A 120,003-nucleotide genomic window follows, 5' to 3' on the forward strand; every position below is an offset into this window, starting at 1 on the left:
AAATTCTCAACTGTATAAGAGTTTCTTTACCTTGGCATTGTGTTTTCAAGGAAGAGTGGTTTCAAAAGAATAAAGTAAGGCTTGTACAACAAGCAAGGAAAATTATGTTTAGTTTATTAAGTAAAGCTAGAAAATTTTATGTCTGCATGTTGTTATATATATATATATATATATATATATATATATATATATATATATATATATATATATATATATATATATATATATATATATATATATATATATAACAAATGTTGTTCTACTATATGAATCATAAATTTTGGGATATGAAAATGAGGGTCGTTGGAATTTTGTAAATACATAATGAATAAATATAAATAATAATGAAAAAATCTACTCATAATTGTATATGGTAACTAGACGTAGTACCTTTATTGGTATATATAAATGCTTGGATGCTTTTGGCAAAAATTGCTTCTTGAAAACAAATGTTAAGATATCTCGAATGTTATAAGAAATTATAATTTTAATCTTACTAAAGATGTTTCTCACTCGAACAGATTGTCTATGACATGTAAAACGTTGCATTATTATACTTGTGTGTTATTCGTAAGTTCTATGGTCGATACAATGACCTTGTCAGCAAATACAATCTAATAGTATCATTGAGTCAAATGCTGACTGACGTTTTTCATACTAATTGTTAGGCCATTATTTACACACTGAATTGTAGACGGATTTTTCCGTTATTTCCCGATCATGACAAGGAACACACGGCGGGTGTGACCGGTCGGCAGGGGATGCTCACTCCTCCATGGCACCTGATCCCACTTCTGATGTTTTGGAGGTCCGTGTTTGCTCTGCTCCTATTTCGTATTGTTTAATGGACTTTTGAGCTTGATATTCGATATTCAATATTCGATAATTTTCATTTCTATTCGATAAATTGGAAGAAATATAATTCCTATTTCAAAATATAACAACTTATCGAATAGGAATGATAAATCATCGAATAGAAATCACATTTTTTCACATAAGAATAACAAGTTATTGAATAGGAAACACATTTTATCGAATAGGAATGATATGTTTTAGAATAAGAAAAACAACATTTTTGAATAAGAATAACAAAAAAGTATAATAATGCAACGTTTTACACGCCATAGTTTTCACAGAAATATACTTATCAAACATGACTTTGAAAATGGAATGACCAATTTGTCCCTAGAAATGTTTGTCTACCTAAAAAGCCGAAAGACCACAATGAGTGTAAAGAAAGTTTAATTGAATATTTTTAACTCTCCAAAATTTGTTAATTATAGAACAAAACGGGTTGGCCTAGAAAAAAAATATTTTTCTTTGTTACCATGTGATCTTGTTTACAGTTTAAGGAAGTTTAGACGTATCAGTCACAAGTTATATATTGAATGTATAAGAAGGTTTTTTAAATATACAAGTAGATAGATAAGGTACATAATGTGACCTCTGTATAGATATAATGAGAGAAACAGGTGAATTTCACTGTATTTAACTGTAATTTTGGTCAAAGATGAAAGAAAAATTTACATACCTGAAAATGTTTACGAAGTGAAAAATATTGCTAGCTTTGCTAACTTATTTAACATGATGATGATAAATTTACTGTTATTGGTTTGGGTAAATTCAGTAGAATTGTGATGTCTATATTTCACTCAAAAAATTCTTTAGAAATACTCTGTTATTATCTTTTTAGTAACAATATATAATCCCAACACGACCACATTGGTTTGTTGAATGCCAGAAAAAGAAGATATTTGGTTACCCTGATGGTTTAGCAAATTCGAGTGTCGACTTGATAAAGTACCTCAAACCTTTGGAGTTTTCGAAGATATCAAGTTGACTGAAAATTCCAAACATAAATCATAAATTGATACTGAAAGAATGATCATTCATGAAGTTACAGTGCAGGAAACTAATTTTGTTACAGCATCGATGCTGATTTGAATGCTTCCTTTGCTTGCTGATTTGAATGCTTCCTTTGCTTGCTGATTTAATGCTAGTAATCCTTATCCTGATGCTGTTTTATAATTAGGTCAATGCTACCGGAAGTAGCATCATGCTACAGGAAGTAGATAATGAATTTCAGCATTGCCGTTTAAAGCAATAAAAGTGCCTTTTACAATTATTTGATCATAATATCTCACTATGTATCAATAATGTGAATATTTTAACCAACATTCTTTCTTTCTTTTTTGATTTTTTTACTGAATTAAAACTCATTGATTTTCTGATGCTAGTAGGATAATGCTGATTTTATGTAGGTCAATGCTGGTTTTATCCTTTGCTTGCTGATGCTGATCCTGGTAATGCTGTTTTTTAAATGCTGATGCTGATGCTATCTCGATCCTGATGCTACTAATGCTTATGCTGATGCTGGTTTATGTAACAAAATTAGTTCCCTGCACTGTATGCGAGCTTACATCGAAATCCAATTCTACACTAAATAGACATATTGTTGGGAAAAAAGATAAGAGCCTTATTTTATTTTTATCTAAATCAAAGTGATGTAAAAGTATTTAAAAAAGGAACGTAATATATATATATATATATATATATATATATATATATATATATATATATATATATATATATATATATATATATATATATATATATATATATATATATATATATATATATATATATATATATTAGGGATGTCAACTATTCGACTGTCAGACGAATGGACCGACGATCGAATGATGAAACGACATTCGAATATTATAATTTTAAAAATGCAATTAAAGAGTGATAACGATATGGAATTCTCATTACAAAATTGAGAAACCGTCTTTCCTCGGAGACAGTTGATAAGATAAATTTCCTCTACAAAAAACTTGATTTTCCGTGTGTGTATAGAAAGTACAGTAATTATAAATGCTTCACTACCGCGAGAATTATCTATCAGTTACTGTTTGTGTTGTTTTTGTAATAAATCAACCATCAATATATTTACTGGGCTTTGTTTATAAAATAATTAATTGGACTTGATTTTATACGATGTTCCAATTATCTTTTATTTCAAGATTGCTCGAATGCAAGGAACAAACAATAGCTGTGACATGTTTTGACGCTAATTATTAAAACAGTTCGCTTGCATTTTTAAAAAATTAAGGACATTCTGAGAGCCAGAGCAATCAATTAATGAATAAGCAGTTAGTAACTGTTTAATAATTTAACAACCACTGGCGTTTGGATAGTGTGAAATTACCTTCCCCTCCAATTTATTTCATAATAAAGCTTTTAAAAATATCCGCTAGCAATTTTTGAATGCTCACTCTGCATGTACAGACCAATTTATGAATTCGATTGATGGGGAGATCATAAATTTTGGAGAATTAGATTTCTAAATTTATTTCATATAATCATGCTATCAAACGTTACTTTGCATTAATTCTTATGTTACTTTTTAAACATATTTAAGTATATTTAAACATATTTAAAAGGGTTTTTGAGTTATAAATACGTCATGTACCAGTGAAGTTTGAAATAAAATTTTATTTTCAGAAAGTGTTCCGAATAATCGACTATCGTTCGAATAATGGAATCGAATAATCGACTAAGGAAAATAAATATTTTGACATACTTAATATATATATATATATATATATATATATATATATATATATATATATATATATATATATATATATATATATATATATATATATATATATATATATATATATATATATATATATATTATATATATATATATTATTAGGGGTGGCAATCGAATGCAGAATTGCCAATCGGTTAACCGCAAGACGTTCCGACCGATTAATCGGTTAATCGTATCAAAAATTCTCGACGTATTTCATTATTGTAAGTTCTACTTAAATAGACAGACTATAAAGATGTTACATGTAGTAATATTATGTTTATCCGAACAATATATACGAGTATATTTTTCATTTCAATTTTAAAGCAAAAGAAAAGAAAAAAGAAAAAATTAAGAAACCCATGAAACATGCCTGAAGAATCAGGTATACATGTATTTAAAAAAATTCAGAAGAGATGTCTCACAATTTCAACCTGCATTTTCACATAATCAAAATTAAGTCTGAATTATCGCTTAATTTACAGTGTTTGTTTAATAACATGATTTGTTTTGTAACTGCAAAAGATAAAAGGGGTAGGGTACACATTATAATCTGTTCGTGGTACTCAACGATCATTCAATTGAAATTAATCATTAAAGAAACACAGGACCGGCTGGGTAGCGACATAGTGTTTAAACTGCAATTAACATCTCGAAGTCTGACTAATTACCCCCACGATGCTAATTAGGAGAGTCTTAATTATCTCCAGACCAGCCTAAGAAATAGATGGGTGAAAATGCTAACATTTCATATATTTTTATTTTGTGATTAAATTTTCAGGATATTGTGTTCAAATTTACACATATATAATTTTTTTCCGACTAACCGATTACTGATTTTCTAACCGATTACCAACGTTCCGACCGAGTAACCGGTTAACCGATTACAAACTGACATCCCTAATATATATATATATATATACAATCTTTGCATGAAACATAAGAGCGATTATTAATAGTTACTGCAAACATAAATCAATGATTGATTTGAGAAAGAACTCTTTACAAATTCTGGTGATGTACTTCAAATTCTTGATGTAAATCTCGGGGGGAAAAAATTAGGTATTTTTCAACACTACTCGACCCATTCTCTAACATTTTATTACGAGTTTCATGCTGCCCGTGTCCAAGTGGAGCAGGGATCTTACAGAAAATATCTGTTTAATCCTTTTCATCTGATGCAGTAATCATAAGTCAATACATTAAAGACCAAGGTTAATACATTAGCAGCTCATGGAGTCCTTACATCCGCCCAGAAGCGAGTCTTTCTCCATAGAAACATTTCATAGCACCTGCAATCTCGTGACAGTATCACCTCGGCCGCTATCTTTACATGGCGAATAAAGAGCAAACACTAGGATCTTTCTGATTTGTCAAAGAACCATAAAGGATGATAACCATCACCACAATAGTTCGGCTCCTCTCCAGATGTTGACACACACGTCACTAGGGCGAACTGAATCCAGTGACAAATGTAGGAAATCACTTTATACAAGATAGCTCTGGACAGCAAATTAAGAGAGGATTAGAAATTAATGAAGGACCCCATGTTTTGTCTTCTTAGAGTCGCAGTTATTACCTATTAGTGCGAATTATAATCATTTCAGTGTTGAAAGATTCTTTCCAAGTCCTTCAGTCTATGACCCCTCTTTGTCATCAAAATACCTTGGGATATAACTAGAAAATTATGCGGGTTACACCTGTTTAAACTAATTATTCTAATCGTAGAATTAAATTGCAATATTTCAAAAGATTAAAATTGGGTAAGAATTTGTAAATTCTTACAAAATGTAAAGCATCGTTGAAATATAAACACGCACACATCAGCTGATACAATTATAATTATTTAACAAAATTGTTTTCCTTTTGTATCAATTTTAGAATTTTAGTTATTGGCCAACTTACTAGCACAGCGAAGGAGTCGAGAACAGAACTAAATAAAAGAGACCAAATATTTTTACAAATTGTGAAGAAGGTAAACATTTTTACTACTTCATGCGGCAGAACTGCCCATACCAAACCCAGGAATTAGGAATTTTAATGTTTATATATCACAGTAGATGATATGCTTTTTTACATTCTCGTCAATGCTTTAAACAAAAACTTTTAATAAATGCACATATTCAAGAATGCTCATTTATTTAAGGAATGTCTAAACATATGTAATAGGTGAGAAGAGACATTTGGAGACTGGAAGTCACATATTGGGGAAACAGGGAGGGGCATTTTTGAGCACCAGACTGGACTGTTGGCCGGACGCTGTGCCGAATGTCGTTCTATACAAGCGGACACTTGTGCAGGCTGTGCTTGGTTCGGAAAACCCTCAACAGCAGTTACAGATTCAAAGTTTATACAAGGCGTCTGAACCTCTAGCTGTAATGGTGGCTGCTGGACGTGAAGAAGGTATGGATATTTTGGGACTTTCTCTGAAGTTACACTGTTACACGAAGAATTGTTCCATACATTCGTAAATAGTTTCATCTCTTTACCAGAGAGAAACAAAGCCAGACTGTTATCTGTCTCATCTCTTGGTCCTATAAGTACACATGTATGATTTTGACAGAGGATAAGCTTACAACAGTGACATCTAATGAACGAATCATTTTAAAAATGGCACAGTTTATACCACTCTATGTGATTTTTTACCCATATGCCTGAATTTAGATTGAACGCAATTTTAAAATAAAGATTTTTATAACCTGCTAATATATGCTAGGACTTGGACCAGTTTTCGTTGGTCCGAATTCATCAAGATATGTCCCTTTTAATTGATATTAAACATATATGGCTCAGAGATAAAGTGTATTTTAAGAAATTACTGATTTCTTTTCAACCTAATACTAATATTTGGCGTGTAATACTACAAGCACAACCATTCTCTACCGAATTTTGATACTCTACATAATTTTGACGAATTTGGACTCATATTTATTTATACGTATATTAATTCACACAATGCTGTAGGTAACATTAAATGCCTAAATTATATTGTTCTTTATCATATTATCTTGTATAGAACAAGAGTGATATTTGTTCGAATTTTACAAAAATACTGCATTAACTTAATGTTGAATAAGACTTTATGTTGTGAAGAATGTTAATACTGTACCTATTTGCTGCCTTTTGTTCGGGATCGGAGTACAATGAGGACGAACACCATGTGAAGCCAAGGAATCAAGCATGGCTTCCAAAGAACTTCTAAAAAATAAGGTAAAAATCTTCACATTTTTTGCGAATTTTTGAAAATCAGATAATTGATTAGAATTCTGATATGCGTGTACTTTGAAATTTGTTTTCAATAAAAAACTAAGAAAAAATACTTGGTAAATCTTTATTCTTAATTTTGTTTTCTGAATTTTGACACAGAAGGGACTTATTTTATTAATAATGCTAAGTTAAATCACTAGGACTCTAAGTGGTTCACTAAACAAGGACATGTCCTTCACATAGAAGCAGCTACATCACAGGTATATGACAAGTATATATCACTTATAGATAAATTATTGATAGAAGTGTTTTATCATTATCTACCCTCTTTGTAGATGACGTGAAAAAAGGTAAAAACAATACCTGTAATTGAAAATCAAGCGACTACTTATCATAAAAGATAAAAATTGTAGCCAGACGTATGAGCTTAATCGTAATTATCAATGATGTGTAAACAAATGAAGGACCGATTCACACCATATAAAAGTACCTGTTTTTCCCGGCCTCACGAAAGCCTTTGGCAAACGGATTTCTGGCTATCTTCAGTTTGGTTATCTAGAGAAATAGGAAATGATCATTTGTCTAGCAGATTAACACCGCAGATACTGTGTATCAGCTAGTATTGACGCTCTGACAGATAGGAGGGTGTTAGATAGATATCGGGGGATACACAGATCAAGTATTGGCACAGTATGGGACACTTGTTTGATCCTATGTCAATATTGTAGATTATAACAAGATTACTAATGTTGATATTTATTTTTGATAATCTTATGTAAACATATGTTGATTAATGTACATTCATAACTTTATTGATGATTTGTTATTAAACAGTTACATTTGATACGATGTATCTTATGAATGGAAGTAAACATTGCATATTATTAAATAAATGTACTAAAATTGTAAATCTAAAACAAAGAATAAAGAAAAGGAAGTGCACATTTTTTTGTATTTTTGAATTGTTTTCAATTATATAAGATATACCTCTTGATTTTGGTAGGCTGTAACAGCGGTAAATGATGTTTGCGGAAAAACCGCCATAAAGTGACGGACTGTTACCCCGTCGTGCGATATTTGGTGAACATGAAGTCGGGGAACAAATCTTTGCATAGAGAGAAGTGAAATCTGCAACATATGCAAATAAATTGAATACTATGAATATATTAATTTTATTCCTCGTAATTTTGCTTTGTTAAAATCATTAACATAAAATTGTGCTTTATCGTTTATATCCCAGTTGTTAAAGGCAATTTTTGCTTTTGTCATCTGCACTGCAATGGTGTAAAGATTTCATAGCAAAACACAGCTTTGATCGGTATTAGCATTTAAAAATTCAACTTCAGTTCTTCCAAAATTAATTTTCAAGTCTCATTAACCTGTCCATATTTTGGCGAGTCGTTATTAGTGAGTTTAATTCTTTCAAAAGAAACGATCTGGGATTCAAGCACAGCGCCATCTGCCGGAGAATCTGGATGGCGGTAAATCTGATCTCGTATCATATCATCTCCAAGTCCAGAAACCATCCATTTTGAACTGGAAATTAAAATACAACATTGCCTTTTCTTCACTTTTCTTTGCATGTTTTCATTATAGAGACATACAATAACATATTATTTGTCGTGTGTACAAGAATGTGGAAAAGGTTTAATGGTAGATCACTTTTTTGTGTAGCAGTTGTTTGGGGAATTGCAATTTTTTCTGAAATATTCAGCGTATTTTGTACTCCTACTTTAATTGTCAGATTTCGTGAATGAATTGATACATAAATGAAAAGATGCTTTTAAAAAAAATAATAAATTAACAATATAATACCTGTGATAAACGTAGCGATATTTCTGCTTATCTATCTGAGTAAATTCCAGTGAAACTGAGTATTTACAGCTGGGGTCTAGTCCATGAAGTTTCACTCTAATTGCAGGAAACATTCGCCTAAAACAAGCCATACACGTATTGGAATAAATAAATAAATAATCCTCGAAAATAAAGTAGAAATAAGAAAGAAAAAAAAATTAAAATTAGCACAAAAAAAAAAAAAAAAAAAAATCGATTCGAGTTATATTATCATCTGCTTTAAAAGCAAGAGGACTTTCAATGTTTGTAAATAAACATGCCGTTTGCAATTAAAATGTAAAATATTGAGAATATTGGAAGTAATACACCTAATCAAACTTGCAAACGATATTTGAATGCTTCATTTAGTGACAATAACTTTTTAGCTCAACGAAGTTGAAAGCTCAAGTGAGCTTTTCTGATCTTATTTTGTCCTTCCGTCTGTCTAACTGGACATATTTAAGAATTAGTGATTACTTAATGACATCTTTTAAAATTCTTCTTCTTTGGAGCAACTTGGACAGGCGATCAAGTTTTTTAAAAATTATTTTTTAGGAAAACAATTTATATATATTTTTTTAAAGAACAGCAAAGCAATGATTAGTCAAATTTTAACGGAAATACCCTCAGGTACTGTTGAGTTACGTCAGTTCAAATCATGACCCTTGGGGATAGGGCGAGGCCACAATAAGAGAACTTTATATAAGAATATATAGAAAAAAAAATCTTTACAAAGCTTCTTGAAAGTGGCAAAGTCATGATTAGACATATTTATATGGAAGTATCTGAGGAAGTGGTGATTCACGTTTGTTTAAATCAATGACCCCTATGGGTAAGGTAGGGCCATCTTAGGCGATCATGATCAATAGCTTTATTACAAATGGAAAATACAAAAATATCTCCCGATTAAGAACAAAAAGGCTAAATTTACTCAGTGTGAGTTGTGGCCGATGGGATTCTTGTTGTTTATATATATTATACATCGGTCTCATGATGTTTAATAATCATATTCCAAGAATTCGCTGATTCAACGCAAGTTCCAGTTAAATAAATCACTAACGAGCCTTTCTTGAAAAATGAAATGAATATACACGTAAAGTGAAACTAAGTATCATCATGATTACAAATATATCATATAAAATTTCAAAATCTAAAATTTTGTTCATATTGATTCTGAGCCATATACTCATTAATATTATTGATGATCAAACAAACTCTGAAATATTTTAATATGAGGCAGAGTGAATAATGTACAAAATTTCCCCAATCTATCCAAACTACAAAATTACGAGGGCTGAGCAGCTGAGTAAAGGTAAATGTATTTGATGATTCATAATCATAGGGTAAGATATTTTTTCTTCTAGGAGAGGCCTACAGGACATTAATTCAAGCAAAATGTATATATATATATACATAATTATATACGAAAATATATATCCAAATTAAATACTAATTTCATTATAAACTTAACTTAATTTTCATCTTTTTTTTCCTAATTTCTGGTATCTGCTATGATAAGAAAATCAAAATAAATTGCAAAGCACATTAAAATATACTGATTTAAAACAAAAATGATTTTTTTTTCTCAAAAAATAATTATTACTTCAAACGTCCCCCCCCCCCCAGTTTATGCATAAAAGAAAACATCCATGAAGTACATGTATATGCATTTAGATATATGAACAATATTAGTCAAATTGATATGAGGTAAATCAAAGCAAGAAAAAGCGATCTACATGTATATACGATAATCTTATGCTTGTTTGGACATGTTTTTGATGGAACAGTACTAAAAGTTAGATTTACTACCGGTACTCTTGATTTAAAAGAATTGTTGCAAGTATAGGGTAAAGAAAATTTAAAATATGAAATTCATTGCTTAACCTAGGAAGACATTATATACCTCAAATACCAAGCATAGAATAAACTGCCATATCTAAAAATGGAAGTAAAAGAAATGCAATACATAAGGGAAGTATGTGATGAACAAGACCATTTTCTTGTTTGAAATAAAAGTAGAGGTTAGAAACCAAAAATTGGTGAACCTTAAATCATTTTGAGGAATAAATATCAGGAAAAGTATCACATACACAGAACTAAATCTATGGTCTGACCTTCCAGTTTTGGTGATAATCATCTCTGTCCCCAAGTTGTGAAAGGCGTGCCATAAATCATTCTGACACAACTCAATCTGGAGGGTGCTATCCTTTGTATCATCTAAATAGAAGATGGTGATAAAACGAATTAACCATTATAACTGTGTTTGTTTGTTTGTTTGTTTTTTTTAAACTTGAAATCACAATTTAAAAGAATTATTTTTATTTCGAATTTGTCAACTTTCTGGTTAGTTTAAAAAAATAAAACACGTTGCAATAATGTTCATTTTTTAAAAAAAATTTTCTTTTTCTTTTTTGCTATAATTATTTGAAAATGTTTCGTTTGAAATTCACAGAAATATGTACATAATGAGGGAGTTATTCAGATACCAGCATGTTAGAATAGAATCAAATATATCCTTTTGATTATCAGGACATTGTCGCGTTATTTGGTAAAAAGAAAGAAAAAAGTCATATGATTATTCAAAGGAACCATGAATAAAGTTGTTTATTTACTATAAATATAAGAAAAAAACTGAAAGAAAGACAATTATACATGGAGAAGTGCAATTAGTATCTAACTGACTTACTATAATAATTCCTAAAAGGATATTAGATACTGATTGCACTTCTACATGCATAATTGTCTTTCATTCATTTTTTGATATTTATAGTAAGACAATTATAACAGTCTGTTCTTGAAAAAAAAACTTCATATATTTGTACAATATTAAATAAGCAATAATATTCTTAAGTTAAATGGATCATACACAGACGGGCAAAGATATCAAGGCTCCAGGATCATCAAATATCTTAAGATTAAGTCGAAATTTTCATATTATACTAAAATGTTGTAGAAGTCTAGAAGATCAAAATTAAAATATTTTTCAATATTTCTTTAAAAAAGCGTTGTTTTCTGCAGATTCAGAGATTAATTCAATAATTAACATTTACAAACAATTGAAAATTTGACTGAAGTCTAAGTCTGTTTCCTGATCCTGGGCCCATATGTCTACTCATCAGAATAAGAAAATGCGAATCAGACATATTTTTAGAAATGAAACGGACTCTTCTAAATTGTTTTCTATAACAATGAAATGGTAATAAAACAAGTAAAATTATCGTATTTGAAATAGGAAATATATTACAATATTTTCACACTTTTCGTAGGCAATAATATATAATTGAAATAAGTGTAAAACTCGAGTTTTACATACAATTTTACAGTGAAAATTTATTTCAATTTTAAGGCCGTACGCCAAAAAAATTTCATCTCCCTGAATATTATTTAAATAGAATGTTTGATGAAATAAAATGCTTATGAATGGCTTAATAAAATAATTATTTTTCATGTTTCTTTTTATTTTATTCTATTTAGTTATTTTTTTCTGCCAAGAAGAAGAACATCTCTCAATAAATACCAGGTATTCACTATTCTTTATTTTATGAACATAGTCATATTATTTTTTTTACGATAATCTGCTGGTGACATGAACTATAAGTTGAATACGTAGTAATTATTTAAATAAAAGTAAATAAAGCTGTAAAAATGATAAGCAGGTAATCAAATTCTCTACCTACCCGTGATGGCTTGCAATGCCGGATGAAAACACTTGCTGATGTTGTGTTTTTTGGTCGGATGTTCTTGATGACAAATTCCGAGATCTTGAACGCGGTTGTCAGTTTCCACACTTGTTCTACTAGTTAAACTAGGTCCCACAGCCAGGAGACTGTCTATGCTAAACGCCTTAGCCTTTGCACTAAGCATTGTCTTGTATATTTTCAAAGTCTACATGAGCAGGAGTAGCGAATTGTGCGGAGATCCCGAAGGTGACTGGATTGTATGTAACTAAAGGTAAGTGATGACTTAAAAATAACCAGAAAAGGATTATCTATAGCTCCTGTTTGCTCTGAGATAATAAATGCTGTGATTGTTTTAACAGATCGCACCTGTGTACTAAAGATGACCCAGTGTCTGATACCACAAAGAACCCCTCACGGGAAGGATTTCAGCACCATCATTGTTTTAACACATTTTAATCAAACAGTTTACTGATATTCACAAACTAAGTGTCATTTATTTCTACATGTGCATGGAGGAGTGGTCTTTAACTGTGAATTTATGAATGGTATCTTGAAAATTTAGGAGAAAAAATGGAAAGACAAATGCATCCTCCCCAAAATGTTTCTTTAAAAACTACAACACTGAATCTATATATTTTTATTTTATGATATTTCATATCAATATAATCACAATAAAGAATTTAGTTTTTGAAAATCAGCGCATCATAAACATAATTTTCGTCATATATTTCGTCATATATGCGTGATATTTCGTCAGAATTATAAGTGATTTTTTTTACCAGTTATGGATGGAAATGATTATGCATTGTATTGTATTGTAGAATAAATAACATCTTAACACAAATCATGATGTATACTTTGAAAGGTTTCCATTTTTAGAGAGGCAATCAGTAAATGCATATAAAATAAAGTGCTCCACAAAAGATGTAATAAATTCATCATTATCATGCTTACTTTTAATGTAACATATTAACGTGAGTATTGTATAAAAAATGTTTATATATATATATATATATATATATATATATATATATATATATATATATATATATATATATATATATATATATATATATATATATATATATATATATATATAAGACAACACTAGTAATAACCTTTCTAAGAGATGTTTGCTTTCATAACAAATGCACTTTTTCTTCAATAAAATTTGTTTATCTTTCTAGCTAGAGTATTTAGATATAATGTCATAGTATCTAGTTAAGTCTTCTTCAGTACTGATAAAAATCAGTCGTGCAAATATTAAAAAATTCTAAGAAAATAAATATCTACAGGCATTATATTATCTGTTGTCCACTTTCTATGCATATATAAGGAATTCCGAGAAAAATAGCAATAATGAAATAAAAAGCGAGTACAGAAATATCGAACTTTTTTCCTCGTCTTAGAATCTGTGGGGTTCTGCTATATTCTTATGTTTACATAATGTTTACATTTATATATAACATAATAATAAAAGTATGATTATTTGTTCCTTGAAGATTAAAAAAAAATCAATAAAGGCATAAGGCATTAAAGAAAAAAAACTTTCCTCTTCAAAATCTTCGAAAAAAGAGGAGAAGAAAACCTACATGTACCTTGCAGGTGGAAAGTAGGGCACAATTATCTTATCTCCAAATAATAATCATATTTCTTACCCCTCCTTCCCTTTACACACATTTTTTTCACATCAGCAAAATGCTGACTTTAGGGAGTTTTAAAGATTATCATTAAGAAACTTATATAATTTCAAATTTTTACACTTTTTTTGTAAATTCTGAATAACCAAAATCTAATCAATCATACACAGTTTAATTGGTATATGTATTTTGTATAAAAAGCGACGTTTTTCTGTGGTCTAATGTCCGAATGACCAGTCAAATGTCATCGAGAATTTGGGCTTTAAATACATGTTTAGCTTAAATAATTATCAAACCAATTACTAATTTTACACTAGAAAACTAGTTTAAGTCAATTTTTCAAGATGGATTGATTTTAAAAAATGTAAACACAAACATTAATCATTAAATCATTACCAACAGACCATTGCGGAGAAAAGACTGAAATAAGCAAGTGTGAAACAAGTAGCTGCACATGGATCTTAGAATTTTGCAAATAAAACGAACCGATTATTCCATCTGATGAAATGACCAATATTGAAAATAACTGATTGTTCTCAATTAAAGATGAAGATACCCCCCCCCCTTCCCCGGAAAAAACCAAACAAACAAAAAATGAACAAAAAAGAAACAAACAAACAAAACAAAACAAAACAAAACAAAAAAAAGAAAAAGAAAAAATACAATGAAATATGAAGATCAAGCTTAAAAGTTGAAAAAATACAAATTTGAAGCAGAGCAAGGACGGACCTTTATCATAAACATCGGAGGTGGGAACAGGTGACATGGAGGAGTAGCATCCCCTGTAAACCGGTCATACCCGCCATGTGCTCCTTGTCATGATCAGGAAAACGGAAAATTCTGTAGAAAATTCAGTGTGAAAATAATAATCTAACAATTAGTATGAAAAAAGTCAGTCAGCATTCGACTAATGAATAATTGTATTTCTCGACAAGGTCATTGTATCGACCATAAAATTTGTTGACTTCATACGAGACGATATTCTTGTCTCCCAGTTGATTCGATAAGCAAGAGCATTCCCTACATTTGAACAATTTCTAAAACGAGGCAAGCTATTGACAAACAAGTTGATGAAACAAGAATATCAGCAATCTCGTTTAAAGTCATCATTTCGCAAGTTCTGTGGTCGAAAAATGAAATAAATAAACCCAAAGCAAACAAACAAATAGAAACAGACAAAAAACCTAGAAAAAATATTACTAAAACGAAATAAACAGGAAAAATCAACCAAATAAACAAAAAAAAAAAAAAAAAAAAAAAAAAAAAAATCGCGAAAAAACGACAAGAAACTGACAAAGTTTAATTAGGCGAAATATGAAATATTAAAACAAGAACACTAGGTACAAAATCTATTCATAAACATGTATAAAGTTGTATCTCTTCTTAGCGAAATAAATTTTCTTTTGTTTTCTTTTCAGTGAAGATTCAAATGAGATTTTATCCATACCATGGACGTTAAGGAATATTTCTCTAAGTTCACTTAGTTTATTTTCTCCCACTTTTTTTATTACCATCAATATGTACACATGCAGAAATTTTAACTTATGCATGTTAAATGTATGTAAATTTCCTAATTGTACCCCTTACTCAGCATAATAAAAAAGTAATAGTATCTGCGATACAAATCAATATGTCGTGTCATTTCTTTGTGAAAACTAGATATCATGTATTGTTTTAATAATCTCTGCAATATACAGTATATAAAAACATTTTATCTATAGTATAAAATGGCACAACATTTCTAAATACATTTTAGGTACTAAGTATTGTTTATTGGTACTTTACATGACTATCAACAATGTGCAGGTAAGTTTGTTTCTAAAGGAATACGTAGAGGTGTCAATCTGACGTTTTTTATTGCCCCTAATTCGCATAGACAAAATACGAAAATAACTATTTATAACATTGATACAAAATCTTGCAAAATTTTCAAACATCTCATTTGAAGTAATACTTCTTGGTATTGTTTTACTTACTTGTTGGCAATAACATTTCTTCGATTCAGGTTCTTACTCTTTGTAATGTTTTTGAGTTTGCTGGTCACTATTATCATCTCAAAGACACCCCAGCAAATCGTTGCAAAATGCAGCAATTATAAAGCAATCTGTACTGGACTTGGATATACAGATAAAACATGCCAAAACAAAGGTTTGTAAATTAAAATACTATTTAATTTTGTATATGTTGAATAAGGCAGTAAATATGCAGTATATGATCATATTGCTGAAAATACATACTAAATTACATAATCTTCAGGTGCTGTTGCATTCCAAGCAATTCTCATCAAGGATATTTCAAATCTTGGGATAGAAAAGCCTGTTATATTTGAGAAGGTGACTCTAAATGAAGGATCGGGTTATGACGGTAAAACGGGAAAATTCACAGCTCCACAAGATGGTGTGTACTCTTTCAGCTGGAATGTGTTGGTTTCATCTGGGAAAGCTTTTTATACAGAGATTGTCAAAGATGGTGTTCTGGTGGCCCGAAACTACGCCGACGGGAATATAGTTAAGAGTACATATTTTCTCACAAGTTCATCTACAGTTAATATCAAAATGAACTACAAAGAGAAAGTGTGGATTAGAGCCCAGGGAAATAATGGCCAATTTTCGCATGGAAATTACTGGTCTTACTTTTCTGGTTTCAAAATAAATTGATCAACTACAATCATATCAGATATGCATTGAAAGGAAAATTGTTCTCTTTACAATACATGTGTTTCATTCACACGAGAGTTTGTCATTACTGGTATTACGAAGAAAAAAGAGAACTGATGCACGCACTTAAGAGCTAAAAATCCTTTTCACTTAGTATTATTTGGTATAAAGGACAATGAAAAGAAAAGAAAATACATGTGCTTCAGGTTTTAGAATTTATTTTCTGAATTAATTTCAAGCAATTTGCATTTTTTGTACAGTTTTTGTCATCTCCGTTCCGTTCTATGTTACAAATGCAAATGGTGAAAATTTGACTTGTAAAACTTGTAAAACGTTGTCTATGGAATTGAATATACTCTACGCGGGCTGATTTATATCTGGAAAGCCAAGGGTTCACTTAATAAGAGTTTGTCCGGAACAAGTTTGAAATAAATAATGGGGACCGTCAACATTTTTATAAAAACATTTCAATCTTGAACATGCACTCTATATATCCTTTTAATGAAGGTTAGAATTTTAGAAAATTATATCATCAAACTAATAGTCACATTTTAAGTACTCCATACTGAAGACTTCGAGAGAATACTGGATCAGAAAACTTGAAACTGCATTTCTGCATATGGTTGCAACGACCAATTGAATAATGTATGGGATCTTTCAATTAAGCCCAGAATGTGTCAGAGTGAATGTAATGGGACTTTTAAACAATACTCCTGGACGTAGGTGTAGTCATGAACATTAATCATACAATATGAAAAAAAAATGCTGTAGTTTACATGCTATCTCTTTTGATTCACTTTTACCTTACGCCAATAAGCGATAGGTCTTTTATCAATTATAAACTTGGTTGAACAGACAAAATGACCTTCTAAATGAGATATGTATACTAGGGAATTTGTTTGAATATTATATAAATTTACATGTAGTTTAGAAACATACAATATTACTTCCGGTGGGTTTTGTTTGCACATCCCTACATCGCACACAAAGAATGAAGATAATATTTTTTCACTTGTGTAGAATTCAAATAACATGTACTTAACGTAGGTCGCGGGTTTGCTGAGTCGTTAAAACTGGGTACGCAATTTATATGATTTTGGCGAATTTCTTGTGCACATTTGATTATGACGTCACAGTGAAAATGAAATCTGCGATGAGTTTTGTTTTGTTAAATTATTCAGTATATCATTATTTAGCTATAACTTTTGTTTGAATTGGTAATTTAGTGTTATATTATATTAAGCAACAATTTATCACAAATAATGAAGGCTTTTTTACGATTTGAATAGTCGATACAATACTTAGATATAACTTTTGTTGGAATTGTTAATTTAATGAAGAAGTCTTATTACGATCCGAATGATCAACACTGGAAGTATTAAAAAACGTTTAAATATGTGTTATCAATCGCATCTTCTCGGGCTTGGAAAAACAAGCGGTTGTTTTTCGGCTTGTTGGAAAAGGCCCGAGAAATTGCGATTGATTTGTTTTCACATGGTATCAAAACGATATGGACGTCGTTCTTAAAAATATTACATTTTGCGATATAAAAGCCCATATCCATTTTTAATTTACGCAAAAACTAACCCGAAGACATATTAATTTTTTCAAATAGATTTATTTCAAATCAATTCATTGTTAAAATACCAAAGGGGAAACAATTTCGTCTGCACCATTTAAAAGTTATTGGTATTTTTAAAAACAAAATCTTGCCTCAAAACGAGCCGAAAAAGACGTTTTTCCTATATAATTCAATAGAATAGCGTCGAAAATGCAACGACAACAATGGCATGTTTGGGATTTAATTACACAAAAACGATGCAGAAATTTTATAAAATTTTCAGAGAATGTAAAACGAAGGTAGAGGATTCATATTACTAATTTTCATGGTATGTTTTCGGACATTTTTAAAAGGCCTGGAAACCCGCGACCTACGTTAAGAGACTGTGCCTGCGATATCACAACAAAGTGGTGAATGAACAATGTACAGCGCACAATATATTATTCATAAAAAATAGCTTTGTCGTAAGTCTGACTATGTGATTTGGTCTTCATACGCCTGTTACAAAATGATATTAAACAATGTGTGTTGACACATATTTTCTTTTATTTTGCTTTAATCATTTTATACATATGTATGATTTCAAATATATCCTGAATATAAAAAGACTAAGAATGTACTTATTACATGTAGAATATTCTTTTACAAAATCAATTTGCACTGAAATTACTAGTGGAAGTAAAATAAAAGAAACAACTAAATGATACTATTTCTGGGGAATACCATATTTTTTTTTGAGAAATTGAAAAAGGACTGCTTGACTCTATGATTACATTGTTACCAATGTACATGAACACTTTCATTTTTTTCCAAGTCAAATAAAATAATGTTTCAATATAATTCTTAGAAAGTGACACTTCTACTAACACAACTTTTCTTCATTAATTTTGAAAAGAAAATACGCTGTGTAGCTTATAGAAATGAATAAAAATTTGAAAGAAATGTGTCTATTACACCTCTGTAATCAGATTCGGATTATTCCTTGTCCCTTGACAATATTTCCATAGAACAGAGAAAAAATGGGACAAAAATCTAAACTATTGGAAACATCAAAGCAGATGATTGACAAAATATGTGTAAAAAGATGTTTTTGAAGATTCCGGATAAAATGACTTCATGGTAAGTATTCGTATGTACCAGCTGTACCTGCAATTAAAAGAATATGCATAAGAGGAAAAAAAGTTAAATATAACGTACATTACTGTTTTCTGACATTCCAGTCAAACTGAAAGTTCAACATATCTTTCAATTTTATGATAAGCAATTTCCTATAGTCCTTTCAAAATGTGAGCCATATTTTTAGCATCCGGCATTCTTGTTAAGCACGAAATTTACGATAAGCACATGAAAGTTCTAATTTTTTATGAAATCTTTGTAGCTTACTTTTTCTTTCAAAATCTTCATCACATGTCTTTGCGCCTGCTTTTGAGACAAAATATTTCTGAAGACAGGTGTAAATGGTTGAATATTGTTCCTAAAAGAGTAAACAGCATTTCTTTCCAATTCTTCTAAACACGGTGTAAAAAAAGTTTACACACAAACATTTTGAAGATACATCTGAATATCTTTTACACATCGTTTCATAAATAGCTCAATATCTTAAGATATCACTTTGCACTTCCGGTTATCTTTTAAAACTACCTACTTCCGTATTTATTGTCAACATTCTTTCATTCATAACACTTAATGCTGTCCCGTATACATCAACATCTCTGGCACCTGCCTCTACTGATTTAACCAGATAATCTGTTGAGATGAACACTCCGCTATAGTCAGTTCCAGAGCTGAGGATATTGAAGTCAATTGTATATACATACCATGAAAATTCACTTGTTCGTTGTTTATCTCAGCGAGTATAACATGAGTTTCATTTGTTTTCTCTAATCATTATTATTCTAATTCACATTTACATGCCCTGTATACATCAAATGAAAATCGATAAAATGAAAACAAGAAATGTATTTTCTGTCAATTCAAAGACTTCAAGAAATTTCTTCTCAAATAAATCTTACCAAACTCTATATTCATATAAATGAAAAAGATATCCTTAAAATCATAATTTATTAAAATTTAACAGACAACTAACCATCCTCCATGCACGATGAATGGTCCTGTATCTTTTATATCTTTTTCATTCGATTTTATAAGACTTATGCAACTGAGTAGTTCCTCCGATAAATTTGCCATGTTAAGACCATACATCTGATAGTGATTTACATTCTTCAGCTCCTTTCCGCGTAAAAATGAGTTCTACAAATAAAGAAAATCTGACAATCTGCGTAATGAAATACGTCTTCAGTTGATATTAAACAAACTTCCTGTAATGGGACATTACCTTAGACAATCTGATTTTACGCAAACTCGCTCTTTCAAGAATGTTAAAGGTTGCCAGCAGTTCTACGTCGATTCCTCCCATGGAAAGCACCGCGCCATCCGCGACTGGAAAATACTGGTCGCCCTTCAAATATTTATAATAAACAACTAATTGATATGAAACGGTTTATGTTTCTCCTTGCTTTTTGATCTTTATAGCTCAGATTCAATCTGAAGGGGAGACCAAATTGACAGATGATATATATATATATATATATATATATATATATATATATATATATATATATATATATATATATATATATATATATATATATATATATATGAATTATAAACGAGATTTATGGAAATATTGTGTCTCTTGAAGGCAGAGATTTTTTACCGGGTGGTAAATTCCAGGTGAGGGAGGGGCTTATTTTGTACAGGTGTGAATGCCTTGAGGGCTAGCAATCTGCCTGTGGTCGTTTGTCTCCCAATTTCTATACACAGGAAGTGATTTAATACACAGTAGAATACCCAAGAAGTCAAACTTTACTCTTTTTTTGAGATGATTTTAAATTAGAAATAAAAAGTTGGCAATAAAGTTTAATCTCAATAATTTTTATTAATTTGTAATTGAATGTGTGTCAACATAGCATCTCCACCCATTAAAATAATATTATTTAAAGTATTTGTTGAGCTTTGAAAGAAAGTTATACTTATTTTTGATATATATTATCATAAAGAATATCATGATTATTTCAAATACTAAGGTTTGTATGTATATATTATCAAGCTAAAAATCCCATAGTAATACAGTTTTTCTATTGTTTATACCATGTGTGGTAAATATCAAAGGATCAAAAGTTAATTTGACGGTCACCACGAGTGCCAAACAAGGTGTTCAGGGTATACACAGATACAAGTAAGAAAATGTCAATCAAGTTCTAGCACCCAATAATGTACCTTAATGCACTTGATTGACAGGGGTGCACAGACCAGGATTTTTTGAAGGCGGTGCTTAAAATCTCTGCCTTTAAGACATAAATAAAAGCTTTTCTTATCTTCAAAGGTATATATAAGATAGTTTCTAATTCAACCCAGTGTTTTGACTTATTTGTTTAATTAATTTAACAATAACAACATACATATCTTCAGGTTTCCTTTCAATTCTTGTGTGGTAAATTGGGGAGATGGAGGGCACCGCATAAGTTTGTTTGTTTGCTTGTTTATTGTTTAACGTCCCTCTCGAGAATTTTTCACTCATATGGAGACGCTACCACTTGCTGATGGAGAGCTGCAAATTTTGACCTATACTCGGCACTTACGGCCATTGAGCAGTGAGGGATCTTTTTCGTGCCAGCACCTACTGCGACATAGGACCTCGGTTTATACGGTCTCATCCAAAGGACCGGTCTCCACGTCCCACAGCGGGATTCGAGCCCGCGACGTAAGGATCAACTCCTTACTCCGCGACTCTAGAGCGATCGTTCGAACCACTGCGCCACACGGGCTACCACCGCATAAGTAGTGCTTTAAATAGATTTACCTTGATATTATCATTGCTGTCATCAGAAAGTACCACAATAGTAGGTACATTCTGTTCCCAAACCATTTGCCAGAAATGTCCAATTGTCTTTGGCAGAGGATACTGGGTAATTATGTAGTGCTGGGTCTTTAAAAAAAGAATATTGATTAATCAACTTGAACTAATAATACCTCAAAGCAAAATGGTACATATGACCAAATAGAATTTACATGTATATCAGATCGATGTATTTGCTAACAAGGTCGTTGTTTCGACCACTTAAATTCGTGAAATGTTTACTTTAAACGAGATTCTTGATATCCGTGTATCATCAACTTATTTGTCAATAGCTTGCATCTCTTTAGAAATCATTTGTGTGCATAGAACGAGCTTCTGCGTATCGATTAAACTTTGAAACATAAACACAATATACATGTGACAACTGTATTTTGCTAATCAAATAAGGGAAGTTGACGGTGGAGAAGTTGAAGTCATCAAGTCTATCAAATAATAGTTAATTTGTTAGTTTGTCCTCAATGGCTTTCTCTAGTAAAACATCAAAATATGAAACAGATGGCACAGGCGTGTCTGACTCTGTAGTGTCTTTTTAATGTCATGTTAAGAAAGATATTATCGAATCAACGTACAAAATGAAAATTATTAATTGATAAAACGTTGTAGATATCTCAAACGCCGAATTGAAGGTCACAGTTAGATACTTTTAGTTTTCATGTAGAAAATTTTGAATACATTCTGTTTCATATGAACACAAGAACAGGTCTGCTAATAACGGGGCACAATTATAGTATCCACTGGAAATTACGAGAGAGTATTAGAAGACCCGGTCTCCGAAAACTACGTATATAATGTCAATCAGAAACTTAGCCATCTTTCTAATGTCAACCTCGGAGTACCTGTTTGTTTGTACAATTAGATTTTTTACAAATAATTTTGCACTTGACAAATCACAGGGTAGGCAAATTATGAGTTCCATTTTTATTGAAGAAGCAGTTTCTATGGTGTCAAAAAGCTTGGTATTAATTTGTCGTGGGGAATGGCTGTATGAATATTAAAAAGACGTACTTTTTGATGCTATTGACTGAAAAAAATTTTAAGTGCTACCTTGAGTATCCATATTTGATTAAAACCACTTTTCAAATTTGTTGTACTTACCAAAATAAAACTTGCATTTATATAGTCATTCTGTGAACCCTTTCCTCCTTCTAATAACTTTACCCGATTGAAATCGTCTGTAACATTAATGTCATGTGATGAGTACTTTCAAAGCAACTATATAATGAAAGATAGATTATCCGTAAGCTAAGATTTGAACTTACATGGAACGATACTGCTCCTATTTTTAGGCACATTGTTTTTAGATTGTCCTATTCTTGTACTTCCTTTACTATTTGACAAAAGTATATTCTAGGAAATAAATAATAAAAATCTTATAACTCAACTTTTTTTTTCAAAATTGCATGGAAGGTCCAATTTCCAATAACAATTATCTCTGGGAAAATAAGGCACAATAAATAATATCACTAACTTTTTTTGTAATCATGTTGGCAAGAATTTCATATTGCTTTATATTTCAAGAGATCCTTATTCTAGAAGGTACTCTAAACCTAGAGTATCAGGGTTTTTTTTAATAATGACAAATCATACTTACGGAGAATTCATGACAAATCTTTAATTTACTGTCTTTCATCAGATCCTCCACATGGCTAACGAACAGATTTATAGGTATAGACCTGATAAATAAAATTAAAAATTAAATATATGTATAGTACATTTCATTACTTTATTGCGTGGGCCCTGAGGTCCACGCAGAAAATATTTTAGCGGGATTAAACCGGATGCCATGGGCTTACGTCAAGCCACGCATGCGCAAGACTGCTACAGAGTTTGCCTCCAAGACAATTTGATCCTAGAACAATTCGCCCTCTTCGAATTAGAATATGCCAATCATTAGCAAACCTCGCTCTAAAATCTGTACATTGTATTTATGTATTCTTTGACGTAACCAAGATCTGAATTTCTCTTTAATACATATATCTTTATATACAAACTAAATGCTATGGTACAAGCATTTTAAATAAGAAGGAAGAACTTCTTTGGATAGCTTAACAGCTTTCAAGAACATATTGAATTAAAAACTTAATTCAACTACTAGGTTTTAAAAGATAGTCTTTACCATGTTTACCTGCATTAGCTTTGTGCATCAAGGTTCGCAAAATAATTTGATGGACAGCAATACAATTATAGCTGGATAAAGGCCTGTAGCAACGTTTTTCCATGTAGGGGAGAGGGAGAAAGAAAATCGCAGAAAAATCTGCGTACTACAGATCTGTACTACACGTGTACCATCTATCTTTCCAATGATAGGATATCTTCCGTATTAATCTAGTACAGATGTCAATTCCCAGTCGTTATGGATTTCATGTATCGAAATAGCCCGATTTTTTTAAATGACAAAACTATAGGCCAATCGGGAATAAAATTTAACAATGTTGCTATGAAAGTACAATCACTCAAAATAGGCAGACCATTGAAGAAAATATTAACGAAAGGTTAACCTGTGCCACCTTTCAAAGTAACCAATGAACTCGTCCATGGATGCATTGAGGGTCGTTGTAACAAGAATAGATATGGGTTACCCCATATCCAAGATATTCGACTTTAAATTTACTCCAATTTTCACCAAAAAAACTGCACATGTTATGAAACTGGTGTAGAGTTCTTCATGTCAGTAGCAAATACCGTCACCAGTCTAAGCGTCACTAGCAAACAGTGCATACACCTATGCTTGCAAGACAAAATAGCCTAGGTCTACACACGTGCGATGAGATTGTCAATCGCATCTTCTCAGTTGCAAGCTCGGAAAAACACGTTGTTTTGCCGAGAAGTTACGATTGCATGTGTTGTTATCAACCATTCCGTTATTTAAAAAAAAGACAGAGAAATAAACACATACACACATACACACAAAATTAATCTTTTTGGTGTTTTCAAATTGATCGAGTTAATCGATAACCTATCATCGTTTTAGATAACTCGAAACCCTCTAGTTCCAAGACCCTCTAGTGCTCCAGTACAGGGTCGGATCCAGCAGTTTTTGAAAGGGGGGGGGGGGTTCTAGGTCACACCGGAGGCACTTTCACTCAAGCTCGTAGCAACGGTTTTCAAAGGGGCAACCTCCAAAAAGAGTTGACATGCAAAAGGGCTTAGTCTGACTTTTCGGTATATTTTGATTTTTTTTAAATGTTTGATTTTCCGTATTTTGAACCTTCCCGCAACAAAAAGTGCGGGGGAGCTTCCAATGCAAATCAAAACATATATATTCAAATTATAACAAAAAAAATATTTTTTAAGAAAAAGTGAGCCCCCCCCCCCCCTACAGACTACGGGGACATTTTGAACCTCTCTCTTCATTGATTAAAATATCCCCATAATATATGGAGATAAATATTCTCTTATGGATACTCCTTTCATGACTTTTTATGCATACTTATTAAAGTTAGTTACTTTAGAAGATGGTCCAAAAATGGCATAGCCGTATGCGTATGTTCGCCGGAATCTTCCGATGATATCAAAGTGAAATCTTTCATGTTACGATGTACGTGTGGGTGGTCGAGGCCCGGGGCCGTGCTTGTAAAGGTACAGGAAAGCATTAAGCAAAATTCTATCTAGAGAGAAGAAAGGGCAGAGATTGAAGTACTTATTTTATTGAAAATACTAAACGTAAAAATATCTATACATATTACAGAAAAACATTTTCTCTCTAGCTCTTCCTCTTTCTGCAAAAATAAAGGGGGTTCCAACACTCGAACCCCCCTCCCTGGATCCGCCATTGGAGTTAAAATTCAACCATTACGATACCTGCACGCTTAAGCCTCTTTTTAACACTGTTGTTAATTTTAAAAGCTACACAAGTATTAGCTTTCTTAAAAAGCTTGTCTGACGTGAGCAAAATTTATCATCATACGAAGAATTAAAAAAAATTGAATCCAGTGTAATCAACATTATATTCTGAGTCCAGAAATGAATTATTTTGCTAAGAAACAAAAAAAGTTCAACATGAAATAAATTCAGTTATGAATTTATTCCATATATACAGACAGGTATTACATGTACTTGTAATTTTCTTTTTTTCTTGGCCGTAGGAACTCGCCCTCCCCCCCCCCGTACCCCCGTATTTTGCTGATATATACATGTAATTATATGCTATAAAACACTTATACTACTTTATGCTTGTTTCCCATAACTCAAGAAATTAATAACGTATGAAGTTCATCAAAAATGTTTTGCCTGATAATACTGATTAATGATAAGGAATTTTTCCTTGATAGTGCCCCCCTCCCCGCCTCCATTGAAATTTTTGGTTGTGGATTCCCTCCCCGTGAATCTTCTTCCGACTGGCCTTTTACTAGATACATAAATATAATCGGTGTTTTGAAAGAAAAAGATATAACACATATTAAAATCTAAACATCAGTTGGTGAACATTTGGGAGAGTTATTTATCTATTTTAATCATAAACTTGTTTTAAATGAGCAAACGTCAGTAAAGTTACGTATATATGTAATACTAAAGTTAGAAAGACTGTATGCATTGAAAATAAACATCTATTAGTTAATCTGATAAGTGTCGACCAGCTTCATTCCTGCTATTTTGCTGGACGTACATGAATTTATGATTGTAATGTATAAGAGAGTGGGCAGATGTTATGTTGCGTGTAATGTATAATGAGATAATAATTAGGTCCAATGCTTTGGCTTGTTTCGATGTTTAGCCATTAATCCCCGTGCTCTCCAATTGATATAAGATAGAATGAAGTTTCCAAGATCGAGTTATCACATAATTCTATTGAACGACTTGACCAACAAGCCTTGGCTAAATCTAGTACTGTCTGACGCCATGACGTCAGACAATTACAATTATGATAGATACCTAGATCAACATTTCATAGTCATATCCTTTCAAGGTCATGATTTTTTTTATCATTACAGCCTAATTAAGCAGACTTAAATAACGATGAAAATAACAAGGTACATGTAAAAAAAATTAATTTAATTACACATTTGTAAAATCACAAAAATCTAGAAATTTTCTTTGAATTTCGTTTAGAAACACATGCATATGGTCCACGTATTGCAGTCCTTTTTTAAAGGACAGCAACTTGTATATGTTAAATTATATGCATTTGGAGCCCAATTGACATTTACCTGCGCCAATGTATAACGCTGCCTTTGTGACCCATAATAACGAAGTCAGGAAGAGCCGCACGGCGAAAGCGCTAAGTGTATTAAATGTGAACTTGTTTGTTTATCTTGGATATATGATGTATTTTAACGTAAACAGAAACCTCTATAGTACTTACGTTTTCTTTGGTCTAATTCCCCGATCCAATTTGAGATAAACTTGTTCACTATAAAATTAAGGTCAATAGTTATTATTTTGTACATAAACATCCCCTACTACCCAAACTCCGTCACCATAAGCAGAGAACACGCCAGGTTACTCTCTGAATTACTTTTTGATTTGTTTCTTGTTTGCTACACTTAGTAATGAACTTCAACATTGTTTTCAGAACTATTGAAAATCAGTTATTGGGCTTATACAAAACTACTATAAATAGAACGTGTATCACACCCGTGTACATTACGTCCACCACTCCGTCACCAGGGCCCTCTACAATATGTTAATGTATTTAATTAGAATTTTTTTTACTGTTTAGTTTTTTTAATCCCTTCTTCTTAAACTTGCAGACAGGAAAAATTAGTTTTGAAGGATTAAAAAGTATTAAATTTTATTTTAGGAAAAGTATCAACAACAGAAAAAATAACGTTAAAATAACGTATTTTATAATATGTAATAACGTCACGCTACGTTATCTCAAACGTGTAGCGTATATAAGGGCAAACTGAGACGAAAAATAAAATACTTTTAGCTGTATTCAAAATGGTATGTCATATTAATCCTTTGGCAAAGTCCTTCATAAATATGACTTACATGAAAAAATAAGCATTTTAGAAGCACATGTCTGAAGTATCGATGGAATAAGCGCGTAAATTAAGGAAAAAGTGCTTACTGATGTCACAAAAAATATGATAGATACAATAGATCGCGTGTAATTGTTATATATTTTTTATGCATTCTTGAACTTGACTGTAATAATTTCTCGGCATTTTCAGCATGTAAAAATGACTCACAATCGCATTTGTTTACAAATAGCGCGGAGTTTCCCGAAAGTGATGGAGTTAGGGTAGTGACAGAGTTAGGGGTTTTGGCGAATTATCAAAGTTATTATTTTTTACTTAAGTTTCAAACAGAACAACACATGATATTACTGTTGATTATTTGTTCATTTGCTCAACTACAAGAGCAACTGATGATTTGTGCAAAATTAATCTTAGAATATCATAACTAAGATGATCTGACTAATTATTTATGTTGTCGATATAATGTACAATAATTTAATTCTGGTTATAACGCGGCATTTGATTGGATAAAAAATTTACTTTATATCGTATAAATTGCATTCTATACATAGAGGGCGCGTCCTCAAGCTAACACTGTGGGTAACAAGTAAGCTATGTGTACACATTGGTATAAATTGGGTTGCTTACGTCACAATGACTTGCGTCAAAAACGTATCGATCCGCCTGACGTTACATTTAAATTTTGTACAATTTGAAGTCATTTTTTAAGGACAATCATCATTTTTCTTACACTAAATGAATGAAAATTAAATTATAAGGAATGAAATTAATAGCTACCAAATTTGTATTGTATAAAGTGGGATGGAACAGTTTACTCCTTTTTTTAATCGCTACGCGGTTTATAAAGCGTAAACTGCCCAAACCAACTTTATACCGTATAAATTGGGTAGCTATTAAGTTCATTCCTTAGATAAATTCAAGTTTCAAATTAAGTTTTTGCTATAAATTCTCTGAATTTTTTGTCAATTTCTAAGTGGAATTGCTCGGAGGAATTAAAAACATATTTTTTTCTCAAAATCTGTCTTTCCACAATCAACTCCTTCATCCCAAAATAATAAAGAAAAACATGGGTGATATATTAAAAGAAAAATTAAGACCCGATTTTGAAAGAGGATTCAGAATGAAATTGTATGAAATGTGAAGAAAACGAAAAGTAATCATGCCCAAAAGTCCATTTAATCAAGATGAGCAGAACAAAAAGTGGGATCAGTTGCCTTGGAAGAGTGAGCATTCCCTGTCGACCGGTAACACCCACCTCTTGTTCTGATCGGGAAAACGGAATAAACGTAGACAATTCAGTTTGAAATAATGATTCAGGTTTCAAATCTGCAGATCAGAACAATGGCATTCAATGTCTGCAATACTTTTCAGAAACCCTAGAATTGACATAATGCTGGTATGCTATTAAAGTATGCTTGTAAGGTTAATCGTTTTCGCGGCTAGGATAAGGCTGTCCGAAGAATGTCACAGTGTACCAGCCGGAGTAACTTCTCTGAGCTACCTAGATATGACGTTGTAATGGCATATGACGTCAAGTCACTGCACATTTGAGCAGACATGACGGGGAAAGCGTCATAGCTATTACTTCCTTTCACATCACATGTAGAATTTTTTTTACGTTTATGTCTAATTCCTGTGTCTGGATTGTTGTTTTAAGGCTGTTATGATTGTGAATATTTGCAGTGTAATATCGTTATTACTTTTTCTTGTCTAACATGTACATATTCAAACAATTCCAAAAAAAAAAAAAAAAAGAATATGAAATGCTCCCCTTACACGTCTGTAGACAGAGTTAGAATTTATAAATCTTATACATATTAGACTGGCACAAGTGAATAATAAGGATTAATTGAAGATATTCTGTGTGAATCTACTAGAGAAAAATGCCCTCTAACTGAATTTTGCTGGGGGATTGTATGTAATTTATTACTGTCTTCCTTGGAAGACAGTATACAGAGTTGAAGTATTTTACAGCCTTCGGACTATGCACTTCCTCTCTTTTGTGATTGGTAGAAATTGCATGATGAGAAAATTTTCAACTATTTCATTGGTTGAAATGCTGTTCAAGGTAAGGGAGATAATTTTCTGATGCTCTAATTTTCGTACGACGTAACAATTTTTCAAGATTTTCATCGTAAAAAAATATGACAAAACGAACAGTGGAAATTGGCAGTAATTAAAATCCTAAGTTTTTTTTTAAACAGCAATTGCCAAAAAAAAGAAGTTTCTATATTTTCATTGTTAACAGAATTGATCCTTATTGCATGCAAGCTTTACAGCTTGTACTTATTCTTTTCCCCTTTGGTTTGCACTGTCTTTCTAATCTCGGCAGCACTCGGTAACACCTCGGCTGATTCGTATATGTACTTCATCTTACATATCACAAAGGTGACGGAATCAGCCGAGGTTTGCCGAATGATCTCGGCTGCAGAGTCCAAGTTTACAGAGACAGTCGAGCATCTGTTAACTTTTCACTTAATAGGGTTTATGTCAGAAAGAAAAAAACTAATGAAGAAATACAAAGCCAAGAAATTTTCATTTTTACGGCCTGATAGGTTTAGGTCAGTGTACTGTTTAAGGTTGTTGCTAAAGACGGTAAGCTTTTTGAAAAAAGCTCTACTTGTTCTATTTTGTATGAATTGAGATGAAGAGGGAAAAATGACACCTTATATGTGGGTAAGTTGAATTTCTCGTGAAATATTTTCTTATGAAATAAAATTCAGACTTGCCCCCAGCACTTTATATATACCCAAGAATATGTTTAATTGATTTATGTAACAAGCCGTTCACAATAATTTTGTTTTTCACTTGTGCCGATGCGATTTTTGTGCAACATTTAAGAAAATTTATAAGTGTCCATCACGTGATCAACACAGTCATGTGACATCACATAAATGCTTTTTTATAATACCTTATTCAACTCTCTTTACAACTTATCTGTATATGTATACATAGATTACAAATTGAAATCAAAACAATATAAAATAGTACATATCTAATGCATATTAAGCCTTCGGACAGCCTTAACATAGCTGCGTTATAAAGAGCAGATCTGCGTACATAATATAAACAATTAACGTGTGTGTTGTCTTTCGGTATGTCTTAAGACTTACTCTTTGAATCGTTGACTGAATTCCAGATCGGCATAGGTATTAGCATCGTTTTGGTTCTTCCTACAAAAAAATCATATATAATAGTCTTTGCTTTGAGAACATTTAACCCCTCCACAATCTCGAATCCCTCAACCCCTCACACACACATCCTCACACACATGCACCCTCACACACACGCACACACCCACACACCCTCACTATCTCTCTCTCTCTCACACACACACACCCACCCTCACACACACACACACAACACACACACACCAACACACCCTCACACACACACACACACACAGCCCCTTAAATATTAGTTATAGATGAATACTATTAAATAATTAAAGAAATTACTGAGAAGTAATGGTGGTTCACAAATATATTTCCAGTATTTATGTTATATACATACCTATTTCTTCCTTTTCTATAGACCAAAACCACAATAACAAGAAGAACTATAACTCCGGTTATGGATCCAACTATTACACCTAAATTTGAGGTCCCTTCAATTTTCTCTGAAGAAAAAAGCTTGGCTTTAAATTCTCAATTTTTCTAGTAGTCAATACATCAATTCCTTTTACTGTAAATAAAATTTGCCAAACAAAGCATAAAATCCCCATAAATCAGAGTGTTCAGACTGTGCGTCAAAAATCGTAAGCCTCTAATTCTTTCTAGAAATCTTTTACAACAAAATCACATATATGTGTTATCTTACAAATAACCCCTTGGCTTTTAGGAAAAACTTATGCATATTGTCCATTTTATACACCTACGTTTGACACACTTTTATATAAAAAAAAAAACCCACTTGCAATATTTCGTAAATCTCAACAATTGTCGTCAAACAATGACAGGGTGAAGATAACGAACAGTGATCGATCTCATAAAAATCTATAATCAATACAAATTGGTGAGCAGGGCATAAAACACGGACCCCCGGAATCTTATTATATCTTCAATAAATATTTATATTAATATATCAAATTAAAGAATAAACAAACGCTCAATGGGCCTTACAAGTACCCCAGCACAATGCTTAAATAATTAAAGAATATAATTTGGAATATCTGTTTCTAAAATAAATTATTCCAATATATATCAGTCATTCTACGATAAAAGGAATAATTCAGGGTATGTAACAAAAAATATATAACAAAAAATAATTATTTCAAATAGCCAGTTAAACAACATGATTCACTAAGGGATATTTCAGTGCACTTGAAAAAAAAAATATCATCCACAAATCTGGTATCGTTAACTTTTTACAACAATTTAAATATACGATTAGGTTTAAGGTAGTGTTAGTAAGTTAATGCTTGAACAGGCCTTATTATTATTATTATTATTATTATTATTTTTTAGATAAAGCTGATTTTGACCAATTTTTCGGTTTTTTATGTTCACATAGGACGCTAACGTATGATTTTTTGAAGTCTCGCATGAATCCGATATAAAGTTAAAATTTTGGGGAAAATATTGTTATGGAAATGAATTGTTACGGATTCCGAAGTTAATTTCCAGTAATAAAAGTTGAAATTCTCGGCAATAGATAAAATCTACGTTAATCAACAGTATGCAGTATTCGCTCCCAAAATATTTAAAATTTTTATGCCATTCCTGAATTACCGTTAAGGAAGTTAGAGACAACTGTTTTTGTCTAATTCAATTTGTTATTTCGAAAATGTAATGGTCTAAAATAGCTGACTCGCAACTAGAATCGATGATATTAAGTTCCATATTCATTTTCAGGTAAGTTTCAGTTCTTAGGGAAATCTGCATTCTGTCCGTGCAATCGTAAAGAAAATCTTTGCGGAAGTGAATTGTTATTATGATTTCGCATGAAAGAAGATCCATGCATTTCTTCGCAAGGAGTGGTTTGTTTTCTTTTATATAGGAAAAAAGGTTTCTTTAACATTCCTTGCAATTTACTCGGAATGCTTATATGGCTGAAAATTTCGTCTCGAAATTGTAAAGGAATGAAGCGACATCAGGATTTGCAGTGGAATACGTTTTTAAATATTATGCTATGATCACATCGAAACTTTTAACTGCATATATATCACTAAATATTTATAAAACCATGTGTCTATTTTTAAAAAGTTTTAGAGTTGAAATCGATCTTTAAAATTATAGTATTATATACACTTCTTAGTCATTACATGTAGCTTTGTTGTAACAAAAGAGAATTTTCCTGGACTACCTGTTAAAAATGCACCTAAAATAGCCTCTTTTTTTAAACATGCGTTTATTTGCAAATTGTCTTAAGGCTTCGCCATGCGCTCGGCACTTTGAAGTGAAAGTTGCGGGTCCTTCGGATGAGACCTTAAAAACCGAGGCCCCATGTCACGGCAGGCGTTGGCACGATAAAGATCCCTCACTGCTCAATGGCCCTGAGTGCCGAGTAAAGTTCAAAATTTGAAGCCCTTCAACGGTATATGGTGACGTCTCTATATGAGTGAAAAATACTCGATTGAAACGTTAAACAATATACCATCAATCATCAATCTTATGGTTTTGGCTAATTAAAAAATAGAACAACAAGACGGAATAAACATAGCTAAATGTCCCCCCCCCCCACCCCCAAAAAATTAATAAATAAAAATATTTTAAAAAAAAAAAAAACAAAAATCAGAATACATACCTATTACATGTGTGTTGTATGGCCAAATTACAATGTAGATCTGAATTTGTGCATCCGACATTTGTACAGGCAAAATACAATCACACGGAAATTATCATAAAATAGTTTACATATTCAAGATTCAGCATCAGAAGCTAGTCTGGTAGTTTGCCATCCCTAGTTGCATCATCCATACAAGTTTAGTCACCATAGTAAGACTTATAGATACTTTGGAAAGGACATGCTCTAAAAACTTAAAGTTAAAGCTCACCCTGCTTTATCACAGTGGGCTAAGAAGCTGTATACATACCTACTACAAGTGTGTTGTATGGCCCAATTTGCTCTGAATGTGTGCATCCTCCATTTGTACAGGCAAATACAATCACATTAGAATAATCAAAAATTTGTTTACATAACATATTTACAGGTAATAAGGATTACAAAGCTAAATCTCATCATATAAAAGATTAACATAAATTAAGGAACCATTCTAATCAATCAGACTGCAGCACTTAATAAAACATTGTGAAGGAGAGATCAGAAATTACATACTAATTACAACTATTCTTAACTTGAAAAAATATTAATATTTATTAATAAAAATTTTCAGAAGCAAAATATCAAATTATTTTTTCATCATGTCTTCAATTAAATGAAACATCTTTCATGTATACAGTAAAACCTATTTTTCATTTGGTTCTGATTAGACAACATTAACCGGTCACGGTAGCCTAGTGGTAGGGCGTTCGCTTCGTGACCGGAAGGCACGGTTTCGATTATCGTTCGCTGCGCCGCGTCAAACCTAAGACGTAAACATAGGTAGTGACTGTTCCTTCGCCAAGCGCCTGGCATTAGAAGTGAAAGTCACGGGTCTTTCGGATATGACCTTAAAACCGTAGGTCCCGTGTCACGGTAGGCGTTGGCACGATGAAGAACCCCTCACTGCTCAATGGCCCTGAGTGCCGAGTATAGGTCTAAATTTGAAGCCCTTCACCGGCATACAGTGACGTCTCTATATGAGTGAAAAATTCTCGAATGGGACGGTAAACAACATACAATCAATCAATCATTAGACAACATAACAGATTGTAAAAAAAAAATCAGAGAGATAATTTACCATTGGACATTGTTTGAACCACATTAATTTACATGTATCTTTATCATTGCCTGAGTGAGCATTGAAAAGCCATTAACAGAACATTCATTCATTCTGACTTTTGTTAAAGTTGAACAGTCCATACCTGTATGACTGTCCAGGATTAAGAGGGCCGTTACAGTACACATAAGAATCTAATAACGGACAAATTGTATCTTCTCCAATGATAAATTCAGATGATGAGGATCTTTTCCATCTGGATCCTACAAAGATAAGAAGCCTTTGAGGATAACAGTGTGTTCTTGTAATATCTAAATGTTGGAAAGTAGGAATCTGGTTTTTGACCTAAAGTATGAATATAGGCAAGGGAATTTTTCAAAACAAAAAAAAAAAAAAAAAAAAACAGAAAAAAAGAAAAGAAAAGAAAAGAAAAAAAGAAAAAATGCAGATGAAGATTTTTTCCTGTTGAAAATTTTACAGTATCTCCTCCAAAATTTTAATCACAGATAAGCACACAAAATAAAGAATGTCAGATTGACACATTAAAATTCTTTCACAAACAACTGCACAAATATGACAATATACACCAAATGAAAAAAAAAAAAACAAATATTGTCCGAGGAAATCAATGATGAAAAAGTAGATTTTTACCAAAATCTGAGTTTCATAAAAAAAATTTCATTCATCAAAACAATACCATCGTAAGTAAAAAACATTTATTCCCCCGATGATATATACCAAAAATGGTTGAAATTGGATGCACCATGCAAGATTCTAGAATGTTCAGCCATTTGCAAAAAATGAGTAAAGAGCAAAAGAGAATGACAAATGGGATCAGAGAGCAGTAGATCACCTGAATAACCTATCAATCTTGGTAATACATGTATTACAAATTAAAGTATACAGCTAGGGTATAAGGTACACCAGTCTGAATCTGTATTGTACATCCCCAAGATGCTTCAGCTGAAAGGGTTTAATCATTCTAGATCTCATAAAGCAAAATGCAAAATCATGCACAATATATTGATAAATTCATATATAGCTATAAAATTTCAAGCTGTCAACATTCCAAGTCCCCAAGAATGATCCCCAGAATACTATCTCACATTAGAACCTTCTTAGTAGATGCCAGCAAAGAGACATGGCCACAATCATCAGAAGAAGAATTGGCTTGGACATGTACTTCGAAGGAACACAGACAGCATCATAAAAACAGATATCTTTTATACACTAGAGGGAAATGGAAGGGGGGAGGCCCAGTGGAGGCTGCAATAAAGAACCAAAAAATAAAGACAGGACACATTCCAGTAGATAGCCAGTGACATACAAGGAGGAAAAGCCCTTGTTTTCACTGCCCTATCTCAAAGGCATCATGGGTAGTAAGTAAGTAAGTAGAAATAAATTTCAAGATGAGGACAATCAAAGTAATCAACATTTGAGTCAAGAAACACTTTTTCCCAAAGGTACAACAACCGACCATGTTTGATGGTCATATGCCTTACATCAAGTAAGAAAGAATTGGGATTTGTGAAAGATATAATTGGGACAAGTGAAAACCAACAGATGGGCAAGCAGAGAGATTGAAGAAAGGAAAAGCAAATACAGCCAGTCAGAGGAAGGGAATATGATAAAAAAATATGTATAAATAAGAAGAGTACCTGTAAAAGTACTCCTGATATTTTCCATATAAGCTTCACTAGTGACTCTGTATAATGGGAATCCAGCTTTGCTGGCTTTATGCCAGTTTGGTAAACCTTCCCATTCCCTTTTTACTGTTGATGTTCCTTGGCCTGAATTTTGAAAGAAATTAAAATGCAACCTTTGTATGGATATTAAATCTAATGTAATGTATTTACAGCTGTAGGGTTCATTACTGTGTTTTACCTATGAATATTAAAGTCTAGGAATTACTGTTTACCACATGTCCAAATGCTCAATATTTCCTTTCCATGTAATTTTTGTCATGTGCAAAATTGTAATTGGAGATGTTTATTAGGGGTTGTTAGATGGCAAAATTAATGATTTCGTTAACTGCATGAAAAAATCATAATTGAGCTATCTTCCTACTTCATATTCATTTTTTTTTTGTTTAATCAATTCGGCAGACTGTTAAACCACTTCTCTTCTACACGTACCTCTGTACCCAGTTGCAATCAGTTTAAGTCGAAATCACTAGCTACCCACAATTTTGACGTACATTAGGGGAATCTCATGTAAACAATCGAAGTGAAACTAGTTACTGTGATGTCCATCATCAACAATATTTGTCATTAAATTGTGGACATGATTATACAGTAAAACACTCTTATAACGAAATGCCAGGAACAGATGATTTTGATTCGTAATAAACGTAATTTGTTATGTCCGTTAGTATCCAAATACACTTTAAAGTCACGGGGAATGAAATCGCTTTGCTGTAAGAGTCAATTCATTATAAGCATGTTCGCTATAAGCGTGTTTCACTGTGGTAATTTCTTCACTTTCATTTTTTCTGCAGAAAAGAATAAAATTGGAGGATGTTATCTTTTGAAAAATGAAAATTTTTCCACTGTAAATACAATACAAGGATAAATCAAAATTTTCTGAAAGCAAAGTGATCAGACATCAAAGCTTTATATTTTCTTACAATTGTTTACTTTCTTTTACTTACTTGCACATTTAGATTTTTCACATACTGCAATTCCAAAGAAAACTTGTTTTCCATTCAAATCATTTTTGAAGAAATCTGTGTTAACCTCTACTGTGATTGTTTGCAGTGAAGGCTTGTGATCACCAGGTCTTGTAGTTATCAGTTCCTTATTGTTGTCCAGTGGAGGTGCTAAAGTAGAGGAAATGAGAAAGGTGTTTTACTGAATTATTAACTATTCTAGATCGAAAGTTAATGACATAGTTTGATATATCTTATGGAACCAAGGGAAATTTTCACCCATTAATAGGTGAAAACAATATCTTCTGTAAAATGCACCAATTCCTTTTGGTAGTAATCGGTTTTGTATGTTATGATGTTATGTTATATTGTTAGATATGATAGAATAGGATAACTTTCATGATTTCATCATTTCGTCATTGTCATCGGTCATATAACAGCACCTGGCCTTGTCAGCAAATTGAAATACAATGCATTAGCTCAGTATGATAATTTGTCAAAGTGACAATTGATCATTTCTTCCTCAACCATTTCTTACTTGATTGATAAATTGAAACATGCATGCATATTTGAGTACATTGTAATATTGTTCCCTTTTCTTCATAACTTTCACAATTGCCGAGATTTTTCACTTATATATTTACTTAATTCGTACATGTACAGTTATTGAGAGACTTATAGGCCTTAATTTTTACCACACACATATTGCCTGAAATATTCAGCTTACAATAACATTAACATAAAAGTTACAAGTATACTCACGACCAGCAGGTACTCTATAATTCTGTGAGACCTCCTGACCTGACACACTCTCATTATTTGTCACATACACCTTAAAAAAGCAAGGACACCCATCATTATTTGTCTATGAAACAATTTGAAGAACAGTATAATCATATAATCATATAGCTACATTCATTTACAGCTTTACTTTGTTTCACGTACATCTAAGAAAATTCAGATGTTTGGTATTAACAGTGCCTGCATTAACTTCCGTTGACTAGCTATCACATCAAAGTGTTAAATTTGAAATAAGTTTGAAGTCTATTACCACATCCATTAGGTATTTCAGTGATTTTTTTAAGATTAAAGAATAATCTTACACCATCTTGAAACCCACTATCGAGTTTGCAGTCCAAGGGATTATTGTTACATAGTAAGCAATGATAAAAATGAAATTTTAAATAAATTACACAGTATAATTAAGATTTACCGTTACAGAATACACCTCCTCCGGTTCAACCGTGAAATTTTTTTCAACAAGTTGTGTTGTGAGAGAGACTGGAATCGTTCCCATTATCTCTGTCTGTAAAATGAAGAATGCCTTGTACAACTAGTGCTAATTGTAACGGGAACCGTTTCAAATGTATTTAATTGGAAAACTGCTCCGATATAGCCATATGGGTATTAGCCAATCAAATTTCAGCGCATGTGCTTGCACAAGTTTTACACATTTTTCACATAAATTTTCTGGTAGTGTATCACAATATATACATTTGTGTTAAATATCAAAGAATTTCATTGAAAAAAGAGATATAACCATTTAATTATTAGCAAATCAGAATTCAGCACACGTGCATGCATGGTTTTGCATTCAATTTTGATAGTATCATAATATAGTAGGCTAATGTTTCTATCTTTATTATAAAAGGAAGGAACAGTTGCTACCTATGTTTTATCGACTTAGGTCAGTCGCGGCCGTGATTCGAACACACGACCTTCCGATCACGGTGCGAAAGTACCGGAGAAGAAATTTTGAAAAAAGAAAGTAAAAACAATATGTTCCCAAACTTCATTTAAAGAGAGTCACTGTAAAGTCAATACACGGTCAAAAAGAGTTCATATATTTTGTGTAACACTTAAAATAGTGTATCAGTTTGAGTTATCTTTCTTCTGTAAACAACAATTTCGAAATGCTGTAGACAAAAGTAAGTCTCTGAATTGAACAAGATGGAAAAAATATATATATATTCAATGAATTATGCAAGTTTGTAAACTTTTTTCCTCCAACTCTAGTTCCTTAACTTTTTAATTGTCAGCGGACACTTGGTAAACCTCGTTTCTGTTGACAATTACAAAAATGGTGAAACAATGCGGGGAGAAGGAGGACTGATGCCAATGAGATGGAAAAAAAAAGAAATTTGGTTTCATGACCTATTCAAGTTAGTTAATATTTTCCCCAACTATCGTTCCTTAATGTTATTAATCTTTTAGAGACCTGGGGATTGCTGAAAGTCTGTAAACAATTAAGGCCCATGGGCCTTAACGGTACCTGAGTATAGTACAACATTGTAAAGGATCTATAGCAGTATAAAATAAAACAAAAGGAAGTGATGCAGTAAAACACCCTTATAACGGAGTGCCAGGGGCGGATGAGTCACCTTCGTTGTAAGCATAATTTGTCCATAAGGTTCACAATATATTTCATAGTCAGTGAGAAAGAAAATTACTTCATTGTAAGAGTAAATTAATTATCAGCGTGTTTTACGAAAGATGGAGCTATATTGTCCAAAAGCAAGTAAAATAGGATGTTCAGGAATCAACAAATTAATTAGTCTAGTACTATGAAACAAATCTTAGACGAGATTTATTTTCTTGTCTGTACTTGTTCCCATCTGTCACAATCACCATTCTGACTAATCAAAACAATAGTGTTTGAACAATGTAAGAAATCCAATCTCATTCTTTCTAACATTGGCCTTATTTGATCTTTGAAAAACATTTCTTATTCAAATTCTTATTCAACTGACCTTTCAAATTACATTATTTTTGGTGATTAATTATCATAGGTGAATAGCAAAGGGAATAACTTCTCCCAGATAAAAAATCAATCGAAGCCTGTCAAGTACCAAAACATTTGACCAAGTGGACGTCCAGAATTTCACAAATTTGGTAAAAATACCTTTGCTTATTATAACCTTTGTACTCTGTTTCTCTCTTAGATACCCAGAAGCAGAGAAGAAGATTTTCAAAGAATTAGTGCATAATTACTATATAACCGATAAAATTTCACCCAGCTTGTCACTATGGAACACAGGAACAGTGAATGAGATTATTAAAGCATTAATGCATATTCACCATATAATCAATAGAGTCCCCAGCTCCAACTTAACCCCTGACCCTTAGACCAATATTTTACAATTTTTAAGAGATACCCTTATTCATTATACTTATGCATTTTGTTTAGTTCACCTGCAAAATACCCAGGAGATGAGAATATTTTTAAAGAAAACATACATTTTACTATATATTCAACAGAACCCCATCCTTGCAACAGAACACCGACTCTGGAGTCATATATTTCACAATTTTGGTAGAGGGATCAATGCTTATTACAATCATACAAGCAATTTGACTGAGTAAGGAGCAAAGAAGAAGATTTTTAAAGATTGCATTAATTTTGAATGATTTAGTATTATCTCTAAGACCATAAGCCCAGGGCCATGAATTAGCAGTAAGTCACCTGATTGACTCAGGTGACCTAAAAGATGGAAAAAGGAAACATCAATAGCTACAGGGATAATCCCAAAACAAAAAATGCAAATACAAGCTCAGCTGGATAGAAGAACTGTGATTTCAGTATTATTTCACTTAAACATGTTGGAGGAGCTTTTAATATGCTTCTTCATGAACCTGCCTATGAAAGTAACCTTGTCACTCATCCAGAAAATGTAGGTCACATCCAGTATCTGAACTTGTCGGGTAGTGTACATTCCTACAAACATCATATAGGCAAGTTTGATCACAAAAGGGTTTACTAGTATAGTTACTTGAGAATGGGACTACTCCAAAATCATTAAACTGGTCCTTCAGTCATTCAAAAAATGTAGGTCAGATTCAGTATCAAATTTGAAAGAAGGTCTGGTAGTGTGCAATCACAGATTCATCAGAGATGCAAGTTTTTTCACCTTAGTGCTTAAACTTATTTGTAATGAACTTTCTACAAATACTTTAACCTGATCATTCATCTGAAGTTTGGTCACCAGAGGGCTAATTGTAGCTTGATCCTCCTTCAGAACTATAACCTGGTCATTCATCCTGAAAATGTAGGTCATATCCACCAAACATAGATCGACGTATAACCATACAAGTTTGGTCACCATAGGGCTTATATTTATTTTGGAATGGACTAAACTTACTTCCTGCTGAGGTTATGCCAGGTGTATAGCATAACATCTCAACTTGAGGCAAGCTGAAAATCACACAAATGATTTGTAAATATATAATGAACTTTGCAAACATCTCGCATAAAAAAAACCCAGCAGGGTTTGTTTAAGATATCAGCAAAAATACCCCTGTATGATTGTGTCTAATGCTGAAATGGTAGCTCTGTAAGACACCATTACGATTCTTCGGCGATGGAATGTTCCAATATACATAGGCCATCCTGTAGTCTCCATCTTTTATCTTGACAGTAAAGTTTTCCACTTCTTCTGGTGCTAAATGCAAAACAGCAAAAAATAATAATAAATGGAAATGAATAAAAACTGAAGCCATTATCAATCCTAAAAATGAATTCCAATTTAAAAGTTGTATCTCTACTTTTGAAATAAAATTAAGAAATAAGCGTTTGGTAATCACTAAGGTAAACTGATCTAAAGTTGGACACGATCTGAAATCGGACAACTTTGATGCTATTTTTAACAGACTTTAACATACTTGCTATAATAAATCCATGATCAATTATAATCGACTAAATGAAGCACTGCTTCATCTATTAAGAGTTGTCTTTCTTTCTTTCTCAAAAGAGTCTTTTTGACGTTTGACCCTCGAAAGCACTCATCACCGGGAAATTCGAAGATCCGCCCGGAAATATTTTGATCGATCAACCGTAAGAAAATATTCACATCATGTAAAAGAATTTAATATGAATTTTGAAATTACAAATTACATATATATTATATATTATACATTAAACATTGTAAATGCACATTATTTTTGATTTTTTTAAATTTTATTCTATTTAAAAGAATTCAATATCGGACGTAATGACTTAATTTGATCGGTAAATTTTAGCAGTTTGATGCTAAGTCGGACACTGTCCGAGATTATATGAACCTTATCACATACCCACATCTAAATTATGACGTCCGTGTTTGCTCTGCTCCAAATTTGTATCGTTTCATTGGACTTTCGAGATTGAATACTGTTCGTTATCTTCATATTTCATGAACCTTATCACATACATAATTGTTTGGAAAATTTAATATATTAAGTAAGATATTTTCATTATTTTACCAAAGACTCACAAATTTAACTTTCTAAATTAGAATTAATTCAAGGACAAGGAAGTAAGGAATATGTTCAAACCATATAATGGATCTGAAGATGTATTAATATCATTTTGAATTAAAAAGTAAATTTGATTTAAAAGCATTTATTGAGAGAGAAATATTTCAAACCTCTAAGAGAAGAAAACACGTGATTATTTGAAATAATTTTATTATTTACATGCCCCGAAAGGAAGGAGGAAGGTGATTCAAAGATGCCGATGCTTCATTTAATCCAGTGGACGAATGGACCGTAACTATTTACACCGAAAGTGACCAGCAGCTTTCAGAAATTTCGATCAAACACTATAACCTACGATAAGCATTGACTTCACTAAAAAAGACAAGCATTAGTCGAACTAAAAGCACAATTTATATATTATTATTATCATATTATTTATTTAAATTTCAAGACTTTCCAGGGCAAAATATATATTTTCATGATCAGCAAGGATAGATTACAAATTTGACAAACCGGAAAGAAGAGGACATTGTCGGATACCCAGGGATGATCTCATCTTTCGCTTATCACTCGTGAGCAATGAGTAAAAGACGAGATCACCCTGGGTATCCGACATGAGAGGAGGAGGGAGAAACTGCCCAATCTCGTTGGGGGAGGAGGGGATATCACAGGTCACTTGTCAAAATCAGATAATTTATTGTAGAGGACATATTCCATAATCTGAAAGCCCCCAATAAAATCAAATTGTGGGCACTTTAAAGCTTGTACGGAAATTATATAAAAGGAGTTAGGGACAAGGAGGGGGGGGGGTAGTCCTTAAATTCTGGTCTTTTTTCCTTGCATGATGCTACTTTACTGAGAAAAGCCCATATATATTCACTGAACAAGTGCACGTCAGCATGTGTATAAAGTAAGTTCATTAGTCCCTAATTTTATGAGTGTCAATGAATATAAAATATGTGTTTATGAATATCAAATGTCCGACTTACGAGCTAACTCCCAGCGTAAGCCAGTACCTATTGCAGCTGAGTAGACTGAGACAATTAATGTAGATAAACTGCCTTGTCTAAGGACACAATATGCAATATCACGTGCCCACAGAGGGCTTGAACCAGCAACCTTTGGATTACTGGCCAAATACCTAAGACCACTTAGCCATATGCTCCACTATAAAGGAAGTGAAATTCTTGCACATAAAATAAAACACGGTAACTGTTTACAATTTACAATTATAATACTTTATCAATGTTGTTAGCATCTCGCATTTTCAAAGTAAATGGATTAAAAGCTCCTTGGTATTAAACATATTATATTAGATTTACACGAATCTTTCAGTGCATAGTAAACAAAGTATTCTGTTGCGTCATGTGTGGGCAAATGGTTACATTTGCTCGATGCCTCATATGGAATCAACTGTGATCAAACCAAGTGGATCAGAAAAAAGAGTTATTTCATGTACATGTGTCCTTACACATGAAGATATGAAGATACAGTTACTTTGCTACTCCAGTATCTCCATTATCAATATATTCAAACGTGACTATGTGCTTGCATTTCTGTTGTCAAAACGCATGGTTTACCTAGATGCTCCACTGACAAATAACAATTATAATGTGTTTTTATTTTACAAATTGCATTTTCTTTTAATGTAAATCATATTTGATGCAGCAGATGCGCAAATTATGTCTCTTCAGTGCTGCTAATGCCGAAAGGTTGGAAATCCAAAATATATAAATAAAAAAGACTTTAAAGAGTTGAAAAAAGTGCCAAAGACTGGAGCCAAATACGTCGAAGAATCAGAGTTTTGCATGAGGGAGATAATCCTTAATTTTGAAATAAATTTTGAAAATTTTACCACAGAAATTTTAAATATATATCCGTATTTTCAAGCTAGTACCGAAGTTCTAGGTTACTGGGCTGTAGAGACCCTCGGGGACTAACAGTCCACCAGCAGAGGCCTCAACCCAGGGGACATAATATAAATCATATACAGTACCAATTTTGATTCATATTCACTCATAAATAGTCTGTGTTCTATAAATAAATTATTGGTCTTTATTTACAATCTATAGCTTAACGTGATATCACATATAATATCACATATAACCATAAACTGTCAATCAAAAACAGGAATTTATTTCCAAAATAACAGATAAAATAGGAATCATTACATTAGCAATAACTGAGTGACAAACCTGCTTGTTTTGTTCTGACAATATTTGATAAATCTGATGTTGTATTCCCTTTTATTGTAGAAGCATCAACTTTGAATCTGTATGGCCAGTATTCCTCTAACTCGTCTATGGACGCTGACTTCTTGTAAAATCCTAAAATGAGATGCAAAAATAAAGTAATTGAAGTAGATTGTAGATTCTGTATTTTATCAAGCTAAAATTGAATCAAGACATGTTTTCTAAAGTTGACCCAAACAAAGAGTAAATAAGTCCCTTATTATGCCCTTATTCTTCCTAATGCTGCCCAAACAACGAGGATCACGATTGACAATTTTTGAAATAAACAGAAAAGCAACAATTACTGTAAAAATCAATTAAAACTGTACAACAAATAAATACATCTAAAATGTTTTTCTTATTCTATACTTTTTAATCATCAAAAGACACTTGACTTTTGTTTTTGAAACTGAGTTAGAAAAAAACTGACACCTAACTTGGAACAAGTTATGAAACATAAATTTTTGCCTACAGATTTCATAATAAGGAATATTCATACACACCGTATGTGTTCAGTTTTGGTTGTCTCAGGTTAAAGTTCATTCCAGTATCATCAGTTCCTTCATACACATATATAGTGTATGTTGTGTTTCCAGGTGAGGGATATGCTACACTCCAGGACAATGTCAGACTTTTGGCTTCTATATGTGTTGCAGCTATCTGCCCAGGCTTTTGTGGAACTGAATAATATTAGGATTAAGTTAGAGGTAAAAGGTTAAAGGTAACAAACTATTTAAGAAGACTTTCACAGTTGGTGCAAGATAAAAAAGTTTAATGCTAAAGAAAAAAATAAAACTTAATGTTGAAGAAAGTTTTAAGTGTCAGCAAGATTTCGAATGTTTGCATACTAGCAAGAAGATCCAATTTCTTTTGAAACATCATCAAAAAATTAAGTCTACAGGGGCATAAACTTTGTACTGTTGTTTAATTTCTGAAATTTTATATTCTTTCAATTCTCTTGTATTATATAACTATTAATGTACATATAATATTGTTATTATTTTAATTGAATGTTGGTGATACTAAACAAGGATGATTTATAAAATCATTACAGCATTATTTGTCAAAGCCAACCTTAGAGTTGATTTTTTTTCTTGAAAACTTTATGAATGTATGTACCCTGTATAAGTCTGTTCATCTTATCTCACATTATACGATTAAATGATGCTTCCTTGTTTTTATTTTCAACAGTTAAGCAAACCATTTATACACAAAAAATAGTATTAGTGTAAATTGTAAAGAGTGTATTAACTTTGAATCTTGTTTTCCAATTCTGCATGATGCATGTTTATTGAATCTAAGAGTTATATCATTTATGTAATTGCTTACTTTCTTCATCAGTCTTGGCCGTTGCATTACTAAAGCGTCCTTCTCCATTTCCATTCACTGCTGCTACTTTCACAATGTACTTGGTGTAAGGTTTTAGACCTGTAGCTGGGTATATCACAGGCTTAGTTATATCAAGTCTTGTTTCAGTCTTAGTGTATGGACAACCATTTGTACTCTTAAAAATATTACAATTCAGCAATGCATAGCTCACATAAATAAATATCACCTGCAAATGCAGCAATTGAGCCATACTCTAGAATGAGTCAAATATAGCATCCAAAAGCATAAATCCCTAATTACATCATCCATGCAAGTTTTGTCAAGCTGGCATGATTTGTAGATACCTGAAATTGCTTGCTCATACAATTATAACAAAGCAACTCATCCAGAAAATAAAGGACATATTCTAAAGAGTAAAACGAATGCATCACCCAAGCAAGTGTGATCACTGTTACCATGGTTCATAGTTACAAAGGAACAGACCTGCTTCAAAACCTTTCACATTTTCGTTCATTCTTCTGGAGCCGGTTTGGTAGGATGCGTCTCTAAATGCATCATTTATGCAAAGGATAAGACATGGATGGTAACGGCCACTTTGATCCCTCGTTAGATAAAATAATCAAAACACAGTTAAAATTATTCCTACCCAAAGGCCTTAGAATTTACCCCCACTAGAAAGCCTAGTACTCTGATGTATACCAAGCCAATGGAATAATTAACTTTTTCTGAAAGCTGCTAGTAAACAGATTTTTAATGTCTTTTATATCCATTATGGTGAACATTTATTTTTACCTTGTGTACATCCATGTATTTATATTTATCTCCGAGGCTTTTTCTTATGCGTAATTTTTTTTTTTAAAACCATTCTTTGTAGTGTGCATGTGCATGTATTCAAAACACCTTTATAAGTTTTTATGTATAATTTGGTTATTGTACTTGCTACTTTTAAGGCTGGCGTTATGAATCTATATCAGATCTATCTATGATTGTTTGCAATTAAAAACTTTAAGTGGTACGTGTTTTAAATTCAGCATTATAAAACACAAGCTTGCCTATGTGAGATTTTCATACACAAAATTTATCTAATACTGGTGCTTGGAATACTAGTATATAAATTTGGAAGACATGCAAACTTTTGCTTTTTTTCTAAAACAAAATGTGCATAAAAATTGATGAAAATTAGAATAAAATGAAAAAATTCGGAAAATATAATTTGTGACCTCCCTGTGACCTCTGTGTATCACATCACTTAGAATCAATGCTGATTTTACAACAGGGATGGCAATAGGTTTTCAATTACGGACTATTACATTGTATCTTAACCAGGTACCAAAAACCGTCTTACCGTATCTTGATTTTTATTCACCTTATAGGGCGTATAGTTACTTTGGAATGAGCCTCTTAAAAATTTACCTGTTCATTCCTCCAGCAAATGTAGGTTGTCTTGAAAGATGCATCCTCGGGTGCATCATCCATGCAAGGTTGGTCATCATAGGGCTTATAGGTAAATGGGAATGGGCCCACTCCAAAAACTTTAACTTGTTTACTCATTCTGAAAATGTTTGTCTCATCCAGCATCTGAACCACGTCTAGTAGTGTGCAAGTTTTGACCCAAATGATATTAGTGGATTTCACAGATCTTGGGATATGGATAATTGTTGAGGTACATTGAAATTATCTTTTAGGTGTCAGAGAAAAAATTCTAAACAATATGTCAGTGTCCGGATTCTGGTTTTAAGGTGGGGCTCCATACAGTAACAAGAGGCTCACCTGAGCTCACTGGGTAGGCAAAAGCACAAATCAGTCCAGTATTGAAAAGATTGAGGGGGGGGGGGGGCTTGAATTTTAAACTACTTGATGATGCTTCCATGTCAATTATAACAAACGGCTTTGTTGTACTTGAGAAGACTTTTTAAAAAAAATCCTATATATTCCTTTGTAAAAATTTGACTCCCCATTGTGGCTCCCCCTATTCCAGGGGCCATCATTTGAGCAAACTTGAATCTACGCTAACTGAGGATGCTTCCATATCATGACTAAACATAGCTTTTCTGTTCTTGAGAAGAAAATTTTTTCCAATATGTTCCTATGGAATACTTTGGATCCCCCATTGTGGCCCCACCTATCCCCGGGGGTCATCATTTGAACAAAACTGAATCTACACTAACTGAGGATGCTTCCATATCAATATGACTAAACATAGCTTTTCTGTTCTTGAGAAAAAATATATTCCTATATTTTCCTATGTAAGTCTATGATCCCCCTTTGTGGCCCCACCCTACCCCCGGGGATCATGATTTGAATAAAATAGAATCTACACTACCCGAGGATGCTTCCACATAAATATGACCAATCATGACTTTGCTTTTCTTGAGAAAAAGATTTTTAAAGATTTTTCCTATATATTTAAATATAAAACTTTGATCGTCCATTGTGGCCCCGCCCTACCCCCGGGGGTCATGATTTGAACAAACTTGAATCTTCACTACCTGAGGATGGTTCCACATGAGTTTCATCTTTCCTAGCCATGTGATTGAGAAGATTTTTAAAAGATGGTATTAATTTTTCACTAAATTTTAATTATGTCCCCATGGAAGAGGGCGTGACCCTTCATTTGAACAAACTTTAACCCCCTTAACCCAAGGATGCTTTGTGGCAAGTTTGGTTGATACTGGCCAAGTGGTTCTGGAGAAGAAGTCGAAAATGTGAAGTTTACAGACAGACTGACGGACAGACAGACAACTAGACAGACGGACTACAGACAAAATGTGATCAGAAAAGTTCACTTGAGCTTTCAGCTCAGGTGAGCTAAAAATGCATGATGATTAATTCTTTAATAATGCATTTTTTTCCTCTGTTACCAGGCATCTAGCAAGCAAACCAAGTACATAGTCCTGATGTTACCATTAGGCGTTATACAGTAACTTTTGAATGGGGACCTGCTCTAAAATCATTAACTTGATACTCATAAAGTTAACCATCTTCGCTAGCCAAGGGCTTCTTATACGCTTCTCTCCTAATAAGCCCTTGGCATACGGTGTTAAAAAAAGTTGCGATTTTTTTCTCAAGTTGTGATTGGAGTTGATCGACATCGTTCGACCAATCAGCAATTGTTTTTTGTAAATGACGATATTTGCGTTCGGGATATATCTTGACTCTTTAATATCGGTAATGTAAAACGCAAGTAAACAATGATCCGTAAGATAACATGCCATTCTATGAATAGCAGTATGGTGTCATCCAATTTCTAAAGCAACGTGCAAAATATGTGATTAAGAATCTATACTGAAGATGTAGATTTGCATTTTTACATGTTTAAATAACAAATTAACATAACTCAATACCTTCTTGTTAATTATTCTTTAAAAACAATTTTTTTTTAAATACGCTTTTTATTTCTGTCGATGACGCAATCTCTGCGTACCTGGTAAGAATCATGATCACGTGACAAAAACAATCCCGTCTTTTGTCAGCACCGTATGCCAAGGGTTTATGAGGAGAGTAGCGTACCAGAAACCCTTGGCTAGCGAAGATGAAAGTTAACGTGCTTTTTGTATATACAAAGTATTAATGCTAATAACAGTCATAAAATATTGTGTATTGCGACGGTTTTTATATATTTAATCATCATGATATATATCAAAATTTGTGAAATACTAACATTATCACACTCACTTGTAAACCTTTCAAAAAGTAGGAGACCACTATTTGTGATGAAACTCAAAGTGGTTTAACATTGGACTGGGCCGTGCGTCTTGTACATACAAAGTATGTATGCTGAAGATTAAATATTATTGCATACACATTGCAGTGTAGTTAATGTTGACAAAAATACAGCATATGTCCGAGAAAATTTTTTGGACAGCCCTCGTATAGGGACTTGGAAATAAATTTGTTGAAAAAAAGGCCTATTCAATAATCTAGAAAAAAAAGGTCACATCGAGGATTTGAAACAAGTCTGGTGGTGTATATCACTAGATGCATCAACCATGCAAGTTTGGTCACTATGGCTATCGATTATAGTTACCTGGAAATGGATTTGCTCCGAAAAATTTAACCTGGCCATTCATCCATAAAATTAAGGATGAATCCAGGATCCAAAGCATGTCTCGTATTGTGCATCCTTAGAGGAATCATCAATGCGACTTTCGTTACTATAAGGATCATTAAAGCTACCTTGGAATGGGCCTGCTCCTAAAACTTTAACCTTTTCATTCATCTAGGAAATGTTGGTCAGATCGAGCATCCGAAGCAAATCGGGAACTATTCATTCCTAATGAAATTTTCATCCCTAGATGCATAATCCATGCAAGGTTGGTCCAGGTTTGCTTATAATTATTTTGGAATGGACTTGCTCCTAAAACTTTAACAGGCTTTTACAATGCTGACATTGATACCAACACCGGGGGTATAGCATGAACTCATCTTGACTTTGTTGAGGTAAGCTAATAATTATAGTCAGGTACAGCATTTTCAAAGCAAGTCTGGAAAGGGGTTTTCTTTCCTAGATATATCATCCCTGCAAGTTTTATCCAGATATGGTTATGATACCTACCTAAAAAAAAATATAACTTAAAAACCCATTTGCTTTAGGGGGAAGGAGGGAGGAGGGGCACAAGTTGTAAATTCTCAACTCTTTGAACATATGTTGAAATTTTCATTTTTTTAGAGTTGAGGTGTGTTAAAAATTTATCAATATATCATTTTAGCCCAGATACTGTGATATATATAATTGTAATCATTTACATGTAATATGCACTCAACAAGCTTAATTGATCTGAAATAATTGTAATTAGACATTCAAATGATATAAACACACGATTTTTATTCAAAAAAAAAAAAATTTAACAATAATATTTACACTATTTACTCTATAACATTATTATACTATGCTTTTGGGAGTGGTATATCTGAAAATTGGCAGAATTCTTCAAGACATATCGATAAAATGGTTTATTGCATTTTCAACACGGTGAGATACTATATTTTATCTCTTGATTAAAAGTGATATTTTTACTGAAAAAGATAAGAATCGCAGCCAAAACTCTAGACTTCTCTTCCCTGTAGAAAATGTGTAGAGTAACCAAACAATTTTGACACAGACTAAAGTAGCCAGAAGTTTCTCAAAATTTGTTGATAAAACCAAAGTCTACAATTTTCAATCTTACAATCTTTTGGGACGTTCGTCTCACAACTGTTCATTTATAATGTCATAGTCTACAGCACTATGTCATAATGAAAACACAGGCAAATAGAAAATTAATGTAAAAAAAACAACAAAATTCTTGTGAAATAATTTTTACGTGGTTCACACTCAACAAAATATTTAAAAACTAAATTCTATCCCATTCATGAAATTAATTCCATAGTCAACTACGAAACATTGAATATGTTTTGTATATACATGTATCTGTTCCTTACCATACATTGTGGACAGTTTCCTTCAATTATTATCTGTTGTACACAGTCTAATCCTTCCAGGATAATTATTTTGTATGCGGCTAACTGGCCAGTAATAATTTCAGGTTTTCCGAATCTAACCTGAAACCCTCTGCTCTGCACTTCATTTACACTTAGCTGAGTTGGAGGAGAAGATACTGAAATTTAAAGTTAATGGGAATGCCAATATTTCCAGAAAAACTATCTTGTTCAAAAAATTTTGAAAAAAATACTTTAAATAGCTCTGACTTTTTTCATATTATTTATCAACCTCCCGTTTATTGATATGTTATTCTCATCAGTATAAGATGTCAAATTATGTCAAAATAATACATTTCATTAAATTATCTCTGCAAAATTTTTACAGGAATCTAATTCCATCAATGTACAATATAATTTGTCCAAATCGGGTACAAATTAAAGGTTTCACGAACACTGACAAGTTTGACAGAATCTGGAGTTTATGAAAATATTTTAGACTTATTTTTCTTTGTTTAATTTTAATTACATGTATGATGCATATCTTGGAAAAATATCATTAGATGAATAATTTATTTCCTTTTATTTTCTTGGAATCCAGAATCAGCAAAGAGTAAACACATGACCTACAGTCCATTTTCCTTCTTCGTTCACTAAGATTGAGACTTCAAACTCATGCAACATGAATTGTAGTAAATGGAGTCAAAATCTATACAGACACATGTTTATATCATTTTAAAAGTATATAAGACCTGGTTATGCAGATCAAAAAGCACATTTAACGCAAACATAATAATTTACAATTTGTTGATCATTTCAATATCATAGAGTTTTTTTTCTAATATAGACATTCTCGTCTTTATTTTAGTGTTGTATAGAATGACTATTATAGGTTTGTAATTTAAAATCTAACCTGAATAGTATTTTGATTACTGTCTACTCGCCTATGATAGCAAGGAGAAGATAACAGTTATCGATCTCATAAAAATCTTCAAACAATATAAATTTGTGAACAGGGTATAAAACATGGACCTCTGGAAATTCCAGAGGTGGGATCAGGTGCCAAGGAGGAGTAAACATCCCCTGTTGTAAGTTACACCCGCAGTGAGCCCCATGTATTGATCTGGAAGACGAAACATTCCGTAGTAAAATCTAGTATTTAAAAAAGACCTAACAAGTGGTATGAAACTCGTCAGCTAAATATCACCCGATGATCCGGTTTAAATATTGATCGTACTTAAAACATGCTCCTGAGTATTAAATAGCTGGGAGACATAAATACCGTATACATGTGATAGCGGAATAATACTACACAGATAAGGAAAGCTGACGGTGGAAAAACTGAAATCCCGTTTGTCATACAATTTAGTTGTTAGTTGGCCGTTGTCGTCTATAATCAGTAAAAAAAAGAAGTTTATATTTGGAGTTATTCCAATTCAAAATAACTTTATTCCCTCTTCCCGAAATATACCAATTTTACTACGAATTACTTATAAGTCGCATAAAAAGGTTAGGATATAGAGAATAATACATGGCAAAATCTGTATCACACCCCATATCAACCCGAGACTCCAATATCAGCCCGAGGGCCGAAGGCCAGAGGGCTGATATTGGTCGAGGGTTGATATGGGGTGTGATACAGATTTTATCATGTATTGTTGTTTTTATTATATATTTGAAAATAGTGTCTTAAAATCATTTATAAACTTGTAAATTAATTACTGAATTTTTAATAATTTGAATGGGTTCTGTTTTTGTTGAATTTCCATTTCTCATTTTTTTTCCAAAGGCATTACATTCAGTGATAAGAAATGAGATAATTACAAATTTAAAAAATAATTATTTTGAACAACATTAAATACCCGATGAAATAAGATTACAATTTAAATAAACTTCATTAACAATTAAATTAATAGAAAAAGATCCGAGGTACTCCGAATGAAAAATACAGAGATGTTCCGGATAGGTGTAATAAAGGGTGTGATAAAGGGTAAAATAAAGGGTGCCGATACAGGGTGTGTATTACAGGGCGCGTGCTTGTGTTCATATCAGGGATGCAAAAACCCTGTATTATATTACAAATATATAATAAAAAAATTTATCTCAAGTTTCAAATATCTGACTTGTAGACGAGTACATAGGGTCTTATTGGCAAATAATGTATTGTTATTTATTTTACGCTATTTGAGTAATATTATTGTTTTCAGTAAATAAAACGTTTTTTTTTTTAAATTTCCTTGTATCTAAACTAGTTTTATTTTAGTGGCTTAATTTATGCCACTGTTGGGTTTCGATTCGATATCTTGTCATGTGTGTAAACACACAGTAGCACATCTTCTATGCCAAGTATTAATTGCAATGAAGTTGTTAAAAAATCAAGATTTCTCAAACATCTCATCTGTTGAATCTGTCAACTCCTTATTTTGTTGCGAGTACCTAATCCTATCCAATACTTTTTAAATACATAGGTGACTCTCAATGGCTTATACTTCGTTATCTCAAAGTTTTCATTTTCGAAATTCAGTCTGTATTGTCATTAATTTTTGTTTACCTCCAGCTTTTGTTGAACAGTTGATAGCCCCACTGGAATCACTAACATTCTTTGTGTCCACTGCATCATTGATTGTCCTGACAGTGAAATTATACATTTTCTCTGAAACATAAAATAAGAGTTAATAATCAAAGGTCTGGCTTTAACTTACAAATATTGAATGAGGTTGGGGCCAACATTACGTTAGCCTCCTTGGGTTGAAATACTGCCTGACCAGGAGCAGAGGGCAATATTTTTATTCAGAGAGGACTAATATAATCAAATTGAATGTTACCTGAAAACACAGTCATATACGTATTTTTGTTATATAAAATCTAAAAATTCATTAAAATGAATAATTTTTATCCCATGCATTTATCTGCAATATTTAATTGAAGTGCTAAGAGATCTTGCAATGAATGTCTTCCCTGCATTCTGGCTGCTATATTTTTAGGCATAATTGAGTACAAAGACATATTTTTCCTGGTCAACTGTCTATGTCAGAGCACTACCTGTATTGTCCATATTGACACCATAGTATCAAACAGTAAGCTGATGATTCAGAAGAGACATATAAAATTTATTGATTATTCAGTCTAAAATAAGGTCAGGTCATAACAAAGGCGACAGTAAGACTTTTCTGAACAATAACTCAAACAGTATGAAAGCTTCGCTAAGAAATTCGAAATACATTGTATACTAGAACTTTTTAACTGTTTTCAGCGAACGTGATGATACAAAGTTTCAATAGCCCCGCAGAGCAACCTTTATGACTTGTTAAGTAGCTTGCCTTAGGTTATCAGATGTCCCGGGCTAGTAGTTTATATCTAGGTCACATTTAAGCCTATGGTCAGCCGACCAAATTTGTTCCTATCGTCGGCTGAAAAAACATAACTGGCCGACACTTGTATCGGGCGACGCAGAGTAGTCACATTAATTCCTAGGAAAACCGATGCCCTCAAAAGTTAAAAAAAAATTGAAGTCGGCTAGCCGTTGCCCAGTCATTGTTTGCTGAGGCGCAGTTTGATTTTCACCGTCAGCCGGCAATTACGAAAAACCCCTCCATTATTGCCCGACCGGCTACTAACTGTTCTCCGATGGTCGGATGATGATCAAAGGTTGATCGATGGACTTTTCAACGACTGCTTCAGTTGAAAGAATCGGCCTCCGTAGCAGCAAAAATTATAACTTAGCCTGACGGACACAAAATTGGTCGGCCGACGAAAGAAAGATGTCAAAATCGATCAAGACAAGCCTTGTAGCCCGAAGTATCCTATTTTTTCTCAAAAAAAGTCAGCTATTGGTCGTTTTTGGAAATGTGATTGGGTTTTACTGTTAGTGTCAAACTCTGGCTGTTAGTTTACAATTGATTCAAACTCACTAATCTGTACTTGTGGGATCCCTGAAGTTATTTCTTGATGTTTTTTTTTTCTAAATATTTTAACACTAGATGTAGAATACATTAGCTTACAGGGTTCGATCTCCACTGGCAGTTGAATGTGGCGGCCCCACCACAAGTCAATTCCTTAGTTCCATAGTTAAAATACCAAAAGTATCGCCACAGTAAAATTATTTGGCGAATCAAAGTTTCCACTTGCTGCTGGTCTCCCGCGTGGCGCAGTGGTTAGAGCGTTCGCTCTAGCGAAGCGGAGTAAGGAGTTGATCCTTACGTCGCGGGTTCAAATCCCACTGTGGGACTCGGAAACCGGTCCTTCGGATGAGTCCCGTGTCGCAGTAGGTGCTGGCACGTAAAAGATCCTTCACTGCTCAATGGCCCTCAGTGCCGAGTATAGGTCAAAATCTGCAGCTCTCCACCGGCAAGTTGTGGCGTCTCCATATGAGTGAAAAATTCTCGAGAGGGACGTTAAACAATAAAAACAAATAAACACTTGCTGCTGTGTTACCCTAATGACCTTACGATCATGAGCTATTTGAATTAAATATTTTTTTTTCGATTTTTTTTCCCATCTATTAAACAATCATATCCATAATTTCAATTCTGAAATTATTTTTATATAGAAACCAATTCCTTTTCTAATTTCTTGAATGGTGGTACATGAAGGGTCCCCTAGAGAAATGGAAATATTCATGGTATAACCAGTGTGTCTTTGGCATAATCGCAAAATGCACAAATTATGGAATTCCGTGTACACGGTATATCATAGGACATTTTACACCGTTTTCCATAGTGGAGTGGCAAAAACTGTATTGTATGACCTCCTAATTGCTACTTCTGAAATTTTTTAAACTTGTACATTTTCCCATACTTTCTAAAAATGTGCAGAAGACTTCAATTTTCATTTGAATTTTCTTCCAGACAAAAGACAACATTCATTTGACACAAAGTTTTACACAACATTACTGAAAATTGAAGTGGACAATATTTGTGGAAACTTTTCCCCCGGACATGAGTCAGTTTGAAATTCTTTTTACCTAAGTTCTTTACAAAATCTTGAACCTCATTGTTTTTATTTCTGAACACATTCTTGCTATTTTTTAAGAAGAAAAAAACTGCCTTGAAAAAAATTCAAGTATTATATTTTGGTAAACACAGCAACACTTTTTTTCAAAATAATCAGTAGAGCTAAATTAAAAGAAAAGAATGATGGTTAAAATTAGAAATCTCCTTTTTGCTTTTCAAAGGTAAGGCCGAGAAAGATTAAATATATGTGAACAATTATTCTTCTACTATAAGGTTTTATTTGTGGTATTAAAAAGGATAAAAATACCTGGACTTAAACCCACAACATTGTAACTTGTAGCATTATTTGGTGTGTCAATGATGCGATCCCCAAGATTCACATGAATCTGGTACCTCACAATTTGTCCATTAGGATTCGTGGGAGGCATCCATGATATTTCTAAAGAGATGTCCTTTGGTTGTTGTGGACAGGCAAGATTGGTAGGTGGATCTGGTTCTAAAAAAAGAAAAGCATAAAAAATATATATTTAATAAAAGCAGAGGATGATATCAGGTTTCAGAATTAACTTTAATGTCCATGAGCAAACTTTAGCTAGTGGCAAAAGCATTTACTAGCAAAATTGAAAATCCACCAGCATTTTTCAAAAAATCATTCAATAACTGTAAAATAAAGTTTGATTCCAGTGTAAAAATAACTGCAGTCAGTGTTTTGTTTTGTTTGGTTTGTTTTTTTCCCCGGGGGGGGGGGGGGAGGGGGGGATTGGGGCACAATTGAATAATTCTTTCCTAATAATGAATCCATGAAAATATCTTGAATAACTTCTTTGAAACTGAGCTAAATGCAAAGTAAAGAAAAGTGAGGTCAAGGTCAAAGGAAAGTCAAGGTAAAAATGTTGAAGTAAAGGATAGCTCTCATCAATATGTATCAGCATGTTAAATTTGATAAAAATATCTTGAATGATATCCTTTAAATTGAGTTTAACATAAATTTGAGAAAAGTGAGGTCAAGTTCAAGCAAGAGGCCCATGGGCCACACCATTCATTTTGGCCAGAAAAAATAAGAAATTAGTTCACCATTGAAAAATTTATATACGTGGGACCGACCTCTTACCCCAGGGGGAGGGGAGATGGAATAATTCGAACAAGCTTGAATGTACACTAACTGAGGATGCTTTCATATTTCTTTGATTGATGCCTTTAAAAGATTTTTCTTGTGTGCTAGGCGCATTGATGAAGTTTTCCGTCAAAGTTTTCTTTGATACATCGATCCAAGAAAAAGTTATACGATTTATTTATTATCATTTAATATTTATCTTTCAGTGATGATTTAGGTCATTATTTACACATTGAATTGTCGACGGATTATTCCGATCATGACAAGGAACACACGGGCAGAGGATGCTCATTCCTCCATGGCACCTGATCCCACCTATGATAATTTTGGAGGTCCGTGTTTGCTCTGCTCTAATATTTGTATTGTTTCATGGGACTTTCGAGATTGAATACTGTTCGTTATATTCATATTTCACAATCAATCAATCAATCTAGTGAAGCAGGGGGTGGCTTACATTTTTAAATGTCTCTTTTTAGACTGACATTTCCGTTTGCATTTTGTGACTCAGTAATCTTTTCACCTTTAAACTATTATGTACAAGAATAGAAAGTGATTTTATAAGATAAAAACCGGAAAAATCCGCAGACAGTTCAGTGTATAAATGATGGCCTAACAATTAGTATGAAAATCGTCAGTCAGCATTTGACTCAATGATAGGATTGTATGTGCTGACAAGGTCATTGTATCGACCATAAAACCTGCGAAATGATGACTTCAAACGAGACTGTTGATATTCTTGTTTCATCAATTGTTTGTCAATAGATTGCCTCGTTTTAGAAATTGTTCATACGTAGAGCATTCTCTTGCGTATCAAATCAACTGAGAGACATATACCCCATATGCAGGTGATAAAGGTATATTGCTACATAAGTAAGGGAAGTCGACGATTGAAAAGTTGAAGTCGTCACGTTTATCATAAAGCTTTGTTGTTAGGTTACTATTAACGTCTTTTTCTAGTAAAATATCTAAATATGAAACAGTTGTGTCTGTCGAAATGTCGAGTTTTTGGAAGACCTGATCTCTAAAAACTACATAGATATTGTCAATCAGAAACTAACGCATCCTTCTAATATTAACTTCATAGTACCTGTGTTTACAGAATGCCTTTTTAAAAAATAATTTTGCAAATGACCAATTACAAGGTAAGTATATTAAAGAGTTCCATTTTATTGAAAAAGCAGTTGTCTATGATGTCAAAAAGCCTAGACTTCAATTTATCGTGGGGAATGGTTGTATAAAGCGTTGAAAAGTCGTACGTTTTAATGTTATTGATTTTAGTAAAACTTTGTGATTTCAAATTGTCTAAAAGTTCCTTGGAGTTTTATACATTGTAAGTATCCACATCTGATTTACACAACTTCTCGTATACACTGTTGTTCAGTACTTCTGAAATTTCTCCTTCATTACAGTAAATGTTTTAGTGAGGAGTAAAGAAAGAGGCTTGGTAGAACATTAACCGGAACCCACTATGTATTTTTGTTTGTAAGGATTTTTATGAAGTTTAGGAATCCAGTAAAGGTATAGTAATTCAAATTTATTTGATTATTGGGAATGTTAAAAATATCTAGAACGGACATATGACTTTGAATAATTTCCTCCTTAGAAAAGGAGCTATTGGTGAAAGTTGGATTTCCAACTGCAGAATTAAATCCTAATTCCTCTAAAATACAATTCAAATAATGAGCCTTAACAAAGACTATGTTGTTACCAGCTTTGTCAGTTGGGACTAGTACATACTGATCGTGTAATCTATCTAATTCTTTTTCACTTCTGAATTATTAAAGACAGAAGGATAATTAGTTTTCATACAGCCCCTCAATCGCTTAATGTGAGATTTCAATATCCATCTGGTGCTCTTAATTCATTCTGACAAGGTCTTCTTTTTCGTGTTTGGCCCATCACCTGTCTTAATCTCCCACAGAATTCATAATATTTATAAAATTATGACGCCAGTTGAAAGATCGGGGTTCCCTAAATTTAAAATAAGGGATTTAAGGTCCTCATTATTAACTATGGTTACATCACCAGTAATGACATGTCCAGCAGGGCTATAGTTGTAGGGTGAAGAACATGAACACATATGAGGATTATGAATCAGATGTTCGAAATCTAGGCAGTGTAGAGTTTTTTTTTTCTAATTAAAAAGTTTGGAAGCAATAGTAGTCGATGTATATTATAAAAAATACAAGGCGTGGACTTCAACTTGAAGTATGGTGGAATACAACACTGGCCCTTTATGTGATTACTGGGTAAGAATATTTCTAATATTAACTGTGTCGATTTCTTTGTTTAAAAATTAAAGTTTAAGGAACAAACGTGTTGGTTGAGCAGTATTATCTTCCGTAAAACGTGAAGGTTTAAAAAGCCTATGGTTTGCAATATCCAAAATCACAGATCCAAGCCTGTTTCCTGGTGTCGAAGAATCCAAATATGGAATAACCTGGACCTTTCAAACGGACAGAGTAAAGGTTGATACGAATGTGATGAAGACCTAACTGTTTATTTACATAAGGTAGTAGTGAATCAAAAGAAGCATCATGTATAATAGGTTTATTGTATGACCGATGTCTATGACTACGCTTACGTCTCTGAGTATTGTTAAAAAATCCCATCACATCCACATTGCTACACTGTGGACTTGAAAGATTCCCAATACTATCAACATTGTCATTGCTTTCATATGGGAAGATTGTGCCTAGTTTCCTAATCCAGTATTCTTCTCATTGTTTACAGAAAAGTGTACTCAATGGTGGACTATTAGTATGATGGTAAATCTTTTCTAGAATTCTAACTTTCATTGATAGAATAGAATGATCAGGTAAATTACAGTGCTTGTAGAGAAACTGCTGGCCCCCGTTTTTAATTTGAAGTCTGTGACCCGATATTCTTTTATGAAGTGAACCCTTTGTTTCACCAACATAAATAAGCCTACTAAGGTTACATTCTATTCCGTAGACAACATTTGCAGATTTGCATTTCAGATTTTCCAAAGTTTTGGTACAGAAGCTATGTCCTGTCAAATTGCTAGTAAAAGAACAGTTTGTAATCAAAACATTACATGTTTTACGGTTTTTTGCAGAACATTTGGAAATAGATGTATGTTGTTTTACGACCCGTTCGAAAATTTTTCACTCATATAGAGACGTCACCATATACCAGTGAAGGGCTTCAAATTTACACCTTTATTCGGCAGTCAGGGCCATTGGGCAGTGAGGGTTTTTTATCGTGTCAACGTCTACTGTGACACGGGGCCTCGATTTTTAAGGTCTCATCCAAAAGACCCGCAACTTTCACTTCAATGTGCCGGGCTCTTGGCGAAGGAACTTTTGCTACCTATTTTATGTTGACTTATGTCAATCGCAGTCGTGATTCGAGCACACGACCTTCCGATCACAGGCGCTCTACCACCGTGAGATACCGTGACGGCTCTCCGTCACAAGATAAAATAAACAAAACCGACATAATTGTTAAGATTTTTTGGTTTACAACCTTCTGATCAACCCTAAATTGTTACCATCGACCTTTCTCAAGTTAAAAAAAGATTAAGAAAATCAAAGCCTGTCATATTTTCGCTTAGACTTTTTCATTTAATACCTTCTTACCAGTTAATTAACTCAAATTAACAAGCACATTGATTATATGAAGGCAGTGATTATGTAGCAATTACATATTTACAGTTAAGAATTGTTGATTAAACAATTTAAAAAAAAAATCAAGTTTAATTATTTCTTATTTCATCATGCAGTCTATCTATAATCCTAAAACACTTCATTTATTAAATTTTTTATTTAATATTTATTCAGTTACGTATAATAATTTCCTTTTAAATTACATGTGTTTATACTATTTCAATTATTTATGCAATTCAAATTATTTCTTCAACCTTTTTTTTTTATTAACAAATCATTCATTTATTATTTCTTTATCATTTTTATCAACATATTCTATGGGGCAGTATTTTCCATTTTAATATTTTTTCTTTCGTTTTTTTCCCTCCTTTTTGAAATAAAAAATATATAAGATTTTAATGTCCCTTGATATTTGTTTTAATTCTGAAAAAAAAATCAATAATAAAGCAAAATAAAAGGAAATCTGGAGTAATAAGATGTAAAAGGAAAAGATAACGAACAGCGATCAATCCTAAAAATCCACAAACAAAACAAACATGTAAAGAGGGCATAAAACACGAACCCCCTGGAAATTCTAGAAGTGGATCAGGTGTCTAGGAGGAGTAAGCATCTCCTTTGACCGGTCACACCCGCCGTGGGCCCTATGTATTGATCCGGAGTCAATTCAGTACAAAATCAAAGACTTAACAATTGGTAGGAAACAAGTCAGCCAAAACACGACCTAATTAGGTCTTCCGTTTTCAACGGAAGACCTATAGTGATTCTACTGTTTCTTAGTAAGGTCTTCCGTTTCAGACGGAAGACCTTATAGTGATTCTACTGTTTATTATTATTATTATTTTTTTCCCGTTTTTTGTCCAAGCAATTTCTCAGAGATGGCTCGATGGATTTTCTTGAAACTTTCAGGGATTATGACAAATAAAATAAACTAAAAACAGTTTTAAGCATTTTGCAAAATTCGCTTCCGGTCGTCAGATATGTCCAATTTACGTTTTTTCAAAAGAGATCATGTCCAGACGATATCTCAGAAACGGTAAAAGATTAAGATTTCAAACTTTCAGGGATTATTGATCATGACAAGTACGTTTGCAGAATATGTTGAAATCTGTCAGCCGTCACTTCCGGTTGTCACAGGAGGAGATCAAAGAATTCGAAAATTTCAACTTTTCTTATTTTAATCAAATCTTGCATCACATTATTGCATCTGTTTTGCAGTTTCGAAATATGTTGGTCCCACCGGAAACAGAAACGTCAACTTCCGGTTATAAGCGAAAAACTACATAATTTGAGCATTTTACTTTCCCATAAATATCTCTTACAGATGAAGTATTTGAAAGGATTTTTAGATGTTTTATTTAGACTGCAAATGTCTAGAGTACCGTCAAATATCTTGGTAAAATTCACTTCCGGTCGCGTGTTTTACTGTCCGCAAAATAAGAACTTGTCAAAGTGAGATCTCAGAAACGGTAAGAGGTTTAGACACCAAACTTATATGAGTAATAGAACTTAATGAGTAGGCAAAATCCTTTGGGTTAATACTGTCAGCCGTCACTTCCGGTCGTTACAGGAAGTGATCAAAGAAATCAAAAATTTAAACTTTTCTCTTTTGAAATAAGATTTGCATCATATAATTGAATCTCTTTCACAATTTCTATATGTATTGGTCTCACTGGAAACAAAAAACGAAACTTCCGGTTATAAGAGAGAAACTATGTAATTGGGATTTTTATCTTTCTCAAAAATATCACTAATTGATAAAGTTTTTGAAATGATTTTTAAATATGTTATTGAGACTGCAATTGTCTATTGTGAAGTCAACCATCTTAGAAAAATACACTTCCGGTCGCGTGTTTTTCTGTCCTCAAACTGAGATTTTGTTCACCTAATTGCTCAAAAACAGTACATGACTGAAGTCTAAAACTTTCAGAACTTATAGTCAGTCACCAGTTTATCTACATCATGTGAAAATCGTACGTTGCCGTCACTTCCGGTCGTGACAGGAAGCGATGCAAAAAAGTGAATTTTTAAAGTTTTTTTTCTTTTTACAGAAATTTTTGGCTAATGCAGATGTTAGACCATGACCATGCAAATTATTTTCGTCGCAAGTGCCAACCAAAAAAAACAGAAGTTGTCTCAAACATGAGTAGTTTTTCATGGAAACTTTTAGGGATGATCAGTTGTGAATAATTTAGGTGTAGAATGAACATTTTATTCGTTTGGATACTTTCGTTCATGACGAAGTACATAAAGAAAACAGAAAAGTAATTCCGTTTGTTTTTATCTGTATTAACATATCTTTGGAAGCCTTGAGATAACTTTTGTTAATTATTTACAGTAATCTTATTGAGATGATTGTGTTTTTTTTTTTCTTCAAAAAAGTCAAGAAAACGGAAGACCTGTTATTGCCTAGGCAATAAGTATCTAGTTATTATTTTTATTATTATTATTTTTCATTTTTATTTTTTTGACCTTTTCAAATCGCAATATCTCAAAAAGTACTCACTCATTTTCAGCCAAATTTTCAGGAATGATGTGTTATCTCATGCCATTTTGAAATATTGAAAAAGTTTGGAAAAATTTACTTCCGGTCGGGAATTATTACGATTTTTCACTTTTTCCACTAAAAATCTAGTCCATGAATGTTCTCAGAAACTGTTAAAGGTAAGAGTCTGAAACTTTCAGGTATGATAGAATTCGGTTTGTAGATGTGTGATAGAAACATTTCGTGTGTCGTCGTCACTTCCGGTCGTCACAGGAAGTGATTTAAAAAGGGTAATTTTTTGAACTTTTTTGTTTTTCACTATTTTTTTATGATGTTGATAGGCTAAATAAGGAGTCTTACAAGAATGCTAAATATGTAGTTTGTTTGAAAATTGATTAACCCATACATTAAATATATATCATTTTTCAATTTTAAGCGATGATGTTTGATAGCGTAATGGTTAGCATGTTGAATATTCATGTGGGCGATCCGGATTCAATCCAAAGAATGTCCGAATTTTTTCTCACTTTTTGGGGCTCAAATATAAGATTTTATCTTTAAAGGGGGGGGGGGCGCTATGTCGTTCGACGTCGAGCAGCGGTGTTTGAAGCCACAATATCAGCGTGTCTTTTTAATCCCTCATAAAGAGTTTGCAGTTGAATTTTGCACTAATTAATGTGCATAGATGCAATTGTGATATGACAAAATGAGGAAAACATGTTGGTACAAATGTATGTGTAGCTAGATACCTATGCAATAGTATCATAAATTGGAAAGATGCCGAATTGTATTTTGAAAGAAGAATTTGTTACTTTCTCATGTTGATCGAATAACATATAGTAATTTCAAATGAGAGAAAAATAAACTTCAATGATATTTCTCTTTGATTTTAGTAGGGCAATATTCCTTTATAGATGCAAGTTACTGAACATAATAGGTACCAGATTCCTTGAGCGTCATATGGCGAGACGTGTTTTGTTGCGAAACATTCCAGTCTTTTATTAATGTGTTACTAATTGGAATAATCCACTTTGGGGGTAAAGAGGAATATAAAATGTGTAAGAAAACTTAGCGCTGCCTTCATGTTACTTGCCCGTATACGATATGTTATATGTACAGTGTAATAAATAAACATTCTTAGGCTCGAAAATCAGGCTATAGCAACATATTTTTTTTTTAAATTTCATTGAAGCTATCAGGTGCACTTATTCAATTGAAGACACATTTCAAAGAAAAGGTGCGATGATTTACTCGTGACGTTTGGCGCGAAATAATGTATCGTGACCCGCCTTTCACAAATGGTCTGATGCAGTAGTGTAGAAGTACAGAAAAAAGATTACACGGACATGTCTGTATTTGGAATTGCATAGAATAGAAAGTTGAATGAATAAAGAATAAAGGAAGTAAACACAATAGTTTTTTTAAGTTTTTATCAGTGATAGATTATTTTCTCTGCTATTAGTTATTGTTAAAACTCAAGAAACAAATCCGATGTAAATCTACTAGTACTTGCACAACATTTAGCTGGCTAGTTTTCATCCTATGATTCCACACTATAAGAAAAAAAAAATAACCTGCCTGGCACTCGTTACTTCAGGGAATGAGTGCAAGGTAAACATCGATGATGGCTGGTACATTGTGCTAGTGTAGTGGTTTCAATATTAAAGAACAAGATTCACTTGAGGCCTGTTTTGGCCCTGTGAATTTCAGAAAAACTGAAACTGCTTGGTTTTAGTTGACAATGCATTAAATATCATTTAGACCTTTGATGACTGCGTATCTATCAAAAATGACGTTATTTTCTGGCTACCCTATGCATTAAGACGTCATGAAATGCATCATTTTCCCCATATCCTGAAAATTTCTACAAAACAGCCAATTTTTAAAGCTATTTTTCGATATTTGATATAGGACGTAACCTCTGATCTTAAATATGCAACTATTAAATGATAGAACTATTTCTGAGGATTACAAAACCTGTTTTATTTTTTAGATCACTCATTTTTAGATGCGCTCATATTATTTCTCTTCTTTCTTTTTTAATCTAAAACTTGCATCACTTTATTGCATCTCTTTCGCTGTTTTGAAATATGTTAGATTCCACCGGAAATAAAACGTCAACTTCCGGTCTATTGCTCGGCAACAGTAAACGACTAAAGTCTAAAACTTTCAGGACTGATAGTCAGTCATCAGTTTATTTGAATCGTGACAAAATCTTGTGTCGCCGTGACAGGAAGTGATGCAAAAAAGTGAATGGTTTATGGTTAGCACCTTGGATTTTCACGCTGACGACCAGGTTTAAATCTCCAGAGTGTCTGAATTTCTTTTATCAATTTTTCAGCTTGAGTTTTCTTTTTTCAAAATCGGACGGAAGACCTCTCATTGCTCGCAATGAGTTTCTAGTTATAGGTTATATTTGCTAACAAGGTCATCATAAGGACCATGAAATTTACGATATGCTGACTTTAAACGAGGCTGTTGAAATCCCTGTAACTTTTCAGTGAGTAGCCTGCTTAGCTTTAAAATTAATCGTACTCAGAGCAAGCTCTTGAGTAGCGTAGTTGGGAGACATAAACACCATTGTGGCAACCCACTTTGAAAAAATTACGCATTCTGAAAAGAATTCTCAAAGTGCGTTAAAACTGGGACAAAATCAATGCAAACTGATAAAATTTTTCAAAGTGGGTTAAATTTGGGACAAAATCAACGGACTTTGAATTTTTTTTTCAAAGTGCGTTAAGAGTGTACATCAACATTTTTTACCATGGAGACACTTAACGCACTTTGAAAAAATACGTATAAAACAAAAATTCTGGACTTAGATTTTAGTAATAAACAGCATCAAATTGTTATATTTCTTCCGAAAAACTGATGAATTGATCTACCCTCATCGAGAACGAGGAGAAGACTGGTAGAAAGTCCCTCGGCCCAACTCTCTATCTTTCCTACACAAATATATGTATTTACATAACTGTTATGACATTGATATTATTTCTCTCAATAAATTTGAGTTAACGTAAAATAGATGAAAAAATTGAGACAAGCTTTCCTGGAAAAAAATACGCACCCTATTATATTAAAGAAGAAAGCCGCATAATTGCTACCTTTCCCTAAGAAAAATGCGATACTTTAAGTCACTTATCGATACATACATCTAGCAAACTTGTTAGAGACTGGATAAAATTTAAAAAAAAAAAAAAAGGAAAAGAAACTTTGCTGTTAAATAATCATTCCTCCATTATTTCTAAAATACCCATTTACCTTTTATAACGGTTACGAGAACCTTTGGAAACAAGACAACTCCTAAAATTCTTTAAAACGTCTATATCTCAGATCCTGACGTCATCACCGAAAAGTTATCCAACCAGGTTCAAATAATTATTTATCATACCTAAAATTTGCAAGAATATTTACCAAGCCGTGCACATTTTTTTCAAAGTGCGTTAATATGATCGATATTAACGCACTTTGAAAAGGAATTTTTTTTTCCAAAGTGCGTTAACGTGGTCCCAAAATTAACGCACTTTGAATTTTTTTTTTCAAAGTTCGTAATTTTTCAAAGTGCGTTGTAACACACCATAAGCAGGTGATAGTGGAATATTATTTCATAAATAAGGAAAGTTGACGATGGAAAATCTTAAGTCTCTTTGTCATACAATTTAGTTGTTTGTTGGACTTTACAGTCAGTAAAATATCTAAATATGAAACAGATGCGGCACACTCTGTGGTGTCTTTTATTTCAAGTTCACTGGGATATATCGAGTCGACATACGAATGAAAATAACTATTGTTAATTGATAAAACATCGTCGATATATCTGAATGTCGAATGGAAGGCCACAGCTAGTGTTTTCCTCTTCTCGTGTAGATGTTTTTAAATGAATTCTAGATCTGCTTCATAGAAATATAAACCCATGTCAGCTAATAAAGAGAGTGCAAAAAGTGCCGATTTTGAAAAAAGAAATTGTAAAGGATCTTGAAAAAGAATCTCATATCACCATAATATAATCGGTAGTTTCATGTGAAAATTCTTATTTAATTGTACTTTAATGCATACACATTTCCACTAAAGGTACGTGTAGTCACAAGACGTTTGAAAATTAACTTTCGTTATCTTCCAACATCTGAAGAGTAAGCTATCCCACAATGCATAGCGAATTTCCATAAATGGAATGGATTTGATCGCCATATCGAATTTTAGCTATCCTCCAAATCAGAGGCCCTAGACCTGTTTAAAGCATAAGCATCTAATTGTCTAATACAATTATGCTTTCAGTGTTTTCTTATCAGTATTTTTTTGTCTTTTCAATATATTTGCATTGTGCCTGGGACTGGGCCTTACAATTGGGAAAAATGGCAACAAAACAAGAAAATTGAGAAAATTAATTTATAATTATTTTCTTTATTTCCTCATATTGGAGAAAATGCCTTTTTTCAGTATTTTTGAATTTGTCAGTACTTCTATTCTTCCATATTTCACTGATACGTGGCATTATAATTACGGTGAGGGTCACAACATAGCCATGCGAAGATCATGTCATTGAGCAATCCTTGTTACAAATGAAAGCTTCCAATACTTCTCTATGCAGAACAGTAAGTAATAAATGGACACAAATTCTAAAACTTTTCTTCTGTTAATCTTGGCCTCATCCAAATTTATGAACATGTGTCAAAGGAACAATAACAATCTTTATCATGAACAATAACAATCTTTATGCCATGAATTACCTTTCAATGTTTCTCTCTTACAAAGTCAAAGCCTAGTAGACACTATTGCATTGACAGGCAGAAGGACAGACAGACATTTTCTATACACTCTGAAATATTGTATCTTCAGGTAACAGTAAATGAATTTCTAATTCTTACTTGTTTGTGTGATTCTAATCCTCTCTCTGTGTGTTGTGCTTCTCTTTTCCTCAATTGATGCACCACTGATGGTCACAATACTGACATCATGATATTTCCCAGGAGTAAATTCTTCAGTAAAACTCAACAAAGGATTATTGTTTGTTGTATTATAGGATTTTTGATCAATTGTCACTTCATATTTAGTAATAATGGTATTAGATGGAGGAGTCCACTTTAATATGAGGTTATTATAAGCAAATGAACTTGAATTTAAAATAGAGCCAGGTGGATGTGGATCTAAAATAGAAGAATATTGTTAGAAACCCATTATACATGTATGAGTACATTTTACCTGACTTACATTTTGCAAATCAATTACCTCACGCGTAATGTACCTGAGACAACTTTATCCCCACCCCACCACACCCCTCTAGATCTTTGTATGTGATTCAAACTGAGTTTTTTTTTTATACTGGTCACGATTGAATCACATACTGATATTTATGTTTGATACAAGAATCATAGAAACTGGACAAGTTTGATGCACTCCCTTCTTTTCTAAATTACATTACACAACAAATGCTATGAAGATATAAGGCACATAATAAATTAACAGAGAACCATAAACTGAGTAGTCACTGAGTATTAAAATTCAACATACACAGTCTTACTGTCCACTCCTGTGATGACACATATATGGTACTAATTGGATTTGTTAGTCCAACAACAGAGGACACAGTCACAATGTAGAGCTGACCAGACACAATTCCTGAGCTGACAGTGTAGCTGGTTGCTGCTCTGCCTGTTGATTCTGTTGATGCAAGTGAACTCCCACTGGCTTTCCATGACACTGAATGACTATTGAAAAGATTGTAATCTGTGGAGGGATGGTTCCAGAACACTGAGAAATTTGATGTTGTACTGCTTGTTTTGATTATTGTTGGGGTAAGATAAAATCCTGAAAATAAAGAAATTTACAATTTGATTTCTATACGTAAATATTTTTGCGCATTTTTATTACGTAAAAACATACATATTTGAAAAACAAATGTTGACATTTTTGAACGCACACGTAAAATACCATAATTCAAGGGATTATTACTCACTTGGATAACATATCTGATTGTTATGATAATGATCATTATCACAAAAGCATTTGCTATCGGAAATATAACATGTTAAATGTTCGTTGGAATCACATAGTTCTGCGTCAGTACAATCTTCATTAAATTGTCCATCTATAAATCAAATGTTGACAAATTAATAATATACTAACAATTACTGTTTAACATCCAAACTGTTTAACATACATTAAAATGATTTCGTTCGTTGTTCGTGAATATATATATATATATATATATATATATATATATATATATATATATATATATATATATATATATATATATATATATATATATATATATATATATATATATATATATATAGATAGATAGATAGATAGATAGATAGATAGATAGATAGATAGATAGATAGATAGATATGAGGGTACAATACTGAAATGTAACAAAATACATAGTGTATGATATTGATATCTGAAAATTCTACAGTGTATCATGCTTTTTTAAAGATATTAAAATTTATTTATATATATTTAAAACAAATGATTTTTGGCTTCAGTGAATAGGATTAAAGGGAAAAGATTGATTAAATACTGTATATGAATGTTTTAGGGTGTTGTAAACTATGCGAATCAGTAGCAGAAACTGTATTAATAATAATATGGGGATGGGGTTAAGCTACACGACTGCCATTAAATGAACGAAATGATAAAGATACAGAGGAACTCAGTTTTTACTGCCTATATAAAGTAAAAAAAACTTTTTCCCTCTGTCTACTTTTTAGATGGTTTCAGGTAGAAAACTGCTGATGCTTGAATTCCTATTGTGTAATTACTGGAATCCTCCAAGTAACTTTTTGACATTGAAATGGCAATGTTCTAAGTATGATATAAATGCCCCAAACAATAAATACTGAATAAAATACACACAATGTACATGTATTCTATTTTTAAGTATAGTTGGGAATGTTTATGAAAAAGTTTCTTCTTCCACACTTGGTGAAAAATATCAAAGTGCTCACCTGAGTTAATATGACCCTGCTGTTCTTCATCAGCAAATCTTCCTATATATTCCAATGTAAAATTTTGACTTAAATTTAAAAAATGTGAGAAGTTTACAGAGAGATGGATGAACAGATAGACTACAGACAAAATGTGATCAGAAAAGCTCACTTGAGCTTTCGGCTCAGGTGAGCTAATAAAACTGATTAACTCTATATGAAATATCTTTTTAATGGTTCTTTTGATCAGCTGTGTTTTAAAAATTTTCAGATGTTATCTACTTATTTTTTTTTACTAATTGTTCTTCATGAATTAAGTGCAAAACTTGATATGGGATAAATATCGGAAACCCCAGGTTTAATATAGCATTCGTAAGCTCTTTTTTGTTGATTTGAGCAAAGATACTTAAAAACTAAGCAAATAATTTTGTATAATTTATATTATTTTAATTCCAGAGGAAATGGCATAATTGGATAAAAATATAAGCATTCTCCATGACTATGCAGTTTGTTCTGATAGACTCATGGTACAGCTGTATGTACATGTATATAGTCTGTATCATCATATATTGGATGAAAGTTGTACATAAATAGCACTGCTTTGTATAATCAACACATAGTATCATATTACATACACATACTTCAATATTCTAATAAAACCATTACCATTATCGCGTGTGAGTTAAGGCTAGGTAAAGGCGTTTCTATGCAAATGAGCCAATAAAAATGCATAAGAAGTATATCAATTATTCAGAGAAAGTTTTGATTTATTTTCTTATACATAGTACCCACGATGTGTTACAGCCAGTACATATTATGACGTCATATTATGACGTCATTGTTCTAAACTTACTGGGATGAAATATATGGAGATAACGAACAGTATTCAAGCTCAAAAGTCCATTATACAATACAAAATAGGAGCAGAGCAAACACGGACCTCCAAACATCAGAGGTGGGATCAGGTGCCATGGAGGAGTGAGCATCCCCTACCGACCGGTCACACCCGCCGTGTGCTCCTTGTCATGATCGGGAAATAACGGAAAAATCCGTCGACAATTCAGTGTGTAAATAATGGCCTAACAATTAGTATTTATATGGAAGTAATAAAACACATCAACAAAACAGCTTCGGCGCAAGGGATTACTCTATTTAATTTTACATAAAAATTGTATAATGCTAAGAAGAATATTCTATAGATTAATAAAGTTTCTGCACAAATCCTAGGCATTTTCTCATTTGATCGGAATTTGAGGAAACTTATAGCGAACTGTATATTTTTAACCTGATTGAACTTAAAACTTTACAAAAAGTTATTAAACAACTGAACTGTTGATATTTGTGCAGCAATATCAGCACTCCTTGGAATATTTTGCTTCTAAATATACCTTGTTTCAGTTAAATAAAATAGAGCATGCCCTTGCGCCGAAGCATTTTTGTTGATATCCTTTATAATCTTGTGTAGTAAAGAACAATGACGTCATAATGTGTACTGGCTATATCATGTCGTGGGTACCAAATATGTATTAGACAATAAGTTTTAACTTTCTCTGTATAATGAATATAGTCCTTAGGCATTTCAATTCGTTTATTTGCATAGAAATGCCTATACCTAGCCTTAACTCACTTGTGATATGATTACATCTACCCATCACAAAATCAGGGCTCTACATTAGCTTTTTTTCTTTCTTGGCCACTCGGACAAGTGACTGTTTAAGGTAGTCCGATCCTCAGGTTCTGAAAATCAGGCATTGACTAATTGAAAATGCTCACAAAAATGTCTCTGAATTCTCAAAGTAATGTGTTTTTACCCTCGATAATTCTTCAAACTTCATCCTTAAAGTTAATCATATTATATAGGGAAAATTAGTAAATCTCAAATAAATTTTCAGGAAATGCGAATAAAAACACTAACTATGCATTTTCTAATTAAGATTTGATCAACAAATTCATTTTAGGAATAAAAATCATAGGCATCTAGGCTTTTACAGAAATTGCATGATTTCTATACATATAAGGTACTTGATCATTTTACGATGCATAGTGTATAAAGCTTTTCCTGTCATTGCAAAACACCATAAATCACTTCTAATTTCATATCATGTTAATAAACATTGGTATCTAAGGCTAGACTAAAAGAACCTCAATTTCTTTAAATATGTAATTTTAAAAGTACTTAAAAGTACTTAAGAACTATTTGTCAATTTTAAAAATGTAATGAATTTGAGAAGAGTCTGTAATATCTTCACTGGGTCTGTTTTATAGGATCCTAACACAGACTTCAATTTATGAAACTCAGTTGTATCATCCTGTCCGAGGTACATTTAGTGGTAAATGCTTTATAAAAAATACGGAAAAAAGAAAAATATGTCAAATGTTTATTTCCCTTCTTTCTTTTATTCTTTGTTATCTTTTGTCTTCTTTTGTAACAGTTTACCTGCTTTATGCTTAGAACCCAAATCTGTTAGATCCATGCAACTAAAATCGAAAGTACTGCCTTCGTAATAACTTTGATCTCGATCGAGTTTGACAACTGAGAACGTAATTATTATGATCCAGATCTTAGTTAACTATTTACTCATTACGTTTTTATTTTGAACTTCAGCTACAAAGTTGACACAAAAGCTTGGGTTTTTCAATTTCAGCTTAAAAATTAATACTTCACAAAAAACATTGTCCAAACGAATAAGTGCCATACAATTATCACTCGTCCGTGGAAAAATTTCCACTGGTAAAATTTCCACTGGTACCTGACAAGCAGACAAGCATGAATGTTGAGCCCTGAAAATATCAATAATAATCTTAATACTTACACACTACGGTGACTGTGGCTTTTTTATCACTGGAATAAGTTCCACCAGGATTACTGGCTATACACTGGTACTGTCCTGCATCATTTGTAGTCAGGCTGTTTATTGTTACAGATGGGGATGGCACTGATCCTCCTGTGTATTTTGTACCATCTATGGTGATGTCTTGAAGAAAATTGCTATTTCTGTATTTTTTCCACAGTATGTTTCTTACTTCTGGACCTGTCACATTACATTCAATCATCACACTTCCTCCGTATCTACCTCTTAAATCTGTACCTACTATGACAACAGCCAGGTTACCTGGAATTATTTACATATATATATACATCAGAAATTGAAAAAAAAAAATCTGGATATAATAACAGATCATTTAGAGTTATACATATTTTCTTTATGCAATGATAATAATATGAACCAATTAGAAATTCCCCTTTGGAAACAGACTTTTAATTTATTCCTTTTAAAATGGTATATATTTCTTGATATAATCATGCATATAGTTATATCCTTAGCATGTTAGTGTAATCCAACTGCTAAAAACTAAATGGATACAAAAGAAATAACATTATCATACAAATCAAAGGTCTTCGATAAAACTGTAACTCTACTGGTTTGAATGAGAAAAGTAGCTCTCTTTTAGATTTTTACATTTATAATAAAACAGGTTTTCTCCCCATGCTTTTGCTAATACCAATGCATTTGAATAAAAGCAAGAGGTCCATGGGCCACCAACTCCCTATGTAACTTTGGCCCTGTTTTTCTTCAGAACATTAGCCACCTTATCCCCCCGGGGAGAAATCTTACTTTTTTTTTAAACTTTTAAAGATTTGTTTTGCTTGCATGATTCTCTATAGTGACCGATCGTTCACGGTAGCTCAGTCGGTAGAGCGCTCGCTTCGTGATCGGGAGATCGTGAGTTCGAATCTCGGCCGCGACTGACCTAAGTCGATAAAAAATGGGTAGCAACTGTTCCTTCGCCATGCGCTCGACACTTTGAAGTGAAAGTTGCGGGTCTTTCGGATGAGACCTTAAAAACCGAGGCCCCGTGTCACGACAGGCGTTGGCACGATAAAGATCCCTCACTGCTCAATGGCCCTGAGTGCCGAGTAAAGGTCAAAATTTGAAGCCCTTCATTGGTATATGGTGACGTCTCTATATTAGTAAAAAATTCTCGAATGGAACGTAAAACAACAAACATTCAATCTACAGTGACCCCACTCTTTCACAAGGTGATAAAAATCTTTAATCTAATGACCTGACATTTCATTTTCATATCACTTACAGTGGTCCTAATGTTTGTGAAAGAAAGATTTTAAAAATATTCTTTTTATATATTGTAAAACTTTGATACTCCAAGGGCCATGTTTTGAATAAACTAAAATTTGCATTACTTTCAGATGCTTGCTTATAAATATCACTAGTCATGGTCCTGCTCTATCTGAGAAGAAATTTGAACAATATTTTCTATAAAAAAAAATGTCCATGTAAAACTTTAATTTGCTATTGGGGCCCATTCTGCCCAAAGGGGGGGGGGGGGTCATGACCTGAAGAAACTTGAATTTGCAATACCTGGGGATGCTTGCATATAAATATTACTAATAATGGTTCCGCTATTCTTAAGAAAATTTTAAAACATATTTTCATATGATTCAGATAAAACACTTTTTTCCCAATTGTTTACCTTTCAACTTCCGCTAGGGTTTGATGTAAAGAACGATATTTCTTTACCGGAAGTTGTTTACAGCAGATGACTTTTGGTTTTAAAATTTAACACAAATAGTAAACTAGTTTGATATACCTTTAAAAATTGTGTCCTATATAATTCTTTACTAAAAAAAGTCTACCATTTACAATGTTTCATTGAGCGGGCATAAAAAAATCGATGTTTGACAGTAGAGTGAGATGTTGGACCTGTAGATGAGATGTTGGACTGCTTACGTCAAAGGGTGGGCGGGGTCAGCTATATCTTATTTCAATTCGTTGGAGTTCGACATAACCGCAGTGTGGGTAAACGAAATTTACGTCATGATATATCAAAATAAAAAGTAAAAGGTATAACAAAACATTTATTGACTGGGTTCGAGGGCAACATGCGTTTTGTCGGAACCAAGAATCAAACTGTTTGCCTGAGGCCGTTAGGCCTCAGGCAAACAGTTTGATTCTTGGTTCCGACAAAACGCATGTTGCCCTCGAACCCAGTCAATAAATGTATATTGTCACATAGTACCGACATTGTACAATACTAAATGAGCGAATTATTGAATAAAAATCTTAAGTGAAATATACCCCCTTCTTGATTTTAACCAAATTATTGTTTTACGCTTGTTTGTTTTTCTTTGTGCTTGTGTGTGTGTTATTCCAGGTAGAGTGAAGGCAATATCTTGACAATACATACAGCGTTCCCGTGTTATGTAAATATGTTTGCACACACTGTTGCAATTATTAGACTATATTTACATTTGCAAATGTTTTCTTTTATATAACACTATTAAAAGCAACGCGTATCTATATCCGTATAAACACGGGTTCCTCGCGTCATAAACGTTCGACGTAATTTCTCAGTGACGTCATAAAGGGTCGACGCGCAATCAGAGGATCAAACTCGTGCCGTTTGGTTTGAAAAATAAAACGTTTCACGCGTTAAAGATTATAATCGGGCAAATATAAAATATGAATAAGTCACGAATGTAAGTATAAGTAATAAGGTATCATTTTAAAACATCTATCGGGCTATAAATACGGGTTGGTACGAGATCAAATTTACCATAAAACCCTTCGGGCTTTATAAAATTTATAGAATTTAATCTCGTGACCAATCCGTATTTATATCACGATAGATGTTTAACAAGAGGCCCATGGGCCACATCGCTCACCTGAGCACATTGGCTAGGAAAAAAAGCAAAAATCAGTTCAGTATTGAAAAGTTTATGGGGGGGGGTGTGGGGGGGGGTGAATTTTAAACTACCTAATGATGCTTTCATATCAATATAACGAATGGATTTGCTGTTCTTGAGCAGCAGATTTTTTTCCCATATATTCATTTGTAAAACTTTGATCCCCCATTGTGGCCCTACCCTATGGCTTTACTGTTCTTAAGAGGAAGAATTTTAAAGATATTTCCTCTATATTTCTAGGTAAAACTTTGACCCCCCATTGTGGCCCCATCCTACCCCCGGGGGTCATGATTTGAACAAACTTGAATCTGCACTACCTGAGGATGCTTCCATATAAATATGACCAATTATGGCTTTACTGTTCTTAAGAGGAAGATTTTTAAATATATTTTCCTATATATTTCTATGTAAAACTTTGATCCCCCATTTTAGCCCAACCCTACCCCTGGGTCTCATGATTTGAACAAACATGAATCTACACTACCTGAGGATGCTTCCAAATAAATATGACCAATCATGACTTTGGTGTTCTTAAGAAGAAGATTTTTAAAGATATTTTCCTATATATTCCTATGTAAAAGTTTGATCCCCCATTGTGGCCCAACCCTACCCCTGGGGGTTATGATTTGAACAAACTTGAATCTACACTACCTGAAGATGCTTCCAAATAAATATGACCAATCATGGCTTTGCTGTTCTTAAGAAGAAGATTTTTAAAGATATTATCCTATATATTCCTATGTAAAACTTTGATCCCCCATTGTGGCCCCACTCTACCCCCAGGAGTCATGCTTTGAACAAACTTGAATCTACACTACCTGAAGATGCTTCCATATAAATATGACCAATCATGGCTTTGCTATTCTTAAGAAGATTTTAAAACATATTTTCCTATATATATTTCTATGTAAAAAATTGATCCCCCATTGTTGCCCCACCCTACCCCCGGGGGTCATGATTTGAACAAACTTAAATCTACACTACTTGAGGATGTTTCCACATAAGTTTCATCTTTCATGGCCCAGGAATTGAAAATTGCCATTATTTTTTCACTAATTCCTAATTCCTAATTATCTCCCCTTGAAAGAGGGCGTGGCCCCTCATTTGAACAAACTTGAATCCCCTTTACCCAAGGATCCTTCATGGCAAGTTTGGTTGAAATTTGCCCAGTGGTTCTGGAGAAGAAGTCAAAAATGTGAAAAGTTTACAGACGGACGTACAGACAGACAGACAGACGGACAGACGGACGACGGACAAAATGTGATCAGAAAAGCTCACTTGAGCTTTCAGCTCAGGTGAGCTAAAAATGATACCTTATTTCTTAAATATCTTTCACAGAATAATGATTCAATGCTTATATTTACATTCTTTAACCTCTTGTCTTGACTGTATATGAGATTTATATTTCAAAATCCCTGCATTACCCTTCGGATAGGTTACAATTAATGGAAGAGCATTGCAACAGCTTCTGTTCAAAGTGAGCTTAAATTCTGTTTTCGCTTATGACGTTGCACTTCCACGGCGTTCAACGTTTGTGACGTCAAAATAAAATGTATTCCTTAACCATTTGACCCCTATATGTGTTATCTTGTTTTGAATGCCATAGCATTCCACACACTTTAAAGACCAAGTACATGTGATATGTAAATATCTTCATATATGTTGAGTCAAAAGCTGTATCATCTGTTTTAGTGTACATACCTTCAAAGGAATTACGGGTGAAAAAAGTTAGCGCGATTTTAATACATATTCAAACCATTCATCACACCAAAGGAAGATCGAACGGACATCTGTTGATTGAAAAAAAAAATCCATATTTTTTATTACTTTATTTTTTTCATTGCTATCAAGCTGAAAATTCCGAAACCAGTTTCACTGTAACAGAAATATGTAGGTAAAATATCTCGCCGAGTGATTCGGACATGCTATGACCTCTAACCCCCTAATAAGATCATACAGAATTGAAAATATTTTCTCTTCAATAGGTTTATATATCAAAAAAATTTGCAATATATATATATATATATCTGTGTGTGTGTGTGTGTGTGTGTGTGAGGGGGTGTGTGTGTGTTAGGGTGTGTGTGTGTGTGTGAGGGTGTGTGTGTGTGTTTTCTGCATATGAAATAGGTGTCATACAAATTTAAAGTTTACAAATTTAAAGTTCATCGGCATTATTCCTCTGTGAGTAAAATCATTAAAAAAGAAAAACCTACAGTTTCATTCAATGTTAGTTCACTACTAGCCTCAGATCCTGCAGAGTTTGTTACCGTCAGTTTGTACGGAATCTGATCAGTAAACATCACTTCGTTAACATATAGGAAAGCACTAAAGTTTCCTTCTGAAATGTTTCCTTTTATTGTGTACTTTTCATTAGATGTTAGATTTTCTGTGGTGCCATTGACAGACACCTACCATATGTATTTTGGTGCTAGGGGTTCTGATGCAACATGTGCTGTAATTTTTGCAGACTGTCCATAGACAGCTCGATTGGATGGGGAGATGTTTATTATTGGCTTGGCTGAAAGTATTTATAAAGGAAAACATCAAAATATCTGATTTGAAAATTGTCAAACACATTTCAAAAGTATTAACCTTGAAGTAACCTACACCAAAATAAGATAATTGTCATTACATTTATTGGTTTCATTATTTTTCATGGGTTCTCAACACAAGTTCATTCTAGTTTCATTCTATAATTAGTAAATTTTGTGGTTCATTGATCAAAGTTCTGTGGTCTGATTGAACCAAGAAAACAAAACAACAGAAATTGGTGTTTTAAGAGAAAAGATGAAACCTGATCATTCCTTGATATTATTTAAGAAAACTTTACACTGCTATGATTCTATTTTTATTTATTCATACATCCATGACATGGCTTGTTAATATGTTAAGTTCAAACATAAGCCAGGAGTTAAGAATATTAAAAAAAGAGACAATTTTAGTAAATTTATAGTTGACACGTATTCACATATTTGACTCCAGTCTTTGACCCCCCCCCCCTTTCAGCTCTTTTAAGATTTTTTTTAAATTCAATATTTCGCATTTCTAACGTTTCGTCGTGAGCATCACTGACGAAATGCGCATCTTGTGCATCAAAATTGGTACTGTATAAGATTCACATGATTAGAAAAAACATTTTTTCGATATCTCAACTTAATAATGGCCCGTGTTCATCAATCGTCTGATTTACCTAGTATATCATTTATGCACTTTTAAGAAAAAAAGGTTAATATTAAGTTTTTCTACCAACTTAATCTAAAGATGCAGAATGAATTTTTGTGGAAAATACTCATTAACATTCGACAATATTCATGTGTATCGAAATTTTAAACGTACAATGTATAGAAAATTACATATGTATAGATACAATCTTGAATAATTTTCATAACGATGTAATTTCATTATCTATTGGTATGCGCGGCCAAAATAAAAATTAATGTGTGTATTAACCACAAATATATGGTTTAAAAGTAATAATTGAAACTTGTCCTGCATTTAGTCTTACCTCCAGTTACATTTAATATCAGTGGGTTACTGCTGCTGGATCCCACTCCATTACTGACCTCCATCTGATACAATCCTCTGTCATTAAAATTTGCTGAGTTGATCACAAGTTGTGGATTTTTTCCCGTAACAATACTACCCGAGTATTTACCATCTGATATATTAATGTCTTTAGGTGAACCATTCTGAATTTTCTGCCATTTAATTGAAGTCACTTCAAGTACTGAGCCATAACTTCCAACAAGTGTAGCTTTTTCACCATACTCCACAGAGGGATGAAGACCTGAGATTGTCACACCAGGAGGAACTAGAAGTAAAGGACATATATTTAAGCAAAAATTTATAATATAGAATTAAACACAAAATAAGATAATAAATAATAGAGTGGTTTAAAAACTTTTTAAAATAAATGGGTAAGGTGCCATAGACTGTGTATGAAATGAAGAGTTAGTGTATTTTTTAAACAATGTCATCATATTATATTTTTTGACATTATGTTGTTAAGAGTCTCCCTGGTGACAAAAAAACCGTTGATTTTAGGGAAATGTATTGAGTTCCAATTGATGAAGATTGAACTTTGTTGAGATGGTGACCATCTAAAGGAGCCCCACTCTTTTGACTAGGACATAATAATGAAACACCTTTTATCCAAGGGCACTCTTAGGGTGAAATTTGAGCCAGATGAGGCCAAAAATGCTGAAAAATGATTTTTGATTGCTATAATTTAGAAATAAATCTGCACACCCTTTACTACTTGGCACTTTATTGAAGTTTGAACCAGTTAGCGACAAGGGGAAAGATAATATGCTCTGGATTTTACACAAAAAGGTTTTCTGACCTTGACTTTTCATCTTATAAAATTAGTTCGAAGTCACACATACCATCTTTCCACTGGATACTGAATCAAGTGGAGAAAAAACTGTTCCAAGCAAGGTTTTACACAAAGAAGTTTTCTACACAGACTTTGGTATGAAAAATTGGTTCTAGGTCAATGTACATCATCACCCCTGGGTACTCTTTGGATGGAGTATGGACCCAACTGAGTCATGTGGAGAGACAACAATTTTACACACAGAGGTTTTTCATTCTTGACTTTTTATCTAAAAAATAGTTCTAGGTCACTGCACATTCTTTACCCATAGGCAATCTATTGGTGAAGTATGAACTTGACTTTGGAAAGAGAACAGAAAATATGCTCCACATAAATGAAATCGGACGAACAGCTAGGCAGACGGATTTATGGAAAGACTTGTAACTATAGGGCATATGCAAATGAAATGAAACTGCATACATCAATAAAAGAGATGTATTTACACAGCATAAGGTGTTGATCTTAAGTTTCTTAACAATAATATAATAATATGATGAGAGAGATATTTTCTATGAATTTTATGACCTTCACAATCACTGGAATACTTTTACTATTAAACTAGAGCATTTTAAAAGAAAATTATTAGTTTACTGGTTTTTTTTTTTTTTTATCTATCATGAATATAAAGCTTAGAAAATGATACAGCTCAGTGTCCTTATTTCATTTAAGTTTGCAAAAAAAATCCCTATTCCTATTAATCAAACAATATCACCTGAAAGAAGCAAGAAAGTAAAGGTCATCAGGGATTTAAACATTTTGACTGGTGTTGTGGGTTTTCTATCCATTTTAGATACAGACAGGTACATGTATACGTCAGTGAACCTTTTACATCTGGAACTGGGTGAACATGTATGCATCTAAATCTATCTCTGTTTGATCTTAAAGGGTTTTTTAATCAAACTCCCAAATCTCTTAAAAAATATACAGTTATAGTCTTGGTACATATTTTTATCGTTGTGCCATTTAATAAGTTTGAAAACAGTCATAATTATGTGATAAAACATCTATAAAATAGAGCCTTAGCGTCCTTATTTGTGTACATTTTTACATCCAAAATATGCATATTCAGGAACTAAAACTTTGTATTGCTGAAACATTAAAAATATTGATTTTATAGCAAAGAAATTTAAATGGCTTATTTTACTACCTTGTAAACTTTGATATATAAATAAATTTTGAGTCGTGATAAAAACTTTAACTCAGTAAGCAGTTTATTAAGTACAGTGTTGTGTATTTCTTACTCAGATTCACATTATTGTAACTTGTAGTGAATCCTGCTGCATTAGTGGCCACACAACGGTAAACTCCCCTGTCACTGCTGCCTATGGTATTGATGATCAACGCTGGATTATTTACAGTTCCCCCAGAGTATTTACCACCAGAGTTAGCTATATCTATCTCAGTTCCATCTTTTGTCCACTTTATAGCTGTGATAGCTGGAGAATCAGCTGTGACAGTAGCAGTACACCCATTGGTTACAGTGTCACCAGACTGGGTAGGTCCTGATACACTGACACTCGGTGGATCTGTATAGTGTAAATAGCAACTATTTATATATAGCATTTCAGAACAACCTTAAACATCAATTTAATTGAAATATATATCTCATGCAGTACAAGATTAATGCTATTTAAAATTTAACAAGACGGGTGTGTATGTACATGTAATAACCAATGATCTTCAGGGATGTTTATGAAATAAAAAGGGTAGAATGTTGAAGTAGGAATAGTCATAAATAAACAGCTATGGTGTTTCTATTTCATATTGTATGTATATGTGCATGATTAATGTAACAAAAAGAAAGTTGGTTAACAGTTATACGAATGACCAAATCTAGTATGGTATACGAAAAATATTTGACTTTATTCCCCTGTTCTTTGTGCAGAAGAATTTTATAATATTTCAAGACAATATTTTTTCTTATCCTGTAAGTCTTACTAGTCATAACTTTAACTTTGCAATAATGTATATTTGGCAGTTTTTTCTGAGACTGCAATTTAGTTAACTTTAACAGTTCAATCGAAATCTACCCCATTCTCAAGAAAATAAAATGAAAACAAAATTCAATCAATATCTAACAAAAACTTTCGAAAATTTCAGCATGTAACCTAGTAAAAGTCCACTTTTCCTTTTCCTTAGAAAAGAAATGAATTCCCAACATCAGACTTATCCAATATATTACTGATAATAATATATTTTTTATTATTTAATACATTATTTTAAATTATTCAATTAAATAAACATGAATAAAGGATCTGATTTTGAAAATGTGTCACCTCCAGTCACGTCAACTTCCACCTGTTTACTGGTATTGGTTATCCCCAGGCCGTTGGTAACCTGAACCTGATAACTGGCTTCATCACTGTAGTTAATGTTGTTGATGGTAAGTATGACTGTACCAGACCCGGGGTCACCTGTCTGTGTGTACTTTGTAGAGTCTACAGTTATGCTTGTAAGACTTCCACCAGACGCCACCTTCTGCCAAGCTACTGAAGTTGCAGCTACAGCTGTTGTAATTGTTACCGTGAGACTTGTAGATGATCCATATAAAACACCGCTGCCTGGTCCTGATAATGACACTGTGATGGAATCTGTGAACATAAATACATGAATTATATAAAAATTCCGCCATCTGCCATATGACCCCAGTCACATTTACACTTATTTTTTTAATATCAATACATAACTGTTATTGTGCCTCAATATTGAAAAATCAAATTGACATAAAACTGGATCTATATACAATGTTTAATTTTAGCAATAGAATTGGGATTTTAAGTTTTAGAATGAAATATGGAGATAACGAAAAGTAATCAATCTCAAAAGTCCATTGGATCAATACAAATTTGGGGCAGAGCAAACACGAACGTCCAAAATCATCAGAGGTGGGTTCAGGTGCCATGGATGAGTAAGCATTCCATGTCCACCGGTCACATCCACAGTGTGCTCATTGTCATGATCGGGCAAATGAAAAAAATCTGTTTAAACAATGACCTAACAATTAGTATGAGAAAACGTCAGTCAGCTTTGGACTTAATAATATATTTGCTGACAAGGTCATTGTACCGACCACAGAACTTGCATAATGATGACTTTAACTTTAACGACACTATTGATATCATTGTTTCATCAATTTCATTGTCAATCGGGTGCTTCGTTTTAGAGATTGTTCGTACGTGGAGCATGATATTGCGTATCGAATCAAATGGGAAATATAAACCCCATATGCAGGTGATAATGGTATATTGCGATTAAGTAAAGGAAGTTGATGATGGAAAAGTTGAGTCATAACATTTTATTGTCTTTCATAAGTTATAAGTTAATATCATAAGTTATAGAAAAAAGTTTGATCAGCATTTTTCCAAATATTCATGGTGGAGAACAATTTAATCTTTCAATTTTACACATAATCAGGAATATCAAAATTATGGAACTTGATCGATTGTATGTTGTTTACGTCCCATTCGAGAATTTTTCACTCATATAGAGACTTCACCATGTACCGGTGAAGGGCTTCAAATTTTGACCTTTACTCGGCACCCAGGGCCATTGAGCAGTGAGGGATCTTTATCGTGCCAACGCCTGCCGTGACACGAGGCCTCAGTTTTAAGGTCCCATCTGAAGGACCCGCAACTTTCGCTTCAAAGTGCCGAGCGCAGGGCGAAGGAACAGTTGCTACCTATTTTTTTTTTATCGACTTAGGTCAGTCGCGGCCGAGATTCGAACTCACGACCTTCCAATCACGGAGCAAGCGCTCTACCGATTGAGCTACCGTGAACGGTGAATCCTGGAACTTAAATAATTTTTTAGTGTCTCAATTTCTATTGTTGAAGAAACGGTAAAAAACTGACTAGTTAATGTTTCCCAACATGTTTGTATCAGTAGTAACAATATCAGAACTTTCGGCATCTCTAGTAAAAGTGTGAATATAATCAATATAAGAGACCACTGCTGTGTCATTTCGTATAATACTCGAAATGATAATAACTGAAATACTGGGTATGGTATTTTTTCCTTAAAATTTTTTAAACCAAAAAACTTAGATTACGTAATTTCTCTGATCATTCTATTTTATCAATGAACGTTTGAATTCTAGAAAAGATTTATCATCAAACAGATAGTCCATCATTGAATACACTTTTCCGTTGACTACGAGAAGAATATTGGATTAGAAAACTAGGCAAGGCCTTTCCATATGGATGTAATGACAATGTCGATAGTGTTGGGAATCTTTCCAGTCCACAGGGTAGCAATGTTAATGTGATGGGACTTTTCAACCATATGCAGAGATGTAAGCGTAGTCATGGGCATGGGTCTTACAATAAACCCTTCATATACACGATGCCTCCTTTGATTCTTTACTACCTTATGTAAATCAACAGTTAGGTCTTCATCACATTCGCACCAAACTTACTCTGTTCCTTTGAAACTGTTAAATAGTCTATTTGAAAAGGTCAAGGAAAGTCCATATTTGGATTCTTCGACACCAGAATACAAGCTCGGATATGTTGTTATGGATGTTGCAAATCATAGGCTTTTTAAACCGCAAAGTTTTACGGAAGTAAACTGAGCTAAACCAACCCGTTTTTTTCCTTGAACTTCAATATGCCAACAAAGAAATTGAATAATATAAGGAATTAAAGGAATATATAAGGTATTTAAAAATAATATACATGAAATAATATAAGTAGTATTCTTAATCACAAAAGGATCCAGTCTTGTATTCCACCATATTTCAAACTGAAGACTACACTCTGTCTTTCCTGTAAATATACATCGACTGTTGCTTCCAAACTTTTTAATTGCAAAAAAAAAAAAAATTACAGAGCCTGAATATTGAGCATCTGAAACATAATCCTCCATACTGAAATCGTTCTTCTTCGCCCTACAACTATATTCCTGCTGAACACACAAATACTGGTGACGTAAATATAGTTTATAATGAGGACCTTATATCATTTTAAAAGGGCCAAAATTAAGGGAACCCCGATCTTTCAATTGGATTCATAATTTCATAAATATTATGAATTCTGTGGAATATTACGCCAGGCGATGGACCATATATGAAATACAAGACTTTGACACTTTGTCAGAATGGATTAAATGAATCTGATGTATGTTAAAATCTCGCATTAAGCAATTAAGGGACAATATGAAAATCATCTATCCTTCTGTGTTCAATAATTCAGAAGTGAAAAAAGAATTAGATAGTCTACACGATCAATATGTACTGGTCCCAGCTGACAAAGCAGGTAACAAAATTGTCTTCATTTGTAAGACTCATTATTTTAATTGTATTTTAGAGGAACTGGGATTTAATTCTATAAGTGGTAATCCAACTTATACCCATAGCTACCTTTCTGAGAAGGAAGTTCTTCAAAATCATATGTCAGTTTTGAATACTTTTAATATTCCCAACAACCAGAATGAATCTGAAAGACCATATTTTTATTGGATTCCAAAACTTCATTCAAATCTTTAATAACAAAGATACATAGCGGGTTCCAGTAAATGTTCTACCAAGCCTCTTTCTTTACTCCTCACTAAAATATTAACAGCAGTAAAGGAGTGCAACAATATATTCGAGAAGTAGTATAAATCAAATGTGGATATCTATATTAAAAATTCCAAGGAACTTTTAAAAAATTTGAAATCACAAACTTTTACCAAAAACAATAACATTAAAACTTACAACTTTACAACTTTATACACAACCATTTCCCACGTTAAATTAAAATCCAGGCTTTTTGACATCAATGACATCTGTATTTTCAATAAAAATGGAACTCGTAAATTTACTTACCTTGAGTCAAATGCTGACTGATGTTTTCATACTAATTGTTAGGCCATTATTTTTACACTGAAATGTCTATGGATTTTTCCGCCCCCCCCCCCCCCCGATCATAACAAGGAGCACACGGCGGGTGTGACAGGTCGGAAGGGGATGCTCACTCCTCCATGGCACCTGATCCCACCTCTATATGTTGAGGTCCGTGTTTGCTCTGCTCCAAATTTGTACTGTTTCATTGGACTTTCGAGATTGAATACTGTTCGTTATCTTCATATTTCACTCATCATTGGCCATTTGCAAAATTATTTTGTTCAGAAACATTCTGATTATAAACAAAAGTACTCAGAAGTTGATATTAAAAAGATGCTGGAGTTTTTTATTGACAATATCTATGTGGTTTTTGGATATCAGGACTTGCAACAATCTGTTGGAATTTCTATGGGTACCAATTGTACCCCATTATTAGCAGACCTATTTTTGTATTCATATAATGCAGAATTTATTCAAAATCCTATGCATGAGAAAAAGAAAAATCTTGCTGTGGCCTTCGACATTTAGATGTATCGACTACGTATTATCAATTAGCAATAGTTATTTCCATTCATATGCCATCATAGGCCATTATTTACACATTGAATTGTCGACGGATTTTCTGTTAATTCCCGATCATGACAAGGTGCACACAACGGGCATGACCGGTCGGAAGGGGATGTTCACTCTTCCATGGCACCTGATCCCACCTCTAGTGTTGAAGAGGACCGTGTTTGCTATGCTCTGATTTGTAATGTTTGAATGGACTTTTAGGATTAAATACTATACGTTTTCTCCATATATTTCATAGCAAAATTAACGTCCATGAAAATATTATGTTTCACAATTTTAAACGTTATAGTGTTATAGTTGTGTAAATAAAAAAATAATTTAAATAATTTGAAAACTGAACATTTACAATATTAGATAGATGTTTCTGATTTTCATTTAGACTAACTTGATTTGCACTCTCCATTAAATTCTCCATATCCACCTCCCGTGTCACACACACAGATCTTTGATGCATTACATAATCCTCCAATATAGCCACACGGAGTGGCTTCGTTACAGTTTTGTCCAAGAGACGCAGCTTCATTTGTGGTGGTGATGACATAACACCAGACAAGAATCTAATGAAGAATGTGTAAAATGAACATAAATGTGACAAAAAAGATAGACCGCTGAATCAGGAAAAAAATTAATAAAGTATCTTAATTATTTTTAAATGATCCTGAAATGAGAGCTAATCTTCCAACTCTAAACTTTATTCATTCCCTAATGTCGGTAAATTATGAAAAAATACATTCAAGAAATAATTTTAGATATTTAATTCTAATTTTTTTTTTTTTTTTTTTTTTTTTTTTTTTTTTGATTTTAGCATAATGGACAGTCAATCTCAATTCAAAAAGAAGAATGAAGAACAAAATCTTTCTTTGAGGAATGTTACCTAAAAAAGTTTCATAATCACTGAACACTTATTGTACATAACTACCTGCAGTACTGCTTATAGCTCTCTGGATGAGAAGTTTAGGACATACAAGCAGAGAGCTACAGATGCAAGGATTGTTAAAACTTTCAAGTTACAGCGCCGCTTTTTTGACACTCCTTTCGGGTATTATTTCTTGTATATTAGTTTCCCAACCTTTAATTAACAATATATACTTTACTCCTAATCTTCGTTACCTTATTTACCTTTCAACGGTTTAACAGCCCTATAGAGCCTTTGAATGTCCGTTCTAAAAATTAGCATTCCGACACCCATATAGGAGTCCTGCTAACATGGCATGCCTGAGGTTAATGGTTCTTTGGCCGATACAATGACCTGTTAGCAAATACCATCTATATATTCATACTAATTGTTATGCCATTTTTATAAAGAGGTCCGTGTTTGCTCTGCTCCAAATTTGCATTGTTCCAATTGACTTTTGAGATTGATTATCGTTCGTTTTCTTCATATTTCATCTAATATACTAGTATCTTATTTCTTTTATAACCGATTTAGATTATGTTAAACAACCCCCACCCCTCCATTTAAAAAAAAAAGATTTTCTTTGACAGACGTAAATAAACATGACAGTAACTTAGACGTAGAATTTTTTGAATCCGACATTTCACATAGAGCTCTTTTTAACGTTGGTAGGTAAATAAACTATCAGGAAGAGCAGTTAAATATAAGGTTAATTAACGGATAAGATGTTTTAATAGGGGAACACATATAATACAAGAAATAATAATGGAAGTGAATGACGAAACAGGCGCCGTAAGACCAAAAAGTTTTTTTTTTTACAATGCTTTGATCTGTAAGCTCTCTGTTTGTCTGTCCGAATTTTCTCAACCAGATAGCTACAGTTTTGCAGCTAATACATACATAAATAACTAATAAGTCGTAATCAACGTTACATTGGACATTTAAGGTAATAAAATATTAAAATAAAATAGGTGCAAAATACCAGCAAACTTAACTTGAAAACAATAAAAGATCTATAGAAAAAAAAAAACAAGAGGCCCAAGGACATAGAATTCCTATTCTGAAAAATGTACATCCCTTTTAGTTATATCCTACAAGCTTCTTGGTATCTTAATATTTAGATAAAGCCTTGAAATTCAAAAATATGTCACCTTGATCTACTTTTTAAATAAACGCCCTGAGAAACCCACGACGCATCAACTGACGAAGGTTGATGATTCATAGCTCATATTATTATTATTATCTGAAATATTCAGTTTTTGTTTGACAAGATTCGAGAACTCAAGCAAGTTCATCTAATAAACCTTAGTGATTATAAAACCTTAAAGGACTTATCGCATGTTAAAAGCGTATTACGTTCCTTACGATCATAGTTTATAAAATTTGTGTTTTAGTGCGGATACACAGTGTTAGTTAAACATTATTTGACTCAAATATAGTCTCTGAATTAAAAATCCGAGTAAATTAGAAAGCTATCATGTGACCGTGATACGTCATAGGCGACAATGGCTGATCAGCTGTTTACGTTATTCTTACTAAAATAAACACGATTTCATCTAGATTTTCTGCGTTATAATCGAGCAAATCATTGATTTTATCGATTCGAGGTTAGAAACCCAACATTTTATGTTTGAAATACCATCAATAGAAAATCCGTAAAATCTGTTATCATGGTAAAATAACTGACAATGGGACGGGATATGCGGCGAAAACGAAGAAACTCACCTTCAAAATACAGTGTGATTTGTCATCAAACCTTTATTCTTTACAAATTCAACATTGTGTAATATCTGGTATTATTTATTTATAATAAAATATTAATTTATGCAAATATGTCTGCATATATTTTGCAAAGAATGACGGCCTTGAATAATAATTTTCCGATCACAAAACATTGTCTAAAACCTAAAACATTCATGTGACATTTAAATCCACATGCTATGCTAACTTTTGATATATTTTTGCTGTTCCTCCCGCTTTTTCTGGCTTCTTTATAGAAATTTTCCCAGTGCAAGACAAAAAATTGTATCGTTAGTAGTCGCTGCTCCGTGACGTTCTAAAACATCATCTTTGTTTTTAATACCTTTTGAAGTAGCACTACTTGTCTTTTGCATTTGATTTCTGTTCAGCAAAACAATATATTACAACACAATTCAACATATGAAATGATGTGACCATAATTTATATTTTTATTCTGTTTAAACGCCATTTAGAGACATAACTATGAAAAAATAAAGTCTATTTTGATTATATTACTTAATTTTTGCAGTTTCATGTGAAAATATGAAATATTTTTTGTGATGGGGTCTAGGATTCTAGCAGCACTTTTCATGGCCCAGAGATGTTTTTGCATAATTATTTTTACAAACAGAAACTAATTATCCCAGGGGTACTATTGAACTTTTCACTTTTTCATTAAGGCATATTTCTATTTATAGACATAACGTGATGACGTAGTGGAGTGCTTCGTTTAGCTTCAGACTAATTGACGTCTATTGATGATAATTAACAGTAAATGTTTTTTCCATGACTTTTATGATTTATGAATGATACATCTAACAAAATAAAATGTAGATTCGGCGAATTTTGATCTCTATACTGCCTTAACATACCTGCGTAAAGCATGGAATGTTTTCATATACAACAAAAATGTCTGTATATTGTGGTTTAAGAGGTGTTTCACTGCCTCCTGTTCTTCATATTTTTTAAAATAAGGGAAAAAGATGGTTCTGATCATTATTTGTGTTTTAGAGTATTTAAGTAAAATGTTTTCTTTTTTCTTTTTCTTTTTTTTTTTTTTTTTTTTCTTTTTTTTTTTAAAAAAAAAAAAGATTCAAATTTGAAATTATTTTAGTTTTCCTAAAAGTCTGCAATTCGTTCGGTGTTAAGGAATGAAATGATTTCTGTAGTCAAATCTTATTTATAATTTAATTTAGGAGCAAACATCTCTTTATGCACATTCTCCATACTTGGCAAACTCGAAATTTAAATACCAACAGCTTAACTGTGCAAAAAATGTATATATCTCGGGAATGGATCAAGACATTCTGGTTTTGTTGGTGAAATTCCCTGAATATATCACCCATATACCCATTGTAATTGTTTTGCAATAACTTAATTCATCATCAACCAGTATACGTTATAAAAACCATAACTTATAAAAACAATAACTAATTAAAACCTCTATGTGCTTTTTTTAACGTGATAACTCACTAAAGAAGACACATGTCCCTGATATCGACTGTATTGATTTGATATTTGAGGAAGTATGAGGGTATAGTTTATGCTTATCAGTAAAAGGTTAGTTGCGATAAACGAGTATACGTACAGTCTGAATGACTAAATGACATAAAATCTAAGTAATTTTTGTCACAATTTTCACATTTTTTCAACAAGCTATGCCACTGAATTGGCAGGTAAATGATCAAGGATCATCTTGGTTTAGGCCTTAGGTGAGAAGATAATAGTAGAAGAAAATAACTCACTTTTACAATGGTGTAATCCATGAATCCGTCGGTCGCTGTGTTTCTTCAACACGGAAGCTAAATTATTGGTTTGCTATGCTATTTTCGAGTACCTTTAAAGAAACTGTTACTACGTGTCTATCGATTCTTTTATTTTAGGTGTCACATTTAAAAGCATGTCAAGGTGACGAATAAGGTCTAAATGTCCCTCTGACCAGAGAGATAACTTGCATTCTCCCTTTATAAATCAGAATACATCATTCTCTTCATATGAAATTTAAAAACTTGTAAAATTATTGATTGTACCATTTGTTGTACTTTTAATTATATCTTGTATTTTTCCTTACATTAAGAAAAAATAAGGTAGATTATTCTTGCTGATGGTCACTTTTTTTTTTTACAAGCAAACATAACAATTATATTCTGATTCAAAAAGCATTGCTTCATTTTTTACATATTTAAAATAACTCTTCAATTTGGTTAAGGCATACTTCTACCATTAATATTGCTTAAACCTTATGTTTAACATAAATGAACAATTTCTCTGCTAAAATTATTAATAACATTATCAATATTGTTCTTTAAAGTCAAGTTAGTATATGCATCATAATCTACAAATTTCTATAAAATTTTAATGACAGAGTTATCTATAGCACCATGGTTAGAAAATCAAGAAGCATGCAAAACCTTGCAAAAAATCAACAACCAGTTAAATATATACTCTTCTAGCAAACGTAATATTATTTCTTCAAGATGTTGAAGAATATCGATTTTCCTTTTTAGAAAAAAACGTATTTTCAGGCGATAAATAACTTTCAGATTAGCAAGTAAGAATATCTATTTCTACATCTGAACTTTGTGAACAAAACCAGTATTTATGTAATTGCTCAATAATATGAATATTATAATATATATATATATATATATATATATATATATATATATATATATATATATATATATATATATATATATATATATATATATATATATATATATATATATATATATATATATATATATATATATATATATATATATACAAAACTCTAATTACATAGCTCATCCATAAATATTTTCTTGATTTATTCATCTTCAAAAATTTTTTTCTTTGGCACGTTTTCTTACGTTGTGTGTCACAAATGGAAGTAAGCTACTCTCTTGCCTATCTTGGGAGTGCCGTTGGACAAATGATATATCCTATAATTAATATCAATTCCACAGAAAGAGAGTTCTTTTTTTCAATTTCTTAAAGCGTAGATTTGGTGTAGAAAATCCTTAATGCGTAAGCCTCACATTTTTTTTAATGTGTATACACTCAAAAATGTATATAACAATATTGATTTGTAAAAATGGATATATTCATGAACCAGAAATTCCATGCTGTAACAATCACTATTATACTTTTACATATTTTTGTATTTCCCGCGTTTTGTCCCTATGCCCTATCTACCCATAAGCCCTTGCAAAATAGCAAAATTGCAAAATAACAATTGAGGCCTGGTCATTCCCGGCAGAGAAGCGTAGCTGCAGACACGTTTCTACAATTGAAGCAGCTAGTGTACATGCAAACATAGCAGCCATACAATCAATATCTTGACTTTGGCACGGAGACAGGTCCGTGGTAAGTATTTACTTATGATATTATTAATATTCGTTATGTATGTAGTTTTTTTAAGGCAAATTTATTATTGAATACGTATTCGTTCTTATTTCTGAACTTGGCCAGCTCTCACCATTTTACCTGTTGTTCACTCAGGTGTGACGGTTTGCGAGAGTGTTCGAATGACTTTTGTGTATTATATCGATAGAGTTTAAAGGTGTTATTATACGCAATTTTTCTTGTATTCAGATTTGTTACATTATGTGAAATATTTTGTCCATTTAAATTTTGATTGAAATGTCTGGGCGAAAGTGAATGACCGGAAGTTGAAAGTAAGGTGCGCCATGTTGGCAATAATTTGTTTTGACTTATGTTAACTGGTAACCATTATAATTTATACCTATTGATTGATTTATTTATTTATGAGAATGGATGGCAAAACATAGTAGTATTGCCAAACATTATTTAGTGAAACATGTGAAATATTCGTCATTGCATCGTCAAGGATACTGGTATGACATGTGCTGGATACATGCACTAAGCTGAGGGGATCGTCGAGACACAGAGAAAGGTTCCAAGACTAAGGCCCGGAAGGATGCTGTGTGTGGGTCAAGATTCAGTGATGTTGGACAGATACAGATAAGTCAATCCACGTAACATTGTGTAGCTCGATATAGGAACACTGACGTATTGGCAAACCTGACATGGTTTCGTTCATACGATGATGCTGATGATGGTGATGATGACAATGATAATCATTGATATGGAGATGACGACTCCAGTGGGATATGTTTGGCATTGATACTTTGAGTGAAATCTATACCCGGGGTTAATTGGTTGATAGGTTAATTGGTTTAGTGTTTAATTGTCTGATTATTGGTTACCAATTGCTATTATTATTTTTATTTATTTATTTATTTTTTTTTTTTTTTGGTTTATTTAATAGTGTGGAAGAGTGTGTGTATCAGAGTGTGGTTGTTTATGTGAAAGCTTTATTATTATTCTTTTGTAAATAAATTTGTTAAAACTTAGTTGAATTTGTGTGATTTTTGGAGATAGCCAGCTTGACCACGTGACACATGCAATATCAAAGTCTTTGTGTTAACCAAAGAAGGAACAAAGCCTATGTATGAAATATTTACTGTAATAAAGGAGAAACTTCAGGAGTATTGTACAACTGTATATTCGAGAAGTGATGTAAATCAGATGTGGATACTTAAAAACTCCAAAGAACTTTTGGAAAATTTGAAATCACAAAATTTTACTTAAATCAATAACATCAAAACGTATGACTTTCCAACACTTTATACAACCATTCCCCACGATAAATTGAAGTCCGGGCTTTTTGACATCATTGACAGCTGCTCTTTCAATAAAAAATGGAACTCGTAAATATACTTACCTTGTCATTGGTCATCTACAAAATTAATTTATCAAAAAGCACTCTGATTGAACACATAAGTATTCTGAAGTTGATATTAAAAAGATGCTTGAGTTTCTGATTGAGAATATCTATATAGTTTTTGGAGATCAGGTCTTCCAACGATCTGTTGGAATTCCCATGGTCACTCGATATATCCCAGTGAGCTTGAAATAAAAGATAACATCAGAATCTGACACATTTGTTTCATATTTAGATATTTTACTAAAAAAAGACGTTAATGGTAACCTAACAACAAAGCTTTATGATAATCGTGATGACTTCAACTTTTCAATCGTCAACTTCCCTTACTTTTGTAGCAATATACCCTTAACACCTGCATATGGGGTTTATGTCACTCAGTTGATTCGATACGCAAGAGCATGCTTTACGTATGAAGAATTTCTAAAACGAGGCAAGTTATTGACAAACAAGTTGATGAAACAAGGATATCAACAGTCTCGTTTGAAGTCATCATTTCGCAAGTTTTAAGGTCTATACAATGACCTTGTCAGCACATACAACCTATCATTTAGTCACCTTTTTCATACTAATTGTTAGGTCATTATTCATACATTGAATTGTCGACAGATTTTTTCGGGGTTTTTTTCCCGATCATGACAAGGAGCACACGGCGGGTGTTGCCGGTCGGCAGGGGATGCTCACTCCTCCATGACATCTGATCCCTCCTCTAAATATTGAGGTCCGTGTTTGCTCTGCTCCAAATTTGTATCGTTTCATTGGACTTTCGAAATTGAATACTGTATGTTATCTTCATATTTCATGCTAAATAAATCAGAAATAAAACCTGTGGTTATGGAAAACTGGAAAGAAATTTACTATCTTCCTTTTTTAACAACCCAAAAAAGTAAATTACAATGGTTTTAACATAGCTTCAATATAGAATCAATCAATCATATATTGACCACCAATAGTGTTATGTTTAAAATAGGTAAAGCAGACTCTAATCTATGTACATTTTGTGAAGCGGAGGAAGAAACAATATATCATTTAATTTGCCAATGTCCAGCTGTACAGCAATTTCTATATGGTTTTGTTAGATTCTGTCACCAAAAAGACATTTCACAAAACTTAGATTGTAAAACTGTCATATTTGGTGATATAAATAATACAAAATCATCAAAATCTTTAAATATTTTGCTTATGTCAATGAAGAAATACATTTACAGAGTATGTTGTCAAAATCTTAGCCTCTCTATCCATGGTTTTCTAAATGATTTCAAAATTCTTTATAAGTCATTGAAATGTACAGCCAGAGAATGCAATAAAATAAATGAGTTTAACACCTCCTGGCAAAAATGGCAATCCATACTTCATCCTAACATTAATGAACACTGTCTTTAAATTAGCTTTGCTTCCCCCTCTATTTATCTGTCATCCACATTCTTTTTTAACTCATCTCCCTCTTTCTCCTTTTTTCTCTTTCTCCCCCCCCCCCTCTCCGAAAATTACAATGACAAAATTGTGTTTATTTTATATGTTTATATTTGCATTATAACATTGTGTATTTCCAAAAAAAATATTGATTTCTTTTGAATTTTTTTTAATACATAATGTAACACATATTTAGTAATTCAATAAAATTTTGAAAGGATAAAATATTGTTGTAATGATATTAGGAAAAAAGTTATTGTAAATTATCCTTTATTTTCAAATTTAAACGATTAAATCAACCGTTCTTTTCATGCTTCTGTAATCAATTAGTGATAGATGAAATCATCCTAATAAGAACATCCTCTGAGATAGTCAGACGTTATATGCTGGCAGTAGGATCTCCACGCATACCTGAAGAAGAAGGAGAGTGAAATAATTAGATTATCTTATTCAGCACCACAAATCTTTAAATACACGGCACATTAAAATAATATTACTACGTATAATCAGTGGAAAGAAGAACATAATTCGTTGCTAAGATAGAGAATATAACGTCGCTTATAAATTATTTTCAATAGATAGTTTTCATATGACGTATTTTCTCTCCGAGTTAATTCCTTTGGCCGCCATCTTGATGGTCAACCTGGTAATTTTTCCTCTTTGTCTTACCTATTCTAAGAGGTGTAGCAAAAATATTTGGGGTAAAATCTTTATAGAACAAAAATTATGAGATAATTGAGGCTTTATCAAATGTATATTTTTTCAGAAAAACCATGTTTCCTATCCCACAATGGCCAGTATAAAAAGTTAAATTAAGTTGGTTGAATAATGAAGAAATAAGATCATGTTGATCTCCAATATGGCGGCCAGCAGGAAATAACTCTTGCTAATTTGGGCCTACTGAAAACTATCTATTCACTTTTTACTTTTCAAGTAAAAAAGCATGAAAGGAAGAAAACACAATAAGTTTTCAATATATTATGCGAATATGTCGATGGGTTTGTAAAAAATATAACATAACGCGAGCAGCTGATTTAGGAAAGGTTTAGAAAAAAAATCTTTTTAAGTTTAGCTAACTTTTAAATGTTGCAAACATTCGGTAAAATCTAAATAAAATAGTATAGCTATGACTAATACATATATAACAAGTCTGGAGGTTTTAAAATTTCTGGAAAAAAAAACATTCCCTCTAAACTTACGAAAATCCAAATCCATGATGTTCTCTCTTCAGCTGTTGTACACACCTGATGTCATCAGATATATCGTCATTTCTGAAATCTATTAGAGGAAAACTGTAGCAGACCTGCACGTTATTAATTTTAAAGTAATAATTAATATTACAATTACAAATGACATTATTCAATAAATCAAAAATATATCAAATCTAAAAAAAAATTACAGTAACTTTGGATATGTGATTAATATCCTTTCAATTAATTTTGATACTAAAAAAATCATTTGAATTTTTTTTATAAAATAAAAGACCCAGAGCTGAGTTATTAAAAAGATGTATCCAGATGTCGAGCCGACTTTTCCTGCATTTAGAATGTTGGACACTGTAACATATAACTATTGATTCATTTTGGAGACACATCTGTTTCTATTGACTGTCCAATTACAAACTAATAGATCTATCAGATAAGATTTCTATCCATTTAAATTGCTGTTTGTTGGTAACACAGTGAGAGGCTAGGGAAATGGGAAGAGATAACAGTAAGTAATCTCCTGTATATCAGTTTGATTTTCTGGCAGCTATGACAAATTATTAAATAAGAGAGAAATCAATTGTTCAACTTGTAAAAGGGTGCAGAACCACGTTTCTTTTTCCCTCATAATTTCTATTAAAGAATCTGATTAAATTGAAAAAATATAGATTTAAAAATTGAAGGAAAAAAATCTGTCAATTTAATAATCAGTCTTTAATTCCATCCACGCATTTATGTTACGTCATTGCAGTTGTGGTCATGGTAAATGCATAAACTAAGTATACTTGTTTTAAAGTTAGAATTATTATGCAGAAGTGTAATGACCATTAAAATCATTTTAGATTCTTACTTTTTTTTCTCTTATATTGCCGATGATTTTAACAAGATTTTTCTTACTTAAAAATATATGAAGTATGTTTTAAATTATCCATTATGCCAGTTTGAAAATAGGTTTGCTAACAGAGATATATATTTTTTCTAGCTTTAAAACAACACATTGAGTAGAGAGGTTTTACTGTTCGAATTATGTTTGACTCCACTGGTGTTTGCATTTTTTCTTGCTCAATAGTGGCATATACATAATTACGTTACCTGAACAATACGCATTGCAGCCATTCTTGGTGGTATGTCCATTTTGAGGATCACAATTCCAATAATCATTAATCTGGAAAAGTCCGTGGTCATGAGATCCATCAGAATTTGCAGGACTTATTATGTTTGTTCTAAATCTCGATTCATATTCTGCCATACAAACATCTAAATACGACAAGGTATACAGTTCAGTAATTGGCAAAATTTTAAGCAAAAGGGAACATATAGTATGTCAAAAGGGTGAGTAATATAATTGTATGTTTAAAGTGCAGTCTATTTAATTTTTGTTTTGTTCAGTTTTCATCTGAATCACGTGCACTGATTAAAAAAGAGAGAAAACTATCGTAAGGCTTAAATTACTTAATTTGACGAATCTTTTCAAAAAATGTTTCTTAATTGCGTAATTATCATTTATGAATAAAGTTTCTACGTATAAATGTAAATAAAACGGAAAATGATCAATCTCCAAATAATGAAAACCACAAAAAATTGTAAAAACTCAAGAGGTGCGATCAGGTGCCAAAGAGGAGAAGTGGAATGTGAAAATAACAAATAATAATCATGATCAAAATCACATTTAACACTACAAATTAGGAGGAAAGCAAACACACAGACCTCTGAGAACAGAGGTGGGACCAGGAGCCATGGAGAAGAGTGAGCATCCCCTGTCGACCGGTCGCATCCGCATTATGCTCTTTGTCGTGATCGGTTGAACGGAAAAATCCGCAAACAATTCAGTTCGGAAAAATACGAAACTAATGGCCTAACTATTCGTATGAAGAACGTCAGTTAACATTCGACTTAAGGATAAATTGTATGTACAAAGTCATTGTATCGACTATAGAATTTACGAAATGTTGACTTTTAATTAAATTGTTGATAACCTTGTATCATCAATTTGTTTTACAGAAGCCTGCCTTGTTTTAGAAATTTGTTCGTTCGTAGAACATGTTTAGAACATTTTACATGAAAATAAGAATTCTCTTGCTATGACCTTCTATTGGACATTTTGATATATCGACGAAGTAAGCATTAAGCATTATTCATTTTTATTCCTACATGGATATGATAAATATCCCATTGAACGCGAGATAATAGACACCACAAAGTAACACTAGAAAAAGACATTGCGGGCATCAACTATCATAAATGTTAATTGCTAGTCACAAATATACATGTATGACCCCGCTTATGCGTCAATGGTAAAACTCAGATTGCGACTGCATTAACGGTCACACATAACAAATGAAAAGATAGTTATTTTCTGATCAATGAGAATAAAATCCCATTAGAATGGTTATCACTGTATTTGCGTTTATAATTTGCGACCCTATATGCTGATTTAAAATAAAATAATGTCTAAGTGTGCCTTAGAGGGCCGACTGAAATTTGTATTGTGCAATGCTTTGTACAGTATATTGAAAAACAAATTTGCTTTTTTAAAACAAATATTTTTATCATGGTTTATCAAATTTAACAAAATTAAGAAATCAGAGGTAAAAAAAAAAATATTTACCTTTTAAAAGAACTAATTAGTAGACGGACGTCATTATTGTATGTATATAACGTTATGATTAACTGATGGTCTTTTTGAGAGAGGGTCTTAAAATACATGTATTAAAAAAGAGAAAGTATGAAATAAAGGCTAACTAACAACTGAACTTTATGATAAACAAGATGACTTCAGCTTTATTAACCTCAACTTTCCTTATGCATGTAGCAATATTCCAATGTGACCTGCATCTGTTGTATATGTCTTCCAACTTATTCGGCACTTAAGAACAAGAGTATAATCAATCTTTAAACCGAGACAGGCTACTGTTAAAAAAGATGATATTACAGTGATTTCATCAACCTCGTTTAAAGTCAGCAAATTCTTAAATTCTATAGTTGTTATAATGCCTTTGTTAGCAAAAACGTGTCATTGCGTTATATTTCGACTTGTACCCAATTGTAAGGCCTTTGTTTTTGTTTTTACACTTACTTTGACTACGGATAAATCCATCTTCCTGATCAATACATGGCAGGTGTGACCGGTCAACAGGGAGTGCTTACCCCTAGGCCCCAGATCCCACCTCTGAAATTTCCAGGGGTACGTGTTTTATGCGCTGTTCACACATTTTTTTTTTTTGCTTGTAGGTTTATTGAGATCGTTCATTTTCAACTTTTTTATGTATGCTCTTGAAATTTTATGCACGAAAGAAAAAAACCTCATAGCTGATTTTGAAAATACAATCGAAATCTTCTTAGATATTTTTGGTTATTTTCTGTATAAGTTTTTTTCTATCTGTCGTTTGTTGTTGTACTCCATAAATAGAAAAAATTCTGTTCTTTTTATTCTATTCTATTCCTAACAAGCAGAATGTATTCAAAAACTTCTTCATGAGAAGAAGATAACACTTGCCGTGGCCTTCTACTCTTTATTCATTTATATCGACGACGTTTCATCAATTGACAATAATTTCTTCCACTCATATGTTCACTTGATATATCCCATTGAACTCGAAAATGAAAGACACCACAGAGTCTGCCACATCTCTTTCATATTTAGATGGATAACTATTATAGACGATAAGGACTAACTAGCAACTAAACTGTAGTTTAGTTTTTCCACCCTCAACTTTCTTTACATGTATTTATGTAGTAATATGATTCTCTATCACCTGCATATGGTGTTTATGTCTCCCAAAGTATTCAATACACAAGACTCTGATTGAGTCATTTTTTAAACCGAAGCAAGCAACTGACAGATAAGTTGATTTCACAAGGATTTCCAAATCCTCGTTAAAAGTCAGCATTTTGTAAATTCTATGGTCGAAAAAATGACTTATTTTTGAAAATATAACTTATCATCAGGTCGTTATTTGACTGAAATATTTCATACCAATTGGTAGACATTTGCTTTACATTAAAGAAGATGGGCGAACATAGCGTGCAGAAAGCTTATAGCTTAGGATATATGAAAAATCATGTTCAATTTGTGAATTTAGTATCTAGCGTTTATTGAAATTTATGATAAGCAAAACTTTTCTGAGGAAAATTTTCTCGGCAAAATTTATTCTTTTATTAAAAAAATAATGTGGTATTCGTGAGGTTCGAACCCTAGCAATAAAAATCCTGAGAATCATTTTCTTTCGAGACTAGCACGCTAACCACTAGACTACACAAGTCCTGATGAAGAGTGGCATTTAAATCATGTTTGTGATAAGACCCTTGACTTAATGGACTTCAAGTATTTCTCGAAAAGATGCGAATGTTGTGTCATAAAAGTATATTTTTAAGGTATAGTATGGCATGTCAAACGTTGCAATATTCGATCTTTTCCACTTGTATTGTATAACTTTCCATTTGTATTGTATAATTTTTATTTGTATTGTATAATTTTTCATTTGTATTGTATAATTTTTCATTTGTATTGTATAATTTTCAATTTGTATTGTATAATTTTTATTTGTATTCTATAATTTTCCATTTGGATTTTATAATTTTCCATTTGGATTGTATAATGTTTATTTGTTTTCTATATTTTCCATTTGTGTTGTAAAAAAAATCATTTGTATTGTATAATTTTTCATTTGTATTCTATATTTTCCATTTGCATTGTATAATTTCTTATTTGTATTGTATAATTTCTTATTTGTATGCGATAATTTTTCATTTGTATTGTATCCGAGGATTGTTTATTTATTTCGTTACGAAGGATGTCATTGGTCATAAAATTTAGTCTGTATAAAGGTCTCAGGTGCCCATCACAAACTTAGTCTGGTACCCTTCCCACAATTCCGATTGCGCACTCTCTACAAACACAAACTCGGCTCCTCTATTTGCGGTGCATGCTAAGGGACGACCATTTGATTCTCGGGGGGGGGGGGGGTGTCGAATCCGATTATTTATTTTCATTCTCTCGCAGGAGAGAATATTTATTTCCAATATGACCAGAGACAAGGAGAAAAACAAAAAGAAGAAAATCCGCCCAAACCCGAAAACTCAGTTTTTTGGGGGTGGGGGTAGTTACCACCACTCAAGGTCAATTTATTTATTTTCTCAGTCAGCATTCCTAAGGACAGATTATTTATTTGCCATCTACCAGCGCTCCCTTTTTAGAATCCAATGACCGTCTAACATGCACGCAAATACATATGCCGCCGAAATATGGCTGAAATATTGCCGACTCGGCGTTAAACAATAATCAATCAATCAATCAAGCAAATACATATGAGCCCAGTTTGCTTTGAGCATCCGGAACATCTTCAACCCGATACAGGCTGAAACTTGACCAATGAAATCCTTCGTAACGAAACAAATAAACAGTCCGCGGATACAATACAAATGAAAAATTATCGCATACAAATAAGAAATTTTACAATACAAATAAGAAATTATACAATGCAAATGGAAAATTATACAATACAAATAAAAATTATACAATACAAATGAAAATTATACAATACAAATAGAAAATTATAGAATACAAATAAAAATTATACAATACAAATGAAAAATTATACAATACAAATAGAAAATTATACAATACAAATAAAAATTATACAATGCAAATGGAAAATTATACAATGCAAATGCAAAAGATCGAATATTGCAACGTTTGACATGCCATAGTATAGTGGGTCTTTGCTCCATATTTTTGTAACCAAAAAATGTATATTTTATGCAATTTTTGAAGATTAACTTTCAAAAAAGTGGAGCGAAGATCCACTCATATCAAAAAATAGTGTTATGGTATGAGAAAATGACTCGTTTTTCCCGCTTTAGTGTGTTTATAATATTTCATAGGCAAATAATTTCAATCTTTGAGGGATTTTTGCAAATTGTAGAGATTTTACATAAAGTATATTTTAATGTTAGATGAAATACCAAGGAAAATTTTGATATAATTGAAATTTAATTTTTCACCTTCATGTTTGTCACACTATAGGCTTTTGGCTCGTCATGTTCACCCATCTTCTTTGACTACAGAATACTCTAACTATCTGATCAATACATAGGGCCAAGGGCGGATAAGTCCAGTCGACAACGGATGCTTACTCATTCTAGGCAACTATTCCCACCTTTGGAATTCCCGGGGTCCGTGTTTTATGCCCTGTTCTCAAATTTGTATTGCTTGTAGGTTTTTTGAGATCGATTACTGTTCGTTATCTCAATTCTGAAATATGTAGAAGAAAATATATATGTCCCACTTCACCTGTTAGTTAAGAATCCGAAAAGTTTATTTCTAATGTTCAATCGAAATGATACATTTTCTTTTTTCAATTTTGTAAATCAAGACTGAAAATACTTTTTGTGAAGAAATAAAAAAGTAGATGCAATGCTCAATCTCATCAGTATTCTAAAGCATCTGTAAAAGTTTTTTCTACTTTTTTCCCATTGTCTTAAGAGGATTTTAAAAAAAGGATACAGTGGCTGTTCGATAGGGTTCAGTTATGTTTTTTGTTAGAAACTGTTAAACAATTTCCCTGTTTGACCATATGTTGCTCTGGCTTCGTTGATTGAATAAATTCACTTACAGTCGTCAATATCACTATGAGATACACTGTGTCTTGCCAATTCTTGTGCCAGTTCACACTTTGTAAAGGTTTTTCCACTCACTGAAAAATAAAATATAAAAATAATAAAAATAGTCTTGCAGTAATTTAGATATGTTATTCCAAGTAAAACTATACAAAATTTGTGGTTTATCATAATAATTCCCTTTTTTAAAATACCGACAAAAATAACCGAACGTGAACCTGTGACTATTTTTATTGAATAATCTCAAATTTTAAAAAGCATTCATGCTGTAAAATAATATTTTATACACCAGTAGAAACAGTGCTTGGATTTTTGATTTCAAGCTTTTTCCAGTTTCATTATAATAGGTGGTTGGGCTGAGTCTTGTCTTAATATTGATTGTTATTTCTGTGTTCCTTGTGAGGATTTTCCACTCATGTAAGACGTCACCAGATACCAATGACTTGCTTCAAATAAGACTATCATAGCTGACACCGAGTGCCATTGGGTAGTGAGTGGTCTTTAGCGTGTCATCATCTGCTTTGGTTTTAAGGTCTCATTTGAAAGACCAGTGTAGCAACCACTAATGATAAAACGCCGCTTAATGATAGATATATTAATAAGCGTTGCAATACAATGCTTAATGTCATAAATTATTGCATGACAAGTTGACATTTTCAACTGATTAATGATATAATTCTTTAATTAAGCGGAGATTTAGCATTCGTGGCTAAGAATGTAAACTATTAACGCAATAATTTATGGCATTAAGCGTTGCAATTGCAACTTTTTATGATATTACTATCATGAAGCGGCGTTATATCATTAGTTGTAGCTACACACCAGCAATTTTCACTCCAAAAGTGCCGAGTACTAGGCGAAGGAACAGTCGCAAACTATTTTTAACCGACTTAGAACTACCGTAGTGGGGCACAAGCCCACGACTTTTCGACTACGGAGCGAGCTCTCTGCCACGAATGGTCAATAGAAAAACGAAAAAAAAAATCATATTTTCCCTTATTATGGATTACGAACAACATGAAATCAATGCAGGGAATCAAATTGACACAGACAATGACTTAGATGCCTTTATAGAAGACTTGGATGAGGAAACATTAGCAGGAATCAGTTACAACATAATTGGGGATTTTTCAGTTAATCTCTCTCCAGCTGGAGACCAAGTTTCAGAAAAGAAGCGCTTTGCTGAGGTCAGTTATGATGACATTGATTTGTTTCTTATAAGTTATTAGAACAAGAACACTTAGAAAAAAACTAAATGTGATAAAAATACATTCAAAGAGTTCTTACAGGCAAAGGGAGAGTTCAGGGTTCCTGAAATAATACCCTCATTTGAGCTAAATTTGCACATAGCATCATTCCTTCTCTCTGTCAAAAAAGGATGGCACAGAATATGAGCCAACGTCTTTGCAGGCTTACATGTCAAGCATCAATTGATATTTGCAGCAAAAGGAGTATGGATCCTCGGTTATTAATGACCTGCGGTTCAGCAAGGCACGTGCTGTTTTGAAAATGAAAACAAAAACAGTTGAAGTCACTTGGAAAGGGGAATAAGCCCATGGCAGCTGATGACCTTACTGAAAATGAATTCAGAATATTTTATAAGAAGAAAATATTAGGTCCATATACACCTCCCTTAAAAAATCCATGATTAGCATTTGCACTAATCGCTTTGGAATGAGGCCCGGCAGAGAAATTCATGACGACATGGGAAGACATTCAATTAAAATATGATGAGGGAGAAAATTTAGAATACATCGTTTTCAATCAGGAGAGACAAACAAAAACACGAACAGGTGCCAATCCCCGAGATATAAGAAAATTAAAACCAAGGGCTTATGCAACACCAGATGAACCCGAGAAAGATCCTATTTCTCTTTACAAAAAGTACAATGATGTGCGACCTGAAGAAACCAAACAGGAAAACTCTCCGTTTTTCTTAGCAGTCAATACACGTGCTAACATAGATAATATTTTGAAATTAAATTTAAAAATTAATATTAATTTAGTTGTAAATATTATCATGAATATTAACATTTAAATGAAGAAAAACAAAATTTAAAATTGCAACTTAATTCATATTTAAGGAGATTTAACAAGTTACTAATATAAAAGAAATGCCATGGGTATCAATAAACTGCATGGACTGGTTAAGCAAATGATGTTCTCTGCAGGGATTGAGAGTGACAAGAGATTTACTAATCATAGGTACTTTTAAAAAAAAAAAATGCAGATTAAACTAATAATAGTCTGATATTTTATTTTGAATTATTAAAAGATTAAAAAAAACAGTAAATGAAATTTATTTTTAAGATAAGAGAACACAAATGAAATAAACTAAAAATATTTTTTTCTAGTATGAGGAAACATCTAGTACAGAAATTATCAGATGTCTGTGGTCCAGACAACCAAATAACCCAAATTTCAGGACATAAAAACATCAATAGTATCAACAACTATAGCAAAATAAACAACGACCAAAACAGGAAAATATCGACCATCCTTACATCAGCTGATAAACCGACAACCTTACCTACATATTCCGCGCCCCAGACAATTTCTCAAACCTTTCAAAACACCCCAATCAAACAATATCCACGTGCCAGTCACGCATAGATTCTGACATCAGATCTATGCTGTATGGAAACGGTTTCTCTGGTCAAGTAATCTTCAACATCTCGTACGGGCACATGGCTGACAGTGACACGTCGGTCATGTCAACCTACCATCGTGACGCAAATGACAACCCTCCATCCAAAAAATACAAGCATTCTGAGAGTATTGCATTAGCAATACTAGTCCCCTATCGGCAAGTGTAATCTGGTTCCCGTTAAAAGTCCCGTTAAAAAATTAATAATTCCGTCAAAAATCAATGAAGCGGAACGAAATGCAAACTTGATCTATAACTCATCAAGGTAAAGTCACATACCAAAAAATCAGCTCGATATCTGCAAGCGTTTAGAAAAAAAATGCAGAAAACCCTGAAAAATTGAAAAGGTCGTAATTCTGTCAAAAATCATTGAAGCTGAACGAAATGCAATCTTGATCTGTAACTCATCAAGATACACTCACATACCAAAAATCAGCTCAATATCTGCAAGAGTTTAGAAGAAAAGTGCGGTTTCACCGGTCGGGGAGTAATAAACGAATCTTACCTTTAGACAGTGACAGCGAGTAAAATTATCTTATTTTCATTCAACATTTCAATAAAGCAACTAAAAATGCAAAACTTAATTCTTAACTATCAAAACCCCGCTTCGATTTGTTTTTGTTAGTAATTCGTCCTTAAGTATTCATACGCGATTTTTTTTATTGATTAAGAAAAGAGAACTAGTGTATATTCAACATGTTATCAAGGAAATTACTTTAATGATATTATATTAAAGTTGTTTATTTGTTCAAATCTTTTGTGTTGATTATTTTGTCCATTGTTCTTATGGGCCTACATGTATATTCATCGCGCAATATTGTTTGAATGGCTTCAACAGGGACTGAGGGAGACGGCTAATATGGGCAAAACAGAACCGAGAAAAATGTAATAAACAGAAAATTCAATGTTTCGTAGTTGGATACGGAATGTATTTTAATCGTGAGACTGGATTTTTTGATATTTTTACGAGTGCTGCGCACTCGTGAAAATACAAAAAAAAAAATCCTGTCTCACGAGTGAAATAACTTCCGTATCCAACTACTGAACATTTTCGGAATCTCAGACACCTGATATCGCACTACGGAGAGCGGACTTGCGAACAAAAGACAACTTACGGGGAGCGTATTAAAATACGTTTTAACATTTACCTGAGAATTTTCTTTCATTATCTCTGACATCTATTAAAACGAATAAATTGAAAACAATTAAATAGGTCAGAATTGTTTTTGGAAGAAATAAAAAAAATAATGAATGAGGATTGTAAAGAAAAGAAATATATAAGAAGGGGTGAAAAATGAGAGTTATGATTGTATTCATGTTATTGGAATTTTAAGATACAACAGACAATAATAAAACTTGATATTTGACTCATCTTCTTCTGCACAATAAAGTCATTCAAAATTTTCGATCTCTCTCAATTGCACACGAAATAGGAAACCGATTTTTTATTTCAACACATTGACCACATCAGCTGGGTTAAGATAATATAGAAACTAATGATTTTTTTTTTGTGATTTTTTTTAACAATAAATTGGATATGAAAAAGAAGATAATTTTGGGAAAAAAAATCACAATGAGGAATTAAAATTTGCAAAGTTTGATTTGAAAATCCAAAAGTACATTGCTAATATGACTTTATTGAGTGATTTTAAGAACTCAAAATTTAATGAAAGTAAGCAGTTAAGAAAGACCCCTCTCCATTTTTAAAAGATAAAATACTTGATATAGGTAACACATGTACGTGCAAAAATTCTGAATTATGTTTAGCACATCAATTAAGCCATTTCTTATATTAATTCGTGTATATATATATATATATATATATATATATATATATATATATATATATATATATATATATATATATATATATATATATATATATATATATATATATATATATATATGGAATTAAAAGTGTCATGTTAGTACCTCGATAATTCAAATTGTATTTTTATCATGGCCATGATGTAATTACAAATTCTTTATTAAAATACATCGATGCAATAATATTTATACGTTTATATTTTTTAAAAAAAAAACTGTCTTTTAAGATCCAAGAATTAAGAAACTGCCTGGACCCCCAGCAAAGCTTCAAATTCAATTTTTCCCTCTTCCCTCTTTCGTCAAAGCCCAGTGCTTGTGCCCACTTTAAAATATCTGGATCTGCGCCTGATATGTGGAGTACGGAATAAGCTGTATGTGATATGTTATTTACGTTCAAAACACCGATAATGTGTTATTGTCCAAATTTTTTATTTCCCGAGAAAGTACTTTTTTCTTTAAATTAAATGTTGTATGTCCACTAACAATTCCTTAAACAAAATTTATTATATAATATATTTTATACAGTGACGCCATAACTTACTTTGACAGATATTTTCTTATTTAAAGATCATGCGCTCATTAACGTACTTACATGTATATCAAGAAGCAAATCCTTTACATTTTCTTAGTTCTTGGAGATTTCTGCTTTTTTTTGGGGGGGGGGAATGGTGCAACTGGAATTAAACAATTAAACAATCTCTTGGGATGGGGGCAAATCATTATTTTAGGAAAAGTTGGGGGAGACCCCCCCCCCTTCAATACCACGTGCGTGTGCAAACTTGTACAATACAGAGTAGTGTTAATCATACAAATAAGAATGAAATGTGCTTATCGAGTACAATTAATCAAGACTACAAAAATTATTCATATTATTCACTTTTTGACACGTTCCCTTACATGAAAAGTCCGCTGTCTGAAGTCAACTGTCGGGTGTCTGAGGTTCCGAAAATGTTCACTAAACATTGAATATCCTCTATTTATTATAATTCTCTAGGGTCTAATCAAAGTGGTTGACCAGTTTTATGGATTAATGTAATAATCAAGACATTTGCAATTACAATCTTTGACACCTTCTATTTGATGTATTTTGATTAGCAAGTTTAGTGCTACACTAAATATTTTGAAAGGACTGTACCTACCTGTTAGAACCATTGCCGAAATAAAAATAAAGGTCATTCCAGTCATTTTTGTCCCTTGATAAAAATCTGCAATATATATATAGAAAGCACTACAAAAACTAACAACACTGTATATCCTAAGTGTCGGATCTACTAAATAGATACAAGGTCAAGGATGGAAATTTATATAAAGCACTAAAAATGACGTTTGCCCAACGTACTGTTTGGCACAAACTTTACAACTGATTAGATATATGCAGTTTTCTGTTTGACAAGACAAATTCCCTAGAATTCTGTAGCTGCGGCCTGTAACGGGGCTTTTAAAGCTGTCTGTGTCAGAGCTGTGCTTACAGAGAAGACATATTCTGTCAGAGCAAGCTCTAAAGCCTCTGTTAGGTAATGGATTGTCCAGTCTGGTTCTAACTACCATGTCCTTTAAGTTCCTCGGGCGCCTGTAGGCAGCCAATGGAGGTTCCTTAAAGACCTCTGCCATTCTTTTGTTAGAGTGGAGAATTGGCAGGTTCTTTTTAAAAATACTTTTATGGGCAGACTTGAACGCAACTTGTTACTTTAATGATATTATATCAAAGTTGTTTATTTGTTCAAATCTTTTGTGTTGATTATTTTGTACATTGTTCTTTTGGGCCTATATTCATCGCGCAATATTGTTTGAATGGCTTCAACAGGGACTGAGAGAGATGGCTAATATGGGCAACGGGAGATATCCGCAGAAGAATCAATAATCACCGTTCGACCATTAAGACCAAAAAACTCAATGAACCCGTTGGGGAACATTTTAACCTTGAAGGTCTCAAATGGGAGGACATGACAGTAGTGGTTATTGACCATAATCCGAATTGGGCCGATGCTCAGAGAAAAAGCAAGGAAAAGTTCTGGATGCACAGATTGAAGTCATTCCGCCCTAATGGTATCAACAAACTAAATGACTTCACCAAGATGAACGTGAACTAGACCCAATTCCTGATTGTAACAAACAAGTTTAACAAGTTTATTCTCTCTATATAGTGTTAACTTTACCGTTAATTCGCATTATCAATTCTGGAACAACCCACGCATAGATTTTTGCTTACATTTTTGCTTTTTATTTCTTTTATCCGATAAACAGTCCTAAAACATTTCCAAATAACATTTATAATACATCTAAATTATCTTTCTTTGGTTTCTTTTTATTATGTAAAGATAAGCTATTTTGAGAGAATAAGACAGTGTACGATTTACTGCTTGGCCGTAATTAACTAGCGATAATTAATTCGTTCAATTATGCAAATCGCACTTCACCGAAGTACACCCGAGAGACCGGACGTATTTCATAGCTGTCCGGATTTATTTCTTTACAACTGATTATAGAATTCAAATCCAACATGTAACATTGTAAATAAATAGTGTTTGGTAGTTTAGTAGTAGTACTAACCGTTTTTGTTTTTCTATTTCCCTTGATTTTATGACTTCTTAACCTTTTTCTTGGTCCTGAGGAAGGGACAGGGCGTCCCGAAAATTTCACAATTTCTATTGTTCGTGTCGTTGGTCATTTTTAGTGCTTCATATATATATATATATATATATATATATATATATATATATATATATATATATATATATATATATAATGCGAAGGTTTTTTCGGAATGTTCGTGGACTATGTCAATCTTCGTTATACTATCTTCAAGAAATTTAAAATGAGCACACTATGATATGTACAAATATTTATTTTATTTAAGTGTGAAGTTTCATTCCATGTGATTTCATAGAATTCACGTTATTTAATTTTAAACTCAACACGTTTTGTAAACACGGAGCAAACTCAACAACACTGTAACGTCAAAAACATACCGACATGATGTTCTCAAAAATACTATTCCAATACATTTCACACAGTATTGCACAATACCAGTGTACTCATTAAAAATGTTTCTCTATCACTTGAAATCTATTTTGCTACCAATTGTTTCAATAGCATCATTTTGTTTGTCAATGTTATATTTTTTTTTCACTGCATTTGTGTGCTTTCACAAGATCAGTATCTGTGAAGCACCTAACTATTAGCATGACCTTACTAACTTTTCAATGTTTTGGATAAAATTTTTACAGATAATCCGTTTTCTCACAGATCACCATCGTCTAAGCAGAGTAGTCTATCATTCAAATACCGCTTGTACCATGTACACACACACGCATGGCTCGCTTTTGACATATTTTCTACTTCCTCTGGCATTTACAGATTTTTTTCTGGAGTTTTCCAGAGTACAATACAAAATGTATGGCTTACTGCTGCTCCGTGACGTTCTACGACGTCATCTTTTTTGCCTTTTTCAGTGTGGACTAGCTCTCTTCTGAAACTGATTTCTTTTCATTGAAGCAAAATATTAAGTCATAATTTGGAATCGAAACGATGAAATAATTCTTAATTTGAACGTGTAGAATTTTCCCGGTTTTGTGTCATTTTACAGAAGATATGACTTCAGACATTATTTAGTGTCTTGATTTTAAATTATATTTTTTTTTAAGTCTAAATAAGTTTGAAATAAACCACGATACTTCAAAAAATTTTCATACACATTATTTTAATTTACTTTGAAATATTTCTTCCAAATTTGGAGACCATTCAAGGTAGCTTAGACGGTAGAGCGCTCGCTCCGTGATCGGGAGGTCGTGAGTTCGAATCTCGGCCGCGACTGACCAAAGTAGATAAAGAATGGGTAGTGCTCAGCTGTTCCTTTGCGCTCGGCACTTTGAAGTGAAAGTTGTGGGTCCTTCGGATGAGACCTTAAGAACCGAGGCCCCGTGTCACGGCAGGTGTTGGCACGATAAAGATCCCTCACTGCTCAATGGCCCTGAGTGCCGAGTAAAGGTCAAAATTTGAAGCCCTTCACCGGTATATGGTGACGTCTCTATATGAGTGAAAAATTCTAGAATGGGAAGTACGTTAAACAACATACAACCAATCAATCAATCCAAATTTGGATAGAATATGACAAGTAAAAAGATTATGACGGTAGTCCACTAACTTTCCGAACAACCCTCGTATATTTAAAAAATGTATTTAATTGCTACCAAAGTTATACAGGTATAACCTGGGTTGGGGCAGTTTACGCTTTATAAACTGCGAAGCATATATATATATATATATATATATATATATATATATATATATATATATATATATATTCTTATGTTAAACTCTGATAACCCATTTTGACCCTACCCAAAGGGGTTAGAATTTAAAGCATCTTAAATCTGCACCTCATGAAGATCCTTCCATGTCAACTAGACTAATTTCAAATGTAACGTCAAGCGGATTGATACGCTTTTGACGTAAGTCATTGTGACTTAGGCAACACAGGTTATACGCCATAAACTAAATTTTTCATCCAATCAAATGATGCGTTACAATTAAAATTAAATAATTTTGAAAATATACCGTCATAAACTAAAATTTCTTTGATTACGGACTTTGTAAATGGAATTTTAGCACAAAAAGTTGAATGAATGAAATTCATGTTAAAAAAATAAAAATATTGCATTTTTTATATATTGCGATTTTCCCAGATAAAGGTCAGCAGTTGAGAATACAAATGTAATATGACACATAAATAAAAAAAAATACTTGCCACAACAAACAGAAAGAGAAAGAAACTTGGATCGGACTGGTCTTTAGATCAGATTCTATATATATAGTTTCTTTACTTTCTTATCAGACAAGTTCATCACTTTGTAATTTTGTACCTCGTACCTTGTACAAAAAAAGAGTTCGTAGAAACTTCGGCCTGAAATAATAATCGTGATTCTCGTGACTGGTAAGTCAAGGTAATCAGTATATAAAAAGAACCTTATCGCTGATTTCATATATATACTGGTAACCAAAACTGTTTAATTTATGCTAACAATCAATAACTATTGTTACACGTAACGCAAATGTGTATATGAAATTACGATGAATATCATACACTTTACTTGTAGAAATATAAATAAGAAATACGGAAAGAAAGAAAGAAAGGGAAAAACGTATAATCAAGGCAATGTTAGAAATTCTAAATTTCTAAGAAAAAAGAAAAAATTAAGATAATCCATTACTAGAAATTATTTTAGTATTTTTCCTTGTATTACTATATAATCAAAGATCTGCAGTTAACCTCTTATAATTGCTATCTTAAGACTTGTGAAGAGCTAATCATTTTAAAAATTTGGAACTCTGATTCCATTTTTTTGTAACAGAGAAGTTTTAAGTTTCTTCACTATCTTTTTTTTACATTAGAACAGTAGGTCTGTACATCTATGATTCTTTTTTTCTGATTATTAACTACGAAATACCATTAATAATCAGAGAAAAAGAATCCTAGATGTACAGACTTACTGTTCTAATGTAAAAAATACCATTAATTTAAATTGACACTTACTGTTTATGAAATTTAAAGGCTATTGCATACCAGATATGTTTATCATAGTGTAGTATGGAAGTAAATAACTCAAGCAAAATATTAAAATCGGTAAAACTATATGTATAAGTTAGGATTACTCCTATATATGAAGGACTTCTGCATGATTGAAATAAAATCAAATGGTTGTACTGAAGCTTAATATATTATTCTTATCCCCCCTTTCCGAAACAGTTTTACATTCGATCCATATTTACATCATATTAGAAACAACCGAAAAAATTATTTCCCAAGCCAAATTTATATTTGCAAAATGATACTTGTTCCCGTCGTTACATACATTGAGCTAGAAGGTTCAAAACTACCTGGGAAGAGTAAGATTCCTCTTAAATTTTAACGTACACTATGCAATTATTTCTCTGAACTACTAGTACCTAGATATTACGTCATGGAATAGGATGTTTCGTCAATAGAATTTCAGCAGGCATGATAGAGAGAGTGCCATAATATAAACACTTTATTTCGCAATGCATCCAAAAAACTCAATTGATATATTTAAGAAACATATACTTCTGAATTTTTTTTTTTCGAACCCTGAACCAACTGTAACAATATTGCACATTTTAATATTTTAATATTTGTAATATTTTGCTTCATTTCTCCTATCTGACATTCAGTGCTTTCAATATAATGCAAATAAGAGGCCCATGGGCCACAACGCTCGTCTGAGTCAATATAGTCATCTTGTTCTTCATCATTAGATTTTAATCTATAATACTATGTAAGACTTTTATCCCTATTGTGACCCCATCCTAACCCAAGGTATCATAATTTTAACAAGCTTGAATCTACACTATCCGAGGATGCTTCCATATTCATATGACTAATCCTGGCTTTGCTTTTTGGGAACAATTTTTTTAATGATGTGATCCCACCCTATTCCTGGGGGTCACGATTTTTACAAACTTTAATTTACTTTACCTGAAGATACTTCCATATCAATACAACTAATCATGGCATTGCTGTTGTTGAGAAGATTTTAAAAGATGTTTTCCATATATATATTCTTATGTTAAACTCTGATAACTCATTTCGACCCACCCAAAGGGGTCAGAATATAAAGAATCTTAAATCTGCACCTCCTGAAGATCCTTACAAGTCAATAAGACTAATCGTGGATTTGCTGTTTTTTAGAAAATTATATTCAAAGATTTTTTCCTATGTATTCGTATGTAAAATTTCGACCCCATTGTGGACTCATCTTACCCCCAAGGATCTTGATTTAAGCAAACTTGAATCCACACTAGCTAAGAATGCTTCCATATCAATAAGACTAATCATATCTTTGCTGTTCTTGAGAAGATTTTTTCCTATATATTCCTATGTAAAACTTTGACCTCCCATTTTGTCGACATCTTACCCCAAGGGTCATAATTTGAACAAATTTGAATCAACTCTACCTGAGGATTATTCCATATCATTATGACTAATCATGGCTCTACTACTCTTGAGAAAAAATGTTAATTTTTTGCCCTATATATTGCTATGTAAAACTTTGGTTCCCCCATTGTGGCCCCATCCTCCCCTTTGGGGTCATGGATTAATCAAATGTGAATCTACTACCTAAAAATGCTTTCATAACATTATGATTAATCATGTCTTTGCTGTTCTTGAGAAGAATAATTTTTAATTATTTTCTCCTATTTATTCCTGTGTAAAAATTTTATCTCCCATTGTGGCCCCACAAAATTTAATCAACATTATCTGAGGATGCTTCCGTGTTAATCATATACGTTACCAAATTTGATGCACCAGATGCGCATTTCGACAAATTATGTCTCTTTAGCAGGTTGGGCACAGTTCCTTTTTTTTCAGTAACTGTTACGCTAAAAGGGAATTGTTCCTCTTTTCAGTAATAAAAAACATTACTGTATACGGGAATTTTCACTCGTTTACCCTCTATTCTCGTGTTTGCTTTGAATAAAAGATTAAGTACAAGAATATTTTTTATATCCTCTAAATATTTATAGTCTTTTAAGTGTATATATGCTTTAAACTACAATATTTATCGCTACAAAAAGCTGAAAAAGAGTGGTGAAATATTTCTACAATATAGATTTCTTACGGAAGCTTATCTGTGTTAAAATTGTGAGATTGAATACGTTCAGCAATTGCTAACTCGTACATAACTCGTAATTTTATAAACATTTCTTTCAAAGATATCGTAAAAATAATTTTCAATACCACTGCTTCTTTTACAGATGAAAATAATTAGATGAAATATTAAATTTTAAAAGATAGTCATTCAAAGATGGTTTGAGAATGAATGCCCTTGTAAGATTCCATACTATCATCAGGGAGAATTTAAGTAGAAGTCTTGGATTACTGTTGCACGTGAGTTTAAATTCCTATGCATGTTCAAAAGATTTCACCTCAACGAAACCAAGCTATGGAATTTTCCGTTTTAGAATTAGTAATAATATACTTATAAGGGAAATATTCACATCCGTTAGAAGAATACTCATGATGTCGTACGATTAAATCTCATCTTACTCCCGTCTGCAGCACTAAAATACCGAATTTTTTTGTCAGCGAGGTTGGTTTAATAAAGTTTAAACACATGACATCGTATTTTTCATGCACTTCTTATTTAATTCACGGATATGACGAAAATTCCTCTATACAGTAATGTTTTTAATTACTGAAAAGAGGAACAATTCCCTTTTAGCGTAACAGTTAATGAAAAAAGGAACTATGCCCAACCTGTTCAGTGATGATCATGCCGAAAGGTTTGAAGTCCAAATATTTAAATAAAAAAGACTTTGAAGAGCTGAAAAAGGTGCCAAAGACTGGAGCCAAATACGTCGAAGGATCAGAGCTATGCATGAGGGAGATAATCTTTAATTTTTAAATAAATTTCTAAATTTTATCAAAGCAATCAAATATATATCCGTATTTTTAAACTAGTACCGAATTACAAAGCTACTTGGATGTAGAGAACCTTGGGGACTTACAGTCCATTAGCAGAGGCCTCAACTCAGGTGTCATAGTGTAAATTATATACGGTACCAATTTTGATGCAACAGATGCGCATTTCGACAAATTATGGCTCTTCATTGATGCTCATGCCGAAAGGTTGGAAATCCAAAATATTTAAATAAAAAAAGACTTTGAAGAGCTGAAAAAGGTGCCAAAGACTGGAGCCAAATACGTCAAAGGATCAGAGCTATGCATATGCATATTATCTATATCAATATAAATCATGGCAATGCTGTTCTTAAGATGAATTATAAAGATTTTTTCCCTATATATTCTTATGTAAAACATGATCCCCCATTGTGGCCCCACCCTACGCCAGGGGTTCATGATTTGAACATACTTGAATTTAAACTATGTGAGGATGCTTCCATATCAATAAGACTAATCATGGCTTCACTGTTCTTTGTTCTTGAGACCAAAAATTTAAAAAAAAAAATCTATATTTCTATGTAAAACTTTGATCCCCCATTGTGGCCCCATCATACCCCGGGGGTCATGATTCGAACAAAATGTAACACTATATAATGGAGTATTTACATAAGTTCGCACTTTTTTGGCTCAATGGTTCTTCAGACTTTTAAAAGATGTCACTTAATTTTTCCTAATTCTTAATATCCCCCTTTGAAAGAGGGCATTGCTCTTCATTTGAACAAACTTGATTTCCCTTTCTCCAAGGATGTCTTCTGGCAAGTTTGGCTGAAATTGGCCCATTGGCTCTGGAATAGAAATCAAGATCTGGCTTACAGACAGACGGACAGCTAGACAGAGAGACCATAGATGAAATGTGATCAGAAAAGCTCACTTGAGTTTTCATTTCAGGTGAGAAAAACTTGTCTTTGAAATTTTCTCTGTACCATGGGTGTAGTTAAAGGTAGAAAAGTAACAGTTCGAAAGCCTTGCGACATGTTATGACCTGAAACAGTGTTGCGAAATGTTCGGAATATTTACTGTATATCTGTAACTTTCTTTAGATTTACGTATTCAGCAAACAAAAACAATGTTTTTGTTCTGTTTGAAAATGGAATTTATCATAATATTAGATGGAAACTATTATGAATTTAAGCAATTATGAAAAAATCTACCAAAGATATCGTCATAGTTATGTTTTCTGAATAAATTAGTTCAATGGTATATGTACCATTCAAAGTCTCTCGAGAGCCATGATTTTGATTTTATTCTATTAGAACATAGCATATTCCAGGATGAAATTACATTATTCAGTCGACGCAATGGTAACTGAATGCTCACTGAAAGGTAACTGAAAAAGATCCTTTCACGTCACTTTTCTGTGATTTTTCAGTTACTGAATGGCAGATACATTTCAGTGCCCTTTCAGTTATCTTTCTGTTGTTTATTTTAATTAAAAATCTGCTTATTTTTAACTACGAAAATTAATTTCACTTCCTTCATATTTTGCTTTCATTCTGGTTCTAAATTAATCTATTTTCTAATAAAAAAAAAATGAAGAAGTGAACCTGAGAATCCCGGGGTCTTATACTTGTTTTTTCCTGTGATCAGAGGTTCGCAGTACAGTTAAGGTGGCAAATGGAAATATCGGCGAATTTTTTATATAGAAAATACACTCCTTACAAGGATGGGCGATTATTTTTAGGACTTTACTATTATCGGACAAATGTAATGTGGTCGAAAACTACATGTTGGGGACGATTATATTTTTTATCTAGACTTGTGACGTAATGTGGCAGTCACGTGATTTTTACAAATATACCTGCAGTATTGAGGTCATCTATAAATTCCCATATTGCAATTGCATAACCACGTTAAAAAACTAAGTTTAATTTATAATTATTTTCAACACTCTTTATTGTTTGTGAAAAGTGCTGCGAACCTATATAGATTCTACTATATAATTGCTAAAATTACGTTTGTTAGACCGTATGTTGAATATTTTGCTGGTCAAGTATATTAAATATAGATATAATTAATTCATTTGCAAGATTTCATCAGGTTCGCAGCACTTTTCAAATATCTTCATACCTCTTGTATTTATGTGTAAAAGCTTTTCGTAATTCATTGAGGGTGTGCCCTTGCAATATATCGATTTATTACAACCCTTCTATTACCCTTCAAGGAATCTGCATACAAATATACGGCAGTATTGCTTGTCTAGGAAATGTACGGGAAGTATATGAATAAAATCATAAAATAGACATCGCATCCAAGTTAATGGGCTCTTATATATCTGCAAATATATTTTATTTAATTACAAAATACATTTTTCATTGTATAAAATTTAACTTGATCCGCCTCTCACTGCATACAAACTGCGTCAAATTTTGCAATATGACGTCACATTGACAAGTGCATTGCGATCAATGAATTGTTTATATATCGCTGTGTAGGATTTAACCAACGACAAAAATACATGCAATAGTATGTATTGATGTAGTTTAAAGCTATCCAACAGTTTAAAATAGCAAATCATTTTATTTTGTGGTAATTTGAAGAACATATATTTTTGTGTGATGTCATAGTAAGCATTTCCCGTAAAAATTAGGCCCCGCCCCCTTATTGCAGCCTTAACTGTGCTGCATTGGATAAGGTGCCATAGAGGAGTAAGCATCCCCTGAAGATCGGTCACACCCGCCGTCCGTAGCCAATTAAGTGTAAAAATAATGATAGAACAATTTTTTTTTGAAAAACGTCAGTCAACATTCGCCGTAATGTTAGATTGTATTTATGACAGGATCAATGTATCGACCATAGAATTTGCGAAACATTAACTTTAAACGAGACTGTTGATATTCTTGTTTCATCAACTTATTTGTCAATAGCTTACCTCGATTTAGAAATAGTTCGTACTTACAGCATGTTGGCGTATAGAATCAACTGGGAGACATAGAATAAATGTGCAGGTGATTATGGTATATTGCTACATAAAAAAGGGAAGATGACGAAAGAAATGTAAAAGTCATCAATATCTTTAAGTTTTGTTGTTCGGTTACCTTTACCATTTTTCTCTAGTAAAATATCCAAATATGAAATAGATTTGTCAGACTGTGGAATCTTTTATTTCGAATTCAAAAGGATATATCGAATCAGTGGGATTCCAAATTAGAGTGAAAATGAATATTGT

At 32.6% G+C, this 120,003-nt stretch overlaps 3 protein-coding genes across 3 annotated transcripts; 1 reads left to right on the forward strand and 2 right to left on the reverse strand.

The window, feature by feature from the left end:
- Nucleotides 1-5,734: 5,734 nt before the first annotated feature.
- On the reverse strand, nt 5,735-12,505 carry LOC133186137 (T-box transcription factor TBX22-like). The gene is made up of 8 exons (XM_061321410.1): nt 12,319-12,505; nt 10,756-10,858; nt 8,624-8,740; nt 8,188-8,344; nt 7,796-7,936; nt 7,299-7,363; nt 6,711-6,799; nt 5,735-6,135 (listed from the first exon to the last, which is right to left on the reverse strand). The coding sequence occupies exons 1-8, from the start codon at nt 12,503-12,505 to the stop codon at nt 5,735-5,737; spliced, it is 1,260 nt and encodes a 419-aa protein (XP_061177394.1).
- Nucleotides 12,506-15,759: 3,254 nt separating this feature from the next.
- LOC133185154 (complement C1q-like protein 4) lies at nt 15,760-16,618 on the forward strand. The gene is made up of 3 exons (XM_061320212.1): nt 15,760-15,767; nt 15,967-16,109; nt 16,218-16,618. Exons 1-3 carry the CDS (start codon nt 15,760-15,762, stop codon nt 16,616-16,618), a joined length of 552 nt encoding a protein of 183 aa, XP_061176196.1.
- A 2,185-nt stretch (nt 16,619-18,803) lies between these two features.
- LOC133185155 (phosphatidylinositol phosphatase PTPRQ-like) lies at nt 18,804-98,448 on the reverse strand. Its single transcript, XM_061320213.1, has 34 exons — nt 98,356-98,448; nt 87,667-87,838; nt 83,164-83,478; nt 82,129-82,413; nt 80,018-80,323; nt 73,619-73,918; nt 69,830-69,961; nt 69,385-69,681; nt 68,742-69,020; nt 56,959-57,147; nt 54,251-54,352; nt 51,703-51,878; nt 46,282-46,456; nt 45,456-45,632; nt 44,917-45,048; nt 41,783-41,928; nt 38,703-38,795; nt 38,252-38,321; nt 37,493-37,660; nt 36,501-36,632; nt 34,988-35,105; nt 34,057-34,142; nt 31,536-31,641; nt 31,136-31,195; nt 27,401-27,448; nt 23,690-23,771; nt 23,358-23,445; nt 23,194-23,270; nt 22,042-22,167; nt 20,515-20,637; nt 20,266-20,429; nt 19,825-19,963; nt 19,563-19,653; nt 18,804-19,325 (listed from the first exon to the last, which is right to left on the reverse strand). The coding sequence occupies exons 1-34, from the start codon at nt 98,446-98,448 to the stop codon at nt 19,294-19,296; spliced, it is 5,079 nt and encodes a 1,692-aa protein (XP_061176197.1). The 3' UTR covers nt 18,804-19,293.
- Between the last annotated feature and the right edge of the window lie 21,555 nt (nt 98,449-120,003).

This window comes from Saccostrea echinata, unplaced genomic scaffold (genome assembly GCF_033153115.1).
Source record: "Saccostrea echinata isolate AGI-Se365-2 ecotype Australia unplaced genomic scaffold, CSIRO_AGI_Sech_v1 ptg000012l, whole genome shotgun sequence".
NCBI classification, from domain to species: Eukaryota; Metazoa; Mollusca; class Bivalvia; order Ostreida; family Ostreidae; genus Saccostrea; species Saccostrea echinata.

Bases quoted from the DNA above. Each gene is read 5' to 3' on its own strand.
- LOC133185154 (XM_061320212.1), top strand. The intron at 16,110-16,217 runs GTTTGTAAATTA...CATAATCTTCAG, and splicing joins TAAAACATGCCAAAACAAAG to GTGCTGTTGCATTCCAAGCA.
- LOC133185155 (XM_061320213.1), bottom strand. From the start codon at position 98,448: ATGACCACGGACTTTTCCAGATTAATGATTATTGGAATTGTGATCCTC. The intron at 69,682-69,829 runs GTGAGTAATAAT...CTTTATTTTCAG, and splicing joins CAATCAGATATGTTATCCAA to GATTTTATCTTACCCCAACA. The intron at 19,964-20,265 runs GTTAGTTGTCTG...CAATATCCTCAG, and splicing joins TTCATCGTGCATGGAGGATG to CTCTGGAACTGACTATAGCG.
- LOC133186137 (XM_061321410.1), bottom strand. From the start codon at position 12,505: ATGCTTAGTGCAAAGGCTAAGGCGTTTAGCATAGACAGTCTCCTGGCT. The intron at 7,937-8,187 runs GTTAATGAGACT...CATATGTTGCAG, and splicing joins ACTCGCCAAAATATGGACAG to ATTTCACTTCTCTCTATGCA. The intron at 6,800-7,298 runs GTACTTTTATAT...CTTATTTTTTAG, and splicing joins CGTGAGGCCGGGAAAAACAG to AAGTTCTTTGGAAGCCATGC.